Source organism: Condylostylus longicornis, unplaced genomic scaffold, assembly GCF_029603195.1.
Source record: "Condylostylus longicornis isolate FDR11 unplaced genomic scaffold, ASM2960319v2 ptg000080l, whole genome shotgun sequence".
Classification (NCBI taxonomy): Eukaryota; Metazoa; Arthropoda; class Insecta; order Diptera; family Dolichopodidae; genus Condylostylus; species Condylostylus longicornis.
In genome coordinates, this window is record NW_026578048.1 from 1,394,512 (window position 1) to 1,538,690 (window position 144,179).

Genomic DNA, 144,179 nt, shown 5'->3' on the forward strand with positions numbered 1-144,179 from the left:
TTTTTTTTGCACTTTTTTTTATTTATCTATTAAGTGAGAATTTTTGTAGGTCTTTATTTAAAATTGAAATATTTGGGAAAGGCTTCTGACATTTTAAATCAAAATATTCGGCATTAATCAATATTTAATAAAAATTTATTTAAATTTTAAGTTTTTATGTTAAAGGTATCCCTTTACGAGCCTCAATTGTATTGAAGTTAACCCTTTACGGAGCCATTCATTAAAATGTTGTTGACGCCAAATCCACTTTACTTTATTTAAAATTGAATCAACTGAGAGATAAGAGCTTTAACAACACTCCCAATATATTAGTATCTTACATTTTTATTCTCTGTCAAGTCAGTCCAAAATCATTTCTACAATTTTTAAGGATGAAAATATTTAAGAATAAGTTGATAAATGCATTAAGCCAAATCTGATCTTGAAATTCAACTAAATTTAATTAAAACTAATTTATTTTTTTTTAAATTTTAATCAAATGTCCATATAGTTAATTACTTCACTTAATTATTTTTAGCATATTACAACATTATTTTCACTCTTGGACCAGTATGTATATAAGTCTTATACCAGTATGTATATAAGTATGTATATAATCCCATTAATTTTAATCAATCAAAATATATTTAATAAATAATTAAGATTTATAAGAGAATGATTATACTTGATTTACAAGGACTTATACGTAACATTCTTAAATTGTCACTGTAGAACAGAAACGAAGAAATTGCGTTTATTCTAAGGAAATTATTAATTTTTCCTTCTTCTTCTTCTTGTATATGCGTTTTAATTTGCATAAAACAAGAGGAAAATAAGAGAAAATAAAAGGATGTAGATTTTTTTTTTCACTTTAACAAAATAGATTGTACATTTCTCTTGTTTCTTCGTTGCAATCTGATACTGCAGGACTTCATTCTTGTGATAAATGCAATTTATTTTTCTTTTAAACAGCTCTATAAGATATTTTAAGTCTGATATTTTTTATTGTTCTTCTTTTTTTTCATTTTCAACTTTAATAATAAGTTTTTCGTAACATAAATTTTTCACAAGACTTTTGTTGGCTATTTTTGTATAAGTAAAAAAAAAATATTCATGTACACATAAGTATAAGGAAGAAAAAAAAAATATAAAAGAATATTAAGAGCGAAAATCAAAAGGATAAAAAAGGAGATGAAAAGAAATAAATAACTGGTAAGGAATACACAAAAATTTTCTTTACAAAAATTGCATAAATTTTTCAACTATACTATGGTAAAGTTGATTCCTTTTAAAACTTATCCCTTTTACTGTTTTAAGTTTTTCTGCTATGCCAAAATATTTTTTATGTTTGTTTTTGTTATTTTTCTTTTTGTATTTGTTCTTGGCAAATCTGTAAATCTTTTAAATTTTCTGAATATGCAAAAAATTCTCAAATTTACAAAAAATAAAAAAAATTATTTTAGTTTCTATTTTTTTCTTTAAATAATGTGTTGATGATTTACAATTTACACAAACACATTTTTTTCTTTGCAACGTATATATAGTTAATATTCACAGCATTTTTTAAAATCTGGACATGTTTCTATTCTACTCGCTTGCATAATAGTATTTATGAAGAGGACAATATGTGCTCTGGTATTAGAATAAAAATATTTGCATTAATAATAAGAAAAATCATCAAAATAATTTTTAAAGTTATAGTTTTTGAACAGCTTTAATGTTATAGATTCAAATATTTTATCTAGAATATTAAATATAGGAGACTGTCCAGGAATTTAGAATATATTTTGAAATTTATTTTATTTATCTGATATTGGTTTAGGACTCTTTCGTTTACGTGCCTAATATATGTTCAGATGTGGCTGCATTTGAAACATCGAATTTATGTATTTTGGTTTGGTAAGAACAAAATTCACATTCAAATATGCTTATATATTGCATTTATTTTCGAGAAGAATATTTGCGTTACGGGACTATGTATGTCAATGAACTCGTGTTAAATTTTCGAATTTTAAGATTTAATTATCATAGTTGCTATTTTTATTTCACTAAAATTACTTGAATTACTAACAAAATTTTGAAAATCTGTAACTTAGTATCTCTTCTAATTATGGGCTGCACACATCAAAGCATAAAATTTAGTTCTTTGGTGTAATAGAAGCTTAATTTAATTTTAACAATTGTCCAAAAAAAATTTGAAAGAAAGTGTTTGTTGTATCGGCTTACAAGTTTTTTACAATCTTTAAGATGGAAAACTGAAATTTTCTATATAAATAAATAAAAGAAAATTCTCCTTGGCTCCTTTCCAACAGTTATAGACCCTTAAAAATTCTAAAACTGATCATTCATTATGTTTCGAAGCCAGAAAGTTTTTAAAATTTTATATACTGAATATGCTGCTAAGTTGCGTTCAAATACTGAGGGTCAAGTTTTTGCTCAATGTGTGTTTGATTATTGACATATTCTACCTGGAGATCCGATAGGCAATAGCAGCAAACCTTATTAAATTGTGGAAGGTACATGAAAACGTAAATGTTTGAAAGAAGGCTACCAGATTTCTGACAATACCTAAATAAAATATAAGATTTAATGAAATTGCATTCTTGACGTCGCTGATTATATAATCAAATTGTCGTTAAAAAAAATTCATTGGAAACTAAAATAAAAATTAAATACAGTATAGCAATACAATACACAGTCAAGGGTTAAAATCACAAAATGGATAATTCAAAATATGTTGAACACTGACACGTTTAAAAAAAAATCACTTGAAAATTAAAAAAGAATTGCTTTAATAACAAAAATTTTGATTTTAAAAAAATTTACAATTCTTTAGTTCTTTCATTATAGTTTTTCGTAATACATAATTAAGCAATAGAATTTTAAATAAAATTTAATGGCAGCCAAACAGCTGTAATTTTTTTTTCCTTCGTTTTCCTTACCACGTCAGTAAAGGTTAAAATATACAAAAGGTCAAACCTGAAATAATTTTTTTCAATGTCGTATAAATTTCATACAATACGTACATATTACACATTATTTAAAAAGTAGATCTTATACCACTCTTCGGCCATTGTTGAATAAATTTTATAAAATATTTTTTTTGCATTTCTGTCCAATAAACTTTGAATTCATTTTCATAGTGTTATAAAAGCAAGTCACATATTTTCTTTAATAATATGATACTCGTATTTAGCAGCTCTTTTATAAAAAAAATTCAAGATAATCTTTATTTTTAAATATAAACTCAAAATAAATTTAAAAAAAAAAATAACATAAAAAATTCGACCGACAACACTTGAGATATTTTTTCTTTTATTCAAAAGAAGAAGAAAAAAAAATTTATTTAACAAATACTTTATACTTAATAGCGAAAAAAGCGTCTTAATCAATTCAATTTCGTCGAATGAGATCCGGAAGGAAGACTTGCCTTTATTTTTCATTTTAAATGCATAAAATATTAAAGGAGCGAATAAAGAAACAATTTACACTTAGTTATCCTGAATTTTTTATTTCTTAAGGACATTTTTGTTAAAAATTCAAGTGTACACGGTCAAAATTCTTTGTATTTTTCAGCACTTTTCCAAAACAAAATTTTTCAGCACTTTTCCAAATATTTAATAATGCTTAGTAGTTTTACTCGGTCATTGAAAAATATGCGTATATAGAAAAATTCGTGAAATTTATACGTACATAAATATTCACTGGAAACTTATTTTCGTAGAACAAAATTTTGCCTATCGCCTCCTCCTCCGAAAGTTGTAGCTATCCTCAAAGGCCTCAAAATGCTATTTTTTAACTACATGTTTTAAAGAAATCATAAACATTTTTCAAATTTTGTTACCGCAGAAAAGTAGAGTCGGGTTTTTTTTTACCGCGGCACAACATAATTATATATTCAAAAAGCAAAATGGCTGCTAATATTAATTGTTATCTTAAGCCCGTTTTTTTTCGAATTTTTGATATCGTTTTTCTTCAGGATCATAAGTTGTAGTTGTAGTCTGGAATTTTAGCGACTTTTAGATATTAGTAATTAGTTTATTTTGTTAGAAGAAATTTATGTTCCATCTCAACACCTTCTCAGGTTATTGTCTCACAAGATTTTTTGGATTTTGAAATTTCGGTTCTCTGTATTTCTGAAACTGAAAACTTTTTCAAATTTCTCTGAATGTAGAAAGCTAACAGTAAATACCATGCCATCAAAAAAATATAATTATTTTTCTTTTCTCCCATAATTCACTCTTAAATTCGGGCATTATGTTAACGCCTCTTTTTTTGTTTCATCCAAGATTTATGCAATTTTTGAAATATACCCGTATATGAATGAAATTAATTTTAATAACGTAGTAGATTGTTCTTAAAAGCAATTTTTTTTACTTTTTGAAGGAAAAAGTGCTACTTAACAAACCATTGGTTTCGACCTAACTCTATTTTTTATCTATTTTTTCAGATATTTTAAGAGTTTTTAATTTATATAAATCGTTTTAAAAAAAATGCATCTTGCTTGACTATACCAAAAATCTATATACGTATAAATATTTTATACATAAATAGTTATTATTTTTTTTATCTAAATTAAAATGCATTTATATTTATTGTTAATGGAATAAATAATGGAGGATTTTTTAATATAAAATTTTATTTATAGTGAAAAAAATGGAGAAAAATCACAATATAGAAAATGAATTCAAATACAACGAGACAAAAAATTATTAAATTATTTAAGTGAAAGATTTCTACTGAAACCGAAGAGATCGCCTCCGGTTTGCTTAACAAAAAAAATCTATTTTAATATTTCAATATTTCAAAAATTAAATTTAAATTATTTTCTTCAGAAGCAAATTAAGATTTACGATAAAGAAAATTTTTTTAAAAGAATTTATTTAAAATTTTTTCTTTTTATTCTTGCTATAAAAATATTTTGATAAAGAATGGATGATAATGTTGATAAAATATTGGTATTAAAAAATCTAAGATGTATGCAATTCAATGATTAAGAATTAGGATTTCTTAGTGTATAGCTGCAAAGTTATTGGCAAAAAGCATACACACATATAGTATTAATTAAAATGTTGAAAGCATTCTCTCAAGATTCATTCTTTCAATACATTCAAGTTTCTTGTACTGAATAAATATTTCATAACTGTTTTGTTTCTAGAACGTAATTAATCACGAACTATATGTGTAGTCTTCTTCTTTAATGTCTATACAGCTATATCATTATGTAAAATGTTCTATATCCTCAACGGTGGTATAATATTTATTTCATTTAAAATTGGAGTTTATTTGGAAAAATTCTATGAAATTGTTTCTTACAGTTTAAGAATTTTGTATTTAACTCATAAAAAATCTAAAGAGAAAACTAGAAACCAAAAAAAATATTTTCCAAAAAAATATTTAAAAATTCATTCCCTGTAATACTACGCTAGTCACCTAAAAAGTAACTTGATTTTCCCAGTAACTTGATATATAAAAGCGAGCAAAAAATTTTGCAAGAACGAAACAATCGGCATAATTCGTTCTAAATATTTTTAGAACTTTCTTGATCGAGACCTAAATTTAATTAAAAATTTTAAGACATGAATTTTTACTTTCTACACCACTTGAGTTTGTTGTTCCGTAATGATGCCGAATTATTCTATATGATGACGTGTAGTTTGACGTATCCTACAAATATGGAATATAAGTAATTTAGAAATTCTACACAATTCATTAATAAAACACAAAAATATTTTTAAAATTAAATTTTTTTGTGGCTTTAAATTAAAAAGGGGATAGAAAAATAAAAATTTTTTAATGCCCAGAAATTTTAAATCTACTAAATTTAATAAAAATTATTCAACATGTTAAAAAAAAAAGAGTATAACAAATTAAATTTTTTGATTACACTTCAGTTTTTCTTTATTGAGCAAAAAAAAGAAAAACTGAGGATACGAGGTAATATTGGTGCTATGTTTGCTTTCCTTCCTTTCATTGTATTGAAAAAGCGTAATAAAAATTTTTAATGTCCTGTACTCGTATTATTGCAATAGGAACTGCTGGAATGTTGCTTTTGATTTTTCCATGTTAAATATTGACAAAACATCAATGGAAGTGATATTTTTCCTCATTTCATTCTGAAGTTGTATAGCATATTTTGAAATATTTAAGATAAAAATATTGAGTTTGAATTTTTATAGCGGACACTTCCGGTCTTGTAATCCAAATCGTAAAAATAAAACGCGTTGTTGTCATTTTTATCTATCACACTATATTGTGTTGCTTTGATTTTGTTTTTTTGAATGTGTTTATTTCGGTATATCACGCTGCATATTTCAGTTTTATGTACTATATATTTTTTGTTGTATTTTATGTTATGACATAGTTGTGGGCTGGTATTTAACTTTCACCATTATTTGATATTTTGATGTTCCATTTTTTTTTATAAGTCATATGTTATGTATATTATTTGTGAAAGCACACTATCAAATATTGGATTATTGTTGTGCTGAATCAGCCCGTTCTTCACATTTATTTAAGTCATGGCTCGAAAATGAAGTGATTTTTTTTAACTATTCAAATGTTTTAATTTTAAAAGCTCGTTCAATAATTAATATAAATAAATTTATTCGTATTAAATGAAGAAAATAATCAAAATTAGGTATTGATTACCAATGAAATACAAAGAGTAGATATGTATGTGAAGAAGATGGAAAGAAATGGAATCAAACCACACGATAAAAATATTTTTCATACAATTGAGACTGAATCAAATATATTGATTGAATTTTGATGAATCATAAATTAAACTATGAAGAATTCGAATTTGAACCAAAGCCAACAATTAGTAAATTCAACGTAGTTAGCTTTTCATTGTTGCCATAGCGAAATATCTGTAAAAATTTGTAATAACTCATTTTTGGTCCGCATTAAATGTACAAACACGTATGAAAATAAAAGTTTTGAAAATACTAAAATAGATGAAAAAGCTTTTATAGCAACAAGGATTACAAATTTTGTGTTTTTTTATTGAAGGAATTTTCAAGCGATTTATGAAACTAAATTTTAGTTCTATACAATTTTTATTTATTATTGTTTTATACAGGGTGTTTCATATAAGGTGGCAAATAATTTCAGGGATGATTCTTTAATCAATTTCCAGCAAAAAATTGTATGCAACACCCTGAATTATTTTCAAAAGTCTTTAAAAAATATTGAAAGAAAATACTGAAAAATTTCACCTAATAAGTCTTTGCCTTATTCATTATACTAAACTATATGGGTTAATGTATTAGAAGTACTGCACACTACTACATTCATAAGCGGCAACTATAGAACAACAATTATAGATGCATATTTTCTAAGTCTGTTCCATGAATGTTGTATCTTATAGTATATTGAAGAATTTTAAATTAACTTTATAACAGTTACGCAGCAAAATTATAAAAATATCTAAAAATTAAAATATTTTTAAATAATTTAATAAGTGGTTGGATTCCTCTGAATTTATTTCAATGAACAAAAAAAAAAAAACGGTAGGCATCACAAAATTTTCCAAGTTCACAATAAAAAAAAAAAACTTCTATTACCAAAAAATTTTACCTGAATATTTTACCAGTAAAGGTAAATAAATATTTACCATGTAAGCATATATAGGTGTGTATGTGGAACGAAAGCAATATTTTTTCATATTATATGAATATTCACTAATTGCTTTAATTTTTTTTTTTTTTTAAAAGTAACCACTAAATCCCAACGCAACTCTGCACAATATTTTGGTTTAAAATATGAATTTTGTTTTCTTTTGCTGCTTTGCAAGGCAACTTAAATACGATTAAAATTAACGAATAAAAATAAAAATTATAATAAAGTTTTCTTTAAAAAAAAAATCATTACGTAATAAAGAAAATTATATTGGCTAGGGATATACGAATATTTTAATATATACGACAGAGGCGAAGGTAAGTGATCTGAAGGAAGTGCGTTGGACTGAGTTCGTGTACATTATAAAACTTTTAAACAGCGGCGTAGGAATATGAAGCTGAAATAAATAATAAAATATATGGGGATATGTTATTGGGCTTGTTCCCCCAAAGCTTGTGATTTTTAATAGATTGGTTTGTCAGTTCCAGGAAATTGTGTTTCGTAAATGGAATAAAACATGTAATTAATTGTTAGAAGTTAAAAAATAAAATCGAAATTTTCCATAATTTTTTTTATTTAATATTTTACGGAATTATAGGCAAAAATATTCAAAAAAATATTCTCTTAACAAATCAGTATATGTATGTAAAGTACGTGCAGTGATTGTGGCCCAGTCAGTTAACTGGAACCACCACTATATCCGAGAAACTATATACATGTAAAATCGTATCTATGCCTATAAAATCCTATATATAAAAATTATAATTACTAATAAGAAAATAAAAACATTACTCGAAAATCAGTATTGCTGTAGCTTTCAGTATCTAAAGTGTTTTTACAAAAAATATTGTAAATTTTTAACGACAGCCTTTTTTAATGTTATGTAGTTTTGTGTACCGTTACGATATAACCGATTTCTGCTAAGGAACTGTTTTATGCCATACAAAAATTCTGTTCAGAACAATATGATGTGAGCATTTAGTTTGATTATAAAATTTATATTCTTTTCGAAGATCGAAATTCCATGTATTGTGGAACACTATATGCTTCGGGTATTTTAGCCCACATTTTTACATGCATTTTAGTTCTGTTGAATAAAATTTTATTTTTGATTAATTTTATTTTCTAAATTTTTTTTATGTAGGTTTTTTTTTATCCTGGTTAAATGGACCATGGTCCACCTTTACCTCACTTATGATTCAAATTCCATTTATAAAACTTATAATATTACAAGAGATTTGTCATAAGATATTCTGTTGTTATATTCTGTTGTTGGTTTAAATTTCTTTAGTCTATTAAATCAATATTTTAACATTTTCAATGGATCTTATTAATAAATTCAAAATTTTTACTAGTTTTGAATTAAAATTTTATCAAGATCCCATACTTCACTCAATTGTTTATTAAATATATGAAACAACTTATTATGATGAAACTAAAATACAATATTTAAGTGCCCCAACAACTTAAAATTCATAATATCCCTGTCCAATATCCTTAAAATCATCCCTGTTCACTACCCTAAAAGATCATTTTACAAGTATACAAATTTTATATTATTAAAAATATTATATACATAAAACATAAATATGTCAGTTACTTCCTCTTTATGTTATTTTATGTTGTTGTTATTTTGGTTTATATTTATTTTTTTGCTTTTTTTTTTTGCAACATAATATTAAATATGTATCTTTACCTATAAACAAAAGGAACTCCTCCTCTATAGGTTACGTAAATCTCATAATCCTATTTTTATTCCGAAAATGTATGTTGAGTTCTTATTTCTCTCTGTTTTGTGCTGTTACTCATTGTTTGTTGTTGTTATTATGGTGGTTTATTTTTTTGTTTACTGTTATTTTGCAGCATATAAGCATAAATTATGCAAAAAGTGTTTTTGATGTTGTGTTATTTTTTGTTTATTTGATTTTCTTCTCTTCTTTTTTTTTTATTTGCTGTTACTGTTATTATTATTGTTATTATTATAATATAAAAAGTCCCATATGTTAGGATTTAACAAAGGGTTTGTTTTTCAAAGTAAAAAACAAAAAAAAAATTAATATGTAGAGCATTTTTTAACACAAAACAAAAAAAAAAGTAGAGAATTTCTAGACAGATAGAAAAATTTTTTCTGATTTTTTTGTTCTTTATTTTTTACATATTATTATTTTTGTTCTTAAATATAGTGTACAAGAACAAACTGTAAATTTTTGCGCAATGCTTCTTTTAAAGCAATGTAGAATTAAAATTTTCTGCTCCACACTCTTTATTTCATAAAAGGAAGAAAACATATATACAAAGTATATAGAAGGTAAATTCTAGTAATATTTTTAAGAAGGTCAAGAAGAGCCGTGGGGAGTGTGGGTAGAGTAACAGATAAAGGGAGCAAAGAAAACAAAACTGTATAAATATGCGCCTTGCATTATTCATAAAATAATTTTAATCCCGAACTAGACATATGCAATAATACTGTCCATATAACATATGAGAGAATATACAGTGTTAGACTTTTTATACTTAAAAATTTTCAAACAAATTACATTCTGATATGCATATGAAAAAACTATATCTTTTAAATATTATGTGTGTGTGTACGTGAATGTATGTATATAAATTTTTGGAATATAACTAATAATAATATGTATGTGAGTATGTGTTAGATTTTTTGAAAATTCTTATGTAGAATTTTGAAAAAAAGAATATTAGTGCGAATATATCCTTGAATAAAAATTATAATAATATGCAAGTAGGTATATATGTACATACGTATGTATAATAAAAATGGGTTGAAAAACATAAAATATGTAATAATAATAATAAAGTATGCCATTAATACCGTTTACATGATAGCGGTAGTTTATTTTTTTTTATATAATCAGAAGTAACTTAGCGGATATTAAGTAAATTTTCTGCTGAAAATTTAAAATTTTCATTTTTACTTTTAATTTATAAGGTATACCTACTTACTTTTACCTACCTATCTATTGTATTTTTTTTTTTGGGTTTTATTACACGATATATTGGTGTTTTTAAAATATTTTTTTTTTATTATAAAAAATTGCATTTGCAATCGCAACTCATGTAGAACAAAAAATTTTTTTTAAATGTTATACTTAATCCATTTTTAAGGGTTTATTTTTTGTTTAAAATTTATTTTCTTGTAAATTAATTTAAAATAAAGGTAAAAACAGAAAAAATTAAATTTAATTTAAGATTCACTAATAAATCTTTTCATTTTACATTTTTGTTATTTGGAATTTTCGTTCCATGTTTTTATATTAAAAAAATATCGTAATATTTGAGAGAACTGTTCTTAAATTCCTATTTATACATACGTGATATAATTATGCATTTGCTCGTAATAAATTTGTTTCAAGTGTTAACAGTTCTGAGCACGCACCGAAAGCTAGGATTAAATTGGATATTGTCCGCCGTTTGATTGCCATGAAATTTAATTAAGTCGAATGTTCTGGTTAAATATTTTCGAGTTTCTGGTTCTGGTTTTTCTCTATATCTTAGACAATAATGAGAAAGCAATAATAATTATTTTACTTTTGTCCTATTGGAATTTTCTCATTTATGTACATTATGGTATATTCAATTTAATGTACACCAAATACCTAATAAATTTGATCATAAGTATTATATCAAATTATCTGTAAAAGCGAAATACAAGAAATTTTTGATCAATACAAATTTTGTAAGTAAAAACTCAATTAAGGGTTCAGATAGACATGCAATTTTTAGTTTTGAAAACTAAGTTTTCAATTTAGTTTTTAAATTTAGTTCAACTTCTTTTTTTGCTTATTTGTATTCCGTATTAGGTTTATATTCGAACGCACACTCATGGTAATTAAACAGTTTGTAATTTTTTACAAGATGATTGCAATTTTTATTTAACGCATTCGATTGGAGTTGATGCAATAGTTAATTTTGTTAGATGTGTGCGCAATGCTTCCCTACAATCAAGCAGTAATTGCAAAATTGAAAATTACATGTCTAAGCCTTAATATGAATTTTGAATTTTGTGCACAGATTTCGAAGTATCGCCATGATTTCGAATATAAATTGAATTTCTGTATGATACAGCTAGAGAAGCGAGCCGGAAAAAACAAAATCGTATTTAATGCAATTTTTTTTTTATATTCAATACTAAATAAAAATAGAAAAAGTAGATATATAGAAAATATGTAAAAAATTTTCATCTTAATAAAAAATTGTGTTACAGCTGGAGTGACCAATTGTTCTTTTTTCATCACATACATATTTTTTTTTGGGATACCACGTCAATTAACCCCTCGAAATCTGAGTCCAATTTTTCGATTTAATTTTATTATGGCTACAACATAGCTTTAACGGATTTGAAATAAAGTTTGCTGGATTATAGATTTTAATTTTGTAATAATTTGAACCTTCCGTGATTTGGAAAAGGCCGATTTGCTTTACTGTCAAACAAATTTTTTTGATACTTTCCAATTATGTTAAGGATTAGCTATTATTCATGTAAAAAATGAAATTCTTCTGAAATTTTTTAATATTCATTCATAAATTTATTTAAAAAATTGTTTTGTTTTGGTAGTTTAATTTCTGTATGCGGTCCTGCATTTTGCTTTGTATAAATATGGTCCTCCTAATTTCAACACATTCCGTTCTATAGCATATTCTCTATTCTCTTGCTTTTCTATATTCATATTATGTACTTGTATTTTTTAAGGATATTGTAACAATTGTTAAATTTCATAATGCTACATAAAAATAAAAAATAAAGAATTTAAAAATGTTTTTTTTTTTATAAAAATAAAAGATTCATGAATTTACAGGTTTCACAGCAAAATAAAATAAAATGGAGAAAAAAATAACGGGATAAAAATGAAGTAAATATATGTATGTAATTCCCTGCAATGAATTTAACAATAAGGATATTTTTTGCACACGATTTATATTTAAAAGGCGTTTTTAAAAGGTCAATTTGGTGGGAAATTTACATTATGGGGATTTGTTGAAGTTTAAAGTAAATTAAAAATTTATTCTTTTCAATTTTAACATTCTCTTCTGGGAATATCGTTGTTTCTACGAAATTTTAATAAAATATTCGAAATTATATAAAGTAAATTGTTGTATTAAAAAATTGTAATATAAACATACCTTCATACATTATTTTAATAAAATATTTAAAAACCTGTTTTAAAAATTTCTTCACGTTTCCAGTTTACCAACAAAATATTGTTGGTATAGTTTGTTCTTATGCCATCTTTAATTAATTAAAGAAACACATGACTTGCAATTTTTTTTACATTTAGAGATTGAAAATAATAACTAGATTTTTGCTGGAATAATAGTTAGTACGAGAGGAAATTTGGATACCAGCGTCAGATGCTTTGAGGTAAAAGAAATAAGTTGTCAGCTTTCAAAATTTACTTTGCAGATTGTAATTAATTTGTTGTAAAAATCTGCAATTCCATACTATTTTAACACAATAAAATTATATTAAACAGAATATTGATTAACTAAGATTTGTATTTGCCTACAAAATCTCAGATTTCTAGACCAAATAGCTTGAATTAGAGAAGGGTATAGATAGACAGTACCAAATTAATTGTGATTATTAATTTCTCAAGCTTGTTTTGAGAATATATCGCGAATGATATCTCACTTACTTCCATAATTACAATACAATGAAATTTTCTGTAGAGAAGCACTAATATTTTATATTAGGCACAAATTGAAAATTTCTTACCACAGTGCGATTTAAACATTTGAAAAAATCAATTGGGAAAAGCTATAGTGGTCACGGGGAATAATAAATTTATTTAATTCTTTAATTTAAATCCAAATGACGTTAATTTTTAGCTGAAACTTACTAGAGTTATTCCCGAATATAAAAATTCCATAAATAAATTGATTGTGGTTTTCGTTTGTTAGTTGACATTTTTATTATTTTGCATCAAGTCATTTATTAATTCTAACAAAATTGGAATATCATTTTGATGCTTTCCAATATATTGTTTTAAAAAATTTCTTGGTGGGCATATTTTTTCAGTACCACTTTCTGATTCAAACATTTCAATTGTATATTCATAACCAAACCATCTAAAATATTCCATAATTAAGATATCTAATAATTTAATTCGAGGATCTTTTTCAACGTGTGTAGTAATTGGACTTGTATCGTTGCCACGTATTGCATTTAGAACTTTTGTTTGTAAAATTGCTTTAATTTTATGAATTTCACCATTTCTCTCTAAAACATTGCGTACGGTATTAAAAATTTCATTTTCCTGCCTCTCTAAGCTGTAACTTGAATCATTTGGGGATGGTGGTGGTGGTGGATTTTTCCTTTCCATTATTTAATTGTATAATTATTTATAAAATTCATATACAAATTAAAATATTTTGATTTTATATTTAATATGACAAAACTTTCAAAAATTTTTTGTTTCAAGGGTAACACAATCTATATGTTTAAGATTTTATATTTAAAAAAATTTTGATTGGTATTAAGTATTGTGATATTAATTTGGGAAACTAATAATATTAGAACAAAGCTTAATTTTATGAGGATTGGATCTTTCGATGGGAAAGCTCGTGATTCACATAAAATCCGTTCAATTTGAAAGACAAATTTTGTATAAACCGGTTTTGATGAAATTTAACATATTTAATTTAATACTAGTGTGTTAATAATATTGAACATGTGAAGTCATTGGAAATATTAGGGCTCGGAAACTGAAGTAGAGGCCCATTTTGCACTTTTTACCATATCTAAGTACGAATTTGTTGAAATTTAATATTTGGAAAGCTGAAATTTCAGAGGTTTCGTACAGCATTAAGCGAGCTATAACTCTGCTAAGAGCTAAATTTACATATTTCTAGGTATGTTAAGTAGGCCTGTTAAAATTTAAAAAGAAGTCTTTGAAGGACATTTTCATAATCTTATGCAACATATTTGTTAACTCGCAGTTGGTTATGTGCCGACCACATCCAATTTTTGTTTTATGAAAACATATAGAATTTTTATTATTTACATTAAGTTTAACTCCGAATGGTTGTTAGAATTTTTTATTAAAATGTAAGAGAAAATTCACTTATTTTACTCAATTTTCCAATAAGTAGAAATTTAAATAACTTTTTTTAATATTCAATATATTAATTTTACTCACTAACTTTATCTTTAAATCAGTTTGCTTATATAAAGGTTATTGCGTATTTTAATAAATTTTTGCTGTTAGTTGAAAATTCAGTAACAAAACTTTGTACATAGAAACTAATCAAAAAATTGTTTAAAACCATTTAATGTTGAAAATTCCGATTCAAATGAAGTTAGTTTTAAGCATCAACTTAATCAAATCCATTAAGAGTGTATTAAAGAGAAAATAAAACGAGTGAAATTTATAAAATTTTTGTGAGCACAAATAATTTTGTTCAATAAATGAAGTAAATTTTGAATTGATCCAGAATTTTCGATATCAGGATTTATTTCGTATTTTATTTCATGCATACGATTTCATTAAAGTTAAATTCAACTCAGTCTAATCAAATAAGCATATTTTGAAAATTGAATTCAGAAGCAAAACAAAAAACTTTTAAATGCTCAGTTAGATTTTTATTTTGTATCATTCATTTTTATTTAAAAATTTAATCCGTGCATTATTCAGTATGATTGCAATGAATTTGTTTTGTCGACAATGAATAATAGAATTGGCAGGAAGCTTTCAATTTTCAATAATGCATAGGAGAGCGGATTATTTATTTGACATTATTCATTTTTAAATTTCAAGTAATTGAAATTGGGAACTGGAAAAAAAACAGAAATAGAATTAAGAGATCAAGTGAAAATTTTTCCAAATAAAAGATTTTGTAATTTATAATATGAATAACGAACATTGTCACCTGACGTATGGACGAAAGGACGGTGAGAGTGAAATATTTAGTTTGCATTTTCCAAGCGAGAAGAGAATGATTTGTTAAATTCTGTTTGAAATTTGTTAAAAAATGAATTATTAAAATTATATAAAATAAAAATTGAAAATTTAAAAATAATTTTAAATGGTTTGCTCGTAAATGACTTCCACAATATTGAAATTTTATGCCGCGCTGTGCGTTTGAAATGAATTTTTTAATTAAAAATTTTTCTTTCTCAGCTTTCAGACTTTTTTTTTGTATTCTTTGTTTGACCATAGACGGCGTTTTATTGATTGATAGTCACTACATTTTTATATCGCTTATATAAATGATATTTTTTGTGATTTTGACATCAAGTTTTCATTTTGTAGAAGTGTTACTCTTTAAATTTCAATATTATATGAAATTAAAAAAAAAAATATCACGAAATATTACTTTTCTTTTCGGGAACAGATAGATGTATTATAAAATAATTTTTATATTCTTAGTGAAAAAAAATTGAGGTTTTCCAAAAGGACTAAGTTTAAATCGTCACAATTCGCGAAGCGTGTACTTTTGATTCAATTGGACTAATTTCATTACTCTGTATCACATTGAGTATCTCTCTGTATCAATTGTTTCAATAATTATACGATAAATAAAACTTATTTATAATTTGAAACAATTTTAAATTTTGCATATTACATGTCTTACTCTACTCATCGCTTTAATAGCAATTTCATTTTTTTTAAGATTCAAAATACAATGTTTAATTAAAAGTTTATTTCATGAACTTGAAATAATTATAATCACATTATGTGCAAGAGTCACCCTTGTGACTTATTAAAAAGTTAACAAAAAAAAACAAACAAAACGACAAATCCCATTGAGCCAGTAATTATCATTTCCAATCATTCTAAAAGAACAATTTCAACAAAAAAAAAATTATTATGAAATTTGTTGGGTATTAATTGTGCTACGTTTAAGCAAACTATTAAAACCAGCTAAAATTATTGTATACACAAGTTGTAATTATTTTTATAGATATTGAAGTTACTTTAATACTTTTTTATAAAGAAATTTGTTTTGCAAATAATTCCACTTATTTAGGTTACCATTATGGTTCAATTACTATAAAAATGCATATAAAAAAATTAAAATAAAAATATAAAAAAAGTTGTAAAATAAAAAAAAAAAGTTGAATTTAAATAGAATGCAGAAAGTTTTGCATAAAATAAAAAGTTAATTTTCTTACAGTTAACAGAAAAACAAAAAAAAAATTAATACACTTGAACCTAGATGAAAGAAATTTTAACGTGACGGAGATTTTTCTTGTATTAATAGAAGTGTTCACTCGCATTTACTCGCTTAAGGTCGATTTTGGGTGTTGCTGCTAGTTTTTACAACAATTTTTGTTTTTCGACTAATGATACACTCACAAATGCTACAATAGTGAAAACTCTATAATAGAGGCGTACTACGGGGGAGGGGGGGGGGGGGGGGGGGGGCTATAGATTCTTATATGTGATCGCGGTGCACTGTTACCCCTGCTGTACAAATCCACAATTTACGATCTACAAATACTCTACAGTTACTTGTATAAAATAAAAAATCAAAGAAAATCATTGTAGGATCGAAAAAAAAAATTAGAAAAAAATTAAACTAACTTGTAGACAACAAGAAAATTCCATTTCAAATTCAAAGATCTTCTTTTTTAACCATCAAATTATCTAGGTTCAACTGTAAATATAAAAATTTTAAGGTTTTCTGGAAAATTTTGCATATATTTTTATTTATTTTATATAATATTCTTAGTTTAAATAAATAAATATGAATTAGTTAAGCATTTTAGTCGATCAATTCGATGTTGTTTATAAAATTTTAGTTGGAAGACATGATAATGCAAAGCTATTACGTTTTTGTAAAACATATCTTATTCTAGTGTGTTAGAGTTTCGTTATTGCCTATGATTTTTGTTATTTCATTCTCTTTGGATTGATTTCAAAATAACAAAGCTTTTACAATTTATTATGTTGCTCATTCTCTATTATGTAGTGTGTGTGAAGACCTTTACCAATGTTAATTTAAATAATGTTGATGCGGCGTCAAGAAGGATATTCTTAGAATCATGGTATTGATGAATCTTTCCTTTTCTGAATTTCTTAAGAACCGGCTGAAGAACCTATTTTATATGTATTTATATTGTTTAATATTCACATTCCCTAAAAGTTAATTAGGAAAATTCTGAAATCATACAGGGTTACCGGTTCCCCATATTAATTGAAAATATTTGCAAAAATTTTCAACACTCTAAAGCAATTTTGCCTCAAACTTAAATAAAGTTAGTTTAAATATTTTATACTTTTATACAAAAAGACAAACTAAGTAATATAAGACAAACTGCATTTGCGGCAATATTTTGACATCTTCTAACTTGTCTTTAGTACTCTCTTTATACCACAAACAATATAAAGAAAGTATACTGAAAGTAATCATAATTTTTATCTCTGCTATTACAGACATTTTCTTGAAACGAATACTTATATTGCATAAACAAATAAAAAGAAGAACAAATAATAATGAAAACAGAAATTTCAAAAGGATATTATAGCAAAGTAAATTTTTAATTGCTTGTTTACTAAAGAATTAAAAACAAAATATAAAACGAAACAAAAAAAATTAAACAATAGTAGAAAAACTCAACAACAAGCAAAATATTATCATTATCGTTCTTAAAGTTGAAAAGACTGAAATTGCTATAGTTGGAAAAAAAAAACAATGCGGTGGGTAGGTGGCTATAAGGAATAAAAATTGTTTATTTTGTGTTAAAACAAAAGTGTTGTTGAAAGAATTCTGTTAGTGTTCTATGTTTTTTTTTTACAAATAAAATAAAAAACTAATTTTTATTTATTTTTTTTTCTCTATCCTTTTTTTTATATTTCAATGGGAAATCCTTCTTTAATAATTTTAATTTGCATAGTTTTTAAATGATTTTTAATGCAAATTAAGAGTAAATTACGCTAAGTTAAATATTTTTCTTTTCGTTTTGCGCGAAGAATAAGGAATAATAAGAATTATTGATGAAGTAAAAATCAACAAATATAGGCGTGAAGGTTTTTGTTTTATATACAAGTAATGTGCAATATATATATATATAATGTTTTTGCTTTTACTATTTTATTTAATTTTTACTTTATGTAAATTTAAAAAATTTCAAAAATTTCTAAATAAAGATGTTAATTTGAATGTACTGAACAGAAATTTTAAGATATAAGCTTTCGAAATATCATTTCTAGATGTACGTGTAAGCAGCAGAGTTTAGGAGGCTTAAATAAGATAATTTTATAGAACATAAAATTTCCAAATTTTTATTTATGTAATTATTTAACTGCAATTAAGATTAACTACAATTAGAAATAGTAATCATACAATTGCGAAGTTACATAACGGTATTACGTAACTAATTTAATTGCACTAAATTACTATACTGCAAAATATTGATTTTAATTTGTTAAGACAATGAAAAATAATTATTCTATTATTTAATATACCTATAAAAATATTGCATATGTTTAGGCGAAGGGCAAAAAAATAATTTTTTGCTATGATCATTCAAATATGCGTATACATAGATTATATAGGTTTCATATTATGTTCTTTATAATTATTTTGATTTTTATAAATATACTTGAATTTTGTATTCAGAGTATTGCCACATTTATGCTAATTAATATCGTATTTTGCAAATACAAAATTGGTGTCTTAAACAATAAAAATTATTTTGTAATGGACACACTTACTAAACATAGTCTGTAATTCCTAATAAAGTCAAGGATATTATCAGACATTTTTGATTTCCGACACGTTATGCAATGACACCATCTTTAATGAAAAAAATTTCTCAAACAAATTTTTATTAAATTCATTTTTTATAAAATCTCTAAAAAAAAAATTTCAAATTCAAATAGAGATAAGATGACACAAGTTTAAAAAATAAAACAAGAAAAATAATCAATAATAAATGACGTGCTAATAATGAACTCGTTTCTTTTGACATTTTTAAATTTATTTGACAGATTATTTTTAACAAATTTCCCTCTTTTATTATCTTATATACAAACTGAGTGATGCCATTATTTTAAAAGTCTAATAAATCCCAAAATTCATTCATGGTACATAAATTCGAAAGACCTAAAATAAATTCATTCCACTTTTCTATTTAAATTTAATAACAATTTTCGTAAAATGTTGTATAGTGTGAACAACATAGAAAACGAAAAAAAAAAAAAATCAGCACAAAGGGGTGAAAAATAAAAAATTAAAATAGAAAAATAAAAGCGGCCATTACTTAGGTGACCGTCGTCGCATAGCAAAAAAAAAATACGACCCCTTATTTTAACCTTTCTTTTTAAAGGCTGTGCTAAAATAATTTCGGTCCTTTTAAATAATTAGGTATTTTGTTCTTACATTAGAAAAGAAAAGAAAAAAAAAAATTAAAATAAAGGAACGAAAAAAACGGAAATTTCAATCCTTTTTTGTTGAATTAAAATTTAAAAGAAAAAATAACTTTCATTTTTATTTCAGTTCAATTTTAAGTATAAATTAGAAAAAAATTAAATTAAAATGTGCTTTAAATTGTTTATTTTCTGTCTAGCATTTTTTTTATAGTCTACTCTTTGATTTAATTCATTTTTTTCAAGAAGGTTCTCAAATGCTCCTCATTTCATAGCACATATTCAGAATTCCTTTGGAATATGTAGTGAGAAATCAATATTTACGTGCATTTCAAGAATTTTGTGACTTGTTTTAAAATTATTTTCTCTAAAAATTATTTTGCATTGCTTATCCCTTATAAACCCAAACGCATTTCGGGTCCGATGTATTATCAGCTTAATAAAATTTAATTACCCAAGACAAAAATGTTATAATACCCTCATGATACACTATCTGGGGCTTTCACAATATCATGTAAATTTAAAATTTTCGATAATATTCATGAACCTATATAAAATTATTCTCGGACAAGTTCAATAAACCTTAGGTATCAGTGAGGAAAGTACTTGACGAAGCATTGTAATTTCAAGCTGAAATTCTACGGTCTTTTGTACGATATAGATAAACAATATCATCAGTTAAAATTATTACAATACTCGTATGGGCCGGGTCGGCCGCCAGTATACTTGCTACTATATTTTTTTCCAAATGTAAACCTTTTACTGATTTTACTCATTTTTTTTTTCGTCTCTACAAATCTTCAGTTAATGAAAGGGATTTGTTTAAGAAAAAGATACAAAGCTAAAAAAAAACAAAGAAATAAAAAAACACATAATGGAAAAAGAAAATTACATGACCGCCAATTATTCGTAAGGTCAGGCTGTGAAACACAAAAATTGTTCTTAGTGTAAATGGGACTACAAGAAAAAAGGGTTTTTTTTTTTGGTACAATGGCATCTATCCTGTGCCTATTTGTTTCTCGCTTTTTTTTTTCTTGTTATTTTTATTTTGTTGAATATTTTTTGTCATTTATTTGAAACTTAACTGTAATTTTTTTCTTCTTGGTTTCAATTTGTTTTCGATTTTGATTTCATTTAATTTTTCTTTTTTTTTTCTCTTTCATTTTTTGTTGCAGAGTAATGAACTGGAAGGGACAACATAGAATTTGACACTTTTTGTTCGAATTTAATTTTTTATATTCGATTTTCGTTTTTGTTTTTTGTATTGAAGTTGTCAACAAAACATCAAAATAAAATGGAAAATAATTTTCCTAAAAATAGAAAATTTATACATAATTTAATTCAATTTAAAACTGTTATACACATAAAATATAAAATAAATTCGAATAATATAATAAAAGTATATACTGTTAACATTTTAATGAATCTTAGAACGAAAAATACCGACAGATAAAAAAAAATTTCTAAATGATCATTTTGTTGATTTTTATTTAATTTTTTTTTTTTTAGTTGAAAGATGGAATGTAAAAAACATAATGAATGAATGAAAATTGAAAATATTGTATTTGATTCAATAAATGAAAAGTGAGGTCCATTAACACTTGATGGATTCATTTAAGAAGGGATTAATTTGATAATCAAATGGTATATCTATAGATAAAAATTACCTTAGAAAGAAATGGGTTAGTAGAATTCGATGAGTAAAATAGCGAACACAAAATATAGGTAAATTTTCTTAATGCTTTAACAATAAGTGATAATTATGACGCAATGCGAGAGTGTTAATATACTTGCATCGAGGTGCACTACTTTTACCCTACTCATACCCTTTAAATGAGTACTTAATTTGTCCTAAACAAATTTAAACTATATTTCAAGAGACACATACCATTAAAATATAACGAAATAAGGCTCATACGAAAAACAAATTTATTCAAGAGGCGCTGATGGCCAGATAATCAAATATTTGATTTAGTTAATGTGTGTGTCAGCATGATTTTGATTTAATTTAGAAATTTATACTTACCAGTATTCAAAGAGAATTCATAATACATATATAATTAAATTTTTGAAATATCTTTGGAAAATTTTCTTTTGTTTTACTCCCACATAGATCAACTATTATTATTGATATTGATTAACAATTGAATAAAGTACTACTAGATTATTTTACATTCGAGTTTTTAATAAAATACTCAAGAACATAATTATTGTGTAGGTGCATTTATTTGAAATATGAATTTAATTTAGTTTATTCCGAAAATTTGGAATTTTTTTTTCTTCCAAATAAATATTAAAATTTTAATACTAGAATAATCTACAAATATTTATGTGAATATGCTAAATACCTGTACAATTCAATTTTATTTTACATCCGTCTCATGCGGTTGCATTCTTTATTGACAATTTGTATTGAATACTTTCACAATTTTTAATTTACCACTTTTGTGTACATATTTTTACAAATATTTTGGTACACTGTGCAGTATTATAACATTGTTTTAATTTATTTCCAATTTCCAAATGAAACCCCTTTATCTTTTCAAGAAAAAAAGACAACAAAACAAGAACAACTCAATCAATTTATCTTGTTACGTGCCCAAAACAACTACTTAATATATTTATAATATATTAAGTAGTTGTATATAATTAGTATATTAAGATTTTCACCAAACTTTTAAAACTTTTATTTAGTTGTCATGTCATCTGCTCGTCTTCACATCTGTTTATAAAAATTTCTGATATAAAATTAAATTTCTACCCTCCCCCATCACCCAAAAATTTTTGAATACAGATTTAATTCATAATTATTTAATTAGTACAGATTTAATACATATTAATTCTTTAGAATAAAATTTTTAGGTCTTATTAATGTTTTTTAAGGAAAAGCAGATAAAACTATATAAAATTCTAGTTATTGACAACTTATTACTAAGTAATATTGAGTTTTTGAGTTAAACAATCGTACAAAGTTTTCGATTCAACTGCTCTGTTTAAGAAAGAATTATAAGATATTGTTAAGTACATAATAAAGGTATATATGTAATAGATATTTGTTTTTTAAACTCCATACCTTAATAAAAAGTATATTAACTTTGGTATAGAATTTGATACCATTTAAAAACTGTCCTTCATAGTATGAACATAATTATACATATATTCTTATCAGTATTCAATAAGACAGGCGTTATCTAACTATAGCTCAAAAACGAAAGAGACAGAACCCGTCAAACTATCCAATCCCAATAACAGCCTTATATTTTCTGCCAAAAACGTGTGCTATACTATAATTAGACCAGTTTCGAACTGAGAGTTCAGGTATCTCGCTAGGTAACTCTTAAAGCTAGTTTACATATTTGAGAAACACAAATTATTCTCAAATTGTAGAGGTTAGAAGAATTATTCTAATGCTGTAGGGTATAACTCAGAGGATAGGATTGACGTTTTTACTTGTTACATTTCCTGCCGTCAACTTTCAAAAAGTATCAGTTGCTTATTCCAATTATTGAAATGAAAATGTGCTTCTTTAAAAATCACGGCTTTAATCATTTAAAATATTTTTCATATTGCTCTTATTATTTTCGATGTCAAACTATCATAAACAATAAATTTTAACTATAAAATCTAAAAATAAAATTCAATTTAATTATGAAATATTTCGACTAAATGAAAAAAAAATTTTTTTGTATTAATTTTTTTTGTATTAACAACATTTTTATCTATGTACAATGTTTTATTACCACTAATGAAATTATTTTGTAACAAACTTTTCATTTATGTAGTAGGTACCTACATACATACATACATACAATATGAAAAATAAAAAAATTTTCCTATCAATTTTTTTTTTTTTTAATTTCCCAAAAATTTAATGAAATTTTCAATTTAAAATCTTATTATTTTTAAAACAGGTTCGGAAATTTATTTGTAATTTGAAAGCTTCCAGTTATTTCTCGTTTTTTCGATTATATTTGTAAAATGTAATAATGCTTTAGGTTACATAATTAAAAAATTTGAAAAAACAAAAAAAATGGAAAACTTTTTTTTTTTGTTGTTCTGTACTCTGTTCTTTTCTTTACATTCATTTGCACGTGCTGGTATTTCAAAAAAAAATTAAACGAACGTACCTTCTCGTACCTATATAGGTGAAACAAATATTTTTAAAATGTATTTATGGAAATGTGTGTGTATGTAATGTGTTAAAAGAAATTTAATGAAAGTTTCCAAATATTATTTACTTGTTTTTTTTTGAAAAAAATAAAAAATAAGAGAAAAATAAAAATAAAATCTAATTAAAAGTTTGTTATATTAAAAAGAATTTATTTTAATTGTTTTCTAATGAAAAGTTTTGGTGTAAAACGTATTGTCAGTTACATATACCAGTTTCTAAATAATTTTTTATATATATATATACATCCATACACAATGTCTATATATAACATGAACTTAAAATTAAAACCAAATGGTATTTTATAATTCTGTTTTCGTTTTAATTTGTAATTAAATAGAACAGAAAATATTAAAAAAGTATTTGAATTGGAGCGTAATTAATTTTTTAATAGCAAAAAAACTAATTCATTTGAAAAATTCAGTATAATATGTTATACAATAAAAATACATAGTACTGACCATATTTCTAATATTTTATTTCACAAATTATTATTAATATGATCAGGACGTAAGAAATCAGTGCGATTTCTCTATAGTGCATAGAGTATATGTTAGAGGAATTTTTTCGAAAAATGTATTTTATATTGTTATAAAAAATGTTGATGAGCGTATTTAATTATGTGTGATTACGGTCTTGTATTTGACTTTGTATTTGTTAGGTCATTCTAAAATTTATTAAAATGCATTCGTTAGAAAATATTCGATATTGAATTCCAATAAGAATGAATAATAAACAAATATAACATAAAATATATTAGAATAAAATGAAAACACATGGGCAGGTTAATCACCTGCTTAGTAAATATCTAATGACTTAATAAGATTTAGACAAGACTCTAACTGTTATAAGACATTTGGCGTAAGATGAGTAATATTAAAAGCTATTATATTGAAAAATGATGAAAAATTCAATAAGTAAAATATTTAAATTAAATTACATGTAAAAATAATTTATTATTGAACATTTCATTTAAATCTATTGGTCCTGTGTAAATTGAAATACCAGTCTGCTATAATAAGATTTCAGTTAAAACTAGTTTATATATTGAATATAACATGATTAATAATTTTAAGGGTATTACGGTTTAAAATGAACTGTTTCTCTTCTATTTTCAAAACTATTAACAAACTATCAATGCTTAGAGGTTTCAAAGTATTCTACCAGCTTACGGATATCTAAATAATTTTATTAAGTATTTTCTCTGTTAAACTGCCGGCTCTTAAAAAATATCTAGAAAAATTGGTTTGTATAATTTAATTTATAATTTAAATAATGCGCGAAAATGTATGTGATTATGAAAACGTAACGTACTATTTGACATCTCTTTGAGCACAAGTGATTATTCAAATACTGATTGTGCAAGTATGAACGAATGCATCTTTATAAGAACTACAATTCAATAATTTATTATGTTTTTCCTATTACTCCAAAATAATTTAGATATTTTATTTAATTTGAATGTCTGATGAATACGAGTATGAAATATTTTAATAAAGAATCTTAGAGTTAGCAAAGTAAAGGAAATTGTCAACAATAATATGTGGGACATGGTCTTTTACTAAATTCTTTTTTTATTGTTTCAGTTCTTTGTTCCCTACCTACAGTGAATGGCTACCTTTTATTTATATATGCTCACATACCAAATATATTTTTTTTAATTTTGGCATGGGATTATGACAGATTAAGTTTCCAGAAATATAAACAAAATTCTTACACGTATACCTATAATAAGTAAAAATAATTAAAAGTAAGGTTTTATTTTACTTGGAAAAATTAAAAAAAAAAAAATAAGAGAAACTTAGTCTGAACTTTGATTATAAAAGTTAAAAATTCCAAGAATTTTTTAATAGGCTTACATTATTGTAAGGTTTTAATTAATATTTCTAATATTTTTTTTGTAATTTGATAATTTTAATAGAAATTTTGTTTTGGCAACAAATCGTATTTAAATTAATTTCTTTCCATTTAAAAAATTTTTTATCATTACTTGGAACTTTTTCATATAGTTTAAATGAAATCTTGGAAATCTTTAATTGAAATTGAAAATAGTTTATAGAAGCTGTGGATTCAGAAACGGCTTGAAAACTTCTAAGATTAATGAAAAATAACTTTTATAAAAATATTGTTGAAAAGCCACAAATTTTGTTGAACACTTGAGTAGATTGGTAGATTGGTAGATTGATAGATAGATTTGGTAGATTGCAGGGGCACTGAATAGGACAAAAACGCACATTTTCCGATCCAACGCACCAGTTCGCGACTTATTGTAGCCACCTCACGCTCTCGTCTACATAGTTGTTGAATACCTAATCATGTGTTTGTGCATATATTAGAAATTGTAACTATTAATAAAATTTTTAAGTAGATCTATTTTTCCTATAGAAACAAACAGTTTCTATATTTGAAAAATATATTAGTCTAATAAAAAACTATCCTTAATCGTTATTATTTTTGCAAAATTGCAATAATTTTTTGGCTTCATAACAATATTTTTATATTGCATAACCGTAGGGGTAAAGCAAATATTCGTGAATAATATCAAATTAAAGTAGTGAAATTGAATGATTAATTAGATGAATTAAAATTAAATTAGAATTTTTTGAAATAAGGACGTTTTTCATTAGCTTCTTTCTTCTGTGGAAGTAAAATTTAGAAGAAGAAATAAGTTGTCGAATTTTTGCTTAATACATAATTTCGGTTTGGAGTTTTGAGGGAATTTAGCTGTTCAGTCACCAACTATTATCACCAACTGATAGCCTAGAAATGCATTAAAATCATTAATTAGGCAAGCTATTTCTCAATTTACTCAATTTTTCTCAAATCTCAACCCGAAACGCTTTTAAACTTTTTTGCTTTAATTGCGCATAATCAAGTTTACATCGTAACCAAACCAAATTTCCAAAAGAAAAAAAAAGAAATTTGTAACGGTCGTATGAGTTCCATTTTCTACTGTTCGAGATTCAGAAAAGTAATACTGCAAAATCATAATTGCATATCATGGAGAGGCTTTTAGTATTACGGGTATCGTAAAGTTGATTCGCTACTTTTTATTGTTTTTTAATAAAAAATATTATTTTTCAGTGGTTTTACAATAATAAGGCAAAACTTGATATTTTTGAATTGATGGAGAGTCTATTTTATTATTTGAAAAGCTTTTATATTTTTAGGCAATAATAAGGTCAATTATCTTTTGAACATTAAAAATATTACGGCTGTGTAATAAGAAATGGATTGAAAAAGTTGTAACATTTATTTGTAATAAAATATTCAATAATCTCTGCGATCTGTTAATCCCAATTGTTAATAAATAAATTTAATTTTTAATTTTAAATTGCCTTAATTTAAGGATTAAAAGATATTATTTTACAAAATATTAAATATTCTGTATAAATTATAATAAAATATATTATATTAAATTTATATATAATTGTTATACAACACACACACTATTATATATATAATATAATTACTTTTATACTTACACGTGTATCTATTCAAAATATAAAATTTATTAAATCAGGTTCATATTTGTTAAAATGAACACAAATTATTTAATAACTAATGCTCAACTGACAAGTTTAACGAGTATTCAAAACAAATTATAAAACATCACTTGTTCTATACCATACATCTTCCTAATTAAGAAAACTTTTAAGTAGTATATCCTTTCAAAATGAATCTTATACAATTTATATTATAATGTACAAGAGTATTATACTTGTATATCAATTTACATAATGTTTATATAATATGCATGAGAATGTGAAAAACAAAGAAATTTTAAAGTAAAATAATAACAATCAACCAACCCTTTTGATGTTACCCACAATATTACGTGTTATTGTTGTTCTTGTTTCTATTATTTTTATTTTTAATGTTATGAAGTTTACATTATTGTGTGTTAAGAGTAAATCCCATGGATATGAAACATATTATTCGCAACAAAAATAATTATTTTATAGTAGCAATACAATATGTCTCCAGAAATAAAATGTATTACAAAAAATATACAGGGTGAATTTTGTTAATTTAATATTGAATGCTTTACAAGTTGTACTGTAATCATAATGTGTATAGAACTTATGATGATTCAATTATCTGCTAATTTCTTGTTATTGTAAAAATTGTAAAATTATAAAAACCTATATGGGAAGGTTTAAAAACCTACCTAAGTTTTATTGTATCAACGGCCGGTTAAGCTAATTTGAAAATTTGTTATTAAATATTCTAAAAATTTTTTCAAAATCACTTTTCTAAAAATCGGTTTTTTTTTTTGCGGTTATCAAGTTCTTGGCTAATATCCAACTATAGAACATCGTATATGACAGTGTTACTATTAAATAAATGATTTGTTAACACAAATAATTTTTCTCCCAAAACCATTTTTTTCTATATCCATAGACGAAATTATCGTATTTAATATTCCGCCTTAAGGCTCCCTAATTAAAAGTGTTTTGAAAACTGCAGCTTCCATGAATTCATGGTGGTGAAGAGTCTCATTGCATGAATTACAGCCTACATGGCAATATTTTAATTTCATTAAAATCTTAAAATGCTTTCAAAATAAGCATTGTCAACTGTAACAAGAATTCCAAAAAATTCAGAATCTTCTTCAAAATTAACAAATATAAATTTTTTAGATAATTCTAGTCAATAAGTACAATTATTAAAATCTAATCCAAAACTTTGTTGTTGACATTGAAATCGTGTTGATGAAGATTTACAATAAAACAATCTGTATGAAATAAAATAAAACATTTTTATATAGTGTTGGTGTTTTCTTAATAATATAAGGATAAATAATTTTGTTTTCAAAAGCAAAAAGATATGAGACTTGGTTTTAAGTAGCGAAAGCTATACTACGAGTATATATTCAAGAAAATAAAATAACTTGTGATTTAAGGGCGTACAAAATGTACAATGTACAGAAGAATGTATAAATATGTATACATATATGAATTCTTGTATTTTATGTATGCAAATTCAAGTCTATATGGAAGACTTTAAAATATCGTGATGGCGGTTGTTTTACTGGATTAAAAATAAATTTAGTGGATTACCACCTTATTAAGAAAAGTTTCCTTTTTTTTTTTTGTACATTTTTCATTTACATTTTACATAATATAGCTAAAATATATTTTATAAAATATATTCATAATAGCATGATTACATTTAATATTACACATATAAAGAAAAAAAGAATGAAACTTAAAATTATTGTTTTATTTCAAGTCAAACCGAAAATTCATCAAGGAGATGAGAATAATAACATATAGTTAAGGAATTTGAATACTAGATGAAAAATGTGTGTGTACGAGTATATAGTAATTAAATATACATATAATTTGTATAGCTATACAATACAATGTAATATTATGTTAATTATGTTTGTTTCTTGTGAACTATATGACGTATATATACGTATGTAAATGTATGAAACAATATAGAGAAGGATTAACAAAGCATATGCAATTGTAAAATTAAATTATTTGAATCAGACAAAGGAAAAAATTATTTAAATAATATATGTATGTAAGTTAACGAGGGATCAAATAGCGGGCATGTTAAAACAAGTTCAAACATGTTTCATCAGACATATTTCATCGTGAGAATTCTTCTACGCTGAATATTAATATTAAAACATGTTCAAATACGTTTCCAGCAAACATCATATTTCAGCATGAGAATTTCTTAACGCAAAAATATGTTCCCACAAAAAGTGCTGACGACATGTCTACGCTGTACTGTGAGAAATTTTTAGTTAGGAAAATAACATAAAATTAAATTTGCTAAATAAGCAAATTTTATACTATAAATTAGGTAACATTTAGATTAAGAATTTAGTCTTAGATAGTCTTAGACATTAATTGAACTAAGCATTAAAGTCTTAGAATAGTCTTACAATTTAATTGTAAAGTTATATTAAATTTTAACCTAGTGTTGTGAAATAAAACGTATTGTAAAAGTAATCTTAAAGAAATAAAACGTATTATAAAAGTAATTTTAAAATCGAAATAAAATTATTTTTTTAAACGAATTTTGACACAAAATTCGTAACTGGCGCCCGAGCAGGGACAGGTCGTAACAATAAGGTTCTACAAGTGAAGACAAGGTTAAATAACCCGTCATAAGTGAGCGTAACTCGTACCGCAGTAGGCCGATAGTAAATCTCGAACACTAACAGCCAAAAAGGAACAATACGGTGCCTCCAGTAGAAATCTGCGACCTGCGAACAAAGCACAACACAATCATCTGAGACTCCTGAAGTAACCTTCAGTAACACGGGAACAATAGGACATGCGAACCCGCGCTTTAATAGTCCTCGTAATACTAAAGTAAGAAAATTTTTTTTAAAAAAAGGAAAATTAAACAATTTAAAAGAAAAACGATTAACAATTCTAATTCAAATAAAAATTAATTAAATATAAAAACCAATAAAAAATTGAATTAAACTTAATAATTAAAAATTAAAAACTTAAATAAAAGTAAAAAAAATTTTAAATTAAAAAAACTTAACCAAAAATTAAACTAAAATTAAATTAATATAAATAACGGTGAATTAAATAAATTAAAAATCAAAATTAATTTGACTACTAAAATTTAAAACGGAAACTAATAAATGAAAAAAGTAAGGGTAGCAATACCACCAATACACGTAAAACATAGAAACCCTATTACTGGAGAACGAGAGTTGATACGAATAATCAAAATCGAACTATTGTTCAATAAAAAAATTTACAAATTCAAAGGCTTAAAAATAAAAAATATAAGAGTATAAAATGGAAGCTCTAAACACAGCAATCAATAATTTAACGGGAATAGTGAACCGGCAAATAGAACAAATCAAAAGTTTAGAACAACGTATCGTAAATCTGGAACATTCTGCAACGGGTAGTGACTTAACACAAGAGCAAGAAGATTTTATGAAAAGGCTGGAGCAACGGATTCAACATTTAGAATTTTCTGGATCTAGTGGTAATCAAACACAAAGCCAACAAATTCTAGCAACGCCAAAAACCGTTGACGAACTCAAAGAAATAAGCAGACTCCCAGACAGAGTGAAGGAGCTCCAATATTTCGATGGTGATCCAGTACAATATATCTCTTGGGTGCACGCCGTAGAAAGCATACTAAAAGATTATGAAATCGTTAAAGAAAGACCCATATACCGGACTATTTTACAAAGCATCAGGCAGAAAATCAGAGGCAAGGCTGATCTGGCCTTGATATCGTATAACATCTATGACGAAGACTGGTTAACAATCAAGGAATGCTTGTCGATGCATTACGCCGATAAAAGAGATGTGCGTACCCTCGAGCACCAACTGTTCATGCTTAAACAAGGCAACTCTAGCATAGATTCATTTTACGCTACCGTCAATCATCAATTTTCACTCATCGTGAATAAATTAAAAACGGAAACCTACAATGCTGAAACAATTGCTGTGCTTGTCGAGACATACAGAAATAAAACATTGGACGTCTTTATACGAGGTTTAAATGGTGAATTAGCAAAAATGTTAATGATTCAGAGGCCTCAAACACTGCCAGAGGCGTATGCGTTTTGCCTGGAGATGCAGAATTTAAATCTTAGGAACATAACAGTGCACCAAAAAAATAACAATAATCGAGTTTCGGTACCTATCAATAACATAAGCAGCAAACCAAGAATCCCTATGCCGTTCAGACCATACCAAGATGGTTTACGTAATCCGTATCAGCAAAGTTTCCCACAACGTCACCCAATAGGTGGTAACCAACCCCAACAACAAAATTACCAACAAAATAATCGCTACGCACCTCCAAGACCAACATATCCGAAACCACCTACACCGATGGATGTTGATCCATCGCTACATAGCAAGAGAGTCAACTATATAAACCGGCCAAGAAACAACGAGCCTGAATCCAAGCAACGGCTATTCAACCTGGAGCAGGAAGAAAATGACGATTCTAATCAAGAAACACCAGAAGTAGATGAATATCAGGAATATGAATTTGACGAAGAAAAAGAAGATGATCCGCAAGAGATAAATTTTACGAGCGGAGCCTCTCTAGCGTTCCTTACCTAGAGTACCATACCAGGAACAATGATATCCTAAAGTTCCTAGTTGATACGGGAGCCAATAAAAACTTCATCAGACCCGAGCTTGCTGTCGACACAAAACCAACCAACAAACCATTTAAAATTCGTTCTGCGGGAGGTGATGTTCAAATTACAGAAAAAATGAACGCCAAATTCTTCAAATGCATCGGTAATAATAGTACCTTGGAATTTTTCGTCCTGCCAGGATTAAAATCGTTCGACGGTATTTTGGGCGACGATACATTGAAAGCCTTGGAAGCCGTCATAGACAGAAAGAACAACCTAATTACGATAAAACCTGGTATTACTATACCTCTTAAGGAAAAAACATCAGTTCAAGTCAATAACATTGAAATCAAGGCAGACCATTTGTCTGAAGAACTAAAGGGACGAATCTCAGAAATTATCAGCAAGTATAGCAAGATTTTTGGGCCAATTAATGATAGCGAAATTATAGACACGGAAGTAAGGGCAGAGATCAAAACATCGAATGAAGAACCAATTTACACCAAACAATACCCGTATCCCAGCAACATGAGAGGAGAGGTCGAAGAGCAAATAGGGAATTTACTAAAAGATGGTATCATCCGACCATCAAAGAGTCCTTACAACTCTCCAATTTGGATAGTTTCCAAGAAACCAGATGCCTCAGGAACTAAGAAATACCGAATGGTGATCGACTTCAAAAGATTAAATGCTGTAACCATTCCAGACACGTACCCGATTCCCGACATCACCAACACGCTTTCAAGTTTGGGAAAAGCTAGGTTTTTTACAACTATTGACCTCACATCCGGGTTCCACCAAATCAAAATGTCGGAAAAAGATATACCCAAAACAGCATTCTCCACTATGAATGGGAAGTACGAGTTTACTCGACTACCCTTTGGCTTGAGGAATGCACCGGCCATATTCCAGCGAATGATAGACGACGTGCTAAAGCAACACATAGGAAAGCGCTGCTACGTCTATATAGACGATGTCATCATTTTTGGAGAAACCGAAGAACAACATCTAACAAATATCGAGGAAGTGTTCTCTACATTGGAAAAGGCAAATCTAAGGGTTAACCTGGAAAAAACCCATTTTTTTCAAGACAGAAGTGGAATTTTTGGGACACCTGATTACTCACGAAGGAATAAAACCGGATCCCAAAAAGGTCGAAGCCATCAGACAAATTAAACCACCAACAAATCTTAAAGAACTCAAGTCATTCCTAGGACTAACATCTTACTACAGGCGATTCATCAAAGATTTTGCCAAAATTGCAAAACCTCTAACGAACTTGACAAGAGGTAACAATGCGCAAATAAAAGCCAATCAGTCCAAACGGGTGATAGTAAAACTAAACCAAGCAGAACTAAAAGCATTTGATAATTTGAAAAAGCTACTAATGTCATCTGAAGTTCTCATCTTTCCGGATTTCGAGAGCACATTTATACTGACCACAGATGCGTCGAATCAAGCGATTGGTGCTGTCTTATCTCAAGGCGAGATAGGAAAGGATAGGCCTATTACGTACATCTCTAGATCGTTAAACAAGACAGAAGAAGGCTACGCTACTAATGAGAAGGAGATGCTAGCCATCGTATGGGCACTTGATAACCTGCGCAACTATCTGTATGGGGCAAGAAAAATCAAAATACTGACAGACCATCAGCCTCTCACATTTGCTCTAGGCAACCGCAATTACAATGCGAAGCTCAAAAGATGGAAAGCTCGAATTGAAGAATATAATCACGAGCTAGTCTACCGGCCTGGTAAGACCAATGTAGTGGCCGACGCTCTATCAAGGCTGCCGACTGAAATCAATTCACTATCAACTAGCTCCACAGAGACAGCCCATAGTTGTGACGAAGACAGTAGTGATCTTATTCCACATTGCGAAGCTCCGATTAACGTCTTTAAAACTCAAATAATCATCAAACGCAGCAAAGATATCACAGCCTATGAGGAACCTCATCCAGGATATCGAAGATTCACCATTGGAATGCCAAACATAACACGCCAGGAACTCATAACTGCGCTGAAACAAAGGCTCAATCCTACCATTATTAATGGGATCAAGATACCCGAAGAATATCTAAGTATGCTTAATGAAATTTACAAGGAATGCTTCAGTAATTTTAAGATTAGAATTACACAAAGAATGGTAGAAGATGTCGCGAACGAAGAAAGACAGCTCAACATAATTGAAAAAGAACACAAAAGAGCACATAGGAGTTCTGTAGAAAACCGGGAACAGATAATGGAAAAATATTACTTCCCTTCCATGAACAGACTCATCAGGGAGTATATCAAGGTGTGTGAAATATGCAACTGTAATAAATATGATAGACATCCACTCCGCCCACAGCTTCAACCCACGCCCATTCCTGAGTATCCTACGCAGATACTTCATTTAGACATAATGGAAATACAGGGTGAAAAGTATATCACTTGTATAGACAAATTCTCCAAGTTTGTCAAATTCTTTGGAATTAAAGATAAATCAGCATTACATCTCAGAGACAAACTCACAAAGGTACTTCATTATTTCACCGTACCGGAAATAATTGTCACAGATAATGAAGGCGGAATAATCAGTCCTATTGTGTCAACTTACATCAAGGCACTAGGAATAAAAATGTACAATACTCCATCTCAGAAGAGTGAAGTAAATGGAACTATTGAAAGAGCTCACTCAACGATTTTGGAAATCATTAGGTGTCTACGAAAAGAGCATCCCCAACTGTCACATAAGGAGCTAATTACAATTGCAGTAGATCGATACAACAACACATACCACTCAGTAACAAAGAAGAAACCTGCCGATATATTCTACGGAAGAACTTCTCGCGTCAACTATCAGAATTTACTCAATATCAGAGAAAAAATACATAGCGATCTTACGCAGCAAATCCAACGCTCGCAGCAAATAAAGCTCAATCGGGAGAACAAAAAAAGAAATGAACCCACTGACTACAAAAAGGGTCAAATGATCTATGTAAAAGATAAACAGATAAAATCTAAGCATAAACCTATATACAGAAAAGAAACAGTGTTGAAAAACAACAAAGCTACCATCACTACAATATCGGGAAAACGGATTCATAAATCCCACATCAAAAACACCCCTAACTAAAACCTTTTTTATTTCAGATGTTATATGACGGCAGCCTCACTCAAAATTTTCGAGGTTACAGACACAATAGCCACACTTAAATTGGGAGAAGCCCGCATACTAAATGGAAGTTTTAACCTGATCCACACAATAAACCTCAAAAATTACGATGAAATATTGCGAGAATTAATACCATTGGTGAATAACGTCAATGATTCTAGCACCATCAAGCCACAGCTGCAATATCAAGTTGACCAGATAATGGAATCTATAGCCAGAATTCGAGGAACTAAAAGATCTCGGAGATCCATCAATTGGATTGGAACAGCCTGGAAATGGTTAGCAGGCACACCAGACGCCACTGACTGGGAAACTATACTCCAAAACCAGAATCAGCTGACCTATAATAGCAACCAACAGTACAGAATAAACAGTGAAATAATGTCAGTGACAAACAAACTCATGGAACGGTACAATAAGATACTAAAACAACTGGGCAATACCAATGATCATAGATTCGAACAGATGGTATTTAACAAGCTTGTAATCATCAAGGAAGCTATTAACGAAATCATCCTTGCAATTGAACTCGCGAAGCAAAAAATCGTCAATACAAACTTGCTGAGTAGTGATGAAATTCTTAACATACTGAAGGAGGTTAACACTCTACCATATTCTAACGACATTGAAGCAATCGAATACGCTGAACCAAAAGTAATAACTAATGGTCTTACAATCCTTTACGTAATTTCACTACCAAAAGCAGACGAGCGTTTATACGACCATATTTTGATCAAACCAACTATTAGAAACGAGAGTCAGGTATATCTAGAGTACGAAGAACTGCTCGTTAACGAGGAAATCTATGGCGTAATAGGCAAGTGTGAAAACTTTAATGATGTTACCATTTGCAAGAAAAACAGACTGACAGCGTTGCAACCCGGACATTGCGTAACGCAACTCATCAGGGGATTTAATGCAAGATGTGATTTTCAATACAATGGGAAAGAAATAATAGAGGAAATTACCAAGAATATGATCTTCTTATCCAATTTCCATGGAGATGTTATAACCACCTCTACTGCAAGGAAGCTCTCAGGAAGTTTTCTCCTACAATATTCCAACGATACTATACGCATTAAGGGACTTACGTTCACCAACAACGAAGTAAGATCTCCAGAGGTACTACCAGCGTTCCTTCAAACAAATCTAACCCAGGCAAATAGGAAACTCAATTTGGAGTATCTTCATGATTTACAACAGAACAATATAAGAAAGGTGCAGCAACTAGCCACGTCAAACAATATCACAACATCAATCAACTCAGTTATCACCATTGCGGTAGTTCTAATTATAATAGCGATAATAATTTTCAAGAAGAAAAAGACACAAACAGAAAGGACATTCGTAGCAGAGATCACCCCTAAGGACTTAGCTACTAATCTTACCAAACTCAACGTTGATCTACGGGACGTAGATCTTTAGAGGGGGAAGAGTTAACGAGGGATCAAATAGCGGGCATGTTAAAACAAGTTCAAACATGTTTCATCAGACATATTTCATCGTGAGAATTCTTCTACGCTGAATATTAATATTAAAACATGTTCAAATACGTTTCCAGCAAACATCATATTTCAGCATGAGAATTTCTTAACGCAAAAATATGTTCCCACAAAAAGTGCTGACGACATGTCTACGCTGTACTGTGAGAAATTTTTAGTTAGGAAAATAACATAAAATTAAATTTGCTAAATAAGCAAATTTTATACTATAAATTAGGTAACATTTAGATTAAGAATTTAGTCTTAGATAGTCTTAGACATTAATTGAACTAAGCATTAAAGTCTTAGAATAGTCTTACAATTTAATTGTAAAGTTATATTAAATTTTAACCTAGTGTTGTGAAATAAAACGTATTGTAAAAGTAATCTTAAAGAAATAAAACGTATTATAAAAGTAATTTTAAAATCGAAATAAAATTATTTTTTTAAACGAATTTTGACACAAAATTCGTAACTTGTATGTATTTATGAGATTCACAAAGAAAATTTTGTATATAATATTATTTTAATGAGAATTGAGAATTTTTTGGAATTTATTATAAAATATATGTAGGTGTAAATATTTGTTAAATTAAGAAGTTGTACTTGAAATGAAAAGTTCAAGTTATTTTTGACACTGAATCATAAGAAATATGGACACGTTTCGGAAATTTGTAATTAACAAATTTCAATAGAATTCCGTCAGGTCCTCACTTTTTCGTAATACTAACAAGTGATAATTCATAGACATTTCCATCAATTGATTTAGAATTGTTCCTAGAAGTCTGAATTTTCTTATGGTAAACGTACAAAAAAAGCTACAATAAATAAAATATTGAGTTACTGTAAAAACTGTGACATTGAATGGTATCTCAGGAGATAGAACAATTTATTTTCGAAAAAAAATCTAAAGAAATTCAAATAATGAAATAAAATTGTTTAACATTATCACTGATCAGATGGTAATAATGATATTTATTTCAAAAGCATGATTATTCAAGAAAATTCAGCGGTTAGTTATTTTGAAAATTTAGTTATATACTCAGACTGATCTGTTTTTTTGAATTAAAGTTTACTCCGTTCAATAATTAGAGCCAAATGAATTCAGTGGCTTCAAGCACAAACGACTTAAGTCTGTTTTAGTGATTTCGAGATAAATGCATTTTAAACTTTAAATTTAATTTTGAAAAAAGTTATGAAGTTTTTTGAGCCAATTTTTTTTTTGATCGAAAGATAATTAAAAAAGGAAGCGATTAACTCATAATCTGAAGTAAAACAACTAATAGTATTCTCATAATTATGAAAAAAGTGAGATAGGCGGTTATACAAAATTTATAAAAAGCACTTTGCAAAGCATAACTCGACTTAGGCGATTTGTGAAAAATTACTTTTGCATTTTCGTCAAACTTAAGTCGACTTAAGCTGTTGTTGCAAAACTGAAAATATGGTTTTAGGTGACTTAAGTTATATTGAAAAGGGAAGAAATATATGTCTTATTTTTACGTTATTTGATTTTTCACTCTTTTTCCAAATCATTGTCATAAAAAACATAAATTGAGGTAAAAAATGAATAAACTTCAAATAAAAATTTTTTCTAAAAGTTTAAAAATAATTTTTTCATTAAATTTAAGAAAGGTGACAGTATCTTTTATTCTCTCTCGGATTCTCCAACTAAATATGGATGAGTATCTGCTAAATCTCCAGTCTTTATCGTTTTGTAAAATTTGTAAACCAACAGATAAAAAAATTGCATCAAGTACTCTAAGTTTTTCTTTTTTGATACTAATTTTCTCTTCTTCTTCAATTTGGAGCATGTGTTGAAAATCTAACTAGTTAACACCTCGTCTTAAAATATAAAAAATCTTTGTATAAACTGTTCTTGTAAAATATTTTTGGAAGTGAATTTTTTGAAATCTGTGGTGCGACTCTTTCCACTTAAGAGAATTTCAAAAAGTAATTCAATTACAAAAAGGCTTCATTGTGCAACGGATCTGACAAAGTTGTTACATTATTGTAAAAATTAGTACATAAAGTAATTTCTAAAATGAGTTTATGAGTTTGGTGTTTGTTATTTTATTTATGTACTATAGTCCATATGACTTTCTTACTTGTTCATAATGATACTAAATGCGAATTAATTAAAATTTTTAAATCAAAAACAAAATGAAATCGAGTGTGAGTCATTACAACTACTGTAATGAAAAGTCAAATTTGATAGTGAACTCGAACTCGTATAGAAAATAATGATTCGATACTTGTGAAAATTAAATCTTGGAGACGTATTATTAATTACATATAGAAAATGGTTTGCTCGTCAGTTTTTCTCTAAGTTCTGCCGTAAAAAGTATATAGATCTCCTTAAAAAGTTGTGGTAAAGTAAATTGGTTCGGAATTTGCTCTCCTATCATAGAGTATATAAGTATTTGATTATCAAATAAAAAAAGAATATTGTAAGTTTGCTCGACATTTTTATTTTAGCTGTCAGCATTTACTTTTCAATTAAGACTCCATACAAATTAACCACGAGTCAGTTTCGAGCGTTCATGTACTTGAGTGCATTCAGCAAGCCCAGTCGCGAAAGATGAAGCGAATTTTCTAACCGTTCGGCAAATTGTAAAAGGATTTTTCTTAAAAGAATAAAAGTAGAAAGCCTTTCATATTTTTTTATCTCTACAGATATGTTCACATGCCCTATAGGACTCAAAACTTGCTTTTGAAGGTTGTCAATTTTAAAATCAGGATCATTAATACAGTCACCACGACCAAAGTCAATTGCGGTTTTCAAAACTGTATTAACTTCGGTTTTCAAAGTAAGATCTGTAGTGTAAATACTTGTTTATTAACTATAGGACCAGTTTCGCTAATTTCTATGCTTTAAAACACACTGAATCCGTTACGTTAGTTTCAAATATATTGCAATACCTCTAACATCCGCCACAATCATCTCAGCTCTCCTAGCAAGTTCCAAAATTTTTAACGTACATTTATTAAGCGTGAATAAAGTTTATATTGGATAATTTTTGCATTATTTAACAATTTCCAACATCAGCACATTTAAAAACAATAATAAAAAACTGTCTTTGTAAAAAATACTTCCTTCGAAATAACAAAAATATAATAAATATTTGAAAATCGAAGAAATTTAATCTTACGGAAATGAGTAATAAAAAGTATAACAAAATATTGTTATTCCCAGACGTACCAATTTTATTTATTGAAAACCCTTGCAAATTATAATAATTTGAATTTCCTAAAAAAATGTGTTTTTACTAGTGTATAATAAAAGTATTGCTTTGTAATACAATCATTAAAATAAAAACTCTTGTTAAACACAAAAATTTGATCTTCCTAATAACATGTGTTTTACAAGGGCGTAATAAAACAACACTTTACACTTTCTTTAATAATACAATTAGACCACAAAGGCAAAACAATCTACCATCAGGTAGCTAGCCACGTGTCATTTTAACATGGGAACTTCGTCAATTGAAAAAAACATTTGTCGCAGGTAAATCACGAAATGACCTACAATATTATTTGTTAAATAAAAAAATTCAAATCTTAAACATGGGATATTTGGGTAATTAGAGCATTAAAAATGCAGGTAACTTGTGCAGATGTTTTATATTTTGGGTTAAAAAATACAACTATCTTACTTGTCGCTGAATGTAAGATTTAATTTTAACTATAGTGAACAAGTTTTAAATCACGGACATAAAATACCTACACTATATATCACATAAAATAATATGTTAAGCGTTATAAAATATTTTTTATTATAAAAAACTAAAAAATATTCCATACTGATCATGTATTATTTCGAACACTAAACGCTTAATTTTGATGTTTTGTTCTTACTTGCACGCGTTATAAAAACCTAACTCGACATAAGAAGCCTTTTGGAATATAATTGTATTTGCAATAATCGCCTAACTCGAGATGAGTTTAAAAAACTACCAATTTTTATTTTACACAAATCGCTTATGTCGAGTTAGTATTTAAAAAAACTCAAAATTAATTTTGCAACAAAAGCCTAACTCGAGATAAGCGGTTGTAAAAATTCATACAAATAAAAAAAAATGTCACTAATTTCGATTTGCAACAATAGCCTATCTCGAAATAAGTGGTTTGTCCAAAACATAAAAAAGATGTTTTCTGCTCTTAACTCGATTTAGGCGATTAGTGCAAGTGCATATGGTTGCCATTTCCAGTTAGGTCATGTGTGAATCCGACAATAACTCCGGCTGCAATAGTCGTAGAACCACCAAAATTTGTGAGCATATGAAACTCAAAACGGAGAATTCGCTGGTAAACATATCTCATTTTTGTCTTAACTCGAGTTAGGCGGTTTGTGTTTGAGGCCACAGAATTGTGTACATTGTATCAATGCAAGGTTTTTTACAATTGAATTCGCTTCTGTTAAGAATATTTCCGTTTTGGTCAATATTTTCCGGAATTGGAAACAAATTAGATAGAAAAGGATAAATTTTTTTTCTTCATTTTTCTTCAATTTTTAAAATCCAATTTTTTAAAATACAGGTAGAATTTTCCATTTGCCAAAAATTCACTTAAAAACAAGCAACTTTACTTGGTAAACTAAAGTTTCTGAAACCAAAACCCAATGATTTTTTTTAAAACCTGAAAACACTAATTTGTTTTAAAGACAGAAAATAGTGTCATTTCCTTTCCATTTAAAACCCGAAATTCAATACTAAAATTAAATATCAAGAAGAACTCCTGAAATATAACGCATATCTTTTAATCCCAACAGCGCCGGTCCTTATAAATTCTTTAGTCAATCATGCTTGAAAGTGTAAATTTCCATTGAATTTTTAAATTTTCCTTTAACTGTTCACTTTTACAATATTACTGACTCGCAACAAATATTATAAGATGTCGATTGTCAAAATCCTGTTGAAATTCTGATGCATAATAATGTTGATGTGTAAACATTTTCTGCTGATACTCTGCCGCATTGTTGACATGAAATATTTATAATAATATATTATTGACGTAATATTGTAGTCTCATAATCTACTATATTTTATTTGCATGCGTTACGCGCAACACAGTTTTGATGTGCTTTAAAAATCTTCAATGAACCAAATTATAATTTTATTTTCCTGATTTATAATAATGGTAAATGAAAATTTTTTAACTGAAATTTTTTTTTGATAATAAATTCGACCAAAACATATTTTATTGGGTATAACAAACCAAAAGAAAAAAAAAATTGAAACGAACATATTCATTGAATGAAATAAATTTTAATTCTCAATTAACGTTACCAATCAAAATACCAAAGACCAGTTAAAAAAGATTAAAGCAATAAAATTTGTAAAATATCAAAAAAACCACTTAAACTGTAAATTTTTTTCTTACTATAAATTTTTTTTTACATTCTTTGAATGTTGACGTCCATAAACTCAATAAAATTCTTATTTTCTTCTTATTTTGTTTTTGTTATTTTCCAAATTTTGTGTATGTACTTTGGTATATTGTTTATATTTTTCCCCATTTTTCTTTCAATTCTAGAAGGACTGAACCAAAATTCGATTATCCGTTTTTCATCAACTTTCTGAATTTGGAATTTTGTTTTTTTGTTTTCGACCTTTACACAAATGAAAAAGAAAACAACAAAAAAAAACATTAATAAAAAGCCTAAAAAAGATAAAAATTTTGAAGGAGCAGGTCAGAAATTTTACCGTTAATAGGATAGGTTCTTTTTAATATATAAAATATCTACAGCGTGTTCACAAAATTTTCTTTCAATTATAAAAATATAAATGTGACTAATTCTATTATGGGGAACTCGTTAATTTGGAAATCGGGAACTGGTTAACCTTAATAATCTATATTAATAATGCCGAGCAGATCTTGTTACAAATTAAACTTTTATGATTAACTAGCGTTCCTGAAATAGACCTTTAATCAAAATGTCCCAAAAAATTCATAATGAAATTTTAAAACAATTTTGCTTACACTTTTAACTATTTACTCTAACACTTCAAAGTAGTGCCAAATGTACTTTTCCACTATTCAACTTCCAAAAAATGAACAACTCAAGAGATGATCACAAGACTGACAGACAAAAAGAATGTTATATAAAATATTTTAATAAAAATGTTTAAAAGCATTGACCTAAAAGAAAACTACCAATGTTCAGCACTCAAAAATTTAAAAAAAAAAAAAAAAAAACAAAAAACCAAAAATATAAAAAAAGTAGAAACAAATGTGCAGAACATTAAAAATCAGTCTGGACTTTAGAAAAATATTTCATTTTGGACATTTAAATCTTTAGGTTTTTTTTTAACAATTTTTTTTCTTTTGCTCTCAATATCAACAACATATTCTCAATTTTGGTCAACAGTTTACAAATAAAAACATTTTGCAAAAAAAGGGAAGGAAAAAAAAATAAAATAAACAAGTAAAATATTTTTCTCCACCAAATCGACCATCTTCTCAACTTCGGCCAAAATTCTGATAGAAGATTAAATTTACTTTAACGCTTTTAGTTTTCATTTTGTTTCCAATTTTCTTTTGTTGATTATTTTTGTTTGTTTTTATTTTAAAACATTGTTTAGTTACGTTCGTATATGTATGTATGTGAGTGTATATGAGTATAAAGGGTGCGCAAAGTGAAAAATTATGTATTCAAGAATTAATGGTTGGGACAAAATATTTTGATTTTTGCTCATTTCAATGAGTAGTGCATGTTGTTTTTTAACGTGCTGATTTTTCTGTTATGTATTCATTTTATTTTGTTTTTTTTTTTTTTTGTTAGTTTCCTATAAATCTCAAAGGACAATCCAGGATAATAAATTATTTGTAATTTACCGAAAGTGAATATTTGATGGGGAAAGTGATTTGTGACTAGACGTGGTAATTTTTTTCATATATAGATTTTTATTCTAACATTATTTTGTTTTTTTATAATTTAGAGGGAGATTTTGTTTTGATGAACCCAAAAAAAAGAAAAAATAAAAATGAAAATGACAAAAATAAGAGAAAATAATCGAATTTTTGCTTCCTCGTTTTCTATATAGAATAAATTTTATAAAGGAGTTTGAAGAAGAGACTCCTGGGGGGTTGATAAAAATTATAGAATGAATAATGTATTTAAAATCATTTGTCTTAAATGATAAAAGGATTTCAAAAGTTATAATATTGGTATTGATGTTACAATTGTTTTTATTCCTCCTCTTCCATATTATAACGTAACTACAACTGTATATACGTTTACAGTTAAATGAGTAGATTGAAATGAAATTTTTGAGGGAAATTTACTGTTTTCGATAGGTCAAAATATTTGAATGTTCTTCAGTATTTTATTTGTCCGTTATTATATTACGGATTAAAATAAGTGGGGGTAAGGAAGGTTTTTATTTTTTATTTTGAATTATGCGTAACCCTTTGGGAAAGTGTGAAAAATTATTTTCTTGTCAACCAAAGAATAAAAAAGGTTTTAATAGAGAAATGATTGTTTTTTCTCAAAATATATATTTTTTTTCTACTTTGCTGATACAATATTGTTGGCGCAAGGTAAATATCCATTTATTCGAAAGTCGATTAATTTTAAAAAGAAGTTATAAACAAGCTTGTCAAGAAAATGTGTTTACCATATTTGTTTTTTTTCCTTCTTTTAAGTTTCATTATATTCGAGATTTATTGTAAATATAGGAATTCCTGTATTATATAAGTACAGTTTTTCATTGCATTCTTTTATCTTGCTATTATATTATAGTTAGCAACATTGATATCACAATTACTTTGGATTCCAGCGAGGTTTTTGACGTTGTCAAAGTCATTATTGCGATAAAGTTATTGATGTCAATGTATACTTATTCAATTATTATTACGAGTATTTAAGATCAAGTTAATAAATTCAATTTATCACTGTCGAAGATGTGTTTGGTGATTGGATAGGTGTTTTTGAAAATAGTGATTGAGTCTGAGAACTTAAGAATTATAATTGTTGTCAAACACATTAAAAAGATTTTTTATATTTTCAGATTTTTAAGAAAATAATCAACCAGTATTTTCCTGAAATTTTATATAATATCCGCCTGATAATACAATAAGACACCTTACTCGGTAAATGAATCAGTAACCTTACACAGTAACTCAGTAAAATTTTTCGGAAATACCAGAGCTTAGAAATAAAACTTCCATTAGGGGCTGATTTTACATATTTGATCAAATTTCAGAAAATGCGAATAACACAATTTCTGGAAATTTAATAATAGAGTTCTGATTATTTATGAAACTAATAAAGGAATCGGATCACGCAATTTTATGTGAGTAACTCTTACGGTACTTGAATATTTATTGTAAGGAAACCGTAACTACTTTTTAAATTCCACAAAGGCAAAAATATATTGACATGTTTCATCTATGACACAACATAACTGAATTTGTAAAAGGTAAAATTACCGTCATAATTAATCGTTACCCAAAATCATATTTTGTTAAGTTTTTAATATCAGTTTTCTTATAAAAACTAATTTTTGTTAACGCTTCTTTAATTTTTTTTTTTGCTTATCCTAATTGTATGCAATTTTTGAAATATTTTCGTATATAAGTGAAAGTAATATTTTTATTCTAGTGCGTAGACTGGTTTTAAAAGCAATATTTTCACTTGTTGAATTAAAAAGTGCTGCAAGTAACTTGATCGCTTTAAATATTGGCTAAAATAGAAATTTATTATTAATTACATCTTTAGCTTGAGTCCTGAAACATCAATAAAACGTTTTTTCCTTTTTATGCTACATTTTTTTTTGCGACTGACTGTAGCTTGAAAACTAGTATATCTGCCACTACTCCCCCTCCCCCTCTCACTGCAATGTTTTGTTGGAAATTAATCGAGGAATCATCCCTGAAATTATTCGCCACCTTAGGCGACACAACCCCCCAGTGTTGTATAGATTTCATTTATAATTTGCTATAAGATTTCATTCACCTTATGCATAACTGTGTTGTATAGATTTAATTTAATCTATTTGATCTACATTTGGGATTTTAGTGTATAATGGTATCTGTGTTTATGTAATTGACTTAGTCTTCTTTCTTAAAAAAGACTGAGTGTAAATAAAGTTAATGAGAACTTGTTAATAGTTTCTCAGAAGATCTACATAGTCAATTGTAAATCTGTAAGTGATTTTTTTTGTAAAAATAAAAATAAAACGAAAATATTTTTTTGATTTTTATTATAATTATTTTTATTTATTTTCTTTTCTTTTTTATATATTTTAATTTATAGTTTTTGTTGAATTGTCGTAATTTTTGTGATAATGTTTAGTTTTCAATTTTTTTCCTTTTTTCACATTTTTTTTTTTTTAAATATAGTTTTAGGTAAAAAACAATTTTTGTCTTTCTAGTTTCTTATATTTTTTTTTATAAATTTATAGTACCTAGGTTTCTATTACAGTTTATGTATATATATATATATACAATTATATATTATATATGTACATGTATATTTATACATTTTTTATGTTTTAAATATTTTTTATTTTAGCCAATATTTTCTTACAATACTACAGTTATTTTGTTTTATTTGTTTTAAATGTACTTTTAAAATAACAAATTTTTTAGGGTTTTATTCTCTCTCTCTCTCTTTCTATTTAGAATAAGAACGTGAAACATGATTGCTATATTTACAAAGTAATTTTTTTTTTTGTATTTTTTTCTTTTTGTTTTTCTTGGATTTATATATATCTATATTTTCTTTAAATTTAATATTTTTTTTTATTATTGTTTAAATTTAGTTTGAGAAGATCAGAAGTTTTATTTTGGTTTTGTAGAGGCAAAAAATAAATAGTAGAATATTTTAATCTGCAAGCATTTTTTATTTTTATTTTTGTTTTTTATAATCATGTTATTTTCTATTGATTTCTATATTTTTTTTTTCAAATTCTATTTCAAATTACAATACAATTTTTATTTCAAATAATTTTTGTTTTTTTTTTCTCTCATTTTTAAGTTTTACTTATAAGTAAATGCAGTTTTATTCAATTTTATCACATTTTATTCACTTTTTTTTTATTATTTTTTTTTTTATAAATTTATTAATTTTTACAAAAATTAAAAATTTTTAATTTTCCAGAAAAAAAAGAAAAGAACAAATACAAAAAATATTTTCAAAATAAATTCACAGCTTTTGAAAATTTTTTGAAAAATTTTTAAAAAAATATTAAATAGGCCATTAAAATAATTTTATTAAATTGGAAAACATTTTTAGTAAAATTAATAATATAAGCAGTAAGAAATTATTACATAGTAAAGTTGCAAGTGCTGGTAGATTTACATGACATGAAATTATTAAATTTAGAAAAACATACTTAATTTTTAGCCACAATTGGAATTATTTATCAATTTCTTAAAAAATCAAACTGCTTTAAATAAAAAAAAATTTAAGTGTGATCAGCACACGCAATGTGTACAATACACTGTAAAAGTGTTACAGAAGATTATGAAAATGCCTTTTGAAAAATTCTTTTAAATTTGAAGGAAGTTAGTAAGGTTTTAGTTAACATACCTAGAAAAATGTCAATTTTTGCTCTCAGTAGAATTTCGTTTTGTGCCAATGGAGTTCGCTGAAATTCATTTGAATTCAAAGATTAAATTTCTAGAAATTCCATTAATTTTCATAGTTCCATGTAGATATGATAAAAAATGTAAATTCGACTAACAGTTCGGTTTCCGAACCCTGATCAATTCGTGACTGATTATGCGACCAAAATAAAGTCATATATAAAAGTTGATCATCATAATCATTAAGATAATATATACAATCAAAGCGACAGACAAACAGTTCGTCAGGCAAATTGGCAGACAGATCGACATCTCCATAAAAATATTTTATTTACGTTTCCCTTCCATGGAGAAGTACGTTCCCGCCCGACATTGTATAACATCGCTTATCACAATGTGGTCAGTAAAAAATTAATTAAATTTAAAATTTGCTTTTCTGAGATATAGCTACCCGAACCGGTACCCCGATCACGTCAAATTTAAATAGGGTTCTGGCACTTACTAAAATAAATCATTTGTGAAAATTTGGTGAACTTAGCTCAATTAGTGTTTGAGTTATCGTTCGGACGAACGGACGGACGGATGGACAGACAAAGCTAAATCAACTCAGAATTTGACGCTAATCAAAAACATACACTTTTATACACCGTTATTTCCTAGCGTTACAAACGGTAAGGCAAATTTAGTATACCCTTCGAACATACGTTCAAATACGCAAATGAGACACATTTACATTTCTCAATTTTATTTTTATTTCGGGATAAAACGAATTTCAAATTAAATTTTCAATTTGTTAGTTTTCTTATTAATTAAATATAAATTCTGTACAACTTTACAAATGTAATTGATCCCAAAAATTTTCATATTTAACCCTTTTTAGAAAATTAACTCGTATTTGAGTTTTCAAATTTTTATTGAAAATATTTTACAATATTATAAAATTAAGAAGAAAGTAATAAATTAACAATAAATTAACAAAAATTTCATATATATATATATATTTTTTTTTATTTAAATATTTACTAGTATTATTAAACTTAAAATACCAAAAATTATTTACAAAAGTACGTACGTATATATTAGTGCTTCTTTTTATTTAGAATATTATTTTAATTTATTACTAAAAAAAATCCTTCTATAATAGTATAAAATTAGGAAATAATTAATATATTATTTTTCTTTTCTATATTTAATATTTATATGATATGGTTTGTATTGATATATATAGGATTTTTTTGGGTTTTACTTGTAATCCCTAAAAAAAAAAAACAAAATCCTATTTGGACAGGTTGAATTTTATTTTACAAAAATTTGAATTTAAATTTATAATTCATGATTATTTAGTTTGACTGCAGGGGAATCCAATATAGAAAATATAAAATTTTTATTATTTAGAAAAGTTAATAAGAGTGAAAAATAATTAAATTTTTCTCGATTATCCAGATTTAATCAACATTATAGTTGAAAATTACTGTTTTAAATACAGAAATGTGTACAAAATATTAAAATTATAATCTTATTTCAATAATAAATTAATGAAATTGGAAGAGTTGAGTTTTTAGTATAATGAAGTCTCTAATTTTATTGTATAATAATTTTATTCTAATAAGACTATGTGTTATGTATAGTATCTAGGTGTAGTAGAAAATATTCCAGACGTAATTGTACAGGTAGTGTAATTATTAAAGACATAATAAAATAATGAATAGATGAAAGATGTGATGAAAAGTTTTCGAAGAAATGAAATTGATATATTACAAAATTTTATAGAGTATGCTGACACAAATCTTTTATAAATTGTCCTTATAAATTCTAGCATTGAGGGTCGGAAAAAATTATGGAAATTTCGATAAATATATTGGGTAGTTTGTAAATAATTGCATAGTAGAAATGAATATCTGTTATATGTGTTTATAGACGATATTCTAATGAATAAATTTTAATTTCAAATATCCGGACACATCTTATTTGAAAATTTTGAACATTAATATATCATTTTTTTAAATAAGTAGACAGCATATTTCAGTAAAACTACTGCATTAAATTGATTCTGAGAAATAGTTTTCTGTAAAATTCTGTGAAATTTTGCTATTAAAATTTAATTTGTAATAAAAATAAATAGAATTTCATGAAATTAAAAAGGTTATTACTATTTAATTTTTAATTTTACATACATATTTTTGTCAATAATACAAAATCTATTATTTGTGTGAGTTTTTAAATTAATTCTAGGAAAAAAATTTCCATTTTTAATTTCCATTAAATTTTGCTATTTTGAAAATTTCAATCCAAGTTCATATTACACATTTTAAAAAATTTCTTAATTAAGTTTAAATACCACAATAATAGATTATTATTACCATTTGGAAACTAAATTGGTTTCATATTTTAAATTAAAATTTTCTCTCTTTTTTTTCAATAACACTGTTTGTCATTAATCAAAATTTTATTCTGACCATTTTACATCTGCGATTGGCAGAGAAAATGTCAGTGTTTTTAAAAGATGAAGAGATGAGGGTAAATAGTAAACTATAGTTTTACAATACGAAAATTTTACGTCTTGGCTTATGAAAATTTTTTATTTATTATAAAATTTTGAAATTTTATTTTTTACATATTTTTTTGTACAGTTTATATCATACATACATTTACATTAATTTTAAAATTTTTTTTTTTTTTTTTTCACTAAAATTGAATTATACAGGGTGTTTCGCATTAGTAATTAATTTTAGGCATGATTCTTTGATCAATTTCCAGCAAAAAATTGCATACGTTTTTTGGAATAAAAGGTACTAGATTGTTCCTGCTTATAAATAAACGCTTATAATATTGGAACAAAGCATCAATCTAGTGTAACCATCCAAGTCTTCATTTCAAGCCATACCTTATGCCACACACTCTGTATAGTGAAATTCGAAAACAAAATGGATTTATAGTAGTAACAAAGTTATTGAACACAAATAAATATTTTAAAAAAATTCTTTCATTCAAAGAAAAACTGATTTGGTTAGTTCATTGAAGTCTTCCCTCCATTCATTATATCAGCAAAATTCAAAAGAATGATGAAAATTTAATTTTTAGGAAATTAACATTTTCAGTGACCTTTATTGATCACTTTACCGAATAGAATAGCTTACATATTTCACATATTTTTAATAACATTAATAAAAAATAAAATTGTATTAAAATTTTTAAAAAAATTAATTGCATTTTCGCAATTTTTTTCATTTTGGATAAAAAATGTGGTTAAAAAGTGACTATTCACTTATTTAATATTTTCATAGGATACAAAGTTTGTGCTCTTTTTCAAATAAATTACATTTTGGTTTTATACAAAATTCATAGTGTTATAAATTCCTATAATTTGACTACAATACATTGTTATATAATTTTATTTTGTTCCAATAAATAATCTTTATTATTTTTGTATTATAATCATTAAATTAAATATTTGTTGGGTAAAGAATGAAAAAAACACAAACACGAGAAAAATAAAAATTGTTATTTTAACAATAATTTGCTTTTGTTTTATTCACTATTTTATTGCAATTCAATTTCAATAAATTAGAAAATGATTGAGAAAACATAAGTTATAACACTAAAACTAATAAAATATAATTAATTAAATATTAAGAAAAAATTTCAAGGACTCGTTCGCACATTATCATACATGAAGTGCGGCAACCTAGTCCCGAATGTTTTGTTAAAATTTATTTTTAAACATTCAGAATTAATATTTTTTTTTCTATTATGTTGCATTAATAAAATTAATTAGAAACATAACTGTTCTAATAATTCTGGAATATTATAATAATTTAGCATATGCATAAGTTTTTTTTAAATAATTCAGATATTATTGCTAATAATTAGCAATACAACGTTTAGTTCCTTATAATTGTTTTTTATTATTGATAAGAATAACTATAATGGAAATTGCATATAAAAATTTTTGGTTCGAGTCCGGTTCGAAGAGAAGAATTACCAGAAAACGGTAGGTATTGGTAAATAGTAATATCATTAGTGTAATAAACACAAAACCTTTTTATATGTTTTTGTAATTGTGTGTTTCAAATAGAAGATTGCATGCAGCATTTTAAGTAAACAATATTTAATAATCATGTAGATTACAGTAGAAAGCAATGTGAAAAAAAATTTCCGGTAATTTCTCATAGCTTAGCTGGTAGAGCTTCTGTCTAGAAAGAAATAGGTCACGGGTTCGAGTCCAGTTCGAGGACTAAAATTTTTTTAACTTTTCTCTTTTGACTCGTTCCTTTGATCTTGTCATCCGTCTGTTCTGCACTTATATGAAGAAATTTCTATTAGTTATTTTTATAAAGATTCTGATATTCTTTTACTTTTACATTCATGTAATTAATATGTAATTTATTTCCTCTACTGTTTTTTAATATTTAACTATTTTGTTAGAAATAGATTGATGATCTGGTATAATTTATTTTATTTTATATTTATTACAACCTTTAATTTTTAATTTAATTATTTTTTTTTTCTATACTTAATTAATTAATTAATTATAAAGAATTTTTGTTTTTCTATAGCATATAAACTATTCCAGCAATAAATTTATTTATACCTTTTATGACGTCATATCCTTTTATGAAGCAAAAATAATATTCATTCTAGTATTTTGACTCTATTGTATAGAAATTGTAACACTCTATTAAATAGAAAATATTTAAATGTACAATTTTGCATAATTTTTTAATGATCAATATTTTTTAAAATCATATATTAAGGTATCAAAGGTTTTCAAATATGCTATTTGACAACCTTTAATTGCCATCGTTTATAAAAATTCGAAAGGAAATTTGACATTAACGTTTCTTGATCTCTTGCATTTCATGAGATGTGACTTTTTAACAATCACAAACCCGAAAATATTTTTATTTTAAAAGAGTATTTAATAACAATTATCAAGTAAATTAGAGAAAAAAGGATTTTTTGCATATCACAGGGTATGACGTCATAAAACCATGAATCAATTTACTTGGACAATTTATATAAAATGCCACAACCCCATTATTATTGTTAAATTAAAAAAAAAGGGGAGGATATAATAAAAAATTAATTATTTGCTTATTTGATTAAAATTATGGGATTTTTGTTTTTAATTTTTTTTTTTGTATTTTATATTATAATTAAATAAATAAATAAAAAGGAAATTGAAGGTGAAAAATATTGTTACCTAATTAGCTATATGTAGAATGTTTTCAAATCAAACAACAATAATTGTATAAAATTCACACCTTGAGAACAATACCATAACATCTTTAAATCTTCGTTTCATAAAGTTGCTCCAACTACGTAATTTGAGAAAACTGTGTACTATTTTAATATGTCGTGGTTTTAAATTAAAATATTAAATTTAACGAGAAACATGGTCTAAAAAAAAGTCCGAAAACTGAATTCAGAAAATTTTGAATAAAAGCGGTAATTTTTGATATATTGTTACGTGATTTGGAGGACGCAATATAGAGAAATATTTTGCGCTTTCAACAACATGGCATCAAAAGATTAACAATTTTGAGATGTTGCAGTATTATTCTGAAGGTGCGATATATATATGTATGTAAATATGCACAAATTTAAAAAAAAATCTCAAAAAATCAAAAAATTAATTAATTGATTGCAATTGATTGTAATTGATTGTTACAAATTATTTTTAATTAAATTACTTTGTTATTTGTTTTGTAATAAATATGAAACATTTTTTTATAAATTTTCATTTATTTTTTTACATATTTTTTACAACTATTTCTATTTTTATTTTATTTTTTAAAAAAAAAATTTTTTCTAGTGAAATTCCAAGATAAATTTTATTTCAAATTTCGTTACTAATTATTGTGATTACTATATACTGTGGCCACTAAAGCAATCATATAAAACCAAGTTGATATTTGCCAAAATAACTTTAAACTATTATAATTTTTCCACTTTAATTTTTTTTATAAGAAATGAAAAAGATAAGCCAAAATTTTCAAGATAAAAAGTATTTCAGGTGTTTTTCAAACACTAAAACTGCTCTTTCGCAAAATGACTTTAGCTGCAATTTATTATTGCTATAAATAAATATATTTTGGTTACGAGTATAATGATAAATTTCATTTTGTTATTCATTTTTATAAATTTCAAATAAAAAATTTTATATTAAATTTTACATAAAAATAAAAGATATCCATGCCGACTTTGAAATGCAAGCCAGCGCTTCGGAATTTCGTTATTCAAGAATCAATAGTTTTGCGATTCATTATATTCAATTTTTTTTCAAAGTTCGTATTTAATATGATACCATATTAGCCTTAATAGTTTCTGAAACAGTAATTCATTTCAAAAGGTATATAGAGTAGCAGCTCAAGCTCAAAATTAAATACATAGTAAATACAAGTTGTGAAAGGGTTTTAAGTCTGCTTAGCGTTTCAAGCGGTAGTGTGTTGAACCGTACATTTAAATTTAAACACTATAGTAAGAATAATATAGTAATAGTAGCCAAATTTATTCATCAAGAATTTTACCTTCCGAAACCAGTGCAATTCATTTAAAACTTCAAGCAGGTTAATTTATTCTCAAATAAAATTTATTAATCATGAAATATAAAGGTTAAAGACTAAATTGTATCGAATTAAAAATTAAATTTTTAATTTTATATTCACAACTATGTTAATAATTTTTTCTTGTTAATATCGGCAATTTGATGTGAACAAAAAAATTATTGAATTTTTCATTTCTATTGTAACTTTTACTGAGAAATTTATTAAAAAAAAAATTCATTTAAATTATTATGACAATTTCGGCTTAATTTTTTCTCTTTAATTAAATATAATATTTTTTATTTATTGCTATTATCTAAAATTTCATTTCATTTCACGATTGACTTTTGCAACTGTTATTATTATTGTTATTGATATTATTAAAACTATTATTACTTTCATTATTGATAATAGTTCGACTATTTTCATCGCTACTAATTGTATTATTTATACTATTATTATTGTTATTATTTGTATTATTACTGTTATGATTATTATTATTATTATTATTGGAATTGCTATTATTATTTGGACTGCTAGATAAACAATTATTTATATGATTATTAAAGTTTAACTTTTGGTTATCAATTTGAAAATTTCGTTCAGTATCAGAAGAATCATTTTCAAAGCTATTATTAGGTATTCTTGAACCACTACATCCACTGCTACTACTACAATTAATACGTTCAATTGATTTTGATGTATTCATTGTTGGATTGTTGCTACTTGTTATTAAATCTAGAGATAATGCTGTTCCAGTATTATTGTCCTTACATTTTTTACTATTAATATGATTTGAATTTAAGTTTGCAGCTCTAGTTCTAGCCCAACTAAATGATGGTATATTATTAATATTTGTTTTATTATTATGATGATGATTACTATTTTCTTTATCACAATTATTTGATTGTAATTTTATACAATTCATTGAATTAGGACCATTATTACTATTAGATGCACCAATACAACTAGAATCTGATGATGGTAATGATAAATTAATTGGTTTATTCGATGATATTGATGTTTTACCATTACCATTATTAATTCTATTATCATGGATATTATTTGGGCAATTATTGGTTCGATTGTTACCAGTTGATGATGATGTTTGATGACTATAACCTGAATCAGATGTAAAACTGGAATCTCTTGAATATAGTTGTTGTTGATGCTGATCTAAATTTTGTGGATGTAAAGGATGATAATAATATTGTTGGTTGTTGAATGTTGGATAATGATTATGATTATTTAATGTTCTATAAGAGCCAGAATTAATTGGAGCTGTTGTTGTATTTGAATAATTTGGCAAAACATAAGATTGATATGGCTGACGTAATATTGTTGAATTTGTAGGTGTATTCGTGGTATTTTTAGTATTGTATAATAGACCTTCATGGAAAACTGGTTCAGCATAACCGTAGTTTGGTTCATCTGCAGATATTGCAGCTATAATTCTTCTTCTATCTAAACTTCTCGGATTCGTTCTAGATTTTTGTAAACTTAAAATATTATTTGGTTGACTTGTATAATAGGGCTGTGGATATCTGGAAGTATAATTAATTCTTTCTGCTCCAGTACCACGAAATATAGTTGCTACAGGCGGTATTACTCCAGGTGTATGATGCAATTGATTAATTCTGTTTCTTCTCTCTACTTCACTGTCCAAAGTATTGTAACAATGTTGGTCGTGTAAATTATTCATACGACTAGAGTTAATAATATTTGAACTATTTATTGTTGGTGGAAAATTATTACCATGATTATAAGCTAATTGCATTAAATTATTTCGACTAGCAACATCATCATAAATTAATTGTGTTGGAGGTATTATAACATCTGACTGAATTTGATTATTTGAACTTTGTTGTCTACAATTTTGTTCAGCTAATGCTAATCTATTTAATTCATCATGATTATGTGGTAATGTTTTATGATTTTGACATCTATTTCGATTATTTTGTTGTACAATATTATTATTTGGATTATTTTTATTACTTCGACCTGTTGTATTCCGAAAAACCCCAGAAAAAATTCCAAGTCTACTTGGTGTACTATTATTGCAATTACTATTTGAATTATTTCCAATATTTGCATTTTTATTGTTTAATCGTTGATTGTAATTGGAAGCCGATGAATTTACTAAAGAATTTCGTTCATTTCCATTAATTTGTTGTTGATTTGTTGAGCTACTGCATTGTTCATGGTATATTGTTGAAACCGGACCGCTATTGATATTTTTATTCTCTGGAGATAATTTATTTAAATTTCGTTCACCAGGTAAGCTAAGCTCATCTTCAGCAAAATCATCATCAGATTGAGCTAATTCTGACTCATTTTCTGATGTTCGAGCAGGGCCTAATTCTTCATAAACATTATCATTTGATCGATATGGATCTGGGCCTGGTGAATTGCAAACTAAATGAGGTGGTGATCTTGTCATAGGATAACCAGATGGATAATGAACTGATTTCGTAAGCATCTAAAATACAAATAAAAATCAAATTAATAGTGTGTTAATCGAATCATTTTGATAAGAGTTTAGTAACTACTTTCTTCAACAATTATACATGAAGGCCTGATTCCTTTGTATTAAATTGAAATTAATACGAAACATGCAGTTAATCTGGACGGGAAGACAATAACATTGGGGTAGTAAATTTGCTAACTTGGAGAATAGCTTCTAACAGTGTCTGTTTTTTGCCGAAACTTTTTGGCGATTATTACATAATATAAAAAAAAATTACAATAATGAAAGCAATCACGTCTTTTAGAATTTGAGCGTCAAAAAATTTTACTTAATTAAATTCTTAATCTGTTTCTGTATGCTCTACAAAACATTTTTTCCTTAAAAATTCGTAATTAAAATCATTCTTTATATACGTCATGCGTACGGAATAAATCCTTCCTCATTGCACATCGTTAACCTTTAGAGATTTAGAAGAGAAAAAATAATACCAAAAAAAAAAACAAACAGCATGGTTTTAACAAAAAAGAAGTTGAATTAACAAAAAAATTCTTTTGATTTTGTATTAAAAAACCGTGCTTTAAAAGCGATATGTACTTTAAGTGAGAAAAATGCAATTGCACACTTAATTTTCTTGTTTGCTCACTTTTATAATAATTTTCTCTATCGTTGACAACAGTTTTTTTTTTTTTTAATTTTAATTCTTTGTTTTATCTTGCTGTTAGAATAATGTGCAAACTTCTATGACAGAATATAAAAATATATAAAACAAAAGGACAACAAAAATTGCAACAGGCATAAAAAAAAAATTCTCTCATGTTTTTGCAGAATACCAATTTTGCCCGACTTTCATTTTAAAAGGAAGAACAAATATTGGAGATTTCTCAATTCAGGTTAGAGGTTTTTACTGAATATGGCAGTTTTTGTATTAGGGTTATCTAGGAAAAATTTGTATCTGAAAGAAATAACTTTAAAGAATATTAAAGTTCTTCCATTTATTTTATTTTATTTAGATTATCTGGAATCTAATGTAAATATCTGTATGATTAAGTGATCTATTGAGACCACTTTGTAGCAAATAAAGTTTGATAGTTTCATAAGGTCGGATTAAATGTCTACTGCGACAAACAGCAAATTCACATAATATGCTCACCATGAAAGTGTCAAATTGGCAGTCTTAATAATGCAACTTGTACGCATATTAGAAGAAAATTGCAAGTATAATATTTTAGTTATCTATAATATAATATAAAATTATATTCATATGTATGTATATACGATAATTATATATTTGCATACGTACATAAATTCAAATTGCATTATAATTCTGTTATGGCAGTAAAAATGCTGAAAATTAGATTATTGTAAAGTTATTTTTTAAGATAACAGATTAAAGTTGACTGACAGTAATTGGGTGCAAAGAAGCATTTAAAGAGAAAGAAAGAAAACAGAAATATAAAATAGAAAAAAAAAATGCTATGAGGAAAATGAAGATGGACAACACATAACAAGATGAATTACGTAATGAAAAATGACAACTACAAAATGAAATTTTCTTAATTTTTTTTTCAATTTTTAAAAAGAAAATTTAAATGCTATTAAATTAAATATATAATTTTTACATAAATATGGTAATTCTTAATCTTACAGAAAACTTTAACGTTTCAGTATAAATTTATTGTATAAATTTATTTTTATTACTCTGAGTACATATTTAAAATTTTAAATCCTTTTGCTTGAAAATTCCTTTTTAACATCGAAAATTTCATTTCGATTTTTCTACATTAAATATAAATTTACAACGTGTAATGAATAAATATTTTATAGTGCCCTTTTTCATGGGTTTCACGTAATTTTCATTAATAAAAATTTTTCTTTTAATATGAGAAAATCTTTAAAGATAGTAATACAAAAACAGTTAGCACCTTACTTTTTGTTTTTAAATATTATTTTAAATAAATGGAAGAAAAATTGGCAGAAGCAATACAATATAATATTAAATACTGATTTGATCGAAAATCCGGTGAGTTGAACCGAAGAGAAGTGAACTGAAGGTGAAATTTACTTTAAATGTAAAAAAAAAAAAACCTCAAAGCGTAAAAAATCTTATGAAATCTTTTTGTGTATTCAATTGAATTTTTCTTTTTTATTATTATTGTGGGAGTTTTGTTTTTTTTTCACTCTACCTTATTATTCGCGCTACTTTAAAACACAATCAAAGCGTTATTGATTTTTGACATCATTATTCATTATTTCTTTTACTTATTTTTCTTTCTTTTTAATGTAATGATTATCATCATTGATACTTATCATCATTTAACATTAATATCAATATCAATATTATTATTGTTTTTGGTGTATGACAGTAAATATCGTGTCAAAATAAACAAATGTTGCGTAAATTGCCACATCAAAATCTGAAAAAAAAAAGAAGCAAGGAATACATAACAAGAGGAAAATAATGAAAACAAAAATATCAAAAAAAAAAAATATTATTTTTAAAGAAAATATTGCGTGATTTTCCCGGAATCATTATTATTTTTCCCTTGAAGTTTAATTCACGAAAAACATATTCAATATATACATGGGATCATAAGAATTGACAATTAAAATCGCGTTTTGCCAAGCAAAGATTTTTATCGACGCAAAAATTTTTCTTAGCAATGATAACTAGCAGTTAAGGATTATTAAAATCCTCGAGTTATTGTCAAAATTTTTCGGATATGAAAACCTTGCTTTCATTATTAAAGGCCATTATTTATCACTTAACTGATTTTTCGGAGAGTAAATACTGTTCAAAGAGAGAGAGAGAGAGAAAGAATTTCTCTTGGCTATACGCTCGGAAAGTGAAATGAGATTTACACTTTTCTAATACATTGACCAGAGTGACATTAACCATACATTGAGCCACACTTTAGTGTGAAAAATAACGTTATTTTAATTGTTATACCCCAAATTTTAATATAAAACGAGTCCAAAATATCTGAGTATGTAGTTTAATTAATTGAGACTATAACATTATTTTTTTGTTTTAAGAATTCTAATAACCGGGAAATGAAATAAAATTTTTGACAAAATGCAAACAAAACTTATATTCATTCAATATTTTTCAATTGAAATTTATTTTATGTTTTCAGTATAACAAATAAAAAATATAAAAATAAGTAAAATAAAATAAAAAAATAATAATGACAAAATGAATCGGGTAATATGATCCCGTCTCAAGGATATAAAAGTAAACCCAAAAAAAGAGAAAAAGAAACAATTTTTTTTTCTCTTTTTAACAAATCGCGTTGAATAAATTCGTGTTCAGTTCGATGACAATACAACCAAAAAGGTTAAAATAAAAGTTAAAATAAAATTTGACAACAATCATTTTTTTTATAAAACAAATATAAAAACAAAACACGTAACACACAAAGCAAAAAGGTATACATACTCGTATGTATATGTATATGAAATGTTCCTTTGAATTATCCTCAAAGAGAAACAAACGTTCTTTATCGACTTCTACCGTATTTCAAATAAGCATTATACACTTTTAGTACAACCGTCTTAAATTTATCAAAAAGACAATATAGCGGGCGTAGAAAATAAAACAAATGAAAAGAGGAGCCTACCACAATTCTCAATTACATATCCAGGATATATGATATTCTTTTTGTTTTTTGTTTTTTTTATTTACGAGTCGTTTCAAACTGTGAAATACTTTAAGAGTATTCATATGTATGCATACACATATAAACTATATGATTCTAATAGTATTTGTTTTGTTTTTTTTTTTGTTTCTTATTATTTCTTGTATATGCAAAGATATCAAGACTGAAACAAAGCATTATCAAACCATAATAAAATGAGCAAAGAAGCTAAAAACAGAGAATAAGTCAGAGGCAAAGAGGGAGAGAGAAGTGTTTTTTACAATATGAAATGTTTCTTTTCTTTTAAAAAGCCTTTTTGTGTAATGTACAAGCTAAAAAAAAAAAAAACAAAAATAAAAATATACCATAAGAGAAAACATATATTTTCAATGTTACATATACTTAGTGTATTGTCATAATATTGGGACATTATGTTGTCAAAATACAACAAAATGAAATTTTCTGTTTAACGATAATGTCCCATTCTATATTCGATTGATTTTAATAACCAGCGATTCTCAAGAAATTTATTGTGCTTTGTTTTTTTTAATTTGTTTTCGTATTTTTTTTTTTTTCTTGGCATGAGAACACATTTTATTGTATAAATTAGAATTTTACTGAGAATTTTAGTTGAAACAAGAAACAACGTTATCATTTAATAAGAGATGGGATTGGTAATGGTAATTATTATTGCTTTGAAGTGTTAGTTGGAGTTCCGTTAAAAATGTACATTTTAATAGAACATGTTGTAGAGTTAATGCCAACATGCAATCAAAAATATTTAAAAAAAAATTTACTCAACTTTTTGAGACAATATGGATAGAAATGCGAACAGAAAGTTTTCTGGAGTAAATAGCTACTTAATTTCAACAGATAAGGCTCATTGTTTGTCTTACATATAATATTTCAATCATAAGATAATAGTAACATTAAAATGTTTTTCAAAAAAATCAATGTGCATTGAGCTCAGCACAAATTTTCAGAATTTATTGCGAAAAATTACTTTTCTGGAAAGCTCAAATTTACAATATTGGTTAAGACGAGTTGTCAAAATTTGAAGTTTCCGTTGTTTTTGTGTCAGTTAGTTAATTTTAAATAAAAATATAAAATATGTTATGTATATTATAAAGCAATTGAAATAATTGAAAAAAAAATATTGCGAGTGTGAGAAACAAGATTATACGCGTTGCATATTAAAAAAATTATTATTACCCAAGTAAGGTATAGGTAAGGTATAGGTAAGGTATAGCTATATATAGTAGACATAAATTAATTGAAAATATTAACAATATCCGGCAGTAATTAATGTGGGTAATTAACTTGATCTCACAACAAAGTGCTTACATTTTTTTTTGATTAATAATATTTTGAGATACACTGAAAAAAATAAATTTTTGTATTATATTACAATAAAATGCATGATTTGTACCTTATTTTATATTATTATTATTGTTTAGATATATCAGGGAATGAAAATCATCCAATATTATTATTATTATTTCAGCTTTTTTTTTATATAACAATTTTATTTTTTATTTATTTGGTTTTCATTCTTCTTTTCCTTTTAAAAAGAAATTGTTTTTTTTGTTCTTTCCTTCTTGTTTTACTTTATATACCTATACCTATAATATTCTATATAAAATGTGAAATAAGGAATAAGACAAAAAAACAAATATGCTTGTCAATTGTACATGAGGACATGAATTTATAATAATGCACAAAAATTTCTTAAGAAATACTTTAATATTATATTACTAACATATTATATGGTAGCAAATTCGGAAATACATTCATATTATAATAGTCGTACGTATAGTTATACTTGTATAGGTAGGTGCTCACAATAATATCAACATACAGTATACAAAAAGACAATAGAAAACACATGTCATTTATACTTTAGGAATAAAATTTGTGCTGGGGATTGGTTTCAGAAAACCAAAGAAAAAGCAAGAAGTTCATGTTTTTCACGGCATGAAACAAAAAAGAAAAAGGAATATTTTTTGATATATTGAAACTTATAAAATGGAAACAAAAAAAAAAAAACAATAAAAAAAAATATATATAATTTTATTAAATATTTGAATTTACAATCCAAAAAAAAACAAAAAAAGATAAGCGTGTAATCAAAAAGGATATTCAATATATTAGAAATACATACACAATAATAACGTAAAACGAAAAGGAATAAAATGAGGAGGTAATCGTATAAATATTGATTTGGCAAAAGGAGAAAACCACAAAACACAAAAATAAACTCAAACAAAAACAAAAAGAGTGAAGTTTATATAACGCCTAAAAAATCCTATTGAAAATTTTTGAAAATCCTTTAACTATTCGGTTACATTTTTATGTTTAACACACCCACATATACACACAAGTAAAAATATTATAAAAAATCATAAAGCGAATGCCAATATAATCTGTATTTTGTTTTATTTTTTTTTTGTGTAATCTTTAAAAAAAAAAAAAGAGAAAATCCCCAAAAATAAAATGTGGCAAATCCTGCTATACTTGCAATACAAAATGAATAGTGTAGTTTTTGTTACTTTTCGAATGTAATAAATTGTTCTCGGTACGGTAGTTACATTTGATTGAAAATCAGATCTTTATGATTTCCTTCCATCTTTATTATATGTTTTAGATCATTATCATGGTTTTTGTTATTATGAAAAAACATATGCGATTGAACAAAATTCCTTTTTTATTTTTGTCATTTTAAAATATTTTTTTGTTTTTTTATGATTTTGATTTTTTGGCTCGTATTTTTATAATTTTTTTTTTCCTTGCAGATTTTTAATAATGTGAAAAACATATTTTTCTTTTTATTTTTATACAATTTTATCTCAATATCACAGATAATTCATAATTATAAATATAAGAGAAAAATTTCAATGATATTATTTACATACAACGTTACATGTGCGGTTTTTATTTTTTTTTATTTACTGTAATAATTAAAGGAAGTTTTAAATATTGTGTATATGGTATTAAAAAATATTAATTAAAATTTGAGAATATTGAGTTAATAAAAAGCATATTGAGCACACGTTACTTTATAATTACACTAGGTCCTCGATTTACGCCCTAGATACATTCCGAAATTTGAGGTCGTAAAACAAAATCGAAAAAATTGCCAGCAGAATTTAATAAAAAATATATATATTTACCCCTTCCATATCACAAATGAAAAAAAAATTAATAATAATTGATCAAAAACTTATAATTTATCGAAATAAGAAAAAAAAATTAGTGGACACAAGTAAGAAAGAACGCTTTTAATTGTTTACCACCTTCTGTTTTCTGGATCAAAATGGAATATTGAGAATGGGTAGCAGATTGCGACATGCAGATTTGAATTTCGACGAAAAATTTCTGATTATATTGCCCGATAGAAGCCCTTTTTTGCTACTACTTTTAGAGGAAATTCATCGCGAAACTTTACATGGTGGTGCTCAATTTATGCTCAACATAATAAATAGAAGGTTTTGGATCACTTTTAGAGGTAAACAAAAAAATATCGTAAAACGAAAAGTTTTTAAAAAAACGCCGTTAATCGGGGCTTGAGTGTATACATAATATAATAATTGTATAGACACTTGCAAACTGCACAGTCTTCCATTTATAATAAATACACCAACATATTTTAATTCCTCACTAAAAATGTGTCTTATATCCGAAATAAAACTATTAATTCCAATCCACATTTATAAAACTGTGTTGCACGTAAGAAATAAAACCCTTTTTCTTTGGTATAATTATTTAATTTTCTTATAGTTTCTAAAATTTTTGGTTTCTGAGTAATAAATAATTTTTGATAGATGATTTCTTAGATCAAGCATTTAGTACTATAATTACGAAAGACGATTCACTCATAACAAACGACAACATTTTACTAAAAGCAAAGCTATTATCATTCTATCGGAATGGATCCACAAGGTGTAGAAAGGGTTAATATTACGGAAACATAAGAGCTATAACAGTTACGGTGGCTAATTTAATTGCACTGCCAGTAGATTTAAAAACAATTTTCAATTCCAATTAATTATTTCAATTCCAGTTTGGTTTATTTTTCAATTGTGACGAGACCATCAAAACATTTTTTGCGAAACAATGGCAATTTTTGTTGCGATAAGTTAACGAACGATTAAAAATCAATATTAAAAATTTTATATAATTTGTTTTTAAGAAATTAAGCAAAATTTACCTCTACATTATGATGATGTCTCATCATTAATGGTCTATGTCCCAATGGGGCATCAGGATCTTCATATGTTACAGAATGTCCTACTGTTACACCACCACCTATATGAGGCCCACGTGTATTTGTTTTACATGGTAAAAAGTTTTGAACTTTTCGTTTATGTCTGAAATAAAAAATCAAATAAATTTTTTTTGTTATTAAATCAAAAATATCTAAAAATTTTTTTTTAAAATTTCAATTTAAAATTAAATCTGATATTTTTTGTTTGATTAAATTAAAAAAAAAATTCTTCACCACAATCTGGAAAATTTAATTTTAATTGGATTTTGGGTTTGAAAATCAGAAAAGAAAATAATTGCATTTTTTCTCTCATATGTACAGACTGTTAAGAGTTCTAAGAATTTCTATGTATACACACAAAAAATTGATATTCGAAAGGCTTATTAAAACATGTTGGATTTATATACATACATATATAAATTTTGATGAAATGCGCTTAAATCAAGAAAATTATTTCATAAATCTACAATTTTTATTTCTCTTCTTCAATATAAAGTTGAACAGAAATTATGATTTTCAGATATCAAACATGTATGCATAGCTATGCCTCAACATAATTTATAACAATATTTTAAATCAATACAGTACAGCATGATTTTGACTAATGAGTTCTGTACATAATAATTTTAAATTCATTAACACTCTCACAAATTCTGCGCGAATTTTTAAAATTGACCAATTCTAAAAAATACTGTTTATTATTAACACTTTTGCGTGGGTTGGTAGAATACAGTAAATGTAATTGTAAGAAAGTTATTTTGAAATTACAACAGCAAATTAGATGTAAAAACAGTTGTCGCATCATGAAATACACTCAATTTGTGAGTTATGAACTGACCGCTTTCTTTTTATATACGGACTAAGTAAAAGTTAGAGAGGCGACAAAATTTAATTTATAAATTAAAAACATAATTTCGGGACATATTAGCAGTTAAGCAATTTGAACGAATGAATTCTTTAACAACCATGGAAAGCGATTTTCATCCGTAATATTTCGTTTCAACAAAAGTCCAGGAAATAATCGTATAAACACTCTGTATTCACAGAAAACATCCTTATATAATCGTATAAACTTCTTAATAGATTCCATTAGGTATTCATAATTACATTCGTATCTATCGATTCACAAATACTGCTATATACTAAAAATAATATTCACTTTATTTCTATTCTTAAGTCATTTTATTATTATTCTCACTCCATTTCCCTAATACTTATTGATTTTTTCGAAGTTATAGCGGATTAAAATCGATTATCACGTAAGTAATCAGACAAGAATTATTTCGAAATACTTTACATTTTGTTGAAACAATGTTATCTTCTTACCCTAATTTCAATTTGAACACTTTTTCTCAACATTTCTATATTTACATACATAATATACATGTAGATATATACATACTTTAAAGATTCTATAAAAATAGATATGCAAATTATGGTGGAGAGCAAGTAAAATGAAATTTAAGAAAAATCATTTGATATTATGTATTAAAATTTTAAAGAAAATAAAAATAATCTCTGATACTCAATGAATCAAATGAATTTCTTCGAGTGAGAACAAATTTAAATTTTCATAGGGTAATTAATACAATGTTCTTGCACGTTGTCAGTGATTGGCCATATAGACTTTAATGTGTGGTAGTTTTTGAAATATTATTAATTCATTGAATTAGAACCCTAGTTTATTTATTACATAAAATTCAATAAAATTTGCAACTTATCACTTTTTTCACTCATCCATTGAGAGAGAAAAAAATTTACCTAATATGACGTAAATTTCAACTGAAATGTGAAATTGCCCGAAAATGTAAGGATAAATCTCTTTATTTTGAAATTTGTGAAAACTATGACTGAATTAAAATTTTCAAATATGGATGAAAAATTTGAAATCAACGCAAAGTCTATTTAAGAATATGAAGCATTTTTATTTTTGACATTTCATCTCTCCCGAACACTCTCACTTTTTAAAGCTTAAAGTTTATTGTTTACTTTCCCATTGCATAAGAATTTAAAAAAAATTAATTAGTTTGAAATTTCAATTCGTAGAATTTCAGAAAGCAAATATTTAATTTTATCTTAAAATTTTTATCTATAAGAATTGCAGAAAGAACTAGGAAAGTTTGCTGAACTCATCAACCTACATTTATATTAAATAAATTTCTCCGTATATAATATAGTGATGAGATAAAAGTGCAAAGTTGTTAAAATTATCAGAAATTCATTTGTTTTACTCCTTTAAAATTTATCCAATTTATTTGAATTACCATCTCCCTTATCCTCTCCGTTTGTATCATAAAATAAAACTTGCTTAAATAAGTTACTATATTGTATAGGGAAAATCTTGTTACTTTGAAAATCCTTGCAACCAATTCAATGAAAGAAGATTTTAAAATAGAATCCTTTACAATCAACTTATTTAACTATTACTTTAGTAAATCATAATATGTACAATACAAGTTTTACTTTTTGTTTTATTGCAACAGTATAGTTATTGGTATCCTTTTTGCTTTGTCAAAGTATAGTAAGACCTATTTTTGCAAATAACAAGGATTTTATTTTTGTAATAATTTTCTACTTCTTTACTATGATTTCCTCGAATTTTGTGAAGATTTAAAGTAATTTAGTTTTTGTTTTTATGTAGTAAACTATTAACATTAGAAATAATGAAAAAATTTGAAGCTTTCGAAAATACATTAACCATTTAGGATTAGTCACAGTTTTGTGTGATTTTTGAAATTAAAATTACTGGTGCACATTTTAGATAGAAGCTGGGGAAGCGGCTGAATGAATTCACACTAAAAATAATGTTAAATTCTTTTATATGTAAAGCATAATTTCGACAAGAAAAGCATCAAATTTAAGAAGTTTTACATACGAATTGAAAAAGGCTCTTATAAAATTTTAGCTTTATCATATTTAAGGTTAACATTTTAGTTCTTCTCGAAATTTGCAGGTGTTAGCTTAAGCTTTTGCAAGATTGAGCAAATATAAATTTCAATATGAGCCAAGTATATTTCAACTATTTTGTCTTCTTTAAAATTTTAATAAGTTCGAACTGAGCGTCTTGTCTATAGTTTCCTTAACGATTTTTTTTTTATTTTTCAAATATAATACAATTTTTAATTCATATCCCCTTTTTCAATGTTATTCTAGCAGACACAATCGTTTTTCTTCGATTATGCACGAAGGCATTTTTAAATATTTATCAAAGTAATAATTAAATGAGAGAAAGTAAATAGAAACTGAGTCAAAGATGGGGTCTAAGTATTTAAAGGAAAAAAAAAATATTGTGTTGCACTTTTTGAAGTTTCACTTTTATACAAACATTTCATCTTTTTATTTCTCTTTGAATGTCGATTGCTTTTTCCCTTCATTTTTTTTTTAACCAGGTGTACGAGTACCATGCATTTTTCTTTTTCTTATTTTAATACATGAAAGCGTATTAAAAGGGACATGTTTTCATTTTATTTTTTTTCTCTTCTTTTTTTCTCCACTGTAAGAAATTATGGGAGAGGTGGAGGGAGTAGAAATTAAGAAAAAGTTGTCGTTTCTCTGACTGAAGGAATTGTTTTGTTTACTCAAGAAATTTTCTTATGCTAACAAAGTAACAAATAAGCCGAAAGCGAGTCCTTAGGTTATTTTCTACTTTTCTTTTGTGTTTCCTTATTATTTTCTTTCTCTATTGTATATAAGCGAATTTAAATTCTGATTTACTTTCCCTTCTTTTATTAATGTGTGTAATAGAAATGTTATAGGATTGACACTTCATTAATAATGCCATGGATAAGCTCAGAATGACATTTTGATAAAATAATTTAAAGAAGAAGTTTCTCTTCTTTAATATTAGGGGAGAATTTACAATAGTTATATTTTGAATTGAAATAACGAGGAGGGAGGAGGGCGGAAGTTGGGCGGCACTACTTACAGATATGAAATTCAGTTGAATGGTGAATTTAGTTGTAATTTGTGATTTTTCAAATTAGAGCATTAATAATTAATTTGTTCTAATTTTGGATTTATATTCAAAATTAATGAAAATGGGAAATAGAAACTTTATTTAAATTAATTGGGATTTTGTGTCAACTTGTAACCAGATTATTGTTTGATTAATATTTTGTTTTTTAGGAATTTAATAAAAAAAAATTTGCAACAATGTTAACAAAATTTGTAAAATTTCAAATATATTTCAATTTATTATATTAATAATGCTTTATTTCAAAATTTTAAGGAAGCCATTGAAGTCACTGAAGAAAATTTATATAAAAAACAGCAACAACTTGTATAATAAAACGTTCAAGAAAGCTTCTACTTCTTAATATTCGATAGGAGTCAAGAATCATCATTTGATTTGAAGAATTTTGAACATATTTGAAATGCGGTAAATTCTCGCACTACCTGAAGAAAACACCTTAACAAATTGTAACGGAACAGAATATAGGACTGAATCGAAATTGGCAGCAGTATAAAATTAATTTTCAATAAAATATTTATATAACCTCACACTATGCTCAAAACTAATAGGCCATAGTTTTGCTAATCTTTTAATTGAAGAATCCTAAATGTAGGCAAGTACAACTATATTTTTATTTGTTTTGATTATTCAATTTATTTTTTAAACGATTTTTTTTTTTTTAGTTTTGTTGTAGCTAGTTCAGATTATAAAAAAGAAAGTAGTACAAAAGTTTAAAAGTTTATAAAATGGTTGAATTTAAGATTCTTAAGCAAAGATTCTTTTATAATCTTTTGATGGAGCATTTTAAGAAATTAAAATGTACAACAGGCACTTTGTGTGTATGTGTGTGTTTTTTTTTTGTTTCTTCCACTTTTTCTTTACACAAAAGTCAAATTTTGATTTTATACTCAAAAAGAAAAACATTTTTTTTGACTCTTTAATACTAAAAAAGTTAGAAGAAAAGAAAATAGTTACGAAAAAGAGAAGGAAAAAAAAAAAAATAGTTGTTAAAGTTACAAAAAATTTAAGTTAACGTTACAGAAAAAAAAAATTGTTTTTCCGTAATAAATACCGTTAGTTTCAAGGACTTACATTAAAAAGTTTACCGTTTTTCACTATAACAAAATGGAAACTATAAAATGAAATAATTGGAAAAAATTTAATAACAATTTTTTCTCCTTTTTATAAATGAGAAAAACTACTATCATAAATATTCATGGAAAATAATATTATAATTTTGCTATTTCATAATATAACAATTTTACATTTAGATAACATAAAATTTAGGCATTCAGGTGTAACATAAAAACTGAGAACACAAAATATTTACATAATATTTTTGATGAATTTCTAAAAAAGTTTCTAAATTTGTTGATAATACAGAAAAATATAAAATGTAGCAAAGAAATAATTTTAGAACTATTTCAGTGTATTTTAATTTCCCGAGTACTGTTATATTAACTGTTATATTAATTGTAATATTAATATAACAATATTAAATAACAACTATTTATTGTGTATATTTGTTGTCCGTGCATTCTTGCTTCTGGAACCCTGATCTCGAAACCCTATGTAATGCATTTCGTCCCAAGTCTCTAGTTCTTCTGGAAGTACTCGTACTTTTTTACATTTTTCATTAATAAACTACTTCATAAACTATACAACAGGGCAAATTCTTAGTATTGAATCACTATTGATAGTAATTTTTCTCGTATTGTACTCGTATATGAATTGGTTTGTGTTTACAATAATAATATCGAACTTTTTACGATAATTATCAATCTCACTTAGTTATGTAGTACACAGAGTAAAACTCAATATTTAATTCATTCGCAATTAAATACAAAATTGAATACTAAAATATTTAAATCAAAACTTTCTTTAATAGTACAACTGATACTGATTTAAGACGTACCGAATGTTTTTTCCTACAAAATTTTTGGAAAATGTATAAAAATATATAGTACAATGATTAAGTCAATAAATTGATCAAAAATAATTTTTGTATATTTGAAGAGTCTATTTGGCGACAGTTTTACTAAATCTTAAGGCACAAAATTTTTTCCGGCTAGATATCTATTTAAGAATCTTTTCAGTTAAATATATTATCATTCTGGTTAACTTCCAAATAACTTTCGCATTATATTTCGAATGTAGAATATTGTTACTCGTATATTATGGGACCAAATATTGTTAATTTTCATTTAATAAAAATAATTATGTGTTCACAATTTTTTATTTTGTGATACAGATTCAATTAATTTTAGTGAACAATAGTGCTATATTATGTATTTGAATCTCAACGAATGAATTTAAAATTTTATAACAAAGTGAAATGTAATATTACAAAATTTGTAAATTTTTTACGATAAAAATACCTGAAATATTATTTTGTATGTAAACACTGGCAGTACAAAAAACTAAATTCAATATTCGTATATATGTATGAACGTAAATGTATTGTTTTACAAAAGTTTTTTGTACTGGCACATATTCAAGGGTCCTCACTTCTATAACAACATAACTAAATAATAATATTATAAACTTTACTACATATATTATAAAATAAACTTTTAAAAACTTGTATATATTGGTTTTTTTCTTTTGTTTAACTTGTTTACCTTTGTTTATACAGATATTTTTATCCTATAGCTAAAAGGAATACCTACATATAGGTTTATGTATATAAAAAGCAAATGAAAATGAAATAATGAGATAAAAGTGTTCTCAATTTCTCTTTTGTGTATTCAACAATATAGTTTTAATTATAAAATTGGAATCAGGTAGAATGAATATAATAATCAAGTTGTAGATGGTAAATACGTTTGTATTACATAGTGTACATAAATACATATATTTAAAATATATAAAAATACCATAATAAATTAAAAATTAAATAATATTAGAAGATGCTACAAAAGTACTTTTATTATATTTAATTCGGGAACTGAAAGAAAAATTTCATATTTAATCTATCAATTTGACATATGTACATATGTACATACATATTTTTCAAAATCAAAATTTTAATGTGCACAAAATCATTAGACAGCAATTTTTTCTTTCTATGAAATTGAATATTTAGCACTCATACATTTAAATTTAAAAAAATCTGATGTGGTCAGCACATAACCGACCGCATTGTGTATTGTCTAGTTAAATGAAAGTGTTACAGAATATTATAAAAATGTCTGTTAAATACTTCTTTCCAATTTTTAGGACATTAGTAAGCTTATAGTTAACATACTTAGAAAAATGTAAATTTGGCTCTTAGTAGAGTTTCGCTTTGTGCTACCCGAATTCCCTGAAATGCTCGCCAGTTAGTTTCGGTAACAACCAGAACTCAAATATCAAATTTCAAGAAATTCCATCAATTTGTTCTGTGGATATGGTGAAAAATGTAAAATCGGCCCGCAAATCAGTTCTCGAGTCCTGATCTTTCCAAAAAAGTTATATGTTCATTGCTTTAATATGAGGAATTCATATATTAAATTTCAATGAAATCGGTTGATTATTTCTTTTTATATACACAAAAGTGTATGTTTGGCCCGTAGTAAACGTCTAGTTGCCGATGCCTGATCTTTCCAAAAAATTTACATGTTCATTGTTTTAATACGGGGAGTTCACATATTAAATTTCAATGAAATCGGTTGATTATTTCTCTTTATATACACAAAAATGTATATTTGGCCCGTAGTAAATGCCCAGTTGCTGATACCTGATTTCTTCCAAAAGTTAGGAATTTTTGCGTATGATCGAGCAAAGCTTATATATGAAATTTCAAGTAAATTAGTTGAATACTTTCTTCAAAATGGTGAAAATTGTAAAATCGGCCCGCAAATCCGTTTTCGAGTCCTGATCTTTCCAAAAAATTTATATGTTCATTGTTTTAATACGAGGAGTTCATATATTAAATTTCAATGAAATCGGTTGATTATTTCTCTTTATATACACAAAAATGTATATTTGGCCCGTAGTAAACGTCTAGTTGCCAATGCCTGATTTCTTCCAAAACATACGAATTTTTGCGGACGGTCGAGCTGAGCTTATATATAAAATTTCAAGTAAATCGGTTGAATATTTTCTTCAAAATGTTCAAAAATGTAAAACAGGCCCGCTAAAAAGTGCAGTTCCCGAGGCCTGATATATACCAAAAGTTGATCGATCCGTGCCATGGTGGAAACAAACTTACATATAAAATTTCATCAAAATCGGTTCAGCCGAACTTGAGATACACGCGTGCACACACAGACCGACAGACGGACAGACCGACAGACCGACAGACCGACAGGTTGCTAAAAATAGTTTATTTACACTTCCCTACTATGGAGAAGTACGTTCCCACCGAAAACTCGATATGCAAAATTTGTTGCCATCACATGACCTACCTATTGTTTACCCAATACGGTCGGTAAAAATGATTAATTTACTTTTACGAAATATTTATGAATGAAATTTAACAAAATTACCGCTTCGGATCAGAATTCATTAAACTAAATCAACACATTGACAGAATGTCAACTTTTCTTTAATTAAGAATAATTAATAATTATTATAGATATTTAAAAGTACTGAACGATTATGGTACTTTTGCCGATCATTTTCTATAAACAGACACTGTAGTTGTCATGAAAACGAGCAATTGTGGTGCAATGAGTAAATTTTTTTGTGATTTATGGTTATAATAGTGAAAATTTACCAGTCTTATAATAAATTAATTACATTTACCACAAAACTAATACAATAAACAATGTGCCGCGCAATGTTTGTTTTTCGGTGAATATAGAGTCGGTCTATATTTTCTTTTGTAACATGCCGGTTTTATGTTTATATAGTATCCGCATAATTTATTTTAAAAGTGAAGTGTGGTATAAGCAACTTTTATTTATGATCTAAGTTCTGGAAGACAAATGCACGTATCATGACTTTATAAATGCACGTACGAGTATCATATCATTTGACTAAATTAAAAATTTTTTACAGTAAATATCCGTGTTATAATAATAGCACTATATAATTTCACTTCAATCATGTATTTTGAGATTTTGCATAAATATAGGAACAAAAATTTTCCAGGCTTGATTTATTAGTTATTTGAATAAAATTTAATATTGTTAAACCTGCTAATATAAAAATTCCAAATATTTCGATATTTGGAATTTTTGCTTTATTTCGATATTATCGAAATAAAGCAAAAGTGAGTTGCTGCGTTTTTAAGAAGTTTACTGAATATTTTGTAGATTTTATGTAATTAAAGAACTGCTTCCCATTGTTCATCGCAATTTATTGCAAGAAAATTATTCGTTCTTTATACACTTGCATAGTATTGTCACTGAAACGACGTCCTATACGTTTAAGATATTCCAGGATAATTTTTGATTAAATTAGAATTATACACGATCCGGGAATTATAGGATGTGTAAAGAAAATATTTTATTTTAATGAGTATGACATAAAACCAATTTTCCCTTTCTCTCTCTCTCTCTCCCTTTTTCTCTTTGGGTTTATGAGAACGAAAAGTTTGAAAGTGTAAATCGTACAAAATCGTTGGTACAAAACTCATATTTAAAATTTGTTTTCTTCACCAAAAATTGTGTAACGAAGGTTTTTCGCTCTATCATAAACTATAATGTCAGTACGTTCTAAAACTGAAATCCTATTCTCATCTTATCTATCATATAAATGACCTTGTTTTATAAAATTTAATTATAATTTTATATCAATAATAAGAACATAATTCAATCCTCGTTAGCTTTACACGAGAATACTAAAAATAATTTATTTTAAAATTTTTATTTTTGCGTTGCATTTATAATATTTATTGTGTTGGAGGAGATACGTTGGCGTTAACTACATAAAATATTATCCTGAAACTTTCGCACATTGTAAAATTAAATAGTACAATTAAAAAAATAATTTGTATTCAAAGTAGTTATTTTTAATTTAAATTTTTTTTATATGTTTTCAATGCTAATTTTTTTTTATATTTGAAATTTACGAGGAAATAAGAAAAAAAGAACAATGACAAATTCACGCTATGAATACTTTTTCAAAATAAAAATTCACAATTTTAATTCACAATTTTAATGAGCTTGTTTGATTCTCTGAATGTTGTTATTGAAAAATAATTTTGTTTACGCAATAATTTTATAATTAGTTTTTAAAAATGTTTCCAACTAAAATTGAATAATCTACTTTTTATTTAAAGTAAAAAAATTTCAAATATTGTTTGATTAACTATTCATTCCTCTTCCGAATAAAGCATAATTTGTGTGTTCATTATTGTGTGTTTATTTTCTGCTTTTATATTTCAAATTATATTTAGATTTCAGGTTAATTAGTAAAAGTATCCTAGTAGGCATACAAATATTAAAAAATAAAATTATTGAAATAAAAAGTTAACTTTTCTTTGATTATAATTTTCAATGGTAATAATTATTATAAAATCATACTTGTAAATTTTAATTAAAGGAAATTAAAATTTAATGAAAAAAAAAATAACAAATACGATTTTGAATTATAAAAGGATGCATAAAACTTTTGAAATAAAAATTAGATAAAAACTGTGAAACTACTTTTCAATTGGCAGATAAAATTTTACAAAGATAAAAGTAAATTTTATTTATTGAGAAACAATTTTTTTGTTGTAGAATGTTTTAAATTATTATTATGGAAAAAAATGAAAAATTGCATACATAATTCTCAATAATCGGTTCCGAGGAAATAGATCTTTGAAAACTGTAGATATACTTACCATTTTAGCTAACCTACATACATACATGTACGTATATACCATCTGTTACAGGTCAGTATAAAGAACTTTTTCTGTTCTACAGAAAACTAGGTTATGGAATTTAAGTTATAACTGTATGAGAAATTAAATTTTTTCCTTTGGAAAGTGTAGAAGTTTAATAAGAAGGATACGAACATAAATTTAAGCTATATATAAATAATTAGTCACTATGCTACAACGTAATTTTTCAAAATTTACTAGGAGCCTTTCCACTACCTTTATCATATCCGATTTACGTTATTTAACATGTTGAAAATTAAACACTTCTTTTTATACATTTCTTCTTTATGAATATGGATTCAAACAGAGAATGCGACAGAGTTAATTGTTCAGGGTAAATGAAACAAAGTGTAAATAATTTCAAGCAGCGACAAAAATATCGATTTCCGACTATAAATTTTATTCTAGATTCACTAAACAATTTAAATCAATGTACAATGAAATCACCTATTTAATATCTTCTAAAATTTTTTCGTTCATACAAAAATATATTTTGTGAATTCTATTCTATAATTCTATTAATTGATTTTCTATATATTTATGTTATTGGTCGCTTTGTTTTAATTATTATTTACTAAAGTTCTTTCCATAATTATGTACAAGTAGAAATTTCATACACAATTATATTAAACAAATTTTCGTCAAAAAAACCACTTCATAATCATAAAAAGTGCCAAATAATACCAATATTTTTAATTTTTGTCAATATAAGGTGAATTAGCAAGGTATACGACATTATAATATACCATTAATCTAGATAAATTATGAATCTAGAGAGTCGAAAATGGGTAAAACTGCCATCCGAACTAGTTACCCAATCTCAAGGTTTTTCGAATTACAAGAATTTTAATGAATTTTCACAAAATTTTCATTTGTTCAAACTTTTTTGTTTATAACTTTCGTTCCGAAAAAAGATAAAGAAACAGGAGCTTCAAACAAACATTTCCTGAAAGGCCAATTAAATGGCTTAAAACTAACATACTACTTGTATAATTATCCACATATATTTTAATTTTCAATAATATACTCCTAAAGAGAAGATACTAAATTGAATTTAGAACAAATTCATTTTAAAAATAAATTCTTTTAATTATGTATGCATGTATGGGGGTACATGAATTTGTCAATATGTATACGCAAGAGTAAAATATAACAAAATAAGAAAAAAATCACCTGTCTTAACTCTTAATTACTGCAATTATTACTCAATATATAAAACTGTTATATCATAAGACAAATAATAATATATAAAAACTTCATGGGAAAATAATATGCCCAGTCTCGCAGAAATTGATTAATATTCACTTACTATATACATACAGTCGTATATAGAAAAATAATATAGAACAACTATGTGAGAGTGTAGAAGAACTCATTTATATCTTTAAAAGAGCTAATAATAGAAGCTATTTATGTTTCTACTTTTTACAATATTTTAAAGTTTCTTTGAGTTTATTAATCACTTTAATATCTGTCTCACAATTTTTCTCTATTTCATTTTTTTCTACCCTTAAGAAAAATTTTTTTTTTCTTTTGTACAATATTTTTCCCGTTTTTCATTTTTTTTTCCTTCAAGTTTTTCCAGTTTATTAATACATTTCCGTTATACACATTTCACATTTTTTTTCCTTTCTCTCGCTCCCTCTCTCTCTCTCTCTCATATATTTGGCTTCTTTTTTCCTATTTTTTTTTGAAAATATCATTTTATTTTATTGTTATCCTGCAGATCTAGATTAAATGCCAAGAAAACTAAAGCAAAAAAAAATCAAGTGTTTTCTATATTTTAAAGATGATGAGGAAAACAAAAAAATAAATAGAAAACATAGAAAACATTTAAACCTTTTGCGGATATCTCACATTGTACATAAGTGTTGAACGAATTATTGAACGGAATAAACACATGAACACAGGCATAATGTGAAAACATAAGATAATGTCGTGTTTTTGTTGTATAGTATTTCAGTTATTGATTATAAATGTATGTACCTATACGCTTCGAGATATAAATAGCATGGTATAATACGACTCAGAATTTTGAAAATAAGGATTAAAGTGAAATTTTTAAAGATGATAGAGTGTGGGTCATAATTTCAGGGGTATGCACCAGAGCTGCTCTGCTCTACTTTGTATAGTGTTATACAAAAGGAGTTTTAAATACTTAGGGTATTATATAATATACGTTGATGAATTATAAGAGGCCTGTATAAATTTGCAAAGTAATAATCTAATTTCACCTTAAGTTTCTACCTTATCTAGAATCTAGCACATTTTTCTTAAACATTTTCCTTTAATTCATTTAATTTTTCAATTCATTCACTTTTCTTTTACATGTTAAGAGTTAAACGTATCTCTTTAAGAGTTTCCCATAATAATTGCATTTATTTTTTATTATTTTATTTTAGTTTACAAATTTGCAATTGTTATAAATTGAACACAATATCAGAATTTGGCATTATATTATATTTTTTAACACTATCTAGATGGCATTTAACATGCAAAACAAAATTTTTTGTTTTTGTTCATTTAAAAGAGTTTCTTCTTTATCCACTTTTTGAAATTTATAATCACCATCTATATGTTAAACATAATATTATTAATCTTCTTTGAAATGCAACCAGAAAAAAAATTTGACGTTATATATTATTTGGTCTAATTCATACATAAGCAACGAACAAAAAAAACAAAAAGGCAAAATAACAAAATATTAAAAATAGAGCAAAAATAACAAAAGCGTAATAGAAAGAAAATCAAAGTAATTTTTCATTTTCAAAATTTATTTGACTTCATATTTCCCATCCTTCCGGATTTTGCTTCAATTCGTTATATATGTGTGTACCTCACAGGAGCGAAAATAACAACTTGAAGTCGAAAAAAATAATGTGAAAATGAAATAGGAATTTTCTTTATTTTTTTTTTATAACAATTTTTCTATTTTGAAACTTTTAACCTTTTTTTTCTGCTCTCTATATTTTTTGGAACGAATCCCATTTTTTCAATTTTTAAGTTTCTTGACATGATAAATATCGATGCCATACACACATACACACATATTCTTAATATTTTGATATTTTTGTTCCTGTTTTCTTTTTTTTTTCTTTGATTTTCTTTAGTGAACATTTTTTCAGGTCTACACACTCCACTTTTTTATTTGGTTCGCATTCGAAAGCTTAACAAAAAAAGAAAAAAACAACTACACTAATATTTTTTTCCCCCTTTATGTACAGTTGTGCAGATAAATTGGAAACAAAAGGACTCGTGCAGAAAATTAAATAATTTGATGAGAAATCCTTTTGCTTTCTATTTGAAACTCTTAAATCCTACATATTTTCTGTGTTTTTTTTTTGTATTTGTATTAAAGTTGTTATAATAATTTTAAATAAGAAAAGTTTTTCTTTAAAATTGTTATATAATTTTAAAGAAAATTGCATTTCATAAAAATATTGCATGAATTGTAGGTTTTTAAGATAAATTTAATTGTATGGAAGGTGAAAAACGCAATTGGAAAGCATCACAACATATTTTTCCATTCTTTATAAAAAATTCAAATTGTTGTACTTATAAGAACAAATTTTAAAATATTTTTTAATGTAAGTCCTTGTTTTTTGAGAAGTTATACAAGAATCCGTTAAGAGGAACAAGTTAACGAGTTGTTTTAGAGGAGCTATGTCTTTTGAAAAGAGCTGCTAAAGCAGTATCTTCCGAAAACTACTAAAAAAAATTGGATTTTCATGGGTTGAGCTAAACGAGCAGACCAAATAACTGCAGCCAGAATGGTTATTATGAATGGTCAACTTTTGTGCGATCACAATCCATTCTTGCTTTTTGCTTGATCGGTCAAATTTTGAAATGGAAATTTATTTATAATGGAATTTGGCATTATGTTATTTAGGAAATTTAAATAAAAATATAAGGGCAAACATTTGCGAATAAATTTATTGATAGGGAAATTTGATAAATGCCAAAATTCGAAAATTTTGTTCAACTTGCTCTGTAAGTTTTGATTTTTTAATCAAACTGTGCTTACATAATTCAGTTAGCTTCAACTGAATAGTTTTCATTTGTTCAAGATTATTATTACGGAAGAGGTCCTTTTTCTACATTCGAATTTTAAACAACGTTTCTTACCAATATAAAAGCTTCATTCTTAAATTTTCAATTAACTTAAAAAACCCCTGAGTTAAGAGTTTATTAGAAGGCTCTTAAACAAAATTTAAGTATAAGGGGACTTAAACTTTTTCTGGTCTTTAATAATAATTAAATAAAAATAGTCAACATAAGTACTAAGAATCAAAAAATCAATAATATTTAAGAAGAAAAAATAAATAAGTAAAATAAATTAAATTCACTTTTATTAAATAATTGTCTTTTATTTTTTAATGTCATTTTCGTTTAAGTGACTTCTTGCACAAGACTATAACTATAGGATATTTTTATCTTACGTATATCTTGAACCGGTACATTAAATAGCAATTTGCCATAGCAAAAGATATTTATCATTATTTCAACCTTTAGACTTTTAAAATCTTCTTCTTCTTATGTATTTTTACTCTCTAATTCCAATTATTGAAATAACCTAGTAGATAAATAAATAAAACCGAATTTTTTAGATACATTTTATGTCATAGAAAATTTTACGTTCTATATGATGACGTTTTTTTTTCTTATTAATAATTTATAAAAAAATAGCAACAGAAACAACAACTAGAGGGGGAAAGAATTGTAAAAATGAAAAAGGATATTTTAATATAATAATAATGTCAGACAATTTCCATTAACCTTAAAAAGAGCTTCTATTGTACTTCATACAATTGTACATACATAAATAATATAAATATAGAGAGAGTGACAGTGCGACAGTTAACAGCATTTTGTTATGTAATATGTATGTGTATACAAAGAATGTTTACATATTATAAAATTTAAGAAAATTATTCCCCCATATTTTTTTTTTTCAAAAAATGACGGTAAGAATTTCCTGTTTTTAAAAGAAAAATATATTTGTATATACTTAAACAATATACTATATTTCCATTATATGAGTACTTAAAAAATTTTAAATTAAAGACAGTATAACACATTTTCACATCAATAAATATTTCGGCAGTACAAGTATATTAATAATAAAAGTACAGTTTGTTACAATTATTGTGGTACATTTTTAAAAAAAATTTGATTTTTAGTTCAATATTTTGAATATATATGTATATCTATGTGTGCAGGCGCGGTTCTGATGTATTCGTCGCCCTAAGCGGTTCCTAAAAAGTGCGCCCCCCCCCCCCCCCCCTTCAACCTTTTCACCTATTTTATTACTGTGAACAAAATTTAATAGGCATTGCACATTGTGCATCATAAAGCAGTTTCTTGTAACCTTATTGTGCTGAATTATAGAATTAAAGTCTGGAACTAAACTTTCAATTTTTTGTTTTATAAACTCAAAGACAAGGTAATTTATTTAACAGTATGTTTTTTTATGAAGTTATGATCAGATTTATATCAATCAATTAAACTTGATTTTTTGATTTTAACAACCAAAAAATTTACTTTTTGACGTAAGTGAAACTTATTGTAAAAGGTTCTATGAAAATTATATCAAATGAACTTTTTCAAAGCTTATTTGAATATGAAAAAAAGTAAAAAATTATTTTTATTTTTATTCGTAATTTTATTTTTATTTTTATTCGTAAAATTTGGCTTTTTATTTCACAAATCGCCAGAGAAATGAAGCAGCGTATAAAAAAAGTTTCGACTTGCATTCAAAAATTTAAGGAAAATCAAAGTTTCGTTCTAAAATTTGTGACTTAAAAACTAAGCTTTTCATGTACATAGCTATAAGCTTTTATACTGTTCATTATATTTTTTAGATTTTATTAAAATAAATGCATTTACTGGTATTTATAGGCTCGTGGTTTTGAAATTTCAGAATGTCGTTTTGCTTAACTGTTTTAATTTTGGAGATAAATGTGTGAAGCAAATTATGCGCCATTTCATTTTACTCTTATTTTTTGGATGACTTACGCTACATCAATTCAGCATAAAAATTCTTAACATTCACTTGATTATTAAACAACATTTTTTCAATTCAATATAAGTAGTAGATTTTATCAATTAAAATTTAATTCTGTGATTGATAACAGTTTTTTCAAAAACGAAAGCAGAACATAGTAGTAGAAATTCATAACGATCATGTAATTTTAAAATTCATTCAAAATTTTTTGTTGTTAAACAAAAACAAAATATTGGTATACACAATCTCAATATCAAGCTATGCTTTCCATCATTTAGGAATATTGCTCTCATTCTCTTTTTCTAATTTCTTTCTATTCTCATTCTTAATTTGTGTTTTTTTTGTTTTGTTCTTGTTGTTTACTAATGCAATAGTATACAGAAAAGTAATACATTATAATAATGTGTTTGTTTGTTTGGTGAGTGAGCGCCAACTAAGCAAAAATAAAATTTTGCATGTATGAAACAATTTAAATATAATGTGTACGAACGAGTGTAGCCACTAAGCATAATAAAAACATAGCTTTGTGATATAATTATATGTGTACGAGCGAGTGTTGATAGGGAGCAATCTCAGCAAAATAAAAATTTTGCTTTATGAGATAATTATATGTGTACGCATGAGTGTTGATCTTATTCATATTAGACAATATAAATTATGTGTACATGTGTATTTTTGAATATTTTTATTTGTTGCGTACATTGCTTCTATATATGTATGTATATTATATGAGACGATTTCACTTATATATATGAACGTTTGGATGTGTACAGCTGTGTGAAATAATATTCTGTGTTTATAGGCATATACAGTACATAAAAAATAAGAATGAATGAGTAGTGTAGAGTAAAGAAATGTATGAGTAATTTTAATTCTATGAACATTTTTTGTTATATGGTGCAAATAGAAAATATGTGTAGGAACAAAATATTATGTTTGCATGTAGGTAGATTTTATTAAGTTAATTTCGCTATAAATTGATGTATAAAAAAAAACTTGGAATCCTTTTTTTTGGGTGAAAATTTTTTTTTTTTAAATTTAGGGGTTTTTTAAGTTTTCAATGGCGCCCCTATTTTTTATCGCCCATTGCAAATGCATACTTTGCATGTATGATAAATCCGGGGCTGTATGTGTGCATGTGTAGCACAATATTAGAGAACTTTTATTGGTATATAACTTATATGAAAGTAGCTCATCAAAATAATAATACAATAAATTAAGCATTTAAAGCGTAGATATGTTGTCGTCATCAAGTAGGCCGCACAAAACTTACACGGAGGATAAGGAGTAACGGTTTTTTCTTTTTCTGCAGAGCCATTTTCCCAGCAAAGGATTGACTGGTGAAACAATTGTGAGAATGTAATATAGAATATTATATCAGAAAAATTAATGAAAGGCTCTACATATTTGGAGTGAATGGTGGGTCTACTAAGCAATTGATATTTTTCAGACATTTAAGTCGGCGAGAGTGACATAATTCGTTTTTTCGATTCAGTTTAGTTACAGCGTACATTCCGAAAACTTAGCAGATGGCCAAAATTATGCTCACTCTGAAGGTGGACGGAAAAATAAGATTTTAATTCTCCTTATTCATAATTCTTTAAATTATCGTACTGCATAATGATTCTTAAAACATTATAATGGACATTCCCCACATATCTCGTTATCTATATCAAAATTTTGTACAACTCTAATGATATGGAAAATTTTGTACACAATTCTAATAGAACTATACATTTCTAAAGGAAGTAAAACAAAAAAGAAATTTTTAAATAAAACTGTTTAATAAAGTATTATAAGACCAGCTTTAGGTAGGGGCTCCATAACTTTTACATTAAAATTTTTCAGAAGTTCGCAGCTAGACTTATACTAAAATTTCAATAGATACTTTTAAAAAAATTGATAAGCTTGAAATACTAAGCAAATACTTCTAATGGACTTAGAATACAATAATACGAATTTGAGTTTGGTTACAAATAATTCGTATGCCACGGTTTATGTCGTGGTGGGTTGTATACCAAACAAATTTTTTAGACAAATCTCTGAAATTTTACAAAAAAATTTTCATTCAAATTTTACTAGTGTAAAATTTTCATTCAACAATGCAAAAATTGTACACTTATAAATTATTTTAAGAAAAAAGTTTCTAATTTACAATCCAACTACATAACTGCATGAGAAGATCCCCCCAATTATTGCATTTTATCATACTATATATATACAAATTCGACATATTGTTAGAAAAACAAAATATCCTCATTTTTATTTTCCAAAAAAATAAAAAAAAAAAAAATAATAAATATTTTACAGTTCTTTTTACATTGTTTGTTCTTTTATAACGTTCCATCATGCTTTAATACTTCGTTATTATACAATGTACATATATAAATTTATGAATACTCTGAATTCGAAGGGAAGTGGAGGGAGGACAAGAGAGAGTGTTTTCCAATGTTAACTAAATTAATAATATTACAGAATCATTAATGTCATAATTTATTATCACTTGGATCTTAAAGTGACTTTCTAACGTTTGTATTTTATAACATTTCTATTTTTCAAAATGAAAAACACAAGAAAAATTTTATATTCATATTTTCTGTCTCTTTTACACTTAATATTCATTTATTTTCTGGAATGATAAACAGAAATTTTTTTTTTTTTCTTAAGTTAATGTCCTTTTTTTTGGTTTATTTTTTTTTTCCTTATGATTTTAAAATGTATTCATAGAAGAGTACAAGAATACAAAAACAATATTGTGTATATAGTAAGAAACATTGAAATGAAAAATACAATTTAATATAACAAAGGTAAACAAGAAATAACTGTAATAATAATAATAACGGTAATAATAATAATAATCATAATATTTTTTTCTCTTTTCTTGTTTTCTCTTTTTTTTTTTTGTTGTTGTTTATTTTTCATTTTATTATTTTGACTATATGTATAGAAACTTCATTCAAGGATAACATCAGTCAAGACATTTAAATCACTATCAGTGTCATGACACTTTAAAAAATAAAATAGAAATGTATTTGAATATAAATATAGAAATATTTGTACAAGCATGTATACATATATATTTGTATGTAGATATAAAAATATCTGCAAATGAAATTTGTAATATAAAATTATAAGATGATGGTATTTTTGTTCTATTATTTTATTGTTTAGTTGAATGTTTTGCGAAATTTTCTTTTCGAAATGTTTATATATGTATATTATAGGATCGGTTTTGCCAAGATTACATTCTTTATTTCATTATTATATTTATAAGTACATAATGTATATAATAATAAATGCGACAAACTAGTAAAAGGGATTGTGTATTTCTTAGACGAAATTAAATAATTTGGTAATAGTATTGCATATGCGCTTAAATACTAAAAGTCCAGAACTAGTTGAAATAAGTAGATTCATAATTAGTACGTTAACTATTTTAAAGGCTCTTGTGCACAAGGTACATTCAATATTTTTACTTAGAAAAATTAGTTAATGGGTAATATTAATTTAAAATTGGCTCAGAAGTTTCAAAAATTCAGAATTTTCTTCCCAATTACTCTTGTAAGAATACCTATAGAATTAATTCATTCCCAAACATATTTGTGTATGGAATTCCGCCGAATTGTGCTGTTCAAGTAATAATACCTTAATATTTCACTTTTAAAATACGTTGCATAGCATATATTTCATTATTTGCACTCAACCATTTCGAAACTGTTTTTATAGAATAGCTTATATAGCAAGTTTTTTCTTAAATTCTTTAGAAAATTTCATTAAAGAGCTATTAAATGGAATCAAATCCTATTCATGAATCACAATTCTATTTCCCATTTAAATTGACAACTCTCTTATATAAATCTACCTTGAAATTTCTTATTGTAGCATGCAGCAACTGTGCACCATAAATTGTCTAAACATTCTTGAATATTCAAGCATCTCAAAGTTGACCAAATTAATTCTATAATTCCTCATTTTATTACAGAACAAAAAACAAAACAAAAATTAAGAAAAAATAAAAAGAAATAAAACTGAAAAGTATAAAGAATAAAAATAGAAAAAGAAAAAAACATGATGAGGACATTATAATAAAAATAACAGTAAAATTACAATGTTGGTATTGTCCTTATTATTCTTAGCATTATTATTACTTTTTCTCTCGTTTCATTTTTTTTTCGTTTCTGTTCTTATCACATTTTTCTTGTTTATTTATATTGTATTAAATGAGTTCAGTTTTTATTTGTTTTTTGCCCTTTTCTATATATAAAAATAAAAATTATAATTCTAGGGCTTTGAATCCTTAAATATTAAAATGAAATTATGAAAAAAAAAATTTACAATATAAATTTTTTTTTTTAGTTTTTATGAAATGTGATTGTGGTCGCTTTGCTATGGGATGAACATTTATTTTATAATGTCCTTTTACTTTCTACGAATCAAAATAATTATGATTTCAATAAATTAATATTTTTTTTTCTCATGGTTCTTTTATTAATGGTTCGTCTAAAAAGGAAAATATTTCACGCGGGAAATGAAGTAAATAAATTTCTCTATAAAGAGAGAAATTAAGAGAAAATAATTAATTTTAAATTTTATTTATTTACATATAGAAGAAAGGAAAAGAAAAATTTTCTATTTATTTTCTATTTTCAATTAAATTTTTGATGAATTATTTTCTTTTTCAAGGTTTTTTTTTGAAAGAAAGAAAAGGAAATTATAGGTAATTTTCGTAATTAGAAAAGAAAAAATTTATGATTCAAAATTGTGAATGCTTACGGGATCGTTGATGTTCAATTTTGACCTCTTTCCGAAAAAGAAAACAATGTTACCAATAAATTATAATTAAGGGAAAATTTATTTTCTAAATTGGAATTATTGGTTTTGAGTTCTCAAATTAAATTTAAAAATTAAAATAATTTTTGAAAATACTTGAAAGTTTCTAGCTTTTGACAGGCTCTTTTATTTTGCAATTTACTTTATAACATAAACGAACAACAAATATATGATAATTATTATTTGGTTATTTTTTTTACATAATATTGTTGTACAGTTGGGATTGTTTAACTCCGTATTGAAGTAATCAGTTCTTAATAAATTAATAAAAATATTTCCAAAATTTAATTATATAAAATTAACTCTTTCCACCCTCAATCCTCTGGAAATCTACACAAATATCGAGACGAACTAAAATTAGGGTCTTCAATGCCTGTGTTAAGTCCAACATGTTATATGGCAATGAAAGCTGACTAGGCAACAAGAAAATATAAAGAAACTGCAGGCATCATAAATAAGTGTCTCCGGATCATATGCAGAGTTTTCTGGCCAAATACAATATCAATAACAATAACTTGGGGTCAGTATGCGAACAGGAGCCAATAGATAGAGAAACAAATTAAGAAAAGAAAATGCAAATGGCTCGAACACATTCTAAGAAGACTTAAACATTCCATAACAAAACAGGCAATAGAATGGAACAACCAGTAATAAAAAATTTTTGAATCCAATGTTTGTCATCACAATATTGATAATTAAAATCAAGTTTTATATAAATCGTGAAATTTTAGACAGCAGAGTCTATTAATCGCTGTGATTTTTTGTTTCCACAGAAAAAAAATTATTCTGAGTTAAAAAAGTAATAAAAAGAGATAGAGACAGATTTATGTTTCTAACAATCCTAGAGTAACTTTCGGATTTATACGAACTGAAGAAAAACATTAAATATTATATCCATGCTATTAAATGACCTCATTTCACTTAAATAATTTATACTGAAAAATAAGTTTCACAATTACTCTTCTTACGAATTTTTCTAAATTGTAAATAAAAAAATTTATAGTTCGTATGCTATTACGCCTAAATTAGGTATACGAGTACCAAATATATTGTACTTGGAAAACTTATCCCTTTTTTAATTTCAATAAAATTTTTATTTTGCTATTGAAATATTCAAGCCATACACTCATGTTTTATATATTCATTTCAAATTAAACTTATATATAATTTATAAAATAAATATTTGTATTTCAAAAATCAATTTCTATATAACATGCATGCTATATAATAATTATTCATAAATCATTTATGTTAATATTTAAATAATAAGGACATTTTGATGTTATTATATTGTAATTACTTATCTATCTAAAAATTTAAAGTATCAATATGTAAATATGAGTATGTCTATAACATTATAATCTTTATATTATTTTATAATTATACAAACACTGAAATGATTAAGGATAATACAAAATACATGACATAATATTTTGGAAAATGTGATAATTATAAGATAAAATTTTATAAAATTGTACACATATATGTATACATTTTTATATTGTATATAATATAAAATATAAGATTAAAATATAGAGAAGAAATTTTATTTTAATATGAATTCAATTTTGTATAACATTATAATGTTTATTAGTAAAACAGTGTCCTTTTAATATCAAAATGTCATCTTAGATTAAGGTAAAAGATCAAAGTTACAAAATTAAATTTCTTCTTGTATAATGTAGATTTACCTATAACTATATATAAGTATAGGTCGTGTGAATATGTTGATTTATTTGAAATATTATTATATTTAGTGAAGGATTTAATCTCATGTTAAAAATTGACTTTAAGGTGTAAAATGAGACACGTATGTTGTACACATAAATTTAATTTTTTTTTTTCGTATTTGTTTTTGGAATTATAAAGAAGAAATATTATTTAGAAAATTTATAAATAATTGTTAATAATTACGATTTTATTTTACATTCAAAGTAAAATTCAATGTATAAAGAAGTGAAAAAGAATATTAAATATAGAAGTTACTTGTATAATAAATTTTATAATTAATTACATAACAATAATAATATAATATAGTATATAAAATTATTAAGAACCAAGTCATATAATATAAGATTGATCTGGATTTGATTCAAGTTATTAGTTTTTACTAAAACAGAATAGCAAACAGCCCGAATGATATCCTTTCTGCTTTATGCAGCATATTTTCCAGAATTTAATTATAATATTGCTCTAATTTTTATGCTAGAAATTTGACTAAACTTAAATTTTCTGCTATTTTAACCTTTATTTGACTGAAAATCGTAAATATATATTAAGTTTCAGTTTTAAGCTGTTGATATTTTAAAATGTTTCATTATCTCGTGTATTTGATCGCACTTTTTCGTGTCATTTAATTTTGATAGTCGTATTGTCAGTTTAAGTGTAATCGGTCAGTGCGTTGTAAAACGAGGAAAAAAAATTTCAAGTTAATTTTCTTAATTTTTTTTTTTTTTGTCTAATTTATGTTACTTAAAGAATTATGTAAAAAAAAATTGGTTTACAAAAATATAAAAATTACGATATTATATTCTAACTTCACTTTTTTAGCACTCATACTTTCATTTACTTTTGATTATAGTCGTTGAAAACTGACGGTATTTGTAAGTACCGGGTCCTTAAACTCAATTTAGAAACAATTGGTTGCTTTCATCTATTTCTCTTCCCTGGCAACTAAGGGTTAAATAAATTTTAATTTGGCACCGATATTGTTAGTTAAGAGCCCCTTTCTATTCAAATTGTAAGATTTTGTGAAGAAATTTCAATATTATTTTTATTAAGTAGCAGTGAATTTTTGTTAACATTTACAGCAACTTATTATATATCATTTAATGTTAATTGCAATGCATTTTATATTTTCAATTATTTGAGTAGCTTTCTTAGTCATTTTTAGATTTATATTGTGCATTATTGGAAAACCAAAATACTAGAATTATAATTTTATACCTTATAATAGAAGAAGACAACTGTATATTTGAAAATATTTTTTCTTCAAGATTATTACAATTTTTCTAGTTAAATATTTTTACATTTATTTTTACATTAATTATAAAATTTTGTATGTGAAATACTTACATATTTTTCTAATGTCAATTATATTAAATCATTAATATTCATTAATATTTATCATTTTTAATTACTTCTTCTTATAAACATTAAAAATAATATTATTAATGTTAAAACATATTTCGATCTTGTTAAAAAAAAAATTATTATTTTAATAATTTGAAAATTTTCAATTTACAAAATTAATATAAAATTGTACTCACATATAAAAATATTTTAACATTAATTTTAAAATTATGGTATAGGGATTAACTGTTGCATGTACGTTTTTTATATAATATCCCTATTGTATATGTTGGAGAGCCAGTGATGTAAACAATATTATAAAATATGAACTGTTATACTATTAATTTATTAATATAATTATACATATATTTAAGACTAAACTTATGAGTAAATTTAATAAACGCATAGAGACCACAGTTGTTGCTGTACTTTTAATATAAGAATACAAATTATGGTTTTGTTTGATTTTTCTTTTAAAAAACATTAGAAATACAACAGTAGGTACTCATGATAGTAACAGTGGTATACTTAAATAAATTTAGAGTATATATTCCACATTTGGTTCTTGTTTAATGTTACATAGACCGCATTAAAATTTAAGAAATTTTCTAATCTTATTTTTGATCATTTTATAATTTTGTAATATGTGGAATATTTTGGTAACATCGGTTTAAAAACATTTTATACAGAATTTGCCCATCATTATTACTTCTAAAAGAATACCTGTTATAAGATCTTTAAATATAATTAAGTGGGAAGTTACTGCAATAACAGGTTGAATTGAACAGGTTTGTGTTTCAACCTGATACTTACAAAAAAACAATTTACTTACACCTAAATTGTATAAGCTAACTCATTACTTAGTAGAACAATAATATAACATTGTCGTATTCTTGATTCAAAGTAAACTTTTCAAGAAAAATTTTCTGAAGAAAACCGAAATGTACACCTACAACTCACATACAACACATATTCAACAGAATGGTACTAAAAAAAAAAAACCATTTTCCATATTTAATGTTCTATATTCTTTTTCCATATATATTAATTCTTATAACTTGATTCATAATCTGTTTTATTAACTTAATATTACACGCAAAACAATAACAAGAACAAAAAAATCTAAGAAACATAATAATTTATACTTTTATATTATTATTTTCCTTTGCGTCCCTTTTTTTCATAGAGTAACTAGGTATTTTATGTGTACGCATTATGTACTCATATTATTAAAAATGGCAAAAAAGAATAAGAACAAATTAAGAAAAAAATTGGCAGCAGCCAAACAAAAAAAAAAGGATAAAGTTGTACAAGGATATAAGTGAAATTATAATATAAAAAACCCCGAAAACCAAAAAAGTAAGAAGAAAAAGAAGAAAAAAAGAAATTTTCTCATCATTTTTGGTTCTTTTACTTTTCATATTTTCTAACAAGGGTTTAAGCACACATCATATTATAAGACACAATTTGGTAAGTAAATATTTTCCATACATATATGCATTATATGTTATATGAATAGTAAGTATGTGCATACACATACATACATGGAATAATAATAGAAGTAATTTTTAACAATGACAATAAACTTGACATTGTTAACCTAAACCATTTATGATGTGAAGAGAAAATAAGAATAAAAAGCTGAGAAAAATAAAATTAGAATAAGAAAATCCTTTTGACATTAAATTCTTTTAAGGGAAGAAAAAAACCCTTCACAACTTAATTTTATAGGGAATGGCATCTTATTATACATACATACTTTCTTATAATCGTCATCCGTTTTCCTTGGGTAACATTTTTCTAGATTGTCTTTCCCTTTTTTTTTTTGTTTTGGTTGGGTATTTATTGTTATGCTGTTACCGCTGCTGTAGTTGTTGTTATATTGCATCAAATCATATTATATTGCTTTTTCATTATAAAATAAACCAAGATTTGTATTTTAAGAATTTTCTCTTTAAAAACTTGGTTTATTTTTTATGCTCGTATTTTGAATAATTTTTTTGAATATATTCATTTAAACCATTTGTTCTGCTTACTTATTAAAATACCATTGTTGATAATTTTTTAATTGGTTTTTTTGGAAATCAAATTTTATTGGAACTTTAATCTGGCATGAACTTAAAATGAAATCCCATTAAAGAATTGGAAAACTTTTACTCGCAGCTGTTACTGTCAAAATGCTACTCGTTACACGTTTGTTAATTTTTAATTCCTTTGTATTTATCTCGTTTCCAGTGATCTATTTATTTATTGATAATATTATTCCACTAAAAATTCGCATCTTCTTTTTCGACATCATTATTCAACTTTGTTTGTTTTTTGCCGTTTTCCAATCTTAGGAGCATATTGCTAGTGCATGACATCATTGACTATGTTATGCACCAGTTTCATTGCGTCATAGAGTTTTAATTAGGTAGGTTACTAGCCTGCCGTCGTTCATTATTTATTTTCCTTGGTTTTTAATATCAAATTAATTATATATGAAAATTACTTATATACTAATTTGTATATACAATTATATATGAAAATTACTTATATACTAATTTGTTATTTCATAAGTATTGTATATTAAAGCCATAATATTGAATATAATTTTTATAGTGACCTGACCGCGATTTGAAACCGAGACCACTGCTTCAATGGTCAGGTCATTATTCAACTTAACATACAATAAAAATTTTGTAAGTAAAATCCGTTTTATTCCCTCAACGTTTTTAATCTAATATTATTAAAATTCTCTTTTAAATATTTTCTCTCAAAATTTCCCTGAAATTTCCTTCAGGGTTATTATAATTTTTATGAAATGTAAATAAAATTTTTTTTATTCTATAATTAAATTGAATTATCAAACGCATTTCAAGTAAATTATGGAATAAATTTTAAATATACAAAATTATATTGATCATTCCGAATTTAATAAAAAATTGCCTGTTTTTAGGCTAAATCATAATTTATGTTCTTATACAACTTTTCTCTCGTTTTGTACAAAGTGGGTGTGAATAAAATTACTTTAAAATGTTTTCATTTACACTTTTTCTTTTTCCTTTTACAGAGTTACCCTAAAAATGAAGCGCATATTCAAACCAACTTAAAATTAATTTGAAGAGACCACAGCATTAAACCGCACTCGTTTTCTACGGATTCATTTTTTACTATTAAAGTAACGGTAAAAAAACTGAGTTTATTTTTATTTTATTGTTCTTTTTTTTTCTCAAAGTTTTGACATTCAAGTAAAAATACACCATGTAAGAAAAAGTTTAAAATTCGGTAAAGAGTTTTTTGACTCTATATTTTGACATTGTGTTGTATATATGTGTACATGAATTCATGTAACGTAATATTATATGTATGTAAATATAATATATACAGAAAAAAAAAATTAAACTGAAAACATCATAATATTTGATATTCTGTCATTTAATCTGATTTCATATACATTCACAGCATGTTACATTTGTGATAGCTATAAGAAAATAATAAAAAATGAAAAAAAAAGTTAGCGGGAGTTGAATTGTGTCTAAGGACCTTCTTTAAATATCTTAAATTGAAGTTTACATTATTATCTGTAGATTATACATACTAGGCATATGCTATTTGTATATACACAATATAAATTACCAATTCACGTGTAAATGTATATTGTAGATATGTATATGTATATAATTGGTTCAAATGGTATAAATGCGTATATGCATGTGTACACAATAATTTTCAATTTCCTCTAACAGAAGAAAGAAAAAAAAATTTTAACATTATTTTTTGAGCAGAGCTATTACAGTGCAAAAGCCGAATTACACAGTTCATTTGAGAAGATAGAAAAGAAGAAAGTAGAGCAGATAAAAAATTATTTTACAAATTGAAAAACAAAAATAAATTTACTTCAGGTAGCGAAAAATTTGAGCGAATATTTTGTCATCCCGACATTTTGTCTATGTAATTTAACCTTAGAAAAAGTGAGCTTTATTGGGTGAGTCAGAACATTCGAGATTTTGAAGGGTAAAATTTTCAGAAGGAAGCAAGAGAAAGAAGAGAATATTTTCTTCAGTTACCTATAAAATTGAAGTTCTCTACTTTAAAATAGAAAATTTCGTAAACATATGTGAAGACGGACGAATACACGAACAGACCGAAATTTATTATTTTGGAAATGTATCCTAAACCAATCCTAAAATAAAAAAAAAGTATTTTTTTTTAATTTTGGGATCGGTGAGTGAACCACTGTAGTCTAACAAACGATTATAAATATATTCGAAAATTATGTGTGCTATTATACATTATGTACATATACAAAATTATGTTGATTTTTGTTTCCAAAATGAAATCAAGGACATATGCATATACAAGTACAATTTATATGAAGAAAATATTGTGTTTTATTGTCAAAGAAATCCAAATAAATTGAAGAATACGCACAAAAATAAAATAAAAATTATTTTGTATTTTTACTCATTTTGTTAGTAAATTTGGTTTGATTGGTATATATACAAGAACATCGAATGAATGGAGGAAGGGAAGTCCTTTTGGGATTTGTTAAAATTTTAAATAAACATGACATATTCAATATTTAAGGTTTATGACAGGGCGACGTCTCTTTCGTAATTTTAAATCATATTTTAATATTGTTGAACCTTTTTATTTCTTCTTTTCCATTTTTGGGTCTTTATCGTTATAAAAACTCTTTATAATATTTTGCATGACATTATGTTTTAAGTTTTAGTTAAAATATATTAAATTTGATTTTTATTGATTACTCTAATACGAAATTTTTATAAAGTAAATTAAAAAATTTTTGAGTATTTTCATATTTGGATTAATTATATTAAGTTAATTATTAACATAATTAACTGTGACTGATAGTTAGTTTAAAAAATAAAATTTCCAATTATTATAATTAAGTTATTAAATAAAAGACAATTATAACCACGAATCGAAAATTAGAGAATTTAGAAAACATGCCATATCGAAAACAAGGTTCTACTTATTTAAAATTTTTAATTCTAGTATCATGTAAACATTGTATGAGTACCGAAATATACAAAATTCGATATTGACAACGTGTTACATAAGGAAATGGTGTATGAGATGAAAATCGTTTCTATATCAATGTAATTAAAATATTAACATTAAGTGAAATAGCCTTTAATAATAAGAAAAAATTCTGTTCGTACAGATTCATTTTCATTAATTGGTTTCGGACTAAATATTTATTACATCGTTCGGGCAATGAATCGAAGTGATATTTATGGGATTTTAAGAAAATTTATTTATTATTAATTTTAAATACGATCAAGATTTTCCATTGGTATCTAATTACAGTCAAATGCTTAATAATTGGTAATTGGTAAATTTAAAAAATTCCACTAAAAAACAACGATATAAAATATTTATTAAAATCGGATCAACTAAAATTTCGAATTCAGTATAGTATTCTAGTAAATCCTTTTGCATACAACGCGGTTATTTTACCAAAAGAATTTAAAAAAAGTAAGCAAATCACAAATTATTCTTTAGATACAGTCAAAACAGAGATATACCCTCAGAGATATTTTAAAACGTGCCACGTTACATAACAAAATTAAGTAGGTTTTTAGAATTTCCACTGCATCCCTCTTGACTATACATACTTTAAGAAATATTTTAAAGAAATTTATTGAATCCTTGACTTTTGCCAATGTCACTTTTCCTGATTTTTCTTTTGTTTACAAAATTATTGTGTATTTATTGCAAAATCATGTCCAAAACGATATTTAAAAAAAAAAAAACAATTTTAAGGAGAAAATAAATTTAGAAAAAAGAAAAATTTCTCAAAAATTAAAAATCATTTATTATCATTTTTTTTAAGGTCATTTTTTGTTTGGAATTTTTTTTATTAAATTTATTACCGAACAAAAAAAAATATATTTTTCCAAAAATTTCAAGATATCTGTCAGACATATCGTTTATTATAGAAAATTAAAAGTCATTTATTAAAAGGGAAAAATATTTTAAATAAAAATATTTAAAGGATATTAAAAAAACAAAAAAAAAAACAGAAGAATAGGATATTTTCATGATAAGGATTTATTGTACATAATACCAATATATTAATATGTGTGTGTGCTCTTATGAAAAAATATTAATAGAACAAATGCGATTTTACAAGGATATGAGAAGAAATTATTTACGTACACAGTTAAATAGTGAAGACTCACGTGTAATAATGAAATGTGAAAAATTATAGAAGACGGAAAAAATTATAAAAATGAAGTTTGTCAAAGTAATATACTATCTTTTAAGAAATTTCAATTTTTAGACATAGTATGTATCTTATTTATTTATTTACGATATTATTTATTTATTTACGATCCTTTATTATTGTGTGGGGAGAAATTATTTCGCTCTGTCCTCATATTATTGCACACATGTAGGCGGAAGTAAAAACAAAAAATTATAGCAAACACTAGTAGGAGGCCAAATAATTTAAAAGAGTTCTAACCTAAAGTACGAATTAGAATAAGGCAGTGTAAACAGATAAGAACGTATGTATCTTTTATTATAGGAAGTCGCATACTATAATTTTTGATTTTTACAAAGCGCATTGCATACGATACGGGAAGTTATGTGATGGCATCAAATTTCGGATGTCGAGTTTTCAGTGAGAACAAACTTCTCCATAGGATGGCACAAAGCGAAATTCTACTAATTTGAAAGGCGTATTGAACGGTTGGCAGATGAATATAAGTGAATCTTTCAGAATTTTCTACATACATAACAGCAGTTTTGAAAACAGTTAAATATTTAAAGAATTGAATTTCAAATTCCACTTGGCAACATATACTTTATATTAGACAACTTTTAGATGAAATGGAAATTGTGTCCTTTTTAGATGTTTGCAAGTTTTTATCTATTATAAGCTATATTTTTTTTTCGTATAATTAGAAAAAGAATTAGTAAAATTAATATGGAATCCAAATTTGTTATTTAGTTAATTAGAAAGTAGAGCATTAGGCCAGTAGAAGGCTAATTGAGGTCCTTTGAAAGAATTCAGCAGATCACCCGCAGGCGCCACCTGAGAGTACTTCCAGTTCGATATCCCCCCAAAAAGCATTCGTTCCTCCGTATCAGAGCGGGGTACTCACATGACACGTGAAATTGGAATCCTGATTTAAGTAATGTTTAACTTAATTTTAATAATCAGTTCCTTTATAACTTCTATAATACTCCTTTATTTTGTAATCGCATTAAATTTAATTTCACAAAAATTTCGCAATAAATTCTTTCACTTTTTCATGTTCCCTTTCTTTGCGTTTATAATATGTGTATGCTAGTATAATTTGTTTCTTTTGTATAAGAGATTTTTTTCACTTCTACATCACTTACACTCATTTAAATAACAACTCATTTACGATCTTTTAGTATTGAAAAAAAATTAAATGAAAAATAAAATACGAAGGTTCCTGCGTTCTCTCAATACATTAATTTGTAAATATTTGGAAAATTTATTAATTCACCTTATACTTCCCCTCCTCACCTTCATCCTCCTCCCTCACCAAATTTTACACCTTATAAATGCAATATTGTAGTAGTAAAATCTATTAACCTATACGATATTTTTTTTCCTTTTAGGTGCTAATAAACATTTTGCATCGAATCAAGTCTGCACCTATTTAAAAAAAAAAATGAAAATATTTAATTTGCAATTGCATTTTTATTTCTTTGCATAAAAAAACAAAGTTTTGTTGCAATAAAAAATATTTTAAGGTTTTTTTCATTAAAAACCAAAAAAGAAAATTTTTTTGTTTTCCCTATTTTTTTTTTTTTCAATTTAATAAACTTTTTTTTCTTTATTACTTTTTCTCCTTTGTGTTTTCATAAAAAAACAGCGTTTTTGTACTTTTTTTCCCATTTCTTCCTTGAATTTGTAAATCAACATTTTGAATATGAAAAAAAAATGTTCGGTTTAATCCGATTTTAATATTTTTTTTTATTTCAATTCAGTTTTTTAGTATTTGAATATTTTTATTTTTTTCTCTATTTTCAATAAAAAAAAAAAACAAAAAAATTTTTTAATAAATTTCATATTGACTGTCACAAGTTTTCGTTCTTTATGATTTTCTTTTTCTTTTTTACCTTTAAAATATTAAATCTGAATTTTATATTTATTTTTTTCTCTTCTTCTTTATTACTTTTTATTAATATATTGTATTTATTATTACAGAAGAAAAAATAAAGAGAAACAAAATGGAGGAACAATCTAAAAAAAGACACACAAACACAAAATACAAAGAAGGAAACGTAAAAAAAATGACGGGAAAATTTCGTTTTCAAGGTGAAATTCTGATTTTTTTTGTTTAAGTTTTTATTTTTTTTTATATATTATAATTTTATTCATTTTTCCCTAAAGGATGAAAATGGATGAATAGGAATGGAAAAAATTTGATGTGGCCAGCACATAGCCGCAATAGAAATGCGCATTTTCCGAATAATTCCGAATGCATTTTTCCGATGTGCATTTCCCAAATAAAGCAATCCCTATGTTTCATTTGAATTTGGAAAAGGTTGCACAATATTGTAAAAAAATTCTCTTGAACTCTTATTTTTGAAATTTGATTAAAGGTATTGACATTTTAGTTAATATAGCAGATAGATTCGTTCACAAACAGAAATGAAAAATATTGAATTTTTAGAAATTCTACTAACTTAAACTTTATATACGGTAAAAATATAAAATTGATCAGAAATTGAGACCTAGAAAAATTACTGGTTCATTGTTTTGATCAAATCATAAAATATTAAATTTCAAAGAAATCGAATTATATTTCCGGTTTAAGTATAAAAAATGTAATTTCGGTCTTTGCTGAAAAAAACAGGTGCTGGTGTCTTATTTTATTTTTAAAATTTAGGTGGTTCGTTGCGTATTAGCGAGATTATATAAGAATTTTTTTAATTTTCTGTTGTAATTATTTAATAAAAAATTGTCGAAAATATAAAATCGCCACTTTGTAAAAGTTGAATTATTAAGGACCTCACATACCGCTAAAAGTTGACCAATTTATCATAATTACGGTTAAATTAAACGCAGATGTAAAATTTCTTTAAAAATTTTAAATCGGTTATGCCGAAAATGAGATATGTGTGTATAAAGACAGACAAACAGACAAACAAAAAATTTCTCTAAAAATTGAGAGGTTTTCTAAAAACAAGATGTGCATTTCCACGCAATACTTGACTGGCGAAAATTTGGTACTATCACAAATCCTCTCTTGTTGTATGAAATCCATTCGCTAATAATAAAACGAATGAATTTTTAGTTCGATATAAACATGGTTTCTTTCTCTTATTTTCTTTTCCCGGAGGTGTATTCTTTTACTCTATACAGTTAGAGATTTATTCTAAAAATATTTACACACCATTTTTTTTCTGTTTGCATTTCATCATATGCATACTATAAGGATATGCACGTCATTACAATGCACATTCAAAAATATGCATGCACTATGCAATAGATTTAATATGCATGCACATATATTATGAATAAAGGTTTACAAAAGAAGGAAAAAAGGAAATTGTGTTGAAAACAATTTTAACAAAAATATTCTTGTAAATTTCAAAAAAAAAAAAAAAATCGCAGAGGGAAAACTACATTTAGTCGTTTTTTTCTTCTTAATTCCATTTTAATGTTGAAAACATTTTTATGAAGACTTTCAACTGAGTTAAACAGTGAAGTACCTATGCAGTACTAAATCTTACTTAATTTGACATTTTATTATTATATTCATAATAATGTGAAAATGTAAAAAAATATAAGAACTTCATATTTACTTATACGAGTATAATATTATAAAAGATATCGTTATTAGGAAACAAAAATAGTGTGATTGGTTTAGATTGTCTGTCTTAAGTTGAATACAGAACAGAGCGAATATTCGACGGCGAAATGCCAGAATTCATATAGAAAACACATATTTAAATAGGACTGCCCGAAATCAAGCTAAATTAAAGCCACGAGTTACAGTGCCGGCGGTAAAAATTCCTGGCGGTTTTTATATGCACATTACTATTCAATTGATTTTGCCATTGCGCTCTTGTTCTGAGTTAACAACAGAAATCGGCCGCCGCTGCCAGGTGTATAGAAAGGGTAATTGTGTTCTATAAGTTGATTGATTCGGTTAGTTAAATCAAGATATGTAATAATTGATAATAAACCTGTTTTTTTTTTTTTAATTTTATGTTTAACTTAGTGATCAAAAAAATTCATAATTATAATAAACAAAAAATCCGACAAAAAAAATCTTAAACATCGTTCATAATGTTAATTAAGGTGGAACGGAATTTTTCCCAACTAAAACGGAAATTAATTGTAAAATTAATAAAAGTACTGCCTGCTTTTTAACAATAATGTACTCCTTATGCTTATTTAATTGTAACATACTTTGTTCGAATTCTAAAAAACACAAGGATAATGTTGTTTGTTACAATAAGATTTTACAGATAATTTTAGTATGGAACTCATAGATTTTAGATTAATCAAATTGAAATAAAATTGATTGAAATAAAAAGCAACAATCTGTATAGTGTTTTGTTATTCTGCGAAAATACAATTACCAAAGAATAGATCTCGTTCAATCACAACCGAAAAATCGAAAGCTTGCCAGTCGCACGTTATTTTCAAATATTAATATTTTTTTTCGATTTCAGGTGTTTTAGGATTTTCACAAAAAGTTGCGATTTTATAACAATTTTATTTCCTCTGCATTTTGAGTATCGAATGTCCCTCAACATATGCAATTTTATGAAAAAATTAATAAGCCTCTTACACTTAGAAACTATATACAAATTTCTTTGGTTAACATTTTAAAAATAATATAAAATAGTAAAACTTAATCATTTGATTATTAATTTTAAGTTTTAGTATGAAAATCGCATTTTAGGTACAATGTTTTTCAGAATTATTTCAGAATAGCGAATATTTGGCATTGACATGTTCAAGAAACTTTCATATTTTTCTGATTGTGCTCTTCTTTACCCTCACTCTTTATTTTAAAATTATTTCTCTCAATTTCAATATACGCTAATATGTTTGTATAATAATATTACATTATGCAACATATAAACTTGTATGTGTGTATGTTTTCTATGTAATTTTATTCAAAGAGAGTCAGAGAACTTCTTCAGTTTCCATGGAATAGCAATTTCCGTATTATTATTATTGTATATTACTTTCATCCTTTATGCATCATATCAAGACAAAGAGAGTTAAAAATAATAAAATAAAATAAAACATAACAGGTTCATAAAGAAAAGGGATTCTTTTATGTTTTCCTATTCGTTGTTTTTTTTTTGTTCATTTTTTTATTTTTTTTTTTATTGTTTCCATTCTATTGTTACTTCCTGAATTCAGGTTGTTTCCTCTATTCTCCTACATAATATTTAATATATGTATGTACATATCCTTTTATACTTTTCCAGCGGGTAATCATTGTTATTTAAAATTATTTTTATATGATTTCCGGATTGGAATGAATACTGAATTGAAACACCAAAGTTATAAAAACTGCAGGATTCTTCTCATTGAAATTCACATACTCAATTCCTTTTTCCCTTAAATTTTTTTTTACTTTAAATTTTTTTTCTTTTTCAAGGCTCATGATTACTTTAAGTATAAGTTTTTTGAAGGATATTTTTAAATTATGTACACCTTTTTCTCAATACAAATTTCATATATTGCATGGTATACACGATACTTTGTAAATTATAAATATACAATTTACTAATATATTGAGTGTATTAAGACAAAAACAATCAAAAAAGCAAAATAAACTACAAAGAAAGAAAGGGAAAGAAAACACAAAAAAATAGGAAAAGCAAAACAAGTTTTGCTCAGGAATATAAACCTGCACTTTTAAATTAGAACCTATGACAGTAAAATTAGTGGTAGGTATTACCGACCAGTTGATGACGTATTAAACAGCATACAATTCAAACGATTTAAGGGTACCCAACTTCGCTTTCCAGTGTCTCATAAGAGTTTTCACTGCAATTAAAAGTCATTGCAATTTAACTCGATGCTAGGGGAATATACTCTTTGATAGTAAATTCTACTAGTAGATCTATTGTGCGGTAGAAATCGGTTGCATCAACTGCAAGTTCAAATCTTTAAGAAATTGAAAATTTTTCGATTGCTTAATTACGTGCGTTAATTATATTATATAATCCCAAATAAGCGCAAAATTTAAAATTGAATTTATTAGAGTGCGTCTTGGGTCTGTACTTTTTGAAAATTTGCATCTTTTACACGCATTTTGCCCGTCCAAACGCTGATTGTTTTTGTTTTTTGTTCTTCCTTGCAATGCTAAGTTGGGAACCGATTTTCTGCGGCGAAATATCAAAATTCATATAGATAATGAATTGGAGCTGCCTAAACAGAATTAGATATTTTCACCGCGAATTTAACAGATGGCGGTAAAATAATCTAAAAACCTATTTTGTTTATTAGCCTTGGTTTTGTTAATTATTATTAGCCTTGGTTTTGTTTTAACAATTTCCTTGAATTATAATTGATGTATCTGGCCTAAGCAATATATGTAGTTATTTATAAAAATATGTTAAATTAATTACTATGACAAATACGAGAAAAGAAAATGTGGAAGGACGAAGTTTAATATAAAAAATAAAAGAAAAACTTATAAAAAAAACAAAATATGGGAAATCAAATCTATGATTCCGCAGAATATTGTCAAAATAATTTCGACATACTTTAGGTGTTATGCGGTTGAGTTCTACAATATACTACCAATATACCTGTGATTGAATTAATTATGAAACTAAAGAAATATTTTCAAGAATTTCTACGCTAAAGAATAACATTGTGTATTCAAAGTTTCTTTTCTACATTATTGTTAGTAAAATTGTAAAAGTATCATACATATACATTGTTTTCTTATTGTCTTTATCACATATACCTACATACATACAGACAAACATAATGAAAACAAAGAAAACAGGAAAATGTTATAAAAAAATGGAAACGGAATCTTAATGGAAAAGTATTTCTTGTTTTCTTTTTTTCTCTTTTCTCCTAGCATTTATGTAAAATGAAAAAAAAAATAAGGAGCATAGAACAAGATTGTATTACATTACAATTTCATAGGAAATTTATTTTAAGATAGAGGGAAAACTATATGTTTGTTTATATATTATTCATGTATTTATATTGAGTATACATAGAATTTGTGTGAAAATGCAAAGATACATTAAACAAATAGAAAAATATTTTTTCTTTAAATTTTATTATTTTCCTTATTCCGATTTTCATTTGTTTATGAGGTAAACTGAATTAGAGAAAACTACATTTTATTTTTAATATTTACATTTTTCCGATTTTATCGAATAACCACGTATTCAATGTAAAAAATATAGAAGAAAAATTTCTATCCTTTTATACTTACATTATATTTAAATTCAATTTAGAATTTTAAGTTTTTTTTTTATTAAAATTATATTTTGTATTTCTTTAGCATTACAACTGGAATATTTGGAATTAAATTTTTGGTGTTAGAATTTACTTAGTACACAACATACTCCATACTCTTTTCTTTTTGTATTGTAAAATATTAAAATATGTTAAAAAAAGTTTTGTTATTCTTAACTATCATTTTAAATAATATTTATGTAAAATATTTTTTGTTTTTCGAAACAATAGAGAATATTTTAATATTTAAAATGTAATGAGTTCCTGGAATTTTTATTCTTTTCGTTTTCCAAAAAAATATATTCATTATTTTATCAATGCCATGATGTTCGTTATATGAAAGTGTATAAATTTTTATTTTAATTTTTTTTTTCATAATACAATTTTAAATTTTAAAATGAAATTTCTATTATGAAATTTGTACATTCTGCTTTAAAAATTCATTTATAATAGAAAATGTTTTGCCAGAAAAAAGTGATTAAATGTGTCCAAAATGTATTAGAATCGTGAAAAATATTTAAAAAAAAATTCGAGATCACATTATTCGAAGAGAAATTTAGAAGCAGAATATCAAGCGGAAATAAACGTAAAGGTACGTAACGTATTAACAATATATTTTAAGATTTATTTTTGTACTCATATATAGTTGGTGATTTAAGTAACTAATATGAACTACTTTTTGTTTATTGCCACTTTTTTCACAATTAATATTATTCTAAAACAACGAAATGCTTCCGCTTAATAAACTACTTTTTGGAATTGAAAGTATATGATGAGAAAAAGCATTTAAAGCTTTACTATCATGAAAGTATTTTACATTTATTAAAGTATTGTACAAATTATGAAAATTATAAATGAGAGTGTTTTTTAAAAAATTCTCTTAAACTCTGTTCTGAGATGAAAAGTAACTCGTAATCTAGTTCAAGCGTGACAATTCTTAATGTTGTAATCAAAATCTATTTTCAGTTGCAAATATGAAATTAATATTGTATTTGTTATGTTTAAGATCGAATAAATAATAGTTTTGTTATCGAATAAATAATAGTTTAACCCAAATATCAGTTTAAATTGACACGAGTGAATTCTAATTGAATCTCACCAAACACATTTCTTAAAAAATTTTATATGATGTTGATTAAATTTTTGAAAATGTTTGAGTCTCTTTAAAAAAATAAAGTTGGGTCAAACCAATGGTTTGTATTGTAGCACTTTTCCCTTCAACAAGTAAAAATTCTGCTTTTAAATACAGTCTATGTGTACCTACCACACTATTAAAACTATTTTCATTCATATTTAACTATTTCTAGGATTGCCTATATTTAGGATGACGCATACGAGTATATGCAGTCTTTGAAATAAATCAAAAATTAATATAAAAAGGGGTTAACATAATGCTCGATTTTAAGGGTTAATTGTGTGAGTTAAGAAAAATAATTATATTTTTTAATTTCATGGAATTTACCGTTAGCTTTTTGCGTTTATAAAAATTTGAAAAAACTTGCGGTTTCGGAAATATGAGGTGTCAAAAATTCAAATTTTACGAATTTCAAGAGGCGATAACTTGAGAGGGGGTGGAGATGGAAAAAAATTTTCTTCCAACGAAATGAACTATTTGTTAATGTCTAAAAGCCCCTAAAATTTCAAGCTTCTGCAGACTGAGGTCTAGAAGAAAAACGACATCAAAAATTTGGAAAAAAATAACTGTAGATAACGGTAAATTTGAACGGCCATTTTGTTTTTCTAAAGTTTAACTATAGTATACCGCTCTAGGGGAAGCAAGCCGCTGCCTTTCTGCGTTTGAAAAATTTCAAAAATGCTTATGGTTTCATTGCAACAAATATTTAAAAAAGGCCATTTTTAGGGTTTTGGGGGGGTATAACTTCTAAACGGGGGGAGATAGGTAAAAATTTTGTTCTACGGAAATAAGTTTCTAGTGAAGGTCTATGTACGTATGTTTTTCTATGTACGTAAAATTTCAGCTTTCTATCTTCAAGGGTGTAGAAGTTTTGTAAACAAAAAAAGTGTCCACGGACGGACGGACGGACGGACGGACGGACAGAGTGAAACTAATAAGCACTTTTTTCAAAAATTTTTTTGGAAAAGTGCTAAAAACAAAAGCGTTTTGATAACATGTACACTGGAATAATAATAATAAATTTAATTATTTCATATTTTTAAAGTGTCTTATAACACTACTGGAATAATTTTTCACCGTACATTGTTTCATCAGAATTTTTGATACAACTATGTTCTTTAACACTTAACAGAATCCTAGGTCGTAAGTCCGATTTGGCAATTGATAATAAGATATTAATTTATAACCAAATCATTAAACCAATATGGCGATATGGCATTCAGCTGTGGGGTTGTGCCAAGAAGACTTACATTAACAAAATTCAAACCTTTTAGAATAAAGTTCTACGGGGCATGGTAAATATGCCATGGTATATACGTAACAGTGATATCCACAGGGACTTAGGAGTTGTTTTGGTTGTAGATGAAATTAGGAGTTGTGCTACAAAGCATAGAGCTCGTCTTGAACAGCATGTGAATATGGAAGCAGCTCGGCTGCTAGACAATGTCGTTATGACAGAAAGACTTGACGAACAAGACCATTCGATTTAAAACGAAGTACTAATTTCCTTATGGAAGGTATATAATTCCTGCACGGAAAAACCAAGTTAGTGCGGAGGTAATAGTTGATCTGTAGTTTTATCCGTTCAGAATTTAGGTGATTTTTTACGGTAGGAGTTACGCTCTCCCACTGTCAGAGGAAAAAGTCGGATAGAGCCGTCCTTCTTCGTCTTTCGAGATTTTTTCACCTAGTAGAAAAAAAAAAAACAAAACTTAACAGAATATGCAATAAATTTAAAAATTTTTATTTTTGAAAGAAATTAAACAATCGTAGTAAGTTCGTGTTCACAAAGCACTAAATATCGGTTAACACAATGTTTACCACTAATACGATGTATATTCCGTAGATTATGCAGTTCGTAAACATTAACTACACCTAGTGCGCTCCCCTACATGAGAATTTTTCAGAAAATAACACTGATTATTCGTCTTATACACAATATAATTATTACACAAAAAATTTTTTTTTTTCTTATTATATTATGTATCATGGCAAAGTATAAAGTTACCATGCATAAAATATTGGTACAATAGCCTTCATAGTCAAAAATTATTACCATTATGAAGAAGAAATATTTTTTTCATCATCAATTTTTACAAAATTTCCAGACAAAAGTAATAATAATTTAACTAAAATATTTTTGTGGTTACATAGTGGAAAATTTATTTGAAGAAAAATTTTTGAAAAGCTTTCATAGTATTAGTGTATATAACATTTATGATTTTCTATGCATTTATTTCCAATGAATGCAATCCCTTCTATATGTAATACTTATGTGTTATTCTGAAAAGAGTTTTTTTCATCTACAATATTATTGCGTATATGTGCATATGTATGTATTTATTATGTACATAATAATATATGAAATATAAGTTATAATATTGAATAAAACATTCGTATATTAAATAAATATTTTTTCTCTCATATATATGTAAAGTTTTTATATACAATAGAACACATGGGACATTCATTGTCATCTTAAGAATATTTTATGCAACTGACATAAATTTTATTATTCATAAATTCTATGGTTATAGTCTACATTCATATGAATTATGTACGTGTATTGTGAATAGTTTCATATGTGAATATTATTTTGACTGTGTCAAAATGAATGCAACTTTTCTGTTATTTTAGTTTTATGTAATAAAACAAATTGAATTCAACAGAATGTTACCATTATATTCTCGTATAGAAATTATTAAATTCATTGAATCCATTTTATTTGTAACAAAATTATCAAAATGTCATTTAAAATTGAAATAAATATTTTTAAATATAGTGTATGTATGGGCTCTAGCTAGAGTTTAACCGTTTCAATTTGGCTAAATGCAGAAATAACTTTTTTGCCAGTTCAGTTTTGTGCAGAATTGGGTTTCAAATATCAAGTTCAAACACAAAAAACCAGGATAATTTTAAAAGGTATATTTTCCTTATATATTAGTAATAAATTGAGTAATGACTATAGGGCTAAAAAGGTTAAAAGAATAAAATCAATAACATATGGATAAAATTTTTAATTTTATTCTTACAAGCAATTGCTGCCGCATAGACTGCGACCAGACATAGTAAATGACCTTGAAATAAAATTGATAAGAGTCTTGTATCGAAATATAAGCATTTTAATTTCGATATTTTGTTATTTAAAGTGTTGAAAACGAGTACAAAATTTTGCATAAACCTAGGCGAATTTTATTTTTAATACAGATTTTTAAAATTGCAGTTTATTTGCTCATATCTAAAATAGAATATTAATTTAAACGTAATCACTAATACAATAAATAAGTGGCTCAAAGGCCAATGAGCTTAAACTTTGAGTGTTATTTTTACCTTCTTAACAGATTGACAAAGACTGCTTTACATGAAATATACTCAAGTACAACTTTTGTTAAGTTTTAATTTAAAATAAAAACTTAAATAATTATAACACGCTTTTTTTAACTCAAAAGATAAAAATTTTTTTAAAACGGAAAAGTTCTATTTTCCATGAAATGAGGACATATTCAATGTGACAGTTTTAAACCCATACCTACATGTTATACGTACAGCATACTGTGATTTACGCAATTTACTGAGATTTTTTTTTAAACTACCAACATTTTTTTTTTTTTTGTAATTAGAAATCCTTTTTAAAATTATGCATTATACCATCTGTCTAGTAAAATTCAAAATAATTTACACGTTTCGTTATCCTATACACATTATGATATTTTCAAAAAAAAAAAGACCGGCACTTGAAAACTTCTATCTATATATGTTAAAGGAATGATACTTGAAAAAACGAGATTTATAAAATGTCTCTTTAATAATATTAATGTAGAAATAGCTTTGTTGGAAAATTGTAAAAAAAAAAAGAAAAAAATTTCAAACATCCTTTTTCAAAGCATTAGAAAAAAATTTTATAACACATGCAAAACGTTTTATTAACATCAGCACTAGAAACGTTTTCTTTCAAATCATTTAGATCATCGTTTAGACACGTTTTAATAATTATGCTGAAGTGTTATTTCGTAAAAGATTCTTATCATTTATATTTACATAATTATACATATATCAGACGAATTTCTTTTTTATGATAATTTAATTACTAGAATGAAGGAGAATGTAGATGAGGTCTTTTAAATACATTAAGTGTTAAAAATAAATTCATTTGGAACCGACAGAAAACTTGCTTTTGATATTTTTTTTTATAAATTTTCAAAGAACATTAAATAACAAATATGTTTGATTTTAAATACGTATATTTATTATTTAAGAAATGATGGTAAATGAAAAATACATAGAGCATTAGAAAAATAAATCTATGTAAAACGAAATTCTTAAAGCATGAATTTTCGAATTTTCTATATCAAAATTAAAATGATTATTCGAAAGCTGATTAAAATATAATTGATATCAGTAGTATTCAGAAGAATTGCTGCATGTGCATGAATTACTGAAGCATGTAAATCATAATTATTTTTGCAATGAATAAATTTTTTTTCAAATTCTTAAACCTTTCCATATAAATTGTTCAAATCTTTATTGACCGTATAAAATTGACCGTATAAAACGTATTAATACCTTTCCTCTGTCTACTCTTTCAAAAACCTTCTTTTTGGGTACAATATTTAAATTTCACAGTATTTGCATTTTACGATATTAAAAATATTTACGATAAAATTTACGATATTAACGGATTTTAATTTCAAATTTTTACGATATTAACAATAACGGATTTCAAGTTTTTCTTAATTATCCAAAACTAATTTTAATTATAATAACTCTAACAACCAATTTCAGAACATACCTCTTTAGTTACAAAACCTTTTGTATCGTACCAGATTTCCTGTAAAGACTACCAGATTTCAATTCAAAAATAAAGTCTTCAAACAAAAATATTGAAATTGACAACACGCAAATAACACTCACTTATATACATGCTATATGTATGTATTCTGAAAAGTATATTACATATTATAAAAATATTAACTTTAACGCATAAACTAATTACTTCCCTTTAATATAATAAAACATAGTATAAAAAGAACCATAAGAGTTGTGAATGTGCAACAAGTATAGTGCAATCAAATGAAATATCGAATAGTTCAACATTCAAAATCAAAATTGCAACGTTGATTGCTAATTTTACTTTGTTCTTCTTAAAATACTCTCAATATATCAATTGCAAAAATTGCGTATCCATATTGTACTGTTCATATTTCTGAAAAAATAAATTCTTAATATTATTTTGTTATACGTTTGTATGTACCCAGTAAAGAATGAAATATTCGCGTAAAAAATTGACAAATTTTCTGCAACAAATCTGGAAAAATTGATTTTTGTTTTTTTTTATTCGCGTTTCAAAAACAAAACAAAAACAGAAGATTTTTCTCTGTCACTTGAAAATATTCAACTACACTTATACATAAATAGCGATATACAATGACTTTATTTGCTATATAAAATCTAAATTTATTTTTGATTTTATGAGAAGTCTAATAAAAATTTCTTTTATTGTTGTGTTCTTGAATTTTATTTATTTGGATGAAGCGAAATATTGTTGACGAGCTACAAAATATTCATTCAGAATTTATTTTTGTTTTACGTTCTCTATGACATTTCTTTTTTAAAAATATTTAAGAGAAAAAAAAAACCATATTTTTGTAAAGTGGTAAATATGGCACAGAATGACATAAGAGCCTTCATACAAAATCTAAAAAGTAAGTACACTTCTTTTTTTATTTGTTGTTGTAAATTCGCGTATATGAAGTCATCATGTGAATTCTTGAATGATGCAGCAAAACTAATAAATGCTACATTTGAAAAATAAAATAAAATGCATGAATTGAATTAATCTTTCAAGTTTACGTGCAATTACAGTAACATGAAAATTTTTTAGTTTATAAAACTATAAGATAAATTATGTATGAAATTTTATTTGAGATATAGGGTAAGGATCGTTTAGATAGAAAATTTATTTTTCGAGAATTTTTTATTTTAAATAATTTTTTCTACCTCTATATTTCCCTTTTTCTTTGTTATATTTGTTATACGTAACATATTATCTACTTTAATATTTGCTTATGTATTTATTTTCTATGAAATCATCATAACCTTCGCCATCTTGAAAAATTTCGAATGCATTTAAAATTTTATTCAGAAAAAATTAAAATAATCCTAAAATTAAAAATACAATTGAATTCAAAGAAAACTTTAATTTTATTTACTCTCATGACACACAGTAATTACTCTCTGATCTAGTAATTTTCTCAGAACTAGTTAACTAACATTATTTGTTCACAATCAAACAACTTCAATGTATAGTACGCCAACTGCAATGTCATAATATGCTTTTATAATAATTCTGGCTAACAGTTGCTGTGCATTCGTATATGTAGATCTACACTCTCATAATAACCGAGAATTTAAAAATTCTTATATCTCTCAAAATATTTTCATTAAAAATTTATATAAAAGAGTTCCTTTTTTAAATTTTCATGCATTTAAAACTTAAACTTACATTCACAATAGCTATTTACAAAAAAATATTGGAATTTCATGTGTAGAACTTTTGAAAATTTTATATTACATTTTGTACTCGTATAAAGAAAATTCATAACATTTTCATCAGAAATAAAAATTGAAATTTTGTCACATACACAAAAAATAAATATTTTGAACAAGTTTGCCATCATAAAAAACAAAAAAAAAAATAAACACATAAAAAATGATTTATGATTTTTCAATATTTTTTATTATGAAGTAAATATTATTTTAAAATAGGATATTTCAATTTATTTTGGAACCTTTTAAAAGAACATTCAAATTATATACTAGAAGCTATTTAATAAATGAACTACTAATAAAAAAGCAATGAGAAACTGTCAAACGATTGATTTTAAGAAGAAAAATACAAAAAAAAAAAATTATTTTTTTTTGAATATTGGAGGGGGGGGGGAGGCTAAAATTTTAGTTTCGGCAATAAATTGGAAAATATTGAAATAAATTGGAAATTTTGAATGGAAATTGAAAATATTGAAAGTAAAAAAAAATCTCGAATTAAACATTGTGTTTGAACAATAAAATTAATTTATAAATATTTTTACTTTAAGCCATGTAGAGAACGGACAATATTCATAAATACATAATTATTTTCATTAATAGAGAATAATTAATATTACAACCGTGGCCTCAAAAACATTTTAATAATTAGTTGTTCTGATTTGACTTGCATTTAGTACTACGCAATAAACAATAGTAAATTAAAAATAGAATGGAAATTTCTTCATATAATTGCAGAACAATCAGATGACGTAATCAAAGGAACTAGTCAAAGCAGAAAAATTTATTAAAAAAAATTGTTTCCTGGAACTGGACTGGAATAGTGTTTCTAATCGACCATTTATTAGGAATGGTTAAGTAATGTTTCAAATTCGTATGATATAGTAATGTAATTCGTTTTTTAGCTAAATATAACAGTTTAAGCAAATTGGAACATATTTAACTAAAAGAGGTACCCACAATGAGTTGATAAATAAATCCAACACTCCAACATCAACTATCTTTCTATATCGTAACCACCTTAAATCAAATGGCAATTATCAATACAAGAAATATACGTATTAATAAAGTAGTAAAGCACCCAAATCTACGTATATTCTAAAAAATATATTCTTGGCCCTAAATTAACTCAAAATTAACTCATATTGAGCTTAAATTAGTATTTACTATAATAATAACAATTTTTTGGTATAGCCGTGTGAACTATGGTCCAAAGAATTTATCATTCAAACGCTAATCACTTAAGAATCAAAAACTCTTATCCTCGAACGAAAATATCTTACTTTAATTTCATAACAAATTAACTTTTCAATAAAATTTCTGGTATTTTAATTATCAATCAACTTTAAATTCCACTATATATAGAAGCGTGAATAATTTCTATATTATTTTCGCTTTTTAAAAAAAATCTACACCATATACAACAAAATTGGTTTTATGACCCAATTTCACTCGTTCATCAACATTCTACTTAAATTAATTCGTATAAAACCTTATTTTTCCATGAAAACCTATAAAAAGACCCAAGAAGCCTAGAATATAAGAAAGTTTTTATTTGAACAAAAATTAAAAGGCAAATAAAAATTGATTTAATGAGAAAACCTTAAATTATTCGCTTTTCAAATAAATTTACAAAATTTTTCCTACACATTTCGTAGAACAAGGTTTTCAACATTGAAATTTTTCATGCCTTTCTTCATTTTGTTGTCGTCATCGTAAATTGAAAGGATTTAAAAGAAAAAAATTTTTTTTACTTTATTTTTGTTTTCATTTTCCATAACCATATTTTATTATGTGCGTATGAATATTTTTGCTGGTTATTATTTTATAAACCAAAATATTTTCCTATTTTTCAATAATTTTGGCTTTCCTTTTTCAAGAATTTTCTTTAATTTCTTAGTTTCACATAAAAAATTGAGAAATACGTACAGACTATTATGAAACATTTATGAGAACGTTCATTTTATGTAAACACATGCATGTACATATATTATGTTAAATCTTAATACATAAATCATAAATTTTAGAAATTAAATCTATATGCCTATATAAAAAACATAATACGAGTACAGAGTGTGTCGACTAAAATGTTTGTTTGCAGTGCAACAATAGTGAAATATTGAATGTGGAAAACGATAATGGATTTTTAACGTTTTAATAAGATTTCTTAAGAAATTTTTGTTATCAGGTACTATTCAGTTTAAAAATCAGTCTATATGAAGCTTGGAAACAGTATGTCACATTACATTTAAGGAGATTCTATACCCGAGTGTAAACTGTATAACAGACTCTTTAAAATTGGGAAATATTTTGAAATTCCTTTAGTTGTTTTAAATGAAACTTATATGGAGTTATTATAGATCCATCCAGAAACCATTACTGGGTAACATTAAAAGAAATATATATTTTGACAAACTAAATATGATTATAATGGGAAATGAAGAAAGAAAATACACGCATACACAAATATAAAGATAACAGTAAAAGAGACTTTCTGCATTTGTTCAATTTTGAAAATCACAAGAATTCATAAGAAAAGTTTCTTAAAATAAAAATTTCAAAACATGAAATTGTTAGGGGGTTTTCGTTTATTCAGTTCTCGAATAGTTCTAACTTGTAACACGCTCGAAAATTCACGCTACACATACTAAAATATTAAATTATAGATCGTTCGGAAATTACTGGTTGTAATAAAGTGCGTTCGGAAATTCAATCTGCAATAAACAAATGTTAGAAATGTAGCGCAGACCTCTAGTATAAATTTTGTCACTGTCTCATGAAATTTTTTTTTCTGTTTTAATTTAAAATTCAAAAAAAAATTTAAATTTCAAAATGGCAGGTTCAGATATTGAAGGGTGTTAAAGTAAGTTTTCTTTAAGTCTTTAATTTTGTTAAAATTTCCTTATTTTGCAGTGAATTGGAGGGCAAAAAATATTGGGATATGATTTCATAAATAATGTCATTTATGTTACAAGTATTTTCGAGAAACAGATTATTTAGAAGCTTCCGAATTTGTAGACTGCGTAAATGAAAAAGGCTTACCTAAAGTTTTTGTATACTGTTTAACGCTGCAACTTAGAAATTTTAGTTCTAATGTAGAACTTTCAGCGTACTGTGGATAAGTGAAAACCCCCTTATATGTGGAAATGTATACATTACAAGTGGATAAGAGTAAAATAAAAATTTTGTTTAAAAGGAACAATTATCATAAATAAGCGAAAAAAATGGAAGGCTCTGTACGTTCAACTAAAAACCAATATTTAATCATGAATTTAAACAAAACAGAATGTTAACGGAGCAAATATTTTTCTATTTATAGTACAAAATTTTATCGTTCAATATTTTCCATCTAAAAATATTATTTCCTTGATAGAGTGGAGATCAAAATCAGAAAATGTAATATTAACCTATATTTAGTATATGTTTAACATATTAATATATAAATAATTTCGAACCCTTAATGATGTAATACCCACCCATCAATTTTTGATTCTCCATCTACAAAATATTCATCACATTTTACAACATTTCCTTCTGTTTTTGATGTTTTGCAAATATCGCTTTCATTAACTTTAAAAATAACTACATAGTTTGAATTTCAAATTGAAAAATCTTATTTCTCTTTTCAATATATTAATTTTGATTTTTTCCTTTTTTTTTTGGTTTTTTAGTAAATACTCTTCAACAAACCATAACCCCTTAATCCTCAATATACTTTTCTAAATATATAGAATTCAGAGTATAATATGAGAAATAGGAAATATTTATATATATAGGATTAATTTGTGGGGGAAAAACAAAAAAAAATAAAATTTTACTTCATATCATCATCAGGTTTACAAAACTGTTATTCGTATCATCAAATTTATTTATAGCTATTGATTTATCCGATGGTGTTTGGATGCAAAATAAATCTAGAAATGTAATGTAACTATATGATTAAATGAATTTTGTAATATTACACTTACAAATATTTTCATTTGGAATAAATACAAGGGTGCTAATAACATAATGTTAGTAATTTAAAAAAAAAACTCACTACAGTCGTACGTTGTTTAATATTGTCCCCATATCAGTGGTTTTATTAAACATATTGCCAACATTTTAATTTTATTTTATTAATAAGCGCCATTAGAACTTTATTTAATACTCGTATTAATTTTCTTCAAATTCTATTTGATAATTATTGACAAAAAGGATCACTATCTAAACATTAATGGTCCTATAACTAAAGTTTGTCGTTTCGGAAATAAGTATATACCGTCATTTATACGAATTTAACACGATCACTAATCAACAAATTATTGCCTCACCTGCTGCACTCGCTTATGCAAAATTTAAATACTACAGATTGTAGTTTCCGAGCCATGACCAAATTATTCATGGAGTATACAGTCTGGGTTATAATATCAGTTAACTAATTTTACAATCTAGAATAATTATGGTAAATTTATCTAAATCGTAAATTTTTGAAGATAATCCTTCTTTAATTGTCTATAATTTTTAATTCGATATTCGATAAAATATTTTCCCTATTTTTCGATGAAAATAATAAATGGTCACTCTGATCTTATTATCTAACTACACATATGTATATGTATTTTTATGTAAACAACAAATACATATACAAGTATATGTACGTACATATTAAAATGAATAATTTCTATAATAAATTTTACAAAAATAATTTCTCGTCAAGGAGCAAAATAAAATATGAGAAATATGAAAAAAAAAATTAAGTTACAATCGACAAAAATCCATAAATAACTTTGAAAATTATAAATATTGAAATAAGTTGAAAGAGCTTATTTTAGAGAGTATAGGAAGAAAATATGAAATATCCCCACTTAAAATATAAGATACTTAACATAATACTGGTATATGATAATCTCAAATATACACCGTCACCACCATTTTTTATGAATGTTGTAATAGCGTTACATTAAAATCATCATCATACATAAGCATCGTCATATATACTCAACATCTGTTTACATTCTACATATTCATATGTATATAATAAATTCAAAATGGACTATATATGTATACTTTTTAGATGGAGGATATAATAAAATGTTTTACATAATTTTTATTAACGCCACTTTAAGTTATTTTTAATAGTTTCCTTAGGACCATCATTCGTCATTAAAACCACTTTAGAATTTCTTATTTCCTTATTTAGATTACATGATGTACCCGTATACATATATAAAACCAGGAGAAAAAATAATATATACACATGATAATAATTTATGAGAACATGACCCCTAAGCGCTATAAAAACAGAATTAGCTATACATACATAAGTATTATGAAAATATAAGATTAAAAATGAGTGGGGAAAGTCGGATATAAATAACCTTAAATATATACAAATTAAATTTAGTACTGCTATACATACACGTGGGTATATCCTTGTGATATACCTGTAATATACAAGTATAATATGTACTTACATATTGAAACTCATCTAAATTTAATCAAGTTCGTTAAGGATCTTGCATTCCTTTTTATCCGACATACAGTATAAAAGAATGTTATGGTATATTATAAAAATATATTAAGAATATTTTTATTTCTATTCTACTATAATATATGTATATGTATGTATGATGATGTAAATATATTTTAAAACTGGGTAAAAATATTTAGCAGTGCAATTTTATTGATTACTAAAATTATTGAAGTGGAATATTAAATACTTACATATTTTATTGATTCTTTAAAGATTTTCAATAAAATTTTGTTTAATGATACAAAGTGTCCAAAACTGGTTAGTAAACCGGAGCTAGAATGACAAACACAGGGTTAACCGTAGACGAACAAAATATAGTCGCAGTATTGAGCTTTAAGCTGTTATCTGTTGGAAAACGTATTTTTTACACTTTCCTTACAATTCGAGAATGAAGCCTATTACTATTTGAATTTAAAAAAGCGTGAAATTTTCTTTTCGAAACCTATAGCTTCTAATGAATTAAATATTTGATAACAGCTTAGCATACCCGAACGGTTGACATTTAAAAGAAGAAAGCTATGAAAAATCGATAAAAGAATTTAAATTCAACATTTCAATTTATTGCAAAAATAAACAAAAATGCACACCATTGAGATATTACTTATGTTCTGTATACTGCATTCAACCATACCGATAATTCAGCAAGTTTTGATCCAATAATTAGCTTGCGTATCATTTATTTCAATTATTATAGTTTCCAGTTCTGCAATATAATTAACTTATATATGTGTACAGTTGCCAGGAACATCAAATATTTAATCAAATAATTAAAATTATTTTTTAATGTAATTGTTTCTTTGGTAAGAAATAAAAAAAAAACATAATTACTTAAAACAGGTTCCTTTCGGATTTGATATTTCCAATGGAATTCCATATGATCTTGGGGCCGATTCTTCATACATAACATGATGGCTAATAATATTCTTTTTTTTTGATTTTGGTGAATTTGCAGTTTTCGGTGTATATTTACAACAAGTATCACCTGAACAACATGTTGCGTTGGAGTTTTTCGTATCACATTCACATTCAATATTATAAGTTTCTTCTTTAAAATTTAATTTTTTATCCATTTTAACTATATGTGTGTATATTCTCCCCTGTTTCTATGCGCGGTTCTTACTTTCAAATTTAGTTTAAATATGTAATTTACTAACGAGTAATTCGAGTGGCCGAATTTAACAAAAAATTTATTTTGGGTACAAAATTTTTTCGAAAAATAATATAAAAATAAGGAAAATATTAAATTTTCAATTTTATATTTGAAAATCTTTTTCAGAGCTTGCTACAAAAAATTCATAGAATTTTGTTCTGAATTGAATTCTTTAAAAATTTTCTTCAATTCTTCCATACATGTATTAAGAAAACTGTAATAAATTTTAAAGTTAAAAGCCCGATTTGTGAATTTTGCAAAAAGAAAGGAAACAGAAAGGTGAATTTTGCAAATTTAAATCAAAAAATATTAATAACATTTAATCAACCATAGTATTGCAAATTAAAATTGAAAATCCGTGTAATGAAAATCCAATATTTGTCGTGACCCTACACAACTGTTAAGTTTTGACATAACAGAGAATTAACGTCTAGTTAAAGGAGATCAATGCAAAAAATCCTCTCACTTCTATCTCTATTTTTAAAGTATCTACATCAAAAACCTTTAAAAAAACCCTTTCATTTTTTCTAAATTAAATCTCTTTAAACTTTAATATATAGAAGAGAAATCAATATTTTTTCTCATATAAAAAGTCGAATAATAGAATAAGAATAAAAAAACAACAAAAATTGTGCTCCCACCCACTTCATATTTTAAAACTTCTCTTAAAAACAAAATTAAATAAAATTACAACAACAAACTTTTCAGATGTAAAAAAGTGAAATTTCCATTATCATTCTGTTATACCACCAGTCACCACCACCATCCTACCTTATTCAGTTACCCAATTCTACCTATTTCATTTCACCCTTCAATATATTCACCTGCACCTACATAATATTTTTAATCTAATTTTCTACATTTTGCTTTCACTTCTAATATTAAAAGAGGAACGTTGAAGAAATTTTTTTCTTCTTTATGAATTCCGACATTGATTTGTTAAACGTAATTTAATTGAATGGCAAAATGGAATACAAAACGATTGAATGGGTTGTAAGAGAGGTAGTGGGGGTATTAAACAGAAAACAAAATTTATTCTCATAAAACATCACTTCTTTACCAAAACAAAACCTTTTCTGAGTTTTTTTCTCCAACATCACATTTAGTATACATTTACATATATATATATATATATATATATATATATATATATATATATATATATATGTATGTAAAAAATTATTCTATATAGAATAAAATTTATATACGTATAACCTGATTTTAAATGAAGTAAATTAAGGGATTAAAGGAATCAAAATAAGAAAAAAGGAGAATAAAAAACGAAACGTATAGCAAAACTCCTTCCACAAACAACATAGATGTAGAAAATAGAATGGTATAAAACCAAAAATAGCTAGCAAAAAAATAAAGGTAAGATGGTATAAAGGTAAGTAAAATGTTATACACTTTTCAAAAATATACAAAACTCTTTTCAAGTATAATATTTTGTTAACTATAATTGTATTGTCGACAAAAAAAAAAAGAAAAGAACAAAATAACAAGGATATAAATTATATATGTGAGGTTTAAAAACAGAAAACAAAAATACATACATACATACACTTACATATGAATGTGTAATATGACTACAAAACAAATACATAAACGCAGACTCATATTTAGTTTTAACACTTTGTTATTTCATTCACATATCCTGGAATAAAGGAGCAGTTATATAGGAGTACAAAGTATGAATCCTATCCCCTTATTAAATTTTATTTATTGCGTATTCATTTTGTTTTTTATTTTTTTCTTTGTCATAAAAAGTTTAACATATCATTTTGCCTTTTCAAGGCAAAACAACGTATCGCTTTTCATTTATTTATAAAAAAAAAGTTTTTGGCAAAAAAAAGCATTTTTAGTATTTTGCTATAAATTAATTTTTTTTATTCATCTGTCTGGCTATGTGTTTTTAATTTCACTGAATTCTTCTTAATAAAAATATCGGGAATATTGGAAATAAGAAATTTAATTGAGACTACTTTAACCAATTGATTATTAATAGTTGAAAAAGCTTTCAATTTGCAGTTTTTATAAGAATTACGGGGTCCTTAATTTTACTCACTCATGCTCTGATTTTACTCACTCATGCCCCGATTTTACTCATTCTCCTGGTTTACTCACTAATACCTCGAATTTACCCAATTATGCTTCTATTTTATTCACTAGTGCTCCTATTTGACTCAGTCATGCTTCTATTTTACTCACTCATACTCCTATTTTACTCACTTATCCCTCCTGGAAGGTAATGTACTTTTTCGAATTTTCAAATTTATTTACACACTTCCTCAATTTTACATTTCAAAATGTTTCAAATTTTTTAAATTCAGTTGAAAATATAAAATGAAAGTTAATAATCCTCGTAGAAGTATTTTAAAAAAGGTAACAAAGAAATTTTTCCTATAGGAAAACTAAAAAAAAACTTACTCTTATTCTCTCTTATTCCTTTTTCTTCAAGAACCATTTACATATAGAGCGAGAAATAAAATGCATACTGATTTTATGAAAAAGAAAACAGAAAAAAAATATGAAAATCTTTCTGAATGTAAATTAAGTGAAGATTGTGAATGTAAAGCAACCCACATAACAATGTGGAATAAAGGAAAATGAAAACGAGAAAAAAATTTTTTCTTTCTGTGTATTCTTTGTTGCTCATATTGTGAAGTAAATTTTTTATATTTATTCGTTTAAAATTGAAAACCCAATTAGTATTCGGTTTTTTTTTTCTTCTGTTGGTTTTGTTTTTTATCTTAATCTACCAGGTGATCGGTCTATAAAGAATCATATTGCAGAAAGTCAGAGCAACACATCAAAAAAAACATAAAAAATAAAGCATAATTTAATCTTCTTGTTTATCACCTTTTGATGTCGGCGACTTGTTGAAGATCTCGTATATTACTCACACTATTAATAATAGAATTTAATTCGTTTGAATGAAAGAAGAGAAAAATGTTTTAATAGATATTTAAAGTAAAATTGCCCAAAAATACTAGTAAGGATTAATATTAGAGTATGTAGCAGCTGAGAGCTCCTACGCGTAATGTACAGTTACTCTCAGTTGCACGAGAAATTTGTAAAATTTAAAAAAAAATTTAGTTAAACAGTAAATCAAATTGTAGTCAAGTGTCACATATTAACAAACTTTAATAGAGCTCCGGTATGGAAAACATTTTGTGTTAAAATAAAGTTAGATCAAACCCATGGTTTTTAAAGTAACACGTTTCCTTTTAACAAATGAAAATGGCGTTTTTAAGAACATATTATGCACTAAAATAAAAAGATCACTTTCAATCATATAACAAAATATTTCAAAAATTGCATATATTCATGATGAGGCGAAAGAAAAAAAAACTGTGAGAATCGTTACCATAATGGTTTAATTCAAGGGTTGATTGCGTGAGTTAAGAAAAACAATTATATTTCTTGATGTTATGGAATTTACCTTTAACTTTCTGCATTTATGAAATTTTAGAAAAGCTTGTAGTTTCGAAAATATAAGGTACCGATAATTCAAACTTGAAAAAAACATTTTCTTCTAACGAAATAAACTATTTATTAGTATCTAAAAGTTACTAAAATTTTCTTCTGTTTTCAGGAGGTAAAGAAAAATTTTATATTTTTAAGAAAAATATACAAGCTAAAAGATTTCTGCAACATGCAATTTTCTTTAAAGCGTAAAATACCGAAAACCTCTGCCTAAAATCAACATTCTTTCACTTATTTTCTACATAAATACTTCAAGTTTTTTGAGAATTCCGAAATAGGCTGCAAATCATCGTCACATTGAAGTAATGCACTGCCACAGGAGATAATAGTGTATTAAATTTATTTAACTAATAATAATATTAAATAATAATTTAGTCAAAAAATTAAGTAAGAATATTATAAACGTCATAACTGTATGAGACCAGCTTAGTTTAAAGCTTAGTAATCCTGTAGCATTGGAAACGTATGAATAAAAGTTAAATTTATAAAAGTCTACTAATTTCAAAGAATTAAAGTTCCATTCAGATTTCCTGCGATTATTGAGAAAAATAATTCAAATTTATTAGATTTAAATTCACCTATACTTCAATAGGGCACTTTATCTTTTAATCCTTTTACATTACATCGATGACCCCCACATCATTTTATCAATGTTAATATGAAAATTATTATTTGTATAACAATATTGTAAACCTGTGTACTCAAACAAACAACTTAACTCAAATCAAAATAAAATTTCTCATTTCCACATGCATATTTGGTTTTTTACGATTTTTACATACAATAATTTTCTATATTAGTAAAATGATAAAAACTAAAAGGTGGCATTCAGAAAGAGATAAAAAAAAATTTTTTCTCAAAAGTTTTCAACTCATTGTTCATTTTTACATTTTTGTGAGTTTTTCTGTTTTCTATATTTTTACTGTACCTTCTCTTTTCATTGCCAGAATTCGATAATGAAATGAGAACGTGAATAAAAATGAGTACAAAATACAAAAAAATAAAAAAAAAAACAAAAGTGGTAGAAAGATTCCAACTTCCCAACTATAATGAAAAATTTGTTTTTGAAAAGAGATAAAAAAAGAGAAAAAAAAATGTGTTTTTTTTTTCTGAATATAAAAGAGAAAAACTTTTATAATTTTGTAATCACTAAAAAAGAGTATACAAGAGAGAAAGAAGTATGAAGAAGGATGATGGTAATGGTTGGTGGATTTTGATTGGCTATATATGAGAAGTTTTTATTTTTATGAATTTTTGGTACATTCCAACACCCAAGTACATACACCATACACACTAACAATGGAATAAAACAAAAACAAAAAATCCGAAAGGAAAACTCTTTAACTAATGTTTGAACATGATCCTTTTTTTTTTTGTAACCTTTATTTTTCTTGTTTGGTTTTTGTTTTCTTTTTGTTTGGAATAATCAGAGAAACGGAGAGAGAGAGAGAGAGTTTGAAAAAGATTTAATGTTTATGGATTATATAAATAAAAAGATGATGATTTAATATGTTTTTAGGATAAAACTTTAGATAAATAACAAGATAAAACTTCTTCATTTCAAGGGTGCAAAAGATTTGATTACATTTATAGTTTTGTGTTTTTTTTTTTTTGTTTGTTTGTTTTTTTGTTCTTTAATTTCTTTGTTGCTTTTGAAAAGTATATATAACTATTATTGTATTTTTGTATCCTTTTGTTCAATAAGAATAAAATAATATGGTGAATGTGTAAAGTTTGGTAACAAAATAAAAAGAGAAAAAAAGAGAAAATATTTGTAATAAAAAATTAAAGTTTGTCGTAAGCACATTTTATACAAAATGATAATTAAAAAATTTCATTGTTTGTATGAGGTGATTAAAATTGAAAAATAGATCGTGATTTTAGTATTGTAAGATTACAAAAAGTTCGGCTTAGAAAACTTGATTTAAGAAATGCAAACTGAAGGTTCGCCTACTGGTTGTTTTCTATTTTTAGCCTTCATAAACCTCAATATATTATAAAATTCAGGGTATGCACTTGTAAATGATTAAAGAATTTTAAACAATAGGCAGTTTACGTGTTTTTGAGTGAAAAATTTTGTCATTCGCATTTTATAGGCTTAAAAATAGTCCCATTAAGAAAATTATTAAAAAGCAAAAACGAACTTATGTCAAAATAGAGAGAAAAGAGAAGTAAACTAAGTGTTTTGAAAATATAAAAAAATTTTTTAGGCCATTACAGTTCTATTGAACATAATACGAGTAACTCGTTTTCCCATAAATGTTTAATAGGCCACGAATGTACTGAGCGCCTCAATTGTGGTATAACAATTGTACAAAGTTAATCAGGTATGGAATAACTTTGAACAAGTTGTTCAAGTATGGAACAAATTTGAAATTTCGTTCAGAAAATTTTCTGCAATCTAAATTTTCTACAAAGTTCAGAAATTTTGAAAATGTTATCACATAGAAAAATTATTTCATAGCTATACATTTAACCATACCATGCAATTTTGTTATATTACATAAAGCAGACAGTGTTACCATATTGATTTCACAGAAAAGGTGGAAAATCTGGAAATAGAACAAAAAACTGGTATAAAATCTGATAAAAAGACTAGCTTTTAAATTTCATTCAAGCACATCTTTATTGTCATTAATTTACAAAACAAGAAATTTAAAGTGATTTCTCAGATTTTTCTCAAGTGAAAAATGTGGTAAAGTTAAAAAAAATCTGACATATCTGGTCATCTGGAAGACACTTGCAAAATCTCAAAAATTGGATATATCTGACAATATGGGAAACCTGAGAGAAGATTAAGTGAAGAAAAAAATTCATTTATTTCGGCTTACTTCAATGACAAAAAGTATAATAGTCCTACGTTTAATAGTCCTAGTTTATTTTAAATTAACAACTCAATTATTGAAGCATAATGGATGGACAAACGGTTGAAATAGATCCAATTCTTTTTATAAAAATTAAATACAATCTTATGAGGAAAAGAGAAAATATAACACATATAACTTTTAAAGTATATAATCTTAACAATAATCGCATAAAAAGAATTTTGTTTTTTTTTTCTTATGGTAAAAGGATAATTTTTATTTTACCATGCTGTTTTTAATAATTTGTTGATATAGCAGAAAATATTTATAGTTGAAATTAACAACACATAAGGCAACACACAAATTTTGAATTCTATATACATCTATACCTCTCAACCCATAGCTAAGAGTTTCAAAGATAAAAAGATTGAAAAGATGACATGGAAGAGATTGAAGAGTGCGAATTGAAAAGTCGAAGGATGAGAATTTAATTTTTTGTTTACATTATTCTCTACTTATGGGTACGTATAGATACACAAAGGAAATGGGTAATTATATAAAATTAATCACATAAAAATGTTCCTAAAAGAAGTGTTATTTTTAATCGTGTTTATGTTATGTAACATAAATAAATTTCAAATGAGTTTTGTAAATATACAAAGAAAATTTACATTAAAAAAAAATAACAAGTATAAATAGAGAAAAAATTTATTTATTCATGCAATTATGGTTTTTACTCTGTCAGAATATTTTGTATAACAAAAAAAAATATTTTATTCATCAAATAAATTATGTTTTGAATATTTTAACACTTTCTGTTTTTTTCCAACTTTTTATACTTAATTTTTTATACTGTACTTAATGGGAAATAATTTGCAAATTATGCATTTTTAAAGGCAAGAATTAAAAGAATATTTTTTTATTTATTCTTGACGTTCATGAGGAGTAAATTTTAACATTTTATTATGAAATTTTATTAAAGTGATTCCTTAATTATTAATCAAATTAATTATCAGAATATCTGACCATTGGTGCAGTGGTTATGGCACCGGTCCTTTAACCGAAGGGTCTCGGGTTCAAACCCCGGTCAGGTCACTATAAAAATTATATTCAATATTAATATAACTTAATATACAATACTAATAAAAATATTATACAAGTAATGTTCAAATATTCCTAATATTCGATATTAAAAAAAAAAAACTAAGAAAAATAAATAGTAAATATTAATAACCTCAAATAATTAATATATAAATAAAAACTACGGCAGGCTAGTCACCTACCTAGTTAAACCCTATGACGCTATGAAACTAGTGCATGAGAAATCATGCACTAGCCCTATGCTCCTTTTAGGAGTGAACAAAGGAAAAAAAAAAAAAAAAAAAATTATCAGAATGATAAAATTAATTACAAAATTGAATGAGGTGCCATCAATTAGCCGAAATAAAGATTTTAAGAAATACGAGCGAAATTTAGTGCCAATTTTTCAATTTCATAATATTTTGACAAGTTTTTTTTTTATGAAATCACTCGTATGAGGAAAGTTTTTAACCTTGGAAAATATCAATTTGTTCCATCCGAATTTCCTTATACCACAACTGAAATATTAAAATTCAAGTAATTCCGTGAATATTAGATCTTTAGATTATGATAAAAAATTTATAATCGACCATTGAGTTTGGATTGTCAGCCCTAATAATACCAATAAAATTTAGGTATAATAACAAAATTCATCGTTTACGTTACCAGTCACTTGGAACGAAAACATTTTTTAAAGTCATTGATATTAGAAATTATATTTTGTTACTTGTTACTAACACCATTAAAGCATTTATATTTTATTGGCCCTGGAAGGTAAAGCAAAAAATGATTTACATTTAAAAGGGATAAGCCTCTATCAACATCTTAGTTTTTCATTAGTAGTTCAATGAATGTCAATATTATTGATTTGAGCTCAAAATAATTAATTGCATATTAATTATATTTGCGTTCCTATATAAAAGTGAAGCATAAACAAAAACAAACATTAAGAAAAGTAAACAAAATGTTGTGCGAAATCAAAAAAAACAGGATGCACTGCACAATAACATAAAATAGGAGGAGAATATTTAATTGAGTTTCATAATTCAAGCGAAAAACAATAAAACAATAATATTGAAGCAATGTAAAAATTTTTAAACTGAAAAATCTTTTGTGTTTCTAAAGTGTTAGTGTAAGATAATAACGGATATTTGAAGAGCTATACAAAGGAGAAGTAAAAATCATACAAGCAAAAATTAAATTCTCTTGATCCATTCAAATGCTGTGATCATTTGCATAAAAAAACAAAATATATTTTTTTACGCTTCTTGTACCTTGTAAATATTAAATATACAAGTTGTATAGCTATAGATTCACGGGAAGTTTCCATAAACAAGTCATTTTAGCACGTTTACCCACCTTTTATTTATCTCTTTTTTTTTGTATTTTAGAAATTTTAAACTATTAGTATAATTTTTGAAATTAGCATATGTATACAAAATAAAATATGTCAAAAGTATAACAGTTAAAAAATTGTTATCGTAGATAAATTGGGATTAAACGAAAAAAAATGAATAATATTTTATTGAAATTATTATATCGTATTATGTACGTTTTCTCATTGCATACTTTTAGGGGAGCACAAAAAATTTAATGAAATTAATTTACTTAATATTAATTAACTTATAATAAACAATTAATTTGATGACCTTTATAATTATATAAACAAAAAATTACGAAAAACTGTTCATAAGTATACAAACGGATAAAATATAAAATTTAAATAGCCTTTTTTCTATATATACTGTTATTTTCATGTACTTCTTCTTCTATGTATTCTTATATGTATGTTAAAAATGTAGAAGTTATTCTTCAATAGAAGCAAGAAGAGAAAGGATATGTGTTAATAAAGTTCAAAAATACTATGTTAGTTTATTGTATGATGATGCCCTAGATCACAGTAAAGACGAGGGGGAGAAGTTCTGATTTTATTAGAAATGTTCTTTTAGCCAACTTAAGAATATTAAAATTTTCGATATTTTTTCTTATTCAGTGACCAATAATGTAAAACACAGTAATGGATCTATTCGCTTTGAAAAATAACAATAATTTTCTGTAATACAAACTCAAAATGTGGTCTCTAAAACAAACAAACTCTTGTTCCTTCAACATACGCCCCCCTCTGTCGTGTAAAAATTGAAGTCTCAAAGAATACCATATTATAATTGTATTTCTGAAATTCGATTTTCGAAACATAAAAATAATTTTGTGATTTCTAGAAAAATTGTGTCTTTTCAAATAAATTCCTAAACTACATCTCAAATGATAGGTACACAACCTTTTGTTACCCACATAAGAACTTTTTAAAAAAGTTCTTTTTTTCACCTTTTCTAATTCAATATTTATACATACATACGAGTACATATATGCACATTATCTTTGCATAACTTTGAATTAAATCTAATGAATAAAATGAAAATAACAAGAAAAATAAGCAAAAAATAAAAAAAATACTCATTGTGTAGCAATTTCCATGTGTTTAGAAGGAAAAATATTGAAAAGTGGAAAATTATAACGATTTTCTTTTACATATACGGTTTTCACCCTATATTCCTTTTTTATTTACTTTTTTTTTTCAAGGTAAATACCAGTATAATACGTTATGCAATAAATAAGGATCAACTTCAATTTACGGTTCTCTTTCATATATAAATTCGCATAAATGCATATTATGTAGTTACTTAGAGCTATATGAATGACGGTGTTGTATAAAGTATGTATGACGTCTTTGTACAATTAGAACTTTTTGTTTGTATTATAAGGGCGATGTATACGCAATCGTTAACCTAGTACAATATCGTAATCATTGTATGAAATCAATTCCCATAGGAAAGTTTCTGAATACTTTTAAAAAATTTTATATAAACTTTCAGTGATTGTTTTCTATGTACTTAAGTATTTGAAGCGTTCCTATCTAAAAAAAATTCTTCTTCAAAATTAATTATTTTCATTTAAAATATAAAAAAATTGTTTTTTTTTACGATACATTATTATTAAATGTAAATTATTAAAAAATTTTCCAAGCATTCTGTAAAAAATTCGTGGCTAAAGCGAAAAACAAAAATATTTATGCAGAATCAACCCGTAAAAGACTTAATTTTTTTTTACTTCACCCCCATTTTATGGAGCATAGAGCTTCCATAAGGCTTCTCCATCGAACTCTATTATGCACCAATGATTTTATTTCTACCCACATTTTTCCAGCGGTTGACATTTCTTTGGCGATTATTCGCCTCCAGTCGTAGTCTTCGCACACCTCTTTTGCTCTAAAGGCGTTCCACTTCATCGCTCCTTACTATTAAGTTCCCGACTCGTAATCTCCCAGAGTTTCGCGCTTGTTTTTCGTCTGGGCCAATATATGTTGCAGATAACTCAAAGGCACTTGTTTAACATTGTTTGCAGTTTCTCCATGTCGTCCCACCAGGTTTCACCCTTATATGGCAGGAGCGACTTGACGCCACTCTTGAATATTCTCATCTTTGTTGATCTGGCCAAGTGTGCTGATTTCCAGATCCTCAAGAATCGCCCAAATGGCATTCCTGCCATTTTGATTCTATTCTTGACATCTTCATCTGCCCCACCACTTGTGCTAATGGCACTACAAAGGTAGTTGAAGTGAGTGGTACACTCTGTTGGGCTTGAAGAAGATTCAATAATAATTTAAAATATGGATTGAGGGAGGAGATTGTGTAATCAGAGGCTGTTTGATAATTTGCTTGATAATGAAGCAGGCTGATAAAAGCTTAGATTCTAAAGCCAGGTGAAGAAGACCTTGAAATATATTTTATGAAAATATGGAATTATTCTATTATATATTATAAAATATTCATAGCAGTTTCCGAACGCAGCATTTATTAGACGAAGAACCTGCAGACAGGGAATGAGGTAAGTTTTTAGAGAATAATTCTTCAATTACCAATTTGTACCAATTTTAAATTACCAATTTGAAAAGATGATATAACAGGCCCTGTAGAGATAAGTAAATATCGAGTCTAATTCAGCAAATGATTTAAGTTTCCAAGCTATTTAAGTATGATTTAAAAAAATAGCGATTTGTAACACTTCGTTTTAAAAAAATAAAATTTAATTATTAAAAGCTTATGATACACAGTAACACGTTTTTTACCTAACTAGGTTGGTTTTCTGTTACACCATTTTTTTTTCGTATATAAACCGTTCTAATTTCTATCACAGTAAAAAAATCTTCATTCTAAGGTAAATATTATTATATTTTCGCTTTCAAACAAAAAAAAAAGTCTTTAGATTTTTATGAATAGAATAAATATTATATAATATTTACTTATACAATTTTTATGTACAGAATGTACATATAAAGAACAAAGCTCTATCGGTGAAGGTATAGGTACAACGTACCATCTATTTACCTTTTTAAATATGTACATATAAACGGATATGAAAGCATAATAAATATAGAAAACAAAATGTTATAGCGTCTAGGGAAATTTATTTACCCCGAAATCAGTAAACAAGAATATAAAAAGCACAAATATAAATATTCTTCATTTTAAAATAGGATACGAATTATAAAAATGTGGTGGATGATCATATACATGTATAATGTGATATGGGATGAAAGGAGAATGAAAATATAGCGGAATAGTATATGGTATATAATATAGATGAGGGAGAACAAGTAGAATTTTACGTTAAATATTATTAATATAAATTTGTATGGGTATACATTATGTATACAAACATAGCCACGTCGTATTAACTAATATTCAAAATATACTTTTTTTTGTTTTTGATAAATAAATAAGCACATTATTTACTATGTATGTGTATATATATATAGCGGCTCAAATAAATATTTAACGTAAATTATGTATTTCAACTTGGTTTGCAAAATTTCTAGGTTGTTGTGAATGAGATTTTTTTTCTGATTTTTTTTTCATTCTCCTCCACAGTAATAATATATAAAAATTGGTTAGGATTTTGTAAAAGGATTTTAAGGATTTGAGTTGACTTGAAAGCTACTCTTCGGTATTATAAACGTACGTAAATATTAGTAATTTTCGTGTATTTGTGCCTTTTTTTTACAGTGATAATATTTTTTTTTTTAATTTGTTGTTTTTCGTTTGGTAAATATTTTATGCCATCATTTTTAAATTATATATATATATAAAGTACATTTATATAATATGTAGCCTATATTTGCTTCCGCATTTTATTCCCTACTGTTGCTGTATTATGCCTATTTATATAGGTATAGAGTAGATATTGTACTGCTATTGTTATTATTGCTTCAAAAATTTGAAAAATTGGTATATTTCGTATTCATTTTACTCTTTTCGTTTTTTTTTTGAATTATTTTTTTTTATTTTTCTGTAAATAGATTTTAAAGAGATCCTGATTTGAAGTGATTTAACTTTTAAAATATTAAAAAAAAAATATTTTTATATTTACTTGTTTGCTATTACTTTGTAACATTGTAATAAGGATTTACAAAATATATAAGTATATAATTCTATATATACAAACATAAGGCTAAAAATAACATGTTAGATATTAAGGACCTTTAAATAGGTATTCAGAATTTAGTGTTCTATATCTAACACAATATAAAATTTAATTGATTTACTAAATTTTTTTTAAATTTTATGCAGTGAAAGTTCTGAAAATCGAACCACTTTATATGGAATTTTCATATGAAAAGGAACAAGATGATGAAATGATTTAAAAAAATCTTTCCTGTGGGATTTCCTTTAATGGTTCTAAAAACTGAACATAGGAATGGTTTTCTTGCTATATCTCCTGTACCGTAAATATTTTAACATTTAATGACTCAAACTAAAAATAAAGTAGCTGGGAAAAATTCTGTAAAAAGCATTTTGGAAATTACAAAAAATTTCATGAGAAATTTTCGGGACAAAAAAAAAAGTAAAAAACGAAAATGACTAAAATTGGAATTTTCCTAAAGTTCGAATGCTTGTATTTCTGAAAAAACATATAAAGTCAAATAATCCGCTATTCTTTATTTTAAACCCTTTAAGAGCCCTTTAAAAAAATCTTTGTTTGTAAATTCTATATTTTTGGAACTGAAGTTATAAAGACAAAAACTTAAATATGTTAAAAAATCGTCAAACGGCTCCAATTTAACAGTATTTTCCGAACAAAAATTTTTAAACATTTTTGTCCCTTTACCCGATGGTATAATATGGCTCGTAACTTGTTGCCGAATCATCCTAAATATTAATAAGTGAAGTATTTAAAGATTTTCCCCATCAAAATTTTAGCAGTACTCTACACATGCAATTATTTAAAATTTTAATATAAAAAATTTTAGCACACTTGCGATTAATAAGTACTGTCAAAATCCATTAACTGATATATTAAAAGCTATTTTTTTAATTTAATTTTTTGACTATTTATGGTGCTATGAATTTATTTCTCAATTAATTTAATAGTAACACAAATTTTATTAAACTAAGTAATCATAAACAAATTTTATTTTAATTTCCCTATTCATATAAACCATACTCATATGAACCGAATATTATAATAACTAATAAACCAGAAATAGAATACTTCTGACGCACAAATCGTTGTTGTGTCAAAACTCGGTGAATAATCCGAATAAAGGATCTAGAACCAAAAAAATTACATCAATATTCAAATTTCATTTTTCGAAAATTTTTAAAATTATCATTATAATGAGAATTTTATTGTAGGACGTTGTAGGTTTTGGAATACTTGTTTTTTTTCATGTTATCCCAATAGTTGAGCAGATCAACTTTTAATTCTCAATTTTATTTTCATTTTTATATTTATTCCTTTTTGTTTTTTTTTTAAAGGTAATAATGATGATCATACCATTTTGATAATAATAATGGAACAAGGCTTAAGTTTTATATTTTATTTTTTATATATTATATAATATTAAACAATAATACAAACATATATACAAACAAAGACTTTTACAATTTTATTTGTTATATAAAATAGATTATTTAAATTTTGTTATACGTATACTCGTATAAAAATCAGCATTATCATCAACATCATTTTAATATAATAATAATATTAACAATCATCATCATTATCATTAGAGCAACAGGATATTTTTAAAAAATGCTTAGTAAATTTTCAAAAGCTATGATATACAAAAATCAAAAATAATTATATTGATTTTTGTATTATAGAATTTTTCTGAATATTTTACAAATAATATACAAAATATAATTTACTTAAATATACATTTCAAATATAATTTTATGTATACATGTACATAATATGTAAATATTATATTATATATTATTCATGTATACTGTTATATTAGTAAAAGTATTTATTAAAATAATAATGATGTTTTTTTGTTTTTTGTAGAATAGTATCTAAAAGGATATCGATTTTAAATTTTTATTTAATATTTTTGAATGAGTACAACATTTTATTGCAATAAAATAAAATTTTAATTCGAGTTTATAAATTTAAAAACAAAAACAAAAAGTAATAAAAATTCAAATCAGAAAACATTCAAATAAAAGATTTTATTTTGATGTCAATTGAATAAAAATGATAATTTTAAGCAAATGTTGTTCTTATAATCTTAATGATTTTTATAATCGAAATCTTATGATGAAATTTTTATAAAAAAAAAATTTGTATAAAGTTATATTTCCCATTATGTATGACTATATTATGCACATAATATGTGTTTTCACTCTAGTACAAATTTAGAAAAAATGAGGCTAATATCGGAGAATATTAAATTAAGTATTCATTTTGTAATTTCAACACTTCGAATCTGTATTTGTATACATAATATCCATACATACATGAAAATAAAACCAAAATGTTTTGTGCCTGCTCCTCACTAAAGAAAAGTTGATCAGATGACAAAAAATTTAAAAACTTGTCGTTATACAAAATCTTGTGATGTACAAAAATTGAATGTAAAAAAAAGTGGCCAGGGTATTTTTAGTGAAATCTTGAGTAGATTTACAACTTTTATTTCTGGATAATTTTGAAAATCATTTGTTTGAAGTTCTCCAAAAAAGAATTCTAATTAATATTTTTTCTAACAATTGATAGATTGTAGTAGGTTCAAAAAGAAATTTAATAAGAGAATACCCGTGAGTGTAGTAGAGGCCTTAATATCACTAAAAATCTTAAACATGAGTGAAATTTTAATTCAATCGTGAGAGGAATCAAGAGTAAACAATCGAAAAGTATTATTAAAACAACGGAATGAAAAACATATCCTTTCCTTTTACCGGAGATGATAGCAACGCAATGGATTAGCTAAATTGAAATAATATGAACCAGTTGAGTAGTAAACGATAGGATAGGCAACGTGAACAGTGCATGCTGTCGACTTTATTAACAACACGCCAAAACTAGCAAATCACTAGCAGCTGTAATCCCCGCCCTGGGTTTTTCTATACATTTTTGAATAAATTTAAAACTATTGATAGTAAATGATTAGAAGAATTTAAAATTTTATTATTAAATTTTGATTTTATTTTATACATTTTTTTCCAGCAAGGCTTCCAGAAATTGAAATTGCTGGAAAAATCACGAAATTTTTATAGTATAAATTTTCCATTTTGTGGGATTTTTGCAAAAATTGGAGAAAGAAATAAAATTAACACGCAATTGTGCTGAATTTTTTTAATAATTTTATTATTAATTTGTTTCTAATTATCAGTTTTATTTAGTTTTAATAATTTTTAATGTATTGGCAACACTGGTACAAAAAAATATTGTTACATATTTTCTTGTATTCAAATCATTTGTTAAGAATTGCATTTAATCAAAATTTAAACAAAAGTTTTCGAAATTTCAATTTGTTTGTCGTCATCGGAAATTGTATATAAAAAGAAGGAAATAACAATTTTCTAGAATAATATTTATAATAATAGTTTGAAATTGATTCAGCGTATTATTAAAACATAACAAAACACAAGACACGTTGTGGTTTTCCTTCTTTAAATCAAATTTACAAAGGAACTTATTTCTATACTCTCAAATAATATTCAATAACGAATTATTCATTTAGATTGTAAGAAATATTTATACAACCAATTTATTCAAAATTTAATAGCTGTTGTTGATAGAATAAGCTTTGATGTGGTTAATCTCATACTATATGTACTTAATATGAACATCTTTGTAGACTATCGTGTTCTTAAGTTTATTTCACGTTTAATTTAACATTGTTGTATTGCTTATGATTATGTTAGCACAACAAACATTCCTACAAATATGAGCATGCAAACAATTAAACATATATACGAACGTATGTTCAAAGTGTATTATAAATTTGCCACTCCGTTTGTAAGATTAAAAAAAACGCTCAGTTTTTGATCAGCGTAAAATTTCGAATTAATTTAGCTATTTCTATTTCGTATGGCTTCGTACGGACCAGTCGTAATTCAAACACTAAATGAGTTAATTTTTCCAAATATTCACCAATGTGATTTACTATAGCAAATGCTAAAACCTCATTTAAATTGTATGTGATCGAAAGAGTGGTTCAAATATGTGTCATACAACTTCAAAAGGTGTTTGATCATAATATTGTGGAAACTATTGAAACTACAATCATTATTTTTCTTAAAAGTCTCTGAAATTATATGGGTTTAGTACATGGACTCATAAGTTTTGTATGTAATTGCATTATTACATTTAAAAAAACATGATTTTGAATAAAGCTATGCAGAAAATTGATCAAAGAACTCTTAATATTACTCACTCGTACAAATAGTATGAAAGAGCTGACACGGTCTACTCTACTTATTATTGTGTAAAAAATTAAATTTAAAAGTTTATTGTTTTAGACTTTGGTTTTTCTTTTTCTTCTAATTTCGTTTTATATGCAACTAATACACTCATTTTCAAAACATTGCCAACCAAGAGAAAAATATCATGTGGTTCTATTGTCACAAATATATTTTTCAATATTTTATATTATTTTCTAGTTGAAATTTCCATTTCTTAAAATTTAGTTTGAAAACAAGCAACAATTAAAAATTTTTTTGCTATTCATATACCACAAAATTGAATTTGAATTTTCAAATGAATACTTTTGCAAGAATAGGGCTATATGAATTTGTACGTGAACAATCATTGTGTTGACATTATGAGTATTATAGACTTGTAGAGAATTTAATTTTAATCCACTTTAGAAAATAAAAACTTTGTGGTCAACAAAACAGGAAAATAGGATTTTTTTATATGTGTATATAGATATATGTAAATAAAATTATTTTTTATAATAGTTTTTCAAACATTTTTGTTAAGAAATTTCATGAAATAAAATTTAGAAATCTATAACAGGAATATTCATTAAATAAAATTTAGTGTAAATTTATTTTTTAGGTCATCTCAATTTTGTGTTAATTACGATAATATATTTTCTTTTACAGAAGATGTAAATAGATTGTAGATTACTGAAAAGAAATATGGCCAAAGCAACACCTTTACTACGACTAACGCATACAGCCATGAATTATTGTAATCTCCTTATATTCTACTTATACTACTCAAGGTCCCAAGTAAATACCATGGAGATCTTCCTCAGGGTGTTAGATGCGAGGTTACCTATAGATTGAGAAAGATCCGCCTAAACCATCCTAGCCTCTTGACGGCCAGAGCAGTACAGTCACACAAAATACGTATGTATGGCCGTTTCCCCACCATCCCAACAGAATCTACAAAAAATGCAATACGATTTATCTACTTTTGGCAGCCTTGTGATGGCCAGAACGGGGCAGTCTCCTAGAATATGTGTAGCCGTCTCCTCACCATTCCGACAGAATCTACAAAAAAAAGAAAATCCGTAATGCCTAGTTTTCGGAGATGATAATTCACTGGAAAATGTCTGGATCCGATTTCGATAGTTTTATGCAATTATATTTTTATTGAACTACTTCACTTTTGATTAGTTGAATTTTAAACTCCGTATAAATAGTTTTGCATGATTTTCGTAAAAAAAATTTTCTCGCCAAATACGGTCGAAAGAACTTATAAATATATTCCTTGATTAAAATTACGAATTCATTTCTGATTTACGTTTATCTATGTCATATTTAATGCCATATATACAAAATTTATAAAGACATTATGACGTCATAAACAAACCATTGCACCAATACACAAACTTATGTTCACAATTATATTAAAATCGAAAAGTTTTTTGTGTATTTTAATGGTATTACATTGGAAAGTATTAAAATTTCTATCAAATCGAAAATATTAAAAAAATTCAAAAATTGAAAATTAGTTTTCTTTTTTATTTTATAGCTCAATAGCTCTATAGCAATATAGAGAGTATTAAAATTTTATGATATTATTTCTTTTTTTCTTTATTTTTATATTATTCTCTATCGATTTCATGTAGGATGGGACTATAGAAAAAAAAAAAAAACAAAAAATAATTTATAAATTTGTAATGTTATTTTTTTTTTTCTCTTTCCTCTTTTGGTCAATTTTTATAGCCCAAATATATGCCATATTAAAATCGTGTATTCCGTGTCTCAGTTTGACATCTTTATGAGAATTAAATTTAATGCGATATAAATGATTTTATTTATAACCTATATAATCTATATTATGTATTAAGATTTTATAGTTATAAATAAAAAAATTACCACCTGTTTGTATTTTTTTATACCATTAATGAATGTTGAAAGTTTTGTGTCTTCCATGTTTCTTTTTTTTTTTCTTCTTCTTTTATTAAAGTGCTGTTTTGTGTAATGTGGCATTTATTGATTACTTCATAACATAAATAAAAAAATTAAAGTTTTTTTTTTTTTGGGTTATGATGCGTGTCGTTCCTATATTCATATAAGAAATCAAATTAATTTTTTTCTTCTTTTAATTTATTCATTTATTTCTTTTTGTATTTTATACAAATTTAAAAAAAAAAGTTTTCGATTGATTTTCAAAAAAGTAGAAAAGAGGTGCAGAAAAGTGGTAAGGAAAATGTTAAAGAACCAAAAATTTTTATAATAATAAATGTTATTGTTTAGAATTTTATGACCCCATACATTTCAGAATATATTCAATATAGAACATTATTGAAGATTGGCATAAAATAACGATAATATAGGTAAATATAAACTGTAAGAGTTAAAATGTTCGAATATATACGAGTAGTACTATTAATAATAAAGGTAGGAAAAAAAAATGAATTCTTATCGTATTTTTATCGATATTCTATTCGAATTTTTAAGATAAAACATTTATTTAAATAAATGAAACAATTCTTATAATTTTAAAAATTTAATAAAAATATTTTGGAATACATAAGAACTATAAATTCTATATCCAAAAACGTTTCCATCTTTGGCTTGTAACTACAATTTTTATTTAATCAATAATGTGATTGTTGTTAACATCAAATTTATTAGGTTTGAATAAAAATGTAAAATTGTCTATATGTGTATAATCTATTTTTGAATAGTATGTAATGGTTGATTGATTTTAATTCTTTAAAAAAATACTAACGAAACTGGAAATGAACTGAAATGGGAAAATCTTGAAAATATATGATGCATAGATACAGCAAAACATTGACTACTTATGTTGGGAAATAAATCATGTATTAAGAGGGACGTAGGTACAATTTTCTTTATAGTCATAAATTTTTGTTTATTATAAAAAAGAGTCATAATATTGTGATTTAGCAATAACACAAGAAAATTTCAAAAAATTATGTTCAAATTCTGAATGTGAAGTCTCTTTGTTAACTATTTTTCCAATTGAGAATTATTGGATTGTGAATTGTTGACTGTAAATTTTGAAAAATTTCAAACTCCATCTGACATTTACAAAATTAAGATTACCATGGTGCAATTAAATTTATTAGGTCAATCGGTAATCTCTTTTAATTTTTATTCTATAGTATACAAGTATTAAAATAATTACTTTAAATTCTTTCTTATAAATATATGCAAAATTAAATATATTATAGTATGAGCTCTTTTATTAAAATTAATTAGAACGAAATTCAAATTTTTAAATTATTTTAAAAATCTCATTAATTAATCATATTTTAACAAACTTTTCTTAATTAATTAATAAAATTTTCATTTACAAATATAGAAAGTATATTTTAGTATAGAAATAAAATATGTTCCAATATTGAATTAAACATATTAAGTGCTATCAAATTACATATACATACTATAGAAATTTAATAATTCTTTCACAAGTCTATTGATTCAAATATCAATCACAAGAATAAAATTTTTAACGCAAAATTTTCATCTAATACTCGTAATAATAGGCAAATATTAATATTAAATTTCATCTTTTCAAAAATATGTTATAATGCTATTCATATGACACCTTAGCCTCCATATAGTATCCATGGCATACATAAATGATATTCTATATTACAGAAATTTGTTACATTTTATTATTCTCATATATTAAAATTAATATTATTCTAAAAATTTGAGATTTAAGAATGATGGTCATTTTATGGCAAAAAATATAATAATTTATATATATACAATTGAATGTATAAAATATTACTGTTATAATACTTAATTTATTACTTATGTAACAAAACAGACATACTATAATTTAATACTTATATATAATATCATATAACATTTTTATAATTTATAACATATTTTACAACATATATGCATATATAAGTATATAAGTAAATTATATAGGCCAAATAAAACACATTTAATTTCAAATTTTAATCTGTTCGGCGGAGAAATATTATGCAATATGAGCTGCTATTCATAGGCACATATTTTATTTTTATTATAAAATCGAAATTTATTTCATATTAGAAAAGTTTCTAAAACAAACAAATAAATCTATAACTAAAATGTTGAAAATCACATCCGAGAAAACCGAGGGAATGTTTGCAATTACAGTAAATGTTGCTATTAATTTATATATTAATAATCTTTTTCAATTAAATTTTCTCATTACATACATACATATAAGTGTATGTTTTTGATCATCATCTGAGTTGTTTTAATCTATGGACTATGTCAGTCGGTTTGTCCCAACGATAAACTGAGTTTATCTCACTTAATTTTCACAAATGATTTACAGTAGTAAATGCCAGATGTGATCTAGACAATAATTCGGGTAGCTGCTTTATAACTTCAAAAGTTATTTGGCTAAATCTATTATATATATCAGAAGCTATTAAAGCTAAGCACAAGCAAATATATTATTGGCACGGTTTTATGTGATAAAAATCATTGAAATTTCTTGCTTACTTATGGTATCTGCCATACAACTTCAAAATAGTTGATTAATAACTTAGAAACTATTGAAATTACAGTATTAAAAATTTTATATAAATTAATATGGTATTACGGTAACTATTATTTCGGCCCGAACTGTATACATAAATTCGCCAGTAAAATAATAGGTTCCGTTGATATATTTCAAAATCACGATCCGTTGACCAACATTTTTGAATTTATTTTTATAATATCAATTCTCTGGTTTATGCATACAATGGCAATGAAATATTACTGAAAAATTACAGAGATATAAGATCCTGAAAATTCCATTGCCAGATTAACATTTAATTCACCTCAGTGTCATAGTTATTACAATTTTACAATCACTTTTAAAATGGTTTAACATTTTCCTGTTAATTAATATCACAAAATTATTTCAACAATTTACATATTAAATACCCAATGAAATATCACTCGATTACAAATTGAAACAAATTTATTTATTATATAAATATTTTATGAGAAAAACCAAATATTCTTAATATTCAATTAATTTAAATATTTTAAAGCAAAATGAAAAAGCAAAGAGAACAAACCAAAATATGGAAGAAAATATAAATAAATAACGTGAGAATTGCAAAGGTAAATTAATCCAAGTAAATGGAATAGGTTAGGTACACACATAGGTACTTTGAATTCTCTATGGTAATCAATTTCAATTTATCAATTTACCTTAATTTATTACTTCTTTTAATTAAAATGTTACTATTATATAGGTACTTTGTACTACACAATATATATTATATGTTTGTATACTTGTATGTATAGGTTTGTGATAAAAATAAAAGCAGAAATTTTTTATATTGTATAACAAATCTAACTGTAAACTACCTTTTGTACCTACGTGTATATCATTTTACATTATTATACACCAATGTAAGAGAATATCATGTAAAAAAAAAAATTAATATTCTACACGAATAAAATCTATCAAATAATGACTATAGAATGATCAATTTCCTTACAATTTATAAATTATTTTCCTTATATACCTTTACATACCTTTATTATAAACAAGTTATTCTCTCACTTTTTTTTTATGTTCTCTTCTCTTAGTTGGAAGTCCTTGCGGTTGTTACTTTGGTATTTAAGAAAATTTCACCTAAATACTTTGTTATTTCTAGGAAAATGAGAAAAAGCAAAAAAAAAAAATGAAAGTATCCTTGATATTACATAATTTGTTCTCTATCAATATCTAATAAATAAAAGCACCACCACGTACTCAATAAAAATAAATTAATATTTTTTTTTCTCTTTCTTTCTTTCTCTGTTATTCTTGTCTTTTGTTATTTTCTCTGCCTGAATCGCCTGAACGTATTGTTAAACCAATCCAAAAAACAATTTATTTTTATTTTTTTTATTGTTTTTCTTCTATACTTAATAATCCATAATATTATGTATAGGTAGATAAGAAAAATGTAGTTAAATGAGTACTTTCATTCTCACTATATACAATGTAGATATGTATATGTTTGCTGGCATATAAATATGAGGTACCTATTATGAAAATTCTTGTATAAGAAAAATCTAACGATTATACAATATTCATAAAATAATAAAATTGATAATGAAGGTTCTTTCCACCAAAAAAAAAAAAATGTCTTGCAAAGAAGAATATTATACAAAGGAGGAAGAAAAATTTGCTTTAATAATTTAAAAATATTGACACCAACATATATAACAAAGTGCTATTTAAGTTTTAATTGTACAGAATGCAGAGAGTTTAAATTGTACAGAGAGATTTAGTATAAAATCGAACACGGTTCTCATTCGCATTCCGTCAAAATGTTTGGTGCATATATCCGTGTTTTATCCATTTCCTATTGGCGTGCACAGATACCTACATATTATAGACATAACTCAAATATTGATAAATAATACATTTCACACTCAGAGGGCTCATATATTTTTTTTTTCATGAATAACTGTTGTCAAAAAATTTTGTACTTATAAACGAAAATTTTACCAGAAATTTTTTATCAGAAATTAAAAAAATCACCAAAAATTTTAGCACTCATAATTAATATATATGCGTATTTCAAATAAGCGTGTTCGACTGTAAATACTCGTATAGGAGGTATAATAAACGGGAATTCTCTTAATAACCATCTTAACTGTTTTCTCTCACTTTTCTTATAAATTTATTTTCATAATCATTTAAGGTTAGTATAATTATCTAAGTGTGGGTATATATATACATAAACATAGTCTCCAACTTACAATCAAATACATATATGGAATATAACTAGTTTAATGTTAATTTATTTTCATTTAAATATTTAAATATTGTACTATCACTACCAATTAAATTTTTATTTACGTTATTTTTTTAATAGGTGTGTTATACAATATGTCGTTTGGAAATCCCAAACAACTTTCAATATTATAATAAAAATCACAACATTCTTTCATTCAATATATACTGTAAAATAAGTATAAGAGTTTTCAATAAGAGCACCTCATCTATTGCACACTTTGCAAAACAAGAGTATACGTCAGACGAATTTTAACGGGAATTTTCAAATGTATAGATCTCTTACAATTACAGAAATTCGAATACTATGTTGGTTATTAATATTAGAATTGTAAAGTGTTAAAGCTCTAAAAGATGTATGTAAGGCTTTAAAGGCTTTGAATTCTTAGTTTGAAAAGTTATTACTCAAAAAGACCCTCCTTCATATACTTAATTAAAAAAAAAACTCTTTAAAATTAAGAAACAAAAACTATTACGGTAAATTCTTCACAAAAGTTACTCAATAAACAATGGTGAATTCAAATCTTATGACCGCAGTCTCTCATTTCTCACTATATTATTGTTTTAAGAACACAATGCCTAAACTCTGGAATATTATGACGTGAGATGTAAAAATTTATTCTGCTCTCTTGCAGATAATAGTGATTCATGTTGGAGGTACTTAATATGAGTCCGAATTAGGTCCAAAAACCTTTACCCAGTTATTTAACTTAGACAACTCTTTACCTTTATATGAACGCCATTATGCTATTTATGCGGAGGTACAGAAGATGAACAGAAAATTGCTGTTTTTTTCTTTTTTAGTTAGAAAATAACAATCACTGTTATTCAAACAAAATGCAAAGGAGAATTTCAATTTGTTTTTACTCTCTTTTCGCCTCTTAACATTATTTTTGTTTAATTTTATTCATCACACCTCCTTTAAGAGATTAATTCAGCCACAAAATGCCAATTTCAAAATTTTGAGTAGACTATAGAGTAAGAGAAAAGTATTTACGAAAAGCAAAAATACTCATTATTTTGTTTTTGTTTTATTTTTACAGATTTTGTTTTTTTTTTTTCTCTTATGTTAGTTATTTTTCATGTAACATTCATTTTCGCGAAAATTTTTCCGATTCGGCTGGTTTCTTTTCAGTTTGAATTTCTTTTTTTTGTAAAATCTACGAAAAATTAGTAAAACAACATTTACTCAACATATGTATGTATATGTTTTTATACATTAATTCAAACCTAACAATATAGGTAGCATTGTAATGGTAGCCATATTAAAATGTAGAGATACAGACAATGTACGTACATGTGTACGTAGATGTAATGTTTATACGGTACAGTACCACATACAAGACAAGAGTAACATAACTACTTATTATGTATATTTTGAACAGACATTTAGGAATCATTTTAACGGTAACTGAAATTTTTAAAAGTAATAGGAAAAAATAATAAAAGAAAATTACAATATTCATTTCACTTACACGTATTCATTTGCGTTTAAGGTGTTAAAATAATTTTCATCTGATTTCCGACACATATTGTGCATATAACAGGGAAGGATTTACATTTACATTACAGGGAAGGAGGTTTTTGTAATTTTTTGCAATTTTCGAAAAATACTTGCTATGTTTCTGTTTGCTATGGATAACTTTAGAGTGATATTAAAGAAAACAAGAAATAGTTTTATAAACTTGCATATTCAATCAATTTTGTATTTCAAACAAGTTAGCATATTACAAGCTACCATCAGAACGGTGTAAACTTGCCTAAATATATTAGTGCTCGAACAAATTTTGATCTTTTGAAAACAAAATTTCCTAGTCAAAAATATTCAAACAACCTTATTAATATTTAGTGGAAGTATTTACTTTTCTAGAACATCAAAAAATTTATTCGCGGCTCCCGGTAATATGTAAAAATTTTCTAACACAAGTAAGTACACAAAAACAATTACAAATTCATGAATAAAATACAAAATTGTATATTTAAATACATACATATATACTTGTACATATAATATACCGACACTTAATATGGAAATTTACTTTTTTCCTGGCATTTTTTCTCAGTCTGCCATAAGATATAAAATTGAAATTAATCATTGTCAAAGTGAAAATATGGACTTGAAGGCTTAAAAGAAGTTCATAAGCTAAAAAATGAACAGAAAACATATAAATTTTATTTTACATTATTATAGATATATTGTATACGGTACGGGAATATTATAGAAAAACAAGTTAATATCATTTTGCGCGCACTTGTACATACAAGTGTGGATAAATTTTTAAAGCAAAGTATAGATATTTTCGTGGTACAAACATGTAAAACACAAATATTTACATAATATTGTACTAGTTACAATAAATTTTATATAACCATATAGATTTTTACTGTAAAACCTCAATAAAATCAACCTCATAATATACTAAATTTCATTATTGAGAACCCTAAATACTGAAATGCATCACTCTACTAATTGTTATTTAAAGTTCTTATAGCTAAATAAATTTCAGTTTCCTATCAACATAAAAATTCAAAATAAAATATTATTTGAATGAAATTCAATACAAGTAGAACTTAACGTGGATTATTGTTGAACTATAATTAATCGCCATGATTGAAAATAATTATGAAATTTTTTAAAGTAATCAAAAAATCAGTTTATAAATTCAATATAATTTCAAATTACTGCATGAATTAGGAAAATTCTTTTTCGATAAACCATGTATCATTAAAAAATCAAATTGTTTAGAATGAGCTCGTTTGCCTCTTTTAAGGCGTAGTCATAAAATGTTCATGTTGTCGAAAGCACAATTTTGAATAAAATATTGGTACAATTATGTACACTTAATTGCTGATCTCTATTTTCTTTCGCAAAATACACAACAATATTATGGAAATACATATATATTTATTTAAATACAACGAAAATTTGCAAAACAGAAGATTTTACATAAATAAATAATGTTAAAATTCTAGCCTGTTTTATGAATATTCGTAACAACGTTGTGTAAATTTGTATAATAGGCAAAAAAAGAAAACAAAAAAATTTTAAGAAAAACAAAAATAACTTCAAGAAGTCACTTTATATCTATTTATATTCAGTAACATCCGCCAAATTATTGATTTTGAGTTTGAAAAACTGAGGTATTTCATATGAAATTTTTCGGTCTAAAAATTTTTGCTTTCCCACCTATTCGCAACAAATATTTATAGTTACTTAACTATACTAATATTTAATTTTAATAGTTACTTAACCTAATATCTGTACCGCAACAGAGTAGCTATTAGAAGTAAGTACTTTCAATCCAATATAAAGCAGTTATACTTATTTTGGGAACATACGCTTAGCACAAACACATAATGTACAAACTTTAAAATAGGCAAGGAAAATATTGGGGAACTTTAAAATTTTTACCTGTATGAAAGAAGGAATAAATAAAGCTAAAAAAATCGTAAATCTCGGAAAATTTTCCATTACAAATGAAAAACAAATTGAATTTTTGATTTTTAATTTTCCATTTTTTTTCCCCACTTTAAAATATTTAAATTTCTTTAAAAAATTAACACTTACAAATGAACAAAAAAA

At 25.5% G+C, this 144,179-nt stretch overlaps 1 protein-coding gene across 1 annotated transcript; it reads right to left on the reverse strand.

The window, feature by feature from the left end:
- Nucleotides 1-54,427: 54,427 nt before the first annotated feature.
- LOC129612957 (GATA zinc finger domain-containing protein 14-like) lies at nt 54,428-119,187 on the reverse strand (the record flags this gene model as incomplete). Its single annotated transcript, XM_055526820.1, has 4 exons — nt 119,151-119,187; nt 116,402-116,618; nt 64,223-64,382; nt 54,428-56,392 (listed from the first exon to the last, which is right to left on the reverse strand). Coding segments are annotated over exons 1-4 (2,379 nt in total), but the record flags the coding sequence as incomplete, so codon positions are not given.
- Between the last annotated feature and the right edge of the window lie 24,992 nt (nt 119,188-144,179).